We start from the raw sequence: 144,179 nt of genomic DNA on the forward strand, positions 1-144,179 counted from the left end.
TAGCACATTACCATCCTCACATGAAACACATAGCTAGTTGCATACCAGCTCTAGAGAAGAATGCCCAGATATTGCTTTTACTTGGTAGAGACATTCTAAGAATACACAAGGTACGCCAGCAATGTAATGGACCTCATAATTCTCCATACGCTCAGAGACTTGACCTTGGCTGGGTAATAGTTGGAGATGCCTGTATAGGAAAAATCTACAGAACAGATATTACTAACTCCTTGAAAACTAATGTGTTAATTAATGGACGTCCATCTTACTTTGAGCCATGCCCAAATCACTACCATGTAAAGGAGAAACCTGGAATTTATGAATATTCATACTATGCCAGTCAAGATGATATAGTTACTCCCTTACCAGATGATGACAACATTGGAAGTACAGTGTTCCACACAACACAGCATGACAATAAACTAGCTCCTTCTATCGAAGATAAAGAATTTCTCAAGTTGATGGACAAAGAGTTTTACAAGGATGACTCAAACAGTTGGGTAGCCCCTCTGCCATTTCGCAATCCAAGACAAAGGTTACCCAACAACAGAGTTCAAGCACTCTCTAGACTGTCTTCCTTACAACGTACTCTAAAGAAAGATCCGAAGATAAAAGAACACTTTGTATCATTCATGCAGAAGATATTTGAAAATAAGCATGCAGAGCCAGCTCCTCCACTAAAAGAAGGTGAAGAATGTTGGTATCTTCCTTCATTTGGTGTCTATCATCCACGCAAACCAGGTCAAATAAGGGTTGTGTTTGATTCAAGTGCACAGTATGAAGGCATGTCACTCAATAGTGTTCTTCTTACTGGACCTAACCTTACTAACAGTCTCTTAGGAGTATTGATCAGGTTCAGGAAAGAACCTGTAGCATTCATGGCTGACATACAACAGATGTTCTATTGTTTCATTGTTAGAGAAGACAATAGGAATTACCTCAGGTTTTTGTGGCATCACAACAATGATACTAGTGCTGAGATAATAGATTATCGCATGAGAGTGCATGTCTTCGGCAACAGTCCATCACCTGCAGTGGCAATATATGGACTAAGAAGAACAGCTCAAGAAGGTGAAATGGAATATGGAACAGATGCCAGACAATATGTAGAAAGAGACTTCTATGTGGATGATGGAATCAAGTCTGTACCGACAGATGAAGAAGCTATTGATCTGCTTAAAAGAACACAAAGGATGCTATCTGTAGCAAACCTAAGGCTTCATAAAATAGTTTCAAACAGCAGCAAGGTGTTGAAAGCCTTTCCTCCAGCAGACCATGCAACGGACCTCAAAGACTTAGATCTAGGTACAGATACACCACCTGTACAACGAAGTCTTGGTCTACATTGGAACATATCAACTGATGAATTTGTTTTCAAAGTTTCTACTGATGAAAAGCCATACACTAGACGTGGTGTTTTATCAATTATTAACAGTCTTTATGACCCACTGGGGTTTGTAGCTCCAGTGACTATACAAGGAAAGTCTCTGCTTAGACAGCTTTCATCTGAGTCAAAATCCTGGGATACTTTACTACCTATAGAGAAACGTCAGATGTGGGAAAAGTGGAATGATTCTTTGAAGGATCTTGAAAAGCTCTGTATTCCACGGTGTTATGCTTCTATATCTCTATCAACAGCAACAGTAACAGAGATCTACATCTTCTCAGATGCATCTACAGAAGCTAATGCAGCTGTGGCCTACCTAAAAGTGACCGACACTGAAGGAAAACCACATGAAGGATTTATCAACAACCAAGTAGAACGCATCAGGAGATCTACAAAACCAGAGCAATGGTATTACGTACCTACTGACCAAAATACTGCAGATCTTGCAACCAGGTCATTAACTTCAGCACAATTCATGAAATTGACATGGTTGACAGGACCCGCATTCTTGTTAAACGCTACAGATACAACATCAACCAGTACTACATTTGAGTTTGTGGTACCTGATAAAGAGAACCATCTTCAAGCTACTACACTTCTTACCAGTGTACCTGCTCTTGGATTACAGAAGTTGTACTTCTTCTATTTCACATGGACTGTGATTATAAACATAGACACTGGTTGACAATTTATAAGGATTACAATAGAGAGATGACTACAGGGGACAGTGCCAGCCCTGCTTCTCTTCAAGAATTATCATGTTAAAACAACATGGACTTATGTTTGCAATTGCATTTTGTATGTTTTCTCTCTTTGTCTTGCAGATCTCATGGATATTGTTTATTGGTTGATTTATATAGTGGTATCTACAGATACCAGACGGGGAGTGTTCTGTCCATATATTCATATGTACATCTTTAAATGCTATTTTAGTTCTTGTGCTCCCTCTAGTGTTATGTTTTATTATTGTATTCAATTTAATGTATATTCTCTGTTCTACCTCTGACCTTTTTGAGGTCACTTCCTGCCTCCATTTTGTTTCACTTGTGTGTGTAAATTAGTTTCACTTTCAATGTGTAAGTTTGCTAGAACTCTGCTAATAGCTTTGTAGAGGCAAATTCTTTTTACCTGGCAATTACCACTTCTGGAACCTCAGAATTCTTGTTTTGCAACAATAAAGCATGAAGGATTCATAAATCTCTGCTGTGGAATTTGTCTGAGTTAAGCTACTCTGCTGGATTCTACTAATCTGTAAGTTGGATTGCATGTTTAACTTTACATCATGGCAGTCATCTTGCAAAACAGTAAATGAAAACAGAATAGTTCCCATTATAGTGTGTATATAGCAGTCACACGCAGTAGGTGTTCCCATTATAGTGTGTAATATAGCAGTCACACGCACTATGTGTTCCCATTATAGTGTGTATATAGCAGTCACACGCAGTAGGTGCTCCCATTATAGTGTGTAATATAGCAGTCACACGCAATAGGTGTTCCCATTATAGTGTGTAATATAGCAGTCACACGCAGTAGGTGTTCCCATTATAGTGTGTATATAGCAGTCACACGCAGTAGGTGTTCCCATTATAGTGTGTAATATAGCAGTCACACGCAGTAGGTGTTCCCATTATAGTGTGTAATATAGCAGTCACACACAGTAGGTGTTCCCATTATAGTGTGTATATAGCAGTCACATGCAGTAGGTGTTCCTATTATAGTGTATATATAGCATTCACACGCACTAGGTGTTCCCATTATTAGTGTGTTATATACCAGTCACACACAGTAGGTACTCCCATTATAGTGTGTAATATAGCAGTCACACACAGTAGGTGTTCCCATTATAGTGTGTAATATAGCAGTCACACGCAGTAGTGTTCCTATTATAGTGTGTAATATAGCAGTCACACACAGTAGGTGTTCCCATTATAGTGTGTAAATAGCAGTCACATGCAGTAGGTGTTCCCATTATAGTGTGTATATAGCAGTCACACACAGTAGGTGCTCCCATTATAGTGTGTAATATAGCAGTCACACGCAATAGGTGTTCCCATTATAGTGTGTAATATAGCAGTCACACGCAGTAGGTGTTCCTATTAGAGTGTGTAATATAGCAGTCACACACATTAGGTGCTCCCATTATAGTGTGTATATAGCAGTCACATGCAGTAGGTGTTCCTATTATAGATTATATATAGCATTCACACGCACTAGGTGTTCCCATTATAGTGTGTAATATAGCAGTCACACACAGTAGGTACTCCCATTATAGTGTGTAATATAGCAGTCACACGCAGTAGGTGTTCCCATTATAGTGTGTAATATAGCAGTCACACACAGTAGGTGTTCCCATTATAATGTGTATATAGCAGTCACACGCAGTAGGTGTTCCTATTATAGTATGTAATATAGCAGTCACACACAGTAGGTGTTCCCATTATAGTGTGTAAATAGCAGTCACACGCACTAGGTGTTCCCATTATAGTGTGTATATAGCAGTCACACACAGTAGGTGCTCCCATTATAGTGTGTAATATAGCAGTCAAACGCAATAGGTGTTCCCATTATAGTGTGTAATATAGCAGTCACACGCAGTAGGTGTTCCCATTATAGTGTGTAATATAGCAGTCACACACAGTAGGTGTTCCCATTATAGTGTGTAATATAGCAGTCACACGCTGTAGGTGTTCCCATTATAGTGTGTAATATAGCAGTCACACGCAGTAGGTGTTCCTATTATAGTGTGTAATATAGCAGTCACACACAGTAGGTGCTCCCATTATAGTGTGTATATAGCAGTCACATGCAGTAGGTGTTCCTATTGTAGTGTATATATAGAATTCACACGCACTAGGTGTTCCCATTATAGTGTGTAATATAGCAGTCACACACAGTAGGTACTCCCATTATAGTGTGTAATATAGCAGTCACACACAGTAGGTGTTCCCATTATAGTGTGTAATATAGCAGTCACACGCAGTAGGTGTTCCTATTATAGTGTGTAATATAGCAGTCACACACAGTAGGTGTTCCCATTATAGTGTGTAAATAGCAGTCACATGCAGTAGGTGTTCCCATTATAGTGTGTATATAGCAGTCACACGCAGTAGGTGTTCCTATTATAGTGTGTATATAGCAGTCACACACAGTAGGTGCTCCCATTATAGTGTGTAATATAGCAGTCACACGCAGTAGGTGTTCCCATTATAGTGTGTATATAGCAGTCACACGCAGTAGGTGTTCCCATTATAGTGTGTAATATAGCAGTCACACGCTCTAGGTGTTCCCATTATACTGTGTATATAGCAGTCACACACAGTAGGTGCTCCCATTATAGTGTGTAATATAGCAGTCACACGCAATAGGTGTTCCCATTATAGTGTGTAATATAGCAGTCACACGCAGTAGGTGTTCCCATTATAGTGTGTAATATAGCAGTCACACGCAGTAGGTGTTCCCATTATAGTGTGTAATATAGCAGTCACACGCAGTAGGTGTTCCCATTATAGTGTGTAATATAGCAGTCACACAGAGTAGGTGCTCCCATTATAGTGTGTATATAGCAGTCACATGCAGTAGGTGTTCCTATTTTAGTGTATATATCGCATTCACACGCACTAGGTGTTCCCATTATAGTGTGTAATATAGCAGTCACACACAGTAGGTACTCCCATTATAGTGTGTAATATAGCAGTCAGACGCAGTAGGTGTTCCCATTATAGTGTGTAATATAGCAGTCACACGCAGTAGGTGTTCCTATTATAGTGTGTAATATAGCAGTCACACACAGTAGGTGTTCCCATTATAGTGTGTAAATAGCAGTCACATGCAGTAGGTGTTCCCATTATAGTGTGTATATAGCAGTCACAAACAGTAGGTGCTCCCATTATAGTGTGTAATATAGCAGTCAAACGCAATAGGTGTTCCCATTATAGTGTGTAATATAGCAGTCACACGCAGTAGGTGTTCCCATTATAGTGTGTAATATAGCAGTCACACGCAGTAGGTGTTCCTATTAGAGTGTGTAATATAGCAGTCACACACAGTAGGTGTTCCCATTATAGTGTGTATATAGCATTCACACGCACTAGGTGTTCCCATTATAGTGTGTAATATAGCAGTCACACACAGTAGGTACTCCCATTATAGTGTGTAATATAGCAGTCACACGCAGTAGGTGTTCCCATTATAGTGTGTATATAGCAGTCACACGCAGTAGGTGTTCCTATTATAGTGTGTAATATAGCAGTCACACACAGTAGGTGTTCCCATTATAGTGTGTAAATAGCAGTCACACGCACTAGATGTTCCCATTATAGTGTGTATATAGCAGTCACACACAGTAGGTGCTCCCATTATAGTGTGTAATATAGCAGTCACACGCAATAGGTGTTCCCATTATAGTGTGTAATATAGCAGTCACACGCAGTAGGTGTTCCCATTATAGTGTGTAATATAGCAGTCACACGTAGTAGGTGTTCCCATTATAGTGTGTAATATAGCAGTCACACGCAGTAGGTGTTCCTATTATAGTGTGTAATATAGCAGTCACACACAGTAGGTGCTCCCATTATAGTGTGTATATAGCAGTCACATGCAGTAGGTGTTCCTATTATAGTGTATATATAGAATTCACACGCACTAGGTGTTCCCATTATAGTGTGTAATATAGCAGTCACACACAGTAGGTACTCCCATTATAGTGTGTAATATAGCAGTCACACGCAGTAGGTGTTCCCATTATAGTGTGTAATATAGCAGTCACACGCAGTAGGTGTTCCTATTATAGTGTGTAATATAGCAGTCACACACAGTAGGTGTTCCCATTATAGTGTGTAAATATCAGTCACATGCAGTAGGTGTTCCCATTATAGTGTGTATATAGCAGTCACATGCAGTAGGTGTTCCCATTATAGTGTGTATATAGCAGTCACACGCAGTAGGTGTTCCTATTATAGTGTGTATATAGCAGTCACACACAGTAGGTGCTCCCATTATAGTGTGTATAAAGCAGTCACACACAGTAGCTGCTCCCATTATAGTGTGTAATATAGCAGTCACACACAGTAGGTGCTCCCATTATAGTGTGTATATAGCAGTCACACACAGTAGGTGCTCCCATTATAGTGTGTAATATAGCAGTCACACGCAGTAGGTGTTCCTATTATAGTGTGTAATATAGCAGTCACACGCAGTAGGTGCTCCCATTATAGTGTGTATATAGCAGTCACACTCAGTAGGTGTTCCCATTATAGTGTGTATATAGCAGTAACACGCAGTAGGTGCTCCCATTATAGTGTGCATATAGCAGTCACACTCAGTAGGTGTTCCTATTATAGTGTGTAATATAGCAGTCACACAAAGTAGGTGCTCCCATTATAGTGTGTATATAGCAGTCACACGCAGTAGGTACTCCCATTATAGTGTGTAATATAGCAGTCACACACAGTAGGTGCTCCCATTATAGTGTGTAATATAGCAGTAACACGCAGTAGGTGTTCCTATTATAGTGTGTAATATAGCAGTCACACGCAGTAGGTGTTCCTATTATAGTGTGTATTAAAGCAGTCACATGCAGTAAGTGCTCCCATTATAGTGTGTATATAGCAGTCACACGCAGTAGGTGTTCCCATTATAGTGTGTATTTAGCAGTCACACGCAGTAGGTATTCCCATTATAGTGTGTATTATAGCAGTCACATGCAGTAGGTGTTCCCATTATAGTGTGTATATAGCAGTCACATGTAGTAGGTGCTCCCATTATAGTGTGTATTATAGCAGTCACACGCAGTAGGTGCTCCCATTATAGTGTGTATATAGCAGTCACACGCAGTAGGTGCTCCCATTATAGTGTGTATTATAGCAGTCACACACAGTAGGTGTTCCCATTATAGTGTGTATTATAGCAGTCACACGCAGTAGGTGTTCCCATTATAGTGTGTATATAGCAATCACACACAGTAGGTGTTCTCATTATAGTGTGTATTATAGCATTCACACTCAATAGGTGTTCCCATTATAGTGTGTATTATAGCAGTCACACGCAGTAGGTGCTCCCATTATAGTGTGTATTATAGCAGTCACACGCAGTAGGTGATCCCATTATAGTGTGCATCATAGCAGTCACACGCAGTAGGTGTTCCCATTATAGTGTGTATATAGCAGTCACACTCAGTAGGTGTTCCCATTATAGTGTGTATATAGCAGTCACACGCAGTAGGTGTTCCCATTATAATGTGTATATAGCAGTCACACGCAGTAGGTGTTCGCATTATAGTGTGTAATATAGCAGTCACACGCAGTAGGTGTTCCCATTATAGTGTGTATATAGCAGTCACACACAGTAGGTGCTCCCATTATAGTGTGTATATAGCAGTCACATACAGTAGGTGTTCCCATTATAGTGTGTATTATAGCAGTCACACGCAGTAGGTGCTCCCATTATAGTGTGTATTATAGCAATCACACGCAGTAGGTGCTCCCATTATAGTGTGTATATAGCAGTCACATGCAGTAGGTGTTCCCATTATAGTGTGTATTATAGCAGTCACACGCGGTAGGTGCTCCCATTATAGTGTGTATTATAGCAGTCACACGCAGTAGGTGTTCCCATAAGGGATTAAATGCCCTACATCTCCTGAGTGTCTGCTTGTAACTTAACTTAACTTAACACTTAATATAACTTAATAACTAATAAATAACAACACAACACAGTTCTGTGGGTGAAAGACCCGTGGGTCGCATTTATTGGTACCAGCCGTGGAACTGGCAGGTAACTTATCCACAGGTGGCGGTGTTAGGAATTATCCCGGGACATTATTGGAAGATGAGTCTTGGATGAAAACAGTGACCTTCTCAGACGTCTGGGAAACAATTACCAAAATAACACACACAGGCAGGTTATCATTAGCAAAGGTTTCGTTTATTATGAACCCAAAAGCACAATATATAGACGTGGATACATTTGGGCACACGTGGGCATTTCTGGTGCGTAGCATCATCTTATTGGCCAAGCCTAACACAGTAATATATTTCCTAATGGCCTTATTGGCATGCAGCATAATCATATATGAAAAAAAAACAGACATGAAGGAGGAGAAAAAAATGTATTTTGTAGCAAAGAAAAAAATGTATTTTGCAGCTTACAGGAAATCATGTAGACAGTATATAGGTCATGGAACTTAGCTCTGAGCGTTGTGGTTAGGCTACAGGAAGCAGGTGTGGAACACAGGCAGAACAGACAGAAACTTATCTATAACTTAATAACTAATAAATAACAAAACAACACAGTTCTGTGGGTGAAAGACCCGTGGGTCGCATTTATTGGTACCAGCCGTGGAACTGGCAGGTAACTTATCCACAGGTGGCGGCAATCGGGGCCTACATCTAACTATGGATAACCCCTTCTAGAAAATGGCCAAGGGACACTGCTGCAGACCACAAGGCGGAGATACTCACGCAGCTTTCATAATTAGGGGTTTTTCCGGCCCAACAATAATCAGCCCGAGCACGCCCAAGCATACCAAGCCTGTGACGTCACCCTGACCGCAATGGCCATTACTCAAACCTCCTTCCAGTCTGCAGCCGTGATCCTGACCACCCGCCAGAGTAGGGTGCAAGCATTATTAACTCCAAACCTGTAGGTCCAGCCTTGACTTGACGAACAGCATGTCAATAACTGGGGAGTTCAAAATTACCGTCCTTGGTCTTAGGGAAGTAGTTCGAGTAACCCTCTTCCGGCCTCAGACACCTAGTCTCGAATAGAGACCTAATGACAAACCGATTGCCGCCTGTTATTTCTTTAACTGAATCAATAGAGCATTACCAGTGCCAATCAGTAATGCCTATCATCGAATCAATAATGCATTACAAGTGCCAATCCGTAATGCATAACGAATCCATCCAGGTGGATAACAAAACAAAACAACAGTGCATAACAAATTCAACAACAGTGCATAACAGGGCTGGGAGGGTGGGGAAAGATCTTCTGGGAGTCCACAGGAACAAAGAGGAAGTAGAATCCATGTACATCCTTCTTATAAGGTTAGTAAACCCCTCCCAACACAATGCAACATTGTAACTAATACACACACACAGCAGCACTCACTCCTCCAGGCCTTAACCCTTAGCTACGCTCCGGGCTATTTGCCCTGCACTTTCTTAAGGGATTAAATGCCCTACATCTCCTGAGTGTCTGCTTGTAACTTAACTTAACTTAACACTTAATATAACTTAATAACTAATAAATAACAACACAACACAGTTCTGTGGGTGAAAGACCCGTGGGTTGCATTTATTGGTACCAGCCATGGAACTGGTAACTTATCCATGGGTGGCGGCAATCGGGGCCTACATCTAACTATGGATAACCCCTTCTAGAAAATGGCCAAGGGACACTGCTGCAGACCACAAGGCGGAGATACTCACGCAGCTTTCATAATTAGGGGTTTTTCTGGCCCAACAATAATCAGCCCGAGCACGCCCAAGCATACCAAGCCTGTGACGTCACCCTGACCGCAATGGCCATTACTCAAACCTCCTTTCAGTCTGCAGCCGTGATCCTGACCACCCGCCACAAGAGACTGACCTGCATATACAATGGTCCTGACTCTTGCCGCCACCCTATACTCTTAGGAGTAACTCCTGCCTGATGTTCTGCAAGAACAAATCTACTCCTGCCGGTTCTAAATGAACCCCATCCTGCCTATACAAACCCTTATGGGCTGCCGAGATGTTCCCGTGCTCTACCACAAAACCCTCGAGTTCAACTACCTGCTTCCTCAGGTCCCTATTGATCTTTTTCCTGACCTGGAAAGCTGCCTTATGACACACCATGTGCCTCCATCTTAATCTAGGGATCACATTCGACCACCCGATTCTCACACCTGGAAACCAGAGTTTGAACTGCCTCAGGTCTGACTGCATTGCCCGGATTAGATCCAATGTGGGAATGGCCCCCACATCATTGCCGCCAGCATGAATTATCAGAATGTGGGGTTTCTCCCACCTTTTCTCTGCGGTCTGGAGCAATGCAGGCAGATCTGACCAAGCCAAGCCTCTGCGCCCTAGCCAACGTAACACAGCCCTGGACGAATGAAATCCTAGCTGCTGTCCTCCTGGCATGGCTGCAGCTCTAATTGCGGCCCAGTGCACATATGAATGGCCGACGATCCACACCCGTACAGGACCTGGGCGTATTTCTCAAAACAAAGAAAACAAGAGTTAGCCCGCTTGCAGTAGACCAGATCCACACAACCTTGGCCCATAACCTTTTGGTATCACCCCCGCAAGCCTCCCAACTCTTGCATATATGACCTTTGATCCCCGGTCTCAAACATACAGCGGCCTAACGTAAGACTTATACCGCTGCAACCTCTACCGCCCCAATGAGCGGATCCGATCCGAGGACCAACCCAGCTCTGCTGCAGTCGTCGCTGCCCCCACCCGAAAGGAGTGTGGAGCAATCCGAGACCCGTCTAGACCAGCCTTTTGCGCTGCCCTATCCAAGACCTTTCCAAACTGGTATCTGGTCAGCGGGTCTCCATTAGCATGTATTAAAAACCTGGAGGAGCCTCCTGGCCGTACCTCCAGGTAGGATGACACTAGCCGCACGGGGCAACAGGCAACACCCTGCTGCCCCGGCAGGGAATGCCAAGCTCCCCGACCCTCCTGGTCCGTTTTGGACCTGGGAATGAACAATAGCACGGAGTCATCCACCAGCCTAACATGGCTGTGCATGACCCCCCCTGTGGCCGCCGTTCTGGCTCGCGGTACCAACTCACCCACCCTTAATGCGCCATGAAACGCCAAGCCAAAGGCCGCCCCCCGAAGAGGCGAACCTCGAAAGGTGAGGAACATACTTCTGGCAGTACGTCCAGTAATTTTACCAGCCGTTCTGCCATAATGGGCTCCCTTGTGTCCCGTCGTGGAACTTCCAGACGGCCCCACCCCCTCAACAGCTGTTTAACAAGAAAGGAGCGCGACTCTTCTTTAAAGGCGTATAGCCTGCAGAAAAACGCCACAGCCGATAGCCTCGCTACCACCACCCCCTTTTTTGCTCGCTTACCTCTCAGCTCCGCCAGCCAGCGCAACAGAAACCCCTGTTCACCTTCACAGGAAGGGAACTCACGAAGGTCATAAAAACCTACCCATTCACTCCAGTACCTTACATATGCCGACCATGTGCTGGGTGCCAACGAAGCCCGCAACAACGGGATCAGTTGCTGTAGTCCCTCGCCATCTGCCACAAAAAGAGAGGGCAAGAAAGACCGTTAGGAGCCGCGGCAGGTGCCGCAGCCCTAAATGCCCCCCACTGGAAGCGAGACAGTGCATCTGCCACTATATTCTGCACCCCTGGCACATGCCGGGCCCTAAAATCAATGTTCAGTTGCAAACATCTCAACACCAGGTGTCGCAAATAATGCATGACCACAGGCGATGAAGCAGAAAGCCTGTTAACCGCAAACACCACGCTGAGATTATCCGTCCAGAAAATCACAGCCCTTGTTACTAAACAGGTGACCCCACAATTCCACCGCAACCAGTATAGGAAACAATTCCAGAAAGCAAAGATTGCGTGTAAGCCCTCTGGTCGCCCACTCAGTCGGCCAGGGCTCCGCACTCCAAGCTCCTTCAAAGTAAGCCCCATACCCGGATGCTCCTGCAGCGTCCGTGAACAGATGTAGCGCTTGGTTAGAGATCGGATCCCCTCGCCACACGCAGATGCCGTTAAAGTCCTGGAGAAACCTCTCCCAGACCTGCAAATCCGCCACGAGGTCCCTCGTGATGCGAATGCGTGATGCCGGAGCCCTACCTCCGCCCAAACACCGCTCTAGCCGCTTGCTAAACACCCTACCCCACGGGATAACTCTCCCCGCAAAGTTAAGGAGCCCAAGGAGCGATTGCAGCTCCCCCAGCGAACATATCTGTGTTGCAACCATGGCCCGTACAGCCGCCAACATCTTGGCGACCTTCTCTTTAGGCAACCTACATTCACCTGCCACCGAATCAATCTCGATGCCTAGGAACGTCAAGCACATGCACGGCCCCTCCCTTTTATCCTCTGCCAGAGGAACCCCAAACCTGGCCATCATGAACCTCATGACTTTCATTAAAGAGGCACATTCTTGCGAGTTGGCCGCCCCTACCAGGAGAAAGTCTTCCAAGTAGTGCGCAACTCTATCACTCCCAGCCACCGAGACCACCGCCCAGTGCAGGAAAGTACTGAATGCTTCGAAGTACGCGCAGGACATCGAACAGCCCATGGGCAGACAACGGTCGACATAATAACCCCCTTCAAACCAACACCCCATCAGCCCGAAGGATGATGGGTGAATCGGGAGAAGCCTAAACGCAGATTCTATGTCTAATTTCGCCATCAATGCTCCCGGGCCCCGTTCTCTAACCAGAGCCAGCGCGTCGTCAAACGACTGGTAACGGACCAAGCTCAATTCTTCAGGAATAGCGTCGTTCACCGACCGCCCTTTCGGATAAGAGAGGTGTTGTATGAGCCTGAACTTACCTGTCTCCTTCTTGGGGACCACCCCTAGCGGGGAGACAACTAAATCCGGTAGTGGCAATTCCCTGAAAGGTCCTGCAACCCTACCCAAGGCCACTTCTTTGCCCAGCTTCTCCCTAACTGCCTCAGGGTATTGGGAAGCCGATTTCAGGTTCTTCCTGTCTCGGGCTCCCAACACCCGGCCAACTACCGGGATCACAAAGCCCTCACGCAATCCGCTATCCAAAAGTTGAGCAGCCGCCCTATCTGGGTACCTACGCAGCCACTTACCAATGACCTGGACCCTAAGTGGTGAGTTCGCCCTTAGTCCCAGTGCCTCCTTTGCCCCCAAACCGATCAGTTTGGGTATCTCGCTTTTTGGAGCAATAAGCTCCGGGGTGTTGACCGCTGCAGAACTTGCAGACGTGCTTGAACGTGCACGATGTGCCCCGCTCGCACGCTTTGTCCTGATACCGCCAGCATACACCCCCTTGTCGCCGTCGAAAGCGCAAAGTTTGCCTACCCCCGGGCGATGCCACTATGGCGCCCCCTTGCGCCCTCCTTTCCGCATCAAGATGCGCCCAGAGGTGCAAATCCATCGTACCAAAATCAAGCAGTGGGTTGCCCACTTTCTTTTTCCGATACAACATATCATACTCCCTCCACGCACCATCGGCAAACTTTCTGTGTATTGCGTCGATGGTGTCAACGTACTTAAAGAGGGCAGTCCCCTGATCGGGAAACCTCTCCAAGTAGCAAGTGGCGTAGACCCGGAAACACTGATGCCACTCCTCAAGGGTATCAGGCCGCCTAAATTTCTTAGGGCCCGTACCATCCTCCGCCATTTCCTTAAGCTTAAAAGCCTCTGCAGACAGCTCAAACATATTTACATACTTACCGTCCTGGATACGTTTCACAGTCTTAGATTTAAGGTGTGCATGCAAACTGTGTACCTGGCACGAATAAGTATCCCCGTGTACTGCTGCCTTTCTGTTCACCGCCTGTGGTGACCCCCCGGCAACCCCTAAGAGTTGAGATGACTGCGCCCCACTACTGGAATTGCCATCCCCGTGATTGCCCCTACTCATCTTTCTCAACATTCTATACATCCTTCTATGCCCTTTCGTGTGCAAACCCAGGGACCCATCTATCTCAGATCCCGAACCTGACACACTAGAGCTGGAAGAATTACACCGCCCCCTAGGTAAACCAAGTTGCATCTCACCAGAGGAAGCGCCCGATGTGGCTTGGCCTTGTCCAGAAGCACTGCTGACTCCTCTAGGCATGAGAGCTCATGAACTCTGAGTCGCCATGTCCCTGCTGGATGAGGATGTCCTGGGTACCTGCAAAATAGAAGCCAAGAGGGGAGTACCTCGGGAAGGGCCAGCCATCTCTTCCCTATCCCCCCTTTCCTCAAATTCTAGATAACCTTCCCGGTCACTATCACTCACACCGCTCACATCATCATCCGTACTGGTGGCCAACCCGCTAGTCGAATCCTCTTGAAATCTCACGGTCCTACTCCGACCCTGAGACTTCGATCCCCTAGCCTGTCTCGCCTGCCCCCTCCCGGGGCTCTCTAAACCTTCCCCAGGGCCAACGCTAATACTAGCATGCCCCCTTTTTACAGCCCCCCTTGTGGCTATTTGCTCTGATCATGCTGGTGAGGTCCTGCTGGGTGTCATTATACCCTGCAGGCCTTGAGCCTGGGGCTCCGCTACTGCGGTATCGCCCCTTGAGCTATGTGCCATTATGGCCCCCTTATTTGCGGTCTTGGCCGGGGGGGCCTTTCCTTTACTTTGGGCCGCGGCGCGTGCGGGGGCCGCCTTAGCTTTGCCCCCTCCTAACGTAGGCCGCGAGCACGAGGAGGGTGCCCTTTCGGCATCCCCTCCCTTATTACTGGGTCCAGCTGCGGCTCTTGTGCGCACACCCTGCTGCGACACCCCCGGAGTGCCCTCCGAGGGGCCCTGCTGCCTCGCTGCCACATTAACAGTTGCCCCATGACTCCTCACTTCTGCCCCTCGCTCTGGCCCGCCATGCGCCCCCCAAGCCTCCTGGGCCCCATCGGGCTTGCCCCCAAGAGCGGGTCCCCCCCCCGAGGTGCTCCCTTCTTACCTTCGGAGCCCGGGGGAACGATCCACTCTGCTCGCTGTCCGAATTGCGATTACCGCAAGTGGAAATGACGTCACTGGAAGTGATGTAAGGACCCGCGCCGCCGCCGGAAGTCGACACAGCGGCCATTTTAGATGCCACGAGGGACGACGAACCGGAGGCCTGCACAGCACCGTAGGCCGAAGCCTGGACCTGAAGTACCGCCGGACCCGACGACGCACCCGCGAGGACCGACGCCAAGGATTGCAGGAGAGCCACCGCCGCCGCCACCGATTCCCCGGAGAGGACCACTGCCGCAGGTAAGGCCGCACTGCTCCCACTACCCGTGCCAACGACACTCTCCCCAGAGGTGCACGCACCCCCTAAAGCCTCGCTGGGCCCTGCTACTACAGGCCCCTGCCTAAGGCCGACACCGGAACCCCCGGGTATATTACCGGGACCCCCGGAGCCGAAACCGGAGCTCCCCTGGGACCCCCTAGGCCCTAAAACTGAACCGCCTAGCGCTCCTACTCGCCCCTCAGGACCTACCTCCCCTGGGGGCCTACACTCCGACCCGACCGGCTGATAAGCCGGACCCGGGCCACCATCCCCCTCTAAATTCTCCCGTGCAGGAGAAGAGAACAACACTAGGCTACCCCCCCCCAAGGGAGAAACGGGCAGACACAGCCCAGACCCATGGCCCAGACCCACCGTGACAGTTCCAGATGGGGATGGTGCGACCCAATCCACGTCCTCTAGCTCCATTTCTTCCCATTCTCCAGATTCGCCTTCCATTGGAAAATGCTGCAAACTACTAAGCTGAAAGATCTTCTGGGAGTCCACAGGAACAAAGAGGAAGTAGAATCCCTGTACATCCTTCTTATAAGGTTAGTAAACCCCTCCCAACACAATGCAACATTGTAACTAATACACGCACACAGCAGCACTCACTCCTCCAGGCCTTAACCCTTAGCTACGCTCCGGGCTATTTGCCCTGCACTTTTTTTATAGTGTGTATATAGCAGTCACACGCAGTAGGTGTTCCCATTATAGTGTGTATATAGCAGTCACACGCAGTAGGTGCTCCCATTATAGTGTGTAATATAGCAGTCACACGCAGTAGGTGTTCCCATTGTAGTGTGTAATATAGCAGTCACACGCAGTAGGTGTTCCCATTGTAGTGTGTAATATAGCAGTCACACGCAGTAGGTGTTCCCATTATAGTGTGTAATATAGCAGTCACACGCAGTAGGTGTTCCTATTATAGTGTGTAATATAGCAGTCACACACAGTAGGTGTTCCCATTATAGTGTGTATATAGCAGTCACATGCAGTAGGTGTTCCCATTATAGTGTGTATATAGCAGTCACACGCAGTAGGTGTTCCTATTATAGTGTGTATATAGCAGTCACACACAGTAGGTGCTCCCATTATAGTGTGTATATAGCAGTCACACACAGTAGCTGCTCCCATTATAGTGTGTAATATAGCAGTCACACAAAGTAGGTGCTCCCATTATAGTGTGTATATAGCAGTCACACACAGTAGGTGCTCCCATTATAGTGTGTAATATAGCAGTCACACGCAGTAGGTGTTCCTATTATAGTGTGCAATATAGCAGTCACACGCAGTAGGTGCTCCCATTATAGTGTGTATATAGCAGTCACACTCAGTAGGTGTTCCTATTATAGTGTGTAATATAGCAGTCACACAAAGTAGGTGCTCCCATTATAGTGTGTATATAGCAGTCACACGCAGTAGGTACTCCCATTATTGTGTGTAATATAGCAGTCACACACAGTAGGTGCTCCCATTATAGTGTGTATTATAGCAGTCACACGCAGTAGGTGTTCCTATTATAGTGTGTATTATAGCAGTCACACACAGTAGGTGTTCCCATTATAGTGTGTATATAGCAGTCACACGCAGTAGGTGCTCCCATTATAGTGTGTATATAGCAGTCACACACAGTAGGTGTTCCCATTATAGTGTGTAATATAGCAGTCACACGCAGTAGGTGTTCCCATTGTAGTGTGTAATATAGCAGTCACACGCAGTAGGTGTTCCCATTATAGTGTGTAATATAGCAGTCACACGCAGTAGGTGTTCCTATTATAGTGTGTAATATAGCAGTCACACACAGTAGGTGTTCCCATTATAGTGTGTATATAGCAGTCACATGCAGTAGGTGTTCCCATTATAGTGTGTATATAGCAGTCACACGCAGTAGGTGTTCCTATTATAGTGTGTATATAGCAGTCACACACAGTAGGTGCTCCCATTATAGTGTGTATATAGCAGTCACACACAGTAGCTGCTCCCATTATAGTGTGTAATATAGCAGTCACACAAAGTAGGTGCTCCCATTATAGTGTGTATATAGCAGTCACACACAGTAGGTGCTCCCATTATAGTGTGTAATATAGCAGTCACACGCAGTAGGTGTTCCTATTATAGTGTGCAATATAGCAGTCACACGCAGTAGGTGCTCCCATTATAGTGTGTATATAGCAGTCACACTCAGTAGGTGTTCCTATTATAGTGTGTAATATAGCAGTCACACAAAGTAGGTGCTCCCATTATAGTGTGTATATAGCAGTCACACGCAGTAGGTACTCCCATTATTGTGTGTAATATAGCAGTCACACACAGTAGGTGCTCCCATTATAGTGTGTATTATAGCATTCACACGCAGTAGGTGTTCCTATTATAGTGTGTATGATAGCAGTCACATGGAGTAAGTGCTCCCATTATAGTGTGTATATAGCAGTCACACGCAGTAGGTTTTCACATTATAGTGTGTATATAGCAGTCACACGCAGTAGGTGCTCCCATTATAGTGTGTAAAATAGCAGTCACATGCAGTAGGTGTTCCCATTATAGTGTGTATTATAGCAGTCACACGCAGTAGGAGTTCCCATTATAGTGTGTATATAGCAGTCACATGCAGTAGGTGCTCCCATTATAGTGTGTATTATAGCAGTCAAACGCAGTAGGTGCTCCCATTATAGTGTGTATATAGCAGTCACACGCAGTAGGTGTCCCTATTATAGCGTGTATATAGCAGTCACACGCAGTAGGTGTTCCTATTATAGTGTGTAATATAGCAGTCACACGCAGTAGGTGTTCCCATTATATTGTGTATTATAGCAGTCACACGCAGTAGGTGTTCCCATTATAGTGTGTATATAGCAGTCACACACAGTAGGTGTTCCCATTATAGTGTGTATATATTATATAACAGTCACACACAGTAGGTGTTCACATTATAGTGTGTAATATAGCAGTCACACGCAGTAGGTGTTCCCATTATAGTGTGTATTATAGCAGTCACACGTAATAGGTGTTCCCATTATAGTGTGTATTATAGCAGTCACACGCAGTAGGTGCTCCCATTATAGTGTGTATATAGCAGTCACATGCAGTAGGTGTTCCCATTATAATGTGTATATAGCAGTCACAGGCAGTAGGTGTTTCCATTATAGTGTGTATATAGCAGTCACACACACTAGGTGCTCCCATTATAGTGTGTAATATAGCAGTCACACGCAGTAGGTGTTCCCATTATAGTGTGTATTATAGCAGTCACATGAAGTAGGTGTTCCCATTATAGTGTGTATTATAGCAGTCACACGCAGTAGGACTTCCCATTATAGTGTGTATATAGCAGTCACATGCAGTAGGTGCTCCCATTATAGTGTGTATTATAGCAGTCACACGCAGTAGGTGCTCCCATTATAGTGTGTATATAGCAGTCACACGCAGTAGGTGTCCCTATTATAGCGTGTATATAGCAGTCACACGCAGTAGGTGTTCCTATTATAGTGTGTAATATAGCAGTCACACGCAGTAGGTGTTCCCATTATATTGTGTATTATAGCAGTCACACGCAGTAGGTGTTCCCATTATAGTGTGTATTATAGCAGTCACACGTACTAGGTGCTCCCATTATAGTGTGTATATAGCAGTCACACACAGTAGGTGCTCCCATTATAGTGTGTAATATAGCAGTCACACACAGTAGGTGTTCCCATTATACTGTGTATTATAGCAGTCACACGCACTAGGTGCTCCCATTATAGTGTGTATTATAGCAGTCACACGCAGTAGGTGTTCCCATTATAGTATGTATTATAGCAGTCACACGCAGTAGGTGTTCCCATTATAGTGTGTATTATAGCAGTCACACGCACTAGGTGTTCCCATTATAGTGTGTATTATAGCAGTCACACGCAGTAGGTGCTCCCATTATAGTGTGTATATAGCAGTCACACGCAGTAGGTGCTCCCATTACAGTGTGTAGATAGCAGTCACACACAGTAGGTGCTCCCATTATAGTGTGTATATAGCAGTCACACGCAGTAGGTGTTCCCATTATAGTGTGTAATATAGCAGTCACACGCAGTTGGTGTTCCCATTATAGTGTGTATTATAGCAGTCACACGCAGTAGGTGTTCCCATTATAGTGTGTATTATAGCAGTCACACGCAGTAGGTGTTCCCATTGTAGTGTGTATTATAGCAGTCACACTCAGTAGGTGCTCCCATTATAGTGTGTAATATAGCAGTCACACGCAGTAGGTGTTCCAATTATAGTGTGTATATAGCAGTCACACGCAGTAGGTGTTCCCATTATAGTGTTTATATAGCAGTCACACGCAGTAGGTGTTCCCATTATAGTGTATATATAGCAGTTACATGCAGTAGGTGTTCCCATTATAGTGTGTAATATAGCAGTCACACACAGTAGGTGTTCCCATTATAGTGTGTATATAGCAGTCACACGCAGTAGGTGTTCCCATTATAGTGTATATATAGCAGTAACATGCAGTAGGTGTTCCCATTATAGTGTGTATTATAGAAGTCACACGCAGTAGGTGTTCCCAGCATAGTGTGTATATAGCAGTCACACGCAGTAGGTGTTCCCATTATAGTGTGTATTATAGCAGTCACACGCAGTAGGTGTTCCCATTATAGTGTGTATATAGCAGTCACACGCAGTAGGTGCTCCCATTATAGTGTGTATTATAGCAGTCACACGCAGTAGGTGTTGCCATTATAGTGTGTATTATAGCAGTCACACGCAGTAGGTGCTCCCATTATAGTGTGTAATATAGCAGTCACACACAGTAGGTGTTCCCATTATAGTGTGTATTATAGCAGTCACACGCAGTAGGTGTTGCCATTATAGTGTGTATTATAGCAGTCACACGCAGTAGGTGCTCCCATTATAGTGTGTATATAGCAGTCACACGCAGTAGGTGTTCCCATTATAGTGTGTATTATAGCAGTTACACGCAGTAGGTGCTCCCATTATAGTGTGTATTATAGCAGTCACACGCAGTAGGTGCTCCCATTATAGTGTATATATAGCAGTCACACGCAGTAGGTGCTCCTATTATAGTGTGTATATAGCAGTCACACGCAGTAGGTGTTCCTATTATAGTGTGTATTATAGCAGTCACACGCACTAGGTGTTCCCATTATAGTGTGTATATAGCAGTCACACGCAGTAGGTGTTCCCATTATAGTGTGTATATAGCAGTCACACGCAGTAGGTGTTCCCATTATAGTGTGTAATATAGCAGTCACACGCAGTAGGTATTCCCATTATAGTGTGTATATAGCAGTCACACGCAGTAGGTGTTCCCATTATAGTGTGTATATAGCAGTCACACGCAGTAGGTATTCCCATTATAGTGTGTATATAGCAGTCACACGCAGTAGGTGTTCCCATTATAGTGTGTATATAGCAGTCACACTCAGTAGGTGTTCCCATTATAATGTGTAATATAGCAGTCACATGCAGTAGGTGTTCCCATTATAGTGTGTATATAGCAGTCACACACAGTAAGTGTTCCCATTATAGTGTGTAATATAGCAGTCACACTCAGTAGGTGTTCCCATTATAGTGTGTATATAGCAGTCATACGCAGTAGGTGTTCCCATTATAGTGTGTATATAGCAGTCACACACAGTAGGTTAGGGTGACCAGACGTCCCCGATTTCCGGGGACAGTCCCCAGATTGAGGATACTGTCCCCTGACAAATTATATCCCCGGAAATGTTCCCGGGAAGACAGCCCCTCGAGTGTTGCCACATGTCAGGGTACACAGGACCGGAAACGTAAACTCCCTTACTCCAGAAGCATGCAGAGAACATTCAGAGTGACTGGTGCTACCTTAAAAAGGGGCGGTTAACTGCTACAGAACTAGCTGAGACTATACCACTCGCTGTGCACTCTGCTTCCCTCCCTGGCTTTCCCCTCACCCAGCAAGATCCGGAGCATCTACACTTAGAAGCACAGAGCAGGTAGATTTGCAATGACAGCACCCTGGCTAAGACACTGAAGCACACATCAGTATTTTTATGCAAGCAAACAATTCTGAAATGGGCTCAGCTTAGTGAGAACACTGTCACAACTAAAAGTGTTTACTGTTTACATAAGAAAGTGGCACAGGCTTTGCAGCTAGTTATACTGAGCTGACATGGTAATTGCTTGATGTGGTTTTGTAATGAGGGCAATCCCCTCCCCTTTAGCTTGCCTGTTATTGTGGTCATGTGATCCACCCTGCAGTGTGTAGCTTCTGAAAACTGTTTGCTTCACTAAGGTGCGCGGGAACATTGTGCTGGGGGTGAGTAGAATCCCTTTGCAGGGGTTAAGTCTGTTATTCTCTTGCTGCGGTAAAAATGAATACTACAAACTCTGCCTACTACATTTGTGTGATCTGTCTATGCTGAGGTGAGCTCTTTACCTGTGCTCCCTGTTTGTCTTTTGGGTTATTAGCTCAGTTTGTTTAAATATATTGTAAAATGAGAAGGGCTATACTCTGGGAGAGGTCCCCTGATGATTCATTGGCTAGCAAGCAGAATTTAATACACATTAGCTGAGGCTACACCAGCTAAGTCTGAATATATTGTGGTGTTAATTAGTCTTTCCAATAGGTATACATTTGACAATAAATACCAAACATAATAAATGTACAAAAAAGGAAAAATCAGGCATTAGTATTCTTCTTCTGATGAGAGGAATGTGGGTTCCATAAATGTGAGGATCAGCAAATGAACACCCTTTCCACGTGCCACTCCAATGAAAACAGGGGCTTTTATTTTTTAAAACAGAAACATTTGCTGACACTAATAAAAGGGGGCTTTTGGCATATAAAATCCCCCCACTAAACTCATAGTGCTCATGAATACTCCCAAAGCCAAGGTTTTCTTCATTCTTTTAAATTGCAGTACTTAGTTTCAATTAATTGAAGATTTGGTATTAAAGGTTAGGTTCTTGCATTATTTAGCATAATCAATTGTTGTCTAGGAAATGTGTGTGAGTTTGTGTGTGTGTGGGAGAGAGACAGAGAGAGAGAGTGTGTGTGAGAGAGTGTGTGTGGGAGAGTGTGTGTGTGTGTGGGAGAGTGTGTGTGTGTGTGTGGGAGAGTGTGTGGGAGAGTGTGTGGGAGAGTGAGAGTGTGTGTGTGGGAGAGTGAGAGTGTGTGTGTGGGAGAGTGTGTGTGTGTGGGAGAGTGTGTGTGTGTGGGAGAGTGTGTGTGTGTGGGAGAGTGTGTGTGTGTGGGAGAGTGTGTGTGTGTGTGTGAGAAGAGTGTGTGTGTGTGTGTGTGTGGGAGAGTGTGTGTGTGTGTGTGAGAAGAGTGTGTGTGTGTGTGTGTGGGAGAGTGTGTGTGTGTGTGTGAGAAGAGTGTGTGTGTGTGTGTGTGGGAGAGTGTGTGTGTGGGAGAAGAGTGTGTGTGTGTGTGTGGGAGAAGAGTGTGTGTGTGGGAGAAGAGTGTGTGTGTGTGTGGGAGAAGAGTGTGTGTGTGTGTGGGAGAAGAGTGTGTGTGTGTGTGGGAGAAGAGTGTGTGTGTGTGTGGGAGGAGAGTGTGTGTGTGTGTGTGTGGGAGGAGAGTGTGTGTGTGTGTGTGTGAGAAGAGTGTGTGTGTGTGTGTGTGGGAGAAGAGTGTGTGTGTGTGTGTGGGAGAAGAGTGTGTGTGTGTGTGGGAGAAGAGTGTGTGTGTGTGTGTGTGTGTGTGGGAGAAGAGTGTGTGAGTGTGAGTGTGTGCGTGTGTGGGAGAGTGTGTGCGTGTGTGGGAGAAGAGTGTGCGTGTGTGGGAGAAGAGTGTGCGTGTGTGGGAGAAGAGTGTGCGTGTGTGGGAGAAGAGTGTGCGTGTGTGGGAGAAGAGTGTGCGTGTGTGGGAGAAGAGTGTGCGTGTGTGGGAGAGTGTGTGCGTGTGTGGGAGAAGAGTGTGCGTGTGTGGGAGAAGAGTGTGCGTGTGTGGGAGAAGAGTGTGCGTGTGTGGGAGAAGAGTGTGCGTGTGTGGGAGAAGAGTGTGCGTGTGTGGGAGAAGAGTGTGCGTGTGTGGGAGAAGAGTGTGCGTGTGTGCGTGTGTGGGAGAGTGTGTGTGGGAGAGTGTGTGTGTGTGTGTGTGGGAGAGTGTGTGTGTGTGTGGGAGAGTGTGTGTGTGTGTGTGGGAGAGAGAGTGTGTGTGGGTGTGGGAGAGAGAGTGTGTGTGGGGGGGGGGGGGAGAGAGTGTGTGTGGGGGGGGGGGGGAGAGAGTGTGTGGGGGGGGGGGGAGAGAGTGTGTGTGGGGGGGGGAGAGAGAGTGTGTGTGGGGGGGGAGAGAGAGTGTGTGTGGGGGGGGGGAGAGAGAGTGTGTGTGTGGGGGGGGAGAGTGTGTGTGTGGGGGGGGGGAGAGAGAGTGTGTGTGTGTGTGTGGGGGGGGGGAGAGAGAGAGTGTGTGTGTGTGTGTGGGGGGGGGGAGAGAGAGTGTGTGTGGGGGGGGGGAGAGAGAGAGTGTGTGTGTGGGGGGGGGGAGAGAGAGAGTGTGTGTGTGGGGGGGGAGAGAGAGAATGTGTGTGTGTGTGGGGGGGGGGGGGAGAGAGAGTGTGTGTGTGTGGGGGGGGGGGGAGAGAGAGTGTGTGTGTGGGGGGGGGGGGGGAGAGAGAGTGTGTGTGTGTGTGTGTGTGGGGGGGAGAGAGAGTGTGTGTGTGTGGGGGGGGGAGAGAGAGTGTGTGTGTGTGGGGGGGGGAGAGAGAGTGTGTGTGTGTGGGGGGGGGAGAGAGAGTGTGTGTGTGTGGGGGGGGGGAGAGAGAGTGTGTGTGTGGGGGGGGGAGAGAGAGAGTGTGTGTGTGGGGGGGGGGGAGAGAGAGTGTGTGTGTGGGGGGGGAGAGAGAGAGTGTGTGTGTGGGGGGGGAGAGAGAGAGTGTGTGTGTGGGGGGGGGGGGAGAGAGAGTGTGTGTGTGTGTGGGGGGGGAGAGAGAGAGTGTGTGTGTGTGTGTGGGGGGGGGGAGAGAGAGTGTGTGTGTGGGGGGGGGGAGAGAGAGTGTGTGTGTGTGGGGGGGGAGAGAGAGTGTGTGTGGGGGGGGGGGAGAGAGAGTGTGTGGGGGGGGGGAGAGAGTGTGTGTGTGTGTGGGGGGGAGAGAGTGTGTGTGTGAGTGTTGGAGAGTGAAAATGTGTGTGTGGAAGAGAGTGAGTGCGTGTGTGTGGGGGGGAGAGAGTGAGAATGTGTGTGTGTTTACATTTAAATAGACAGCAACATACTAGACCATCAACACTCATGACAGAGTTGTGTATAAAACAATATTAACTATGAGTGTGTGGAAACCCTGGTGAATTTCCACAATTTTTTTCTATGACTTGACCCCTGGTTACAACTCAGTTGTCAGTTTAATAAATAACTTATAAATATGCTAATAAAATAGTTTTTTATCATTTGCCAATTAAAAAAAATAAAAATGTCCCCGGATTTCATTTTAAAAATCTGGTCACCTTACTGTAGGTGCTCCCATTATAGTGTGTATATAGCAGTCACACGCAGTAGGTGCTCCCATTATAGTGTGTATATAGCAGTCACACGCAGTAGGTGCTCCCATTATAGTGTGTATATAGCAGTCACACGCAGTAGGTGCTCCCATTATAGTGTGTAAATAGCAGTCACATGCAGTAGGTGTTCCCATTATAGTGTGTATTATAGTAGTCACACGCAGTAGGTGTTCCCATTATAGTGTGTATTATAGCAGTCACACGCAGTAGGTGCTCACATTATAGTGTGTATTATAGCAGTCACACGCAGTAGGTGTTCCCAGCATAGTGTGTATATAGCAGTTACACGCAGTAGGTGCTCCCATTATAGTGTGTAATATAGCAGTCACACACAGTAGGTGCTCCCATTATAGTGTGTATTATAGCAGTCACATGCACTAGGTGTTCCCAGCATAGTGTGTATATAGCAGTTACACGCAGTAGGTGCTCCCATTATAGTGTGTATATAGCAGTCACACGCAGTAGGTGTTCCTATTATAGTGTGTATATAGCAGTCACACGCAGTAGGTGCTCCCATTATAGTGTGTATATAGCAGTCACACGCAGTAGGTGCTCCCATTATAGTGTGTATATAGCAGTCACACGCAGTAGGTGTTTTCATTATAGTGTGTATATAGCAATCACACGCAGTAGGTGTTCCCATTATAGTGTGTATATGGCAGTCACACGCAGTAGGTGTTCCCATTATAGTGTGTATATAGCAGTCACACGCAGTAGGTGTTCCCATTATAGTGTGTATATGGCAGTCACACGCAGTAGGTGTTCCCATTATAGTGTGTATATAGCAGTCACATGCAGTAGGTGCTCCCATTATAGTGTGTATATAGCAGTCTCACGCAGTAGGTGTTCCCAGCATAGTGTGTATTATAGCAGTCACACGCTGTAGGTGTTCCCATTATAGTGTGTATATAGCGTCACATGCACTAGGTGCTCCCATTATAGTGTGTAATATAGTAGTCACACGCAGTAGGTGCTCCCAATATAGTGTGTATTATAGCAGTCACACGCAGTAGGTGTTCCCATTATAGTGTGTATATAGCAGTCACACGCAGTAGGTGTTCCCATTATAGTGTGTAATATAGCAGTCACACTCAGTAGATGTTCCCATTATAGTGTGTAATATAGCAGTCACACGCAGTAGGTGCTCCCATTATAGTGTGTATATAGCAGTCACACACAGTAGGTGTTCCTATTATAGTGTGTATATAGCAGTCACACGCAGTAGGTGCTCCCATTATAGTGTGTATATAGCAGTCATTCGCAGTAGGTGCTCCTATTATAGTGTGTATATAGCAGTCACACGCAGTAGGTGTTCCTATTATAGTGTGTATTATAGCAGTCACACGCAGTAGGTGTTCCCAGCATAGTGTGTATATAGCAGTCACACGCAGTAGGTGTTCCCAGCATAGTGTGTATATAGCAGTCTCACGCAGTAGGTGTTCCCAGCATAGTGTGTATATAGCAGTCTCACGCAGTAGGTGTTCCCAGCATAGTGTGTATATAGCAGTCTCACGCAGTAGGTGTTCCCAGCATAGTGTGTATATAGCAGTCTCACGCAGTAGGTGTTCCCAGCATAGTGTGTATATAGCAGTCTCACGCAGTAGGTGTTCCCAGCATAGTGTGTATATAGCAGTCTCACGCAGTAGGTGTTCCCAGCATAGTGTGTATATAGCAGTCTCACGCAGTAGGTGTTCCCAGTATAGTGTGTATATAGCAGTCTCACGCAGTAGGTGTTCCCAGTATAGTGTGTATATAGCAGTCTCACGCAGTAGGTGTTCCCAGCATAGTGTGTATATAGCAGTCACACGCAGTAGGTGTTACCAGCATAGTGTGTATTATAGCAGTCACACGCTGTAGGTGTTCCCATTATAGTGTGTATTATAGCAGTCACACGCACTAGGTGTTCCCATTATAGTGTGTATATAGCAGTCACACGCAGTTGGTGCTCCCATTATAGTGTGTATATAGCAGTCACACGCAGTAGGTGTTCCCATTATACTGTGTATATAGCAGTCACACGCAGTAGGTGCTCCCATTATACTGTGTATATAGTAGTCACATGCAGTAGGTGCTCCCATTATAGTGTGTGTATATAGCAGTCACATGCAGTATGTGCTCCCATTATAGTGTGTATATAGCAGTCACATGCAGTATGTGCTCCCATTATAGTGTGTATATAGCAGTCACACACAGTAGGTGTTCCCATTATAGTGTGTATATAGCAGTCACACGCAGTAGGTGTTCCCATTATAGTGTGTATATAGCAGTCACACGCAGTAGGTGTTCCCATTATAGTGTGTATATAGCAGTCACACGCAGTAGGTGTTCCCATTATAGTGTGTATATAGCAGTCACACGCAGTAGGTGCTCCCATTATAGTGTGTAATATAGCAGTCACAAGCAGTAGGTGTTCCCATTATAGTGTGTATATAGCAGTCACACGCAGTAGGTGTTCCCATTATAGTGTGTATATAGCAGTCACAGGCAGTAGGTGTTCCCATTATAGTGTGTAATTTAGCAGTCACACACAGTGTAGGTGCTCCCATTATAGTGTGTATATAGCAGTCACACGCAGTAGGTGCTCCCATTATAGTGTGTATATAGCAGTCACACGCAGTAGGTGCTCCCATTATAGTGTGTATATAGCAGTCACACGCAGTAGGTGTTCCCATTATAGTGTGTATATAGCAGTCACATGCAGTAGGTGTTCCCATTATAGTGTGTAAATAGCAGTCACATGCAGTAGGTGTTCCCATTATAGTGTTTATATAGCAGTCACACGCAGTAGGTGTTCCCATTATAGTGTGTATTATAGCAGTCACACGCAGTAGGTGTTCCCATTGTAGTGTGTATTATAGCAGTCACACGCAGTAGGTGCTCACATTATAGTGTGTAATATAGCAGTCATACGCAGTAGGTGTTCCCATTGTAGTGTGTATTATAGCAGTCACACGCAGTAGGTGTTCCCAGCATAGTGTGTATATAGCAGTTACACGCAGTAGGTGCTCCCATTATAGTGTGTATTATAGCAGTCACACGCAGTAGGTGCTCCCATTATAGTGTGTATATAACAGTCACACGCAGTAGGTGTTCCCATTATAGTGTGTATATAGCAGTCACACGCACTAGGTGTTCCCATTATAGTGTGTATATAGCAGTCACACGCAGTAGGTGTTCCCATTATAGTGTGTATTATAGCAGTCACACACAGTAGGTGCTCCCATTATAGTGTGTATTATAGCAGTCACACACAGTAGGTGCTCCCATTATAGTGTGTAATATAGCAGTCACACGCACTAGGTGTTCCCATTATAGTGTGTATATAGCAGTCACACGCAGTAAGTGTTCCCATTATAGTGTCTATATAGCAGTCATACGCAGTAGGTGTTCCCATTATAGTGTGTATATAGCAGTCACACACAGTAGGTTAGGGTGACCAGACGTCCCCGATTTCCGGGGACTGTCCCCTGACAAATTATGTCCCCGGAAATGTCCCCGGGAAGACAGCCCCCCAAGTGTTGCCACATGTCAGGGAACACAGGACCGGAAACGTAAACTCCCTTACTCCAGAAGCATGCAGAGAACATTCAGAGTGACTGGTGCTACCTTAAAAAGGGGCGGTTAACTGCTACAGAACTAGCTGAGACTATACCACTCGCTGTGCACTCTGCTTCCCTCCCTGGCTTTCCCCTCACCCAGCAAGATCCGGAGCATCTACACTTAGAAGCACAGAGCAGGTAGATTTGCAATGACAGCACCCTGGCTAAGACACTGAAGCACACATCAGTATTTTTATGCAAGCAAACAATTCTGAAATGGGCTCAGCTTAGTGAGAACACTGTCACAACTAAAAGTGTTTACTGTTTACATAAGAAAGTGGCACAGGCTTTGCAGCTAGTTATACTGAGCTGACATGGTAATTGCTTGATGTGGTTTTGTAATGAGGGCAATCCCCTCCCCTTTAGCTTGCCTGTTATTGCGGTCATGTGATCCACCCTGCAGTGTGTAGCTTCTGAAAACTGTTTGCTTCACTAAGGTGCGCGGGAACATTGTGCTGGGGGTGAGTAGAATCCCTTTGCAGGGGTTAAGTCTGTTATTCTCTTGCTGCGGTGAAAATGAATACTACAAACTCTGCCTACTACATTTGTGTGATCTGTCTATGCTGAGGTGAGCTCTTTACCTGTGCTCCCTGTTTGTCTTTTGGGTTATTAGCTCAGTTTGTTTAAATATATTGTAAAATGAGAAGGGCTATACTCTGGGAGAGGTCCTCTGATGATTCATTGGCTAGCAAGCAGAATTTAATACACATTAGCTGAGGCTACACCAGCTAAGTCTGAATATATTGTGGTGTTAATTAGTCTTTCCAATAGGTATACATTTGACAATAAATACCAAACATAATAAATGTACAAAAAAGGAAAAATCAGGCATTAGTATTCTTCTTCTGATGAGAGGAATGTGGGTTCCATATATGTGAGGATCAGCAAATGAACACCCTTTCCACGTGCCACTCCAATGAAAACAGGGGCTTTTATTTTTTAAAACAGAAACATTTGCTGACACTAATAAAAGGGGGCTTTTGGCATATAAAATCCCCCCACTAAACTCATAGTGCTCATGAATACTCCCAAAGCCAAGGTTTTCTTCATTCTTTTAAATTGCAGTACTTAGCTTCAATTAATTAAAGATTTGGTATTAAAGGTTAGGTTCTTGCATTATTTAGCATAATCAATTGTTGTCTAGGAAATGTGTGGGAGAGAGACAGAGAGAGTGTGTGGAAGAGTGTGTGAGAGTGTGTGTGTGTGAGAGTGTGTGTGTGTGAGAGTGTGTGTGTGTGAGAGTGTGTGTGTGTGTGAGAGTGTGTGTGTGTGTGAGAGTGTGTGTGTGTGAGTGTGTGTGTGTGAGTGTGTGTGTGTGTGAGAGTGTGTGTGTGTGAGAGTGTGTGTGTGTGAGAGTGTGTGTGTGTGAGAGTGTGTGTGTGTGAGAGTGTGTGTGTGAGAGTGTGTGTGTGTTGAGAGTGTGTGTGTGTGAGATGTGTGTGGTGTGAGAGTGTGTGTGTGTGAGAGTGTGTGTGTGTGAGAGTGTGTGTGGGAATGGAGGGTGTGTGTGGGAGTGTGTGTGTGGAGTGTGTGTGTGGAGTGTGGTGTGTGTGTGTGGGGAGAGGTGGTGTGTGTGTGGGAGTGTGTGTGTGGGGGGAGTGTGTGTGTGGGAGTGTGTGTGTGGGAGTGTGGGAGAGTGTGTGGGTGGGAGAGGTGTGTGTGGGAGGAGTGTGTGTGGGGAGAGTGTGTGGGTGTGGGAGAGGTGTGTGTGTGGTGGGAGAAGAGTGTGTGGGTGGGAGAAGAGTGTGTGTGTGGGAGAAGAGGTGTGTGTGGGAGAAGAGTGTGTGAGTGTGGTGGAGAGGTGTGTGTGGGAGTGTGTTGAGGGAGTGTGTGTGTGGTGGTGGGAGAGTGTGTGGTGTGTGGGAGGTGTGTGTGTGGGAGGGTGTGGTGTGGAGTGGTGGTGTGGGAGTGCGCTGGTGTGTGTGTGTGTGGGAGAGTGGGTGGGTGTGTGTGTGGGAGAGTGTGTGGTGTGGGAGAGTGTGTGTGTGGGAGAGTGGGGTGGATTGTGTGTGGGAGAGTGTGTGTGTGTGGGAGAGTGTGTGTGTGTGGGAGAGTGTGTTGTGTGGTGGAGTGTGTGTGTGTGTGGGGAGAGTGTGTGGTGTGGGGGAGTGTGTGTGTGTGGGAGAAGAGTGTGTGTGTGGGAGAAGAGTGTGTGTGTGGGAGAAGAGTGTGTGTGTGGGAGAAGAGTGTGTGTGTGGGAGAAGAGTGTGTGAGTGTGTGTGGGAGAAGAGTGTGTGAGTGTGTGTGGGAGAAGAGTGTGTGAGTGTGTGTGGGAGAAGAGTGTGTGAGTGTGAAGAGTGTGTGTGTGTGTGTATGGGAGAAGAGTGTGTGCGTGTGTGTGTGGGAGAAGAGTGTGTGTGTGTGTGTGTGTGTGGGAGAAGAGTGTGTGTGTGTGTGTGGGAGAAGAGTGTGTGCGTGTGTGTGTGGGAGAAGAGTGTGTGCGTGTGTGTGAGAAGAGTGTGTGCGTGTGTGTGAGAAGAGTGTGTGCGTGTGTGTGAGAAGAGTGTGTGCGTGTGTGTGTGGGAGAAGAGTGTGTGCGTGCGTGTGTGGGAGAAGAGTGCGTGCGTGTGTGGGAGAAGAGTGCGTGCGTGTGTGGGAGAAGAGTGCGTGCGTGTGTGGGAGAAGAGTGCGTGCGTGTGTGGGAGAAGAGTGCGTGTGTGTGTGGGAGAAGAGTGCGTGCGTGTGTGGGAGAAGAGTGCGTGCGTGTGTGGGAGAAGAGTGCGTGCGTGTGTGGGAGAAGAGTGCGTGCGTGTGTGGGAGAAGAGTGCGTGCGTGTGTGGGAGAAGAGTGCGTGCGTGTGTGGGAGAAGAGTGTGTGCGTGTGTGGGGGGGGGAGAGTGTGCGTGTGTGGGGGAGAGAGTGTGTGTGTGTGTGGGGGAGAGAGTGTGTGTGTGTGTGGGGGAGAGAGTGTGTGTGTGTGTGGGGGAGAGAGTGTGTGTGTGTGTGGGGGAGAGAGTGTGTGTGTGTGTGGGGGAGAGTGTGTGTGTGTGGGGGGGGGGGAGAGTGTGTGTGGGGGGGGGAGAGTGTGTGTGGGGGGGAGAGAGTGAGAATGTGTGTGTGTTTACATTTAAATAGACAGCAACATACTAGACCATCAACACTCATGACAGAGTTGTGTATAAAACAATATTAACTATGAGTGTGTGGAAACCCTGGTGAATTTCCACAATTTTTTTCTATGACTTGACCCCTGGTTACAACTCAGTTGTCAGTTTAATAAATAACTTATAAATATGCTAATAAAATAGTTTTTTACCATTTGCCAATTAAAAAAAATAAAAATGTCCCCGGATTTCATTTTAAAAATCTGGTCACCTTACTGTAGGTGCTCCCATTATAGTGTGTATATAGCAGTCACACGCAGTAGGTGCTCCCATTATAGTGTGTATATAGCAGTCACACGCAGTAGGTGCTCCCATTATAGTGTGTAAATAGCAGTCACATGCAGTAGGTGTTCCCATTATAGTGTGTATATAGCAGTCACACGCAGTAGGTGTTCCCATTATAGTGTGTATTATAGCAGTCACACGCAGTAGGTGCTCACATTATAGTGTGTGTATATAGCAGTCACACGCACTAGGTGTTCCCATTATAGTGTGTATATGGCAGTCACACGCAGTAGGTGTTCCCATTATAGTGTGTATTATAGCAGTCACATGCAGTAGGTGTTCCCAGCATAGTGTGTATATAGCAGTTACACGCAGTAGGTGCTCCCATTATAGTGTGTAATATAGCAGTCACACACAGTAGGTGCTCCCATTATAGTGTGTATTATAGCAGTCACATGCACTAGGTGTTCCCAGCATATTGTGTATATAGCAGTTACACGCAGTAGGTGCTCCCATTATAGTGTGTATATGGCAGTCACACGCAGTAGGTGTTCCCATTATAGTGTGTATATAGCAGTCACACGCAGTAGGTGTTCCCATTATAGTGTGTATATAGCAGTCACACGCAGTAGGTGTTCCCATTATAGTGTGTATATAGCAGTCACATGCAGTAGGTGCTCCCATTATAGTGTGTATATAGCAGTCTCATGCAGTAGGTGTTCCCAGCATAGTGTGTATTATAGCAGTCACACGCTGTAGGTGTTCCCATTATAGTGTGTATATAGCGTCACATGCACTAGGTGCTCCCATTATAGTGTGTAATATAGTAGTCACACGCAGTAGGTGCTCCCAATATAGTGTGTATTATAGCAGTCACACGCAGTTGGTGCTCCCATTATAGTGTGTAATATAGCAGTCACACGCAGTAGGTGCTCCCATTATAGTGTGTATATAGCAGTCACACACAGTAGGTGTTCCTATTATAGTGTGTATATAGCAGTCACACGCAGTAGGTGCTCCCATTATAGTGTGTATATAGCAGTCACACGCAGTAGTTGCTCCTATTATTGTGTGTATATAGCAGTTACACGCAGTAGGTGCTCCTATTATAGTGTGTATATAGCAGTCACACGCAGTAGGTGTTCCTATTATAGTGTGTATTATAGCAGTCACACGCAGTAGGTGCTCCCATTATAGTGTGTATATAGCAGTCACACGCAGTAGTTGCTCCTATTATAGTGTGTATATAGCAGTCACACGCAGTAGGTGCTCCTATTATAGTGTGTATATAGCAGTCACACGCAGTAGGTGTTCCTATTATAGTGTGTATTATAGCAGTCACACGCAGTAGGTGTTCCCAGCATAGTGTGTATATAGCAGTCACTCGCAGTAGGTGTTCCCAGCATAGTGTGTATATAGCAGTCTCACGCAGTAGGTGTTCCCAGCATAGTGTGTAATATAGTAGTCACACGCAGTAGGTGTTACCAGCATAGTGTGTATTATAGCAGTCACACGCACTAGGTGTTCCCATTATAGTCTGTATATAGCAGTCACACGCAGTTGGTGCTCCCATTATAGTGTGTATATAGCAGTCACACGCAGTAGGTGTTCCCATTATACTGTGTATATAGCAGTCACATGCAGTAGGTGCTCCCATTATAGTGTGTATATAGCAGTCACACGCAGTAGGTGCTCCCATTATAGTGTGTATATAGCAGTCACACGCAGTAGGTGTTCCCATTATACTGTGTATATAGCAGTCACACGCAGTAGGTGCTCCCATGATACTGTGTATATAGCAGTCACATGCAGTAGGTGCTCCCATTATAGTGTGTATATAGCAGTCACACACAGTAGGTGTTCCCATTATAGTGTGTATATAGCAGTCACACGCAGTAGGTGTTCCCATTATAGTGTGTATATAGCAGTCACACGCAGTAGGTGTTCCCATTATAGTGTGTATATAGCAGTCACACGCAGTAGGTGTTCCCATTATAGTGTGTATATAGCAGTCACACGCAGTAGGTGTTCCTATTATGGTGTGTATATAGCAGTCACACGCAGTAGGTGTTCCCATTATAGTGTGTATATAGCAGTCACACGCAGTAGGTGTTTCCATTATAGTGTGTATATAGCAGTCACATGCACTAGGTGCTCCCGTTATAGTGTGTATATATCAGTCACACGCACTAGGTGCTCCCATTATAGTGTGTAATATAGCAGTCACACGCAGTAGGTGTTTCCATTATAGTGTTTATTATAGCAGTCACACGCAGTAGGTGTTCCCATTATAGTGTGTATTATAGCAGTCACACGCAGTAGGTGTTCCCATTATAGTGTGTATATAGCAGTCACATGCAGTAGGTGTTCCCATTATAGTGTGTAATATAGCAGTCACACGCAGTAGGTGTTCCTATTATAGTGTGTAATATAGCAGTCACACACAGTAGGTGCTCCCATTATAGTGTTTATATAGCAGTCACACACAGTAGGTGCTCCCATTATAGTGTGTATATAGCAGTCACACGCACTAGGTGCTCCCATTATAGTGTGTGTATATAGCAGTCACACGCAGTAGGTGTTCCCTGCATAGTGTGTATATGGCAGTCACACGCAGTAGGTGTTCCCATTATAGTGTGTATATAGCAGTCACATGCAGTAGGTGCTCCCATTATAGTGTGTATATAGCAGTCTCATGCAGTAGGTGTTCCCAGCATAGTGTGTATTATAGCAGTCACACGCTGTAGGTGTTCCCATTATAGTGTGTATATAGCGTCACATGCACTAGGTGCTCCCATTATAGTGTGTGTATATAGCAGTCACACGCACTAGGTGTTCCCATTATAGTGTGTATATGGCAGTCACACGCAGTAGGTGTTCCCATTATAGTGTGTATATAGCAGTCACATGCAGTAGGTGCTCCCATTATAGTGTGTGTATATAGCAGTCACACGCACTAGGTGTTCCCATTATAGTGTGTATATGGCAGTCACACGCAGTAGTTGTTCCCATTATAGTGTGTATATAGCAGTCACATGCAGTAGGTGCTCCCATTATAGTGTGTATATGGCAGTCACACGCACTAGGTGCTCCCATTATAGTGTGTGTATATAGCAGTCACACGCAGTAGGTGTTCCCTGCATAGTGTGTCTATCTATACAGGCCCGGACTGGCCATCTGGCAAAAGCCCGGTAGGTCGACCAGTTAACTGAGCCTGTCGGTTAGCATAGAAGTATAGCTCTAAAAAAAAATCTTTAAAAAAAGTTCCAGCAGTTTAATATTCTTTTTAAAATATTGCTGGAGAAACTTATTAAAATGTGCAACAAATATTTTTTTTTTAGTTTTTATTTATTTTTAAAATGTAAAGAAGTTTAGTTAAAAGCCCGCGCACAATACTTAGTTATAGCCTGCGCTGGCCTTCAGTAAAGGCAATAGGGCACTGGGGACAGAGCAGTGTGGCCGTACAGCATGTGGATATTTCCCTACAGACACCGTTCTCTACAGATCTCTGAGTGGAATTTCTGACAGCCTCTGCTGAGTGAAGTTAAAAGTTTTAAACATTCTCAGAAATAGTGGTCAGTGGAGCGATAGAAAAATAATGCAGTCTCCCTATCCCTAGGTTCAAATTCCTGAGTGGCACGGAACTCCCTCACTGATGCGATTCACATCCTCCTAACCTCTGCATCTGAACACAGCGCTGAGGTTCCATAAACCAACCCCCCAGCTGAGTACAGCATCTGCTTAGTGAGTGACCCCTGGCCAGGGCCGCCACTAGAAATTTTGGGGCCCCTGACTTAACCATTGACCAGCCCCCCCCCCCCTTTGACATGTGCAATTTTGACCAGGTGACTAAAACGTATATGCACTTTATTCTTAAGTGTCTATTTAAACTTGGAAATGTTGTAAAGGTAGTAACATACAAACACACACACACACACTCACACATAAGGATTCACATATAGACACTCTAGCAGACGCAAAGAAACACACAAACACACTCAGACACAGACACCCAAACAGACACTAAGCACTTGATTACATTGACCTGACAAGTAATGAGGTAGACTACAGTTTTGTAAAAAAAGGAGATTTAGAAAACAAAATATGGAGTTCTGATTATCTTTTTGTAAAGGAAGATGCCAACTAAATGATGACAACAGCATGCAGTGGCTGAAAGGAAGGGCCCTGAACTGCCTAAACAATAATTTAAAGTTTAAATGGTGGATTGGTGACTTCCGTAAAGGTGTCATTAGTCTCAAAGTCTGTAGAAAGATGTGAATAATCAGTAGTAAGGTCAAAATGTCCTAAAAAGGAACAGACAATAGACACACACACACAAACTCAAACTTGCACATACACCCAAGGAAACACCGACAGAGACAGCCTCAGAAAACACATAAAGACATACACACACACACACACACAGAGACACCCACAGAAAACACACAAAGACACACACACACAGAGAGACAACCACATAAAACACAGAAAGACATACATACACACACTCTCACTGAGACATCCACAGAAAACACACAAAGACATACACACACCCTCACAGAGACACCCACAGAAAACACACACCCTCACAGAGACATCCACAGAAAACACAGTCATACATAAATACACACACACCTTTACAGAGACATCCACAGAAAACAGATATACACACCCACCCTCACAGAGGCATCCAGATAAAATACACAAAGGCAAACATACACACACCCTCACAGAGACACCCATAGAAAAAGCTCAAAGGCATATGCACACACCCTTACAGACATCCACAGAAAATACACAAAGACATACACACCCACCCTCACAGAGAGACCCACAGAAAAAAAATACATACACACTCATAGACACAAACCAAAGTACAAAGACATAAACACAGACACCCAAAGAAACACTTACAGGAGGAAACATTTATGCACCTTGCATCCCCTAAATCAACAGTGTGTGACATGCATGATAAAAAAATTGCAGAAATTAAGAGAACACTTTTTAAAGAATCATATTTGTAAATGTGTAAACAAAAATAATTTTGTGAATTCAAAATTGTACATTAATGATCTGGGTAGATGGCTAGATGAAGAAAAGTACTTTTAAAAGGTTGACATATGTTTGTTTGTTTTTACCCAAGAGCACCACTTCAAATATAGTGTACAAATGTTCCCATCTGTCAGCTGTACTTATGTATTTTTAAAATGCTGTACTCTATATGGTCTTGGTGGAACCATAAGCTGTGGTACTCATACCATTAGATATGGTTTAATGCAGGATTTAGGCTTGTTGGTATGTATTTCAAAATTAAGTCAGCTGTAGTGTAAACAGAACAGTTTTAAGTTAACCTGTCTCATTTCAAACACTGAGCAATCTAAGTCTGAGAGTAACATTTTATGCAGATGTAAAACTCTTAGATAAAATGCCTCCTTGCATCTGGAAAGTCCTTGCATAAAGGGGCAGTAAACTGGAATGTAATGAAAATATATATAGTAATAAAAAAAACTAATATCTGCCAAAAGGGCACCTACCATTTGTGTATTGAGGAGGAAACCTTTCTACATGGCTTTAAATATAGAATATATTTCTACAGCATTGTCAAATAATCATAAATACACTGCTACATATTGCTAAAAAATGTGTTTTTAAGGACCCCTGGCCCCACCATACAACTACTACCACACTGAAGTTACAATCCGAAATTGCACAAAGAAATAAAAAACATTTGCTAAGTAAGTCCTACCTCCTCTGCAAATGAAAGTGATCTGCTGTCTGACTCAGGCACACACTGTACAAACAAAGTGCCTAATCTGTCTCACACTGTGCATAGTGGTTTAGTGCACACTCAAAAATCCTCTCAAATACTAATACTTTACTCCTTGTAATAACATTTCCCATGCTCGATTAGCAATCTGCTGTAGTACCCACTGGTGGCTGCCAAAATTTTTTTTTTTTTTTTTTTTTTTCTTAGTTCTTGCCTCATGGGCCCCCCCTGGCCCATTGGGCCCCTGACAGGAGTCACCCCTGTCACCCCCTGATGGCAGCCCTGCCCCTGGCTGGGGAGGAGATGCTGCTAGGGAGATAACAGCCTCTCTTACAGCGGGGTCATCTTTCACCAGCCGTTCCCTGTGTCCTGCTGTAAGACTTTTTTTTTAATTTTTACGCTTGAGTCTGACCTCTGGTGGGGGGAATCAAATTCAGGGAATGCTTTGTTTTAGATTCCTATGACAGCCAGAGAGTTTAATTGCAACTATTTCTATTTGTTTTCCTACCTGCTATAGAACTAATAAAATATAAATTCATAATATAGTGAATTATATTTTTATAGTATTATAGAAGAATGTAGAAGTGAAGTGAAGCCCTGTCTGGAATTACTCCTTGTGAAAGGATCTGTCTATGTGTGTGCATGTGTAGCCCTGCTTGTGTCTGTCTGTCTGTCCTTGCGTGTGTGTGTCTATCTCTATATGTGTGCATGTGTAGCCCTGCTTGTGTCTGTCTGTCCTTGCGTGTGTGTGTCTATCTCTATGTGTGTGCATGTGTAGCCCTGCTTGTGTCTGTCTATCCTTGCGTGTGTGTGTGTCTATCTCTGTCTATGTGTGTGCATGTGTAGCCCTGCTCGTGTCTGTCTGTCTTTGCGTGTGTGTCTATCTCTATGTGTGTGCATGTGTAGCCCAGCTCGTGTCTGTCTGTCCTTGCGTGTGTGTGTGTTGTTTATCTCTGTCTATGTGTGTGCATGTGTAGCCCTGCTCGTGTCTGTCTGTCCTTGCGTGTGTGTGTGTTGTCTATCTCTGTCTATGTGTGTGCATGTGTAGCCCTGCTTGTGTCTATCTGTCTTTGCGTGTGTGTCTATCTCTATGTGTGTGCATGTGTAGCCCTGCTTGTGTCTGTCTGTCCTTGTGTGTGTGCATGTGAAGCCCTGCTTGTGTCTGTCTGTCCTGGTTTGTGTGTGTCTATCTCTATGTGTGTGCATGTGTAGCCCTGCTTGTGTCTGTCTGTCCTTGCGTGTGTATCTTTCTCTATGTGTGTGCATGTGTAGCCCTGCTTGTGTCTGTCCTTGTGTGTGTCTATCTCTATGTGTGTGCATGTGTAGCCCTGCTTGTGTCTGTCTGTCCTTGCGTGTGTGTCTATCTCTATGTGTGTGCATGTGTAGCCCTGCTTGTGTCTGTCTGTCCTTGCGTGTGTGTGTGTCTATCTCTATGTGTGTGCATGTGTAACCCTGTTTGTGTCTGTCTGTCCTTGCGTGTGTGTGTGTTGTCTATCTCTGTCTATGTGTGTGCATGTATAGCCCTGCTTGTGTCTATCTGTCCTTGTGTGTGTGTGTGTCTATCTCTATGTGTGTGCATGTGTAACCCTGTTTGTGTCTGTCTGTCCTTGCGTGTGTGTTTATCTCTATGTGTGTGCATGTGTAGCCCTGCTTATGTGTGTCTGTCTGTCCTTGCGTGTGTGTGTGTCTATCTCTGTGTGTGTGCATGTGTAGCCCTGCTTGTGTCTGTCTGTCCTTGCGTGTGTGTGTCTATCTCTGTCTATGTGTGTGCATGTGTAGCCCTGCTTATGTGTGTCTGTCCTTTCGTGTGTGCATCTCTATGTATGTGTGCATGTGTAGCCTTGCCTGTGTATGAGTGCATCACTGTTTTTTGTACATGGTTTTGTGTATTCTATTTCTGTGTGTACTTGTGTGTGCATCTTGCCCATGTGTGTTTGTGTTTACATTGCTTGTGTATGTGTTTTTACCCATGTAAGTCTGAACCATGTATCTATCCTCTGCTCGCTGTCATTGGTGTCCTACCTCTGCCATTTGTCATTTGAGATGTGGTTAAGCCACTGCTTTATGTCATCTGAACTGTTAAACAAGGCCCTGCCCCAGACAGTGACCTTTGTGTTATAGGGCTGAACGCCCAGTGGGGGAAACTACAATTAGTTGATTGCAGATGATCATCTGTCAATCAATTGCTGATTATGCCGTGTGGAGGATCGGCTGTTATCCGTAGAGTGTTTCTATTGAAATATCTCTGAAAATAAGTATATAGTAAAGATTTCATGACTGAAACGCTCATTCATTTTGAAACTTCTATCGTTTAACTTTACCGTATTACATTAACTTTACATTCACTTTAAAGCATGCCCAGTTTAAACTAATTTTGCACTGTATTTATACTTTTAGGTTGTTTTGGGTTAATTTTTAAGCTTAAAATAAGCAACAGTAGATATTTTCTTTTATCTGTGTGCAAGGCACTGTTGCAATTTGAAAGCAAAATAAGATATATACAGATCTATTGAAATCTTAGAACATAAAAATTCCTTATGCAAAAGAATAAATCAAGTGTAAAGATAATGGTCAAAATCTAAACTACTTTCTGTTAATCAGCAACAACTATAATAGTGATCTACTAAGTAGCACTAAAAATATAGAAACAAACATGCCTGGTGCAAGATCTCTTACTGGCTATTATGCACAGTGTCATAGCGTGGGGGGCCACAGGGGCGGTTGCCCCGGGCGCATAATTCTTAGGGGCGCAAAATTAAAGAGCTATTTCCTTATCATGAGGTGCGCTCTCCAGTCTCCACCACTGCTCTCACTGAGTGTCTCACATGCAGCGTCGGGAGGCAGTGATCATCCTGGTGGTTTGTGCCTGCACTTTTCATTTCTACCTCTAGGTGTCACTGTTCCATTATAGCTCATTATAGTTACTGCGTTCCTCTCTAGACTTTTCTCCCCCTTCCTGAGCTCTAGTGCAGTGTGAGACATAGCAGAAGACCTGATATAGGTGAGTTGTGCAGACTCCCATACTTTATATTGTGCAGACTCCCAAACTTTATATTGTGCAGACTCCCATACTTTTTATTGTGAAGACTCCCAAACTTTATATTGCGCAGACTCCAATCCTTTTAATTGTGCAGACTCTCAAACTCTATATTGTACTGACTCCCAAACTTTATACTGTGCAGACTCCCATACTTTATATTGTGCAGACTTCCATACTTTATATTGTACAGACTTCCAAACTTTATACTGTGCAGACTCCCATACTTTATATTGTGCAGACTCCCATACTTTATATTGTGCAGACTCCCATACTTTATATTGTGCAGACTCCCATACTTTATATTGTGCAGACTCCCATACTTTATATTGTGCAGACTTCCATACTTTATATTGTGCAGACTTCCATACTTTATATTGTACAGACTTCCAAACTTTATACTGTGCAGACTCCCATACTTTATATTGTGCAGACTCCCATACTTTATATTGTGCAGACTCCCATACTTTATATTGTGCAGACTCCCATACTTTATAGTTAGTTGTAGTAGGTGGCGCAAAACAAGTTGCTATCCCAATGTGTCTTACTGTAAATATGTGTGATAATATGTGGGCTCAATATATGTTAATGTTTTGATGAGTCCTAATTTTATATTCTCTTTTGGAAAAAAATGGATGTCGAAACTTTTTAAGAAATAAATATGATCCTTTATTTGATTATGGTAAATTTACCCAATAGTAGTGATGCTAAAAGTACAGTTAAACAAAAATTATTACAATTACTTCAAAGTTTAAAAAATGACACCGGTGTCTCTATGTATAAAAATGTACATAATATATAAAAAATAAATTAAATTAAAATAATAACGTTAAAATCTTATAATTTATACAGTTTTGGGTTTATCACAAGTTGTAATTTCTAACAGAATGTTTGTAGATACAATTTTATAGTGGATAAAACAATAGTTGCTGTATAGTTCATATAGGATACTTTGTTTCAAGTTCAGCTATGCAATTGAGATCTTATCTTAGGCAACTATATATCAAATGTAGAGGTATGTTGGTGCGATTTTTATCACACTATAATATAAGTATACAAATTAGTACCTTGAAGTGTATCTGTTTGATATCACTTTTGTGAGATAATTGCGGTTAAATAAACGCCGCTATGCCAGTGTTTTGATTAAGTTTCAAGATCAAGCTGGTGGCAGTTCTATATGAGCTGCTGGCGGTTAAATAAATGCCGCTTTGGTTTCCTCTTATTAGGTGGGCTTATCTGTTTGCTGCGAGAAAATTCACTTTTATATAAGTGTTTGGGTATTTGTCGTGGCCGCTCAGTTACCTTATCCTTTGTCGGTCAGTGACCGATCGCGCTCTTAAGGGTTTCTTGGTGGGATCTTCGTTGCGGTTAAGTGCTAACCGTTTGCTGATGTTTTTTAAGTATCTCCGGTTTTTCTATTCTGTGGCTTGTCTGTCGGTCAGTGACCGATCACGATGGTATGGTTGTTGGATAACCTCCTGATGTGGAATTTTTGCGTGCCTTTCCGGTCTGTTGTTCCCAGGTTTCTTAGATGTCGGTCAGTGACCGATCTGGGTGCTGAAATGTGGTTGTTGGGATAAGTAGAAAGTTTGTAGGATAAGTAGAAAAAGGATTTCTAGTTATCAATGTGATCTTTGCGGTTAAATATATGCCGCTCAGTGGGAACTTGAATATTTCAACTGGGTATAGCTGGTATTCACTTTGTCTTCTCAAATCCTGTGCAGGTGTGCTCTGGTATCAACATGTTTCGGCTGGACAGCCTTTTTCAAGATACCAGATGTGGGGATTCAAAGGCTATTTAAAGCCTCTCTAATTTAGCAATAAATCACTAATTGATGATATACATAAAATCAAAAAAATCAGGAACAATTATAAAATGCTGTTTTATTATATAACATAGGTATCCTTGGGTCTTAATTATAATATAGTTGGGTGTTTTTATGTAGCGATAAACATTTTATATGATTACTTTTAAAATAGAGAAAGATATTATATATCTTAATGTCAATTACTTTTAGAGTGTATATTTTAGTCACTTTATGAAACCATGGATATTTTTAAAAGGTTTCTGTAATTAGAGCGTAATATTAGAGTGAAATAATTTGTCTATACTTATCGTTGTATGGATATTTTAACCATAAAATATAGTTAAAACGGGGCCAATGGTGAAATTAGAATTTAGTGAAATAAAAGTTAGATGGGCCAAAAGAGAATATAAATGTAAGTGAATCTTTTGACTCTAGTTTGAATGTTTCTATTTGTTATCTGTGGGCTACAATAACCAGATAGTGGGTATTGTAAAAATATGGTAAAGAGCTGTATGATCCAATGAGTGTGTTGTACCAATACTTTTCTAGTTTTTGTGGATATTAGTATTATCGGATGAGAGATTAGCCTTCTTGTATGAATTTTTATAATTATTGTAGGAATTTTAAAATTTCAAGTTGTTTGTCCTTAGACTGTAAAACTAAGTTGTAATTTTGTCAAATATATATATATTTTATTTTAGAATTCTATTGTATTTAATCAACTTGGTTTGTTAGTGTGATGGCTTGGTTTTTATGATCTTAATCTTTATAAAAATGGCCTATGTGTTAGTTTAAATTTCAAGTGGTGTGTCCTTAGACTGTAAAACTATATATTCAGCAGTAGAAAACCAATGAATGATATAGAAGCATCAAACAACACAACATACCAAACTTCACGAAACGACCAAAGAGAAAGAATCACAAATAGAAACACTATGCAAAATAGGAATCCCAATGAGAGACAATATACTAACAACGATTACAATAGAAATAATAGAAACAATTTCAATAGACAACATGACACCAACAACTACTATAACAATTACAGAGATCACAAATCACATAATTATGAATATAGAAATAATCACGAATATAGGAATCAAGGACACTGGAGATATAATTATAATCACAATAGAAATTATGATTTGAAAAATAGAGAACAAAGACATTTCTCTACACACCACAACTATAAACATTTTAATGACAATCAACGAGACTATCAAAATCAAAACAATGATCAATATAGAAATGATGATTTTAGAAATGAAAGAGATTTCCACAAAAATTCACATAATCACAGCAATAGGCACTTTGATAAACACAGAGATATGTATAATAGACACAATGATGATTATACGCACACGAATTGGAGATACCAACACACAGAACAAAAAGATTGGGAAACACCAACTAACCACAGAGATAGGAATAACAGACACAACGAAGACAATATGCACACTAACTGGAGATATCAGCACACAGAACAAAAAGATTGGGAAACACCGACAAATCACCAGAGGAAAACACATTCACCTAGACACAAAGAATCACACAACCACCAGACTGAAAGAAATATTGAAACTAATAACAGATACAGTTCATTAACCCACGAAAATGATGATCACAGAACACCAGCAGTTCCAGCAAAAACGCACAGTTCAAGGTTATCTTTTTTAGAAGAGGGCCCAATCCAAACCCACGACCCCCCAAAAGGCAAAAGAAGAATAGAGGACACAGAGGAAGAGGAGGTAGAACCAAAGAAAGCCACGAAAAAATCCAAATAGAACCAAAAGGCATTTTTAATCTCAGTAAAGTAGCTCTCAACAATGAACAGAAATCTGTATTAAGTAAAGGACTATCATTCGCACCAACCAATAGAATCAACAAATTTGAGACTCTAATCCATGTCAACCAGTTCACAAGGAAACTAGCACTTAAAAAATATTTTCTAAAAAATCCTTTAGAAAGTACTATTAACTATACTTCCACATACATTCATACTAATCTCAAACAGAAATCTGATTTCAACCCCACACAAGAAAAAGGTAGTGCAATAGAAATATTCGAAAAAAAGGTAAAAGAAGATATTGAAAAAATAGACGATAAAAAAGACTTAAAATGGAATCTAACCAAAAAAGAAAATTTAGTTTTAAAAGATCTAAAAGAGAACAAAGACATAACGATTAAACAAGCTGATAAAGGTGGGGGAGTGGTTATAATGGACACTGTACACTACCTTAATGAAGCATATAGATTATTGGGAGATGAGGCAACATATAAAAAATTGACTGGGAACCCCTTAGAATCCATGAAGAAAAACTTGGACAAAATGATACTTACAGCAAAAAACAAAGGTATTCTTAATAACCAAGAAAGTAGATTTCTAGAAATTGATCACCCAAGGACACCAGTCTTTTATTTCCTGCCCAAAATCCATAAAAGCATCACCAACCCCCCAGGCAGACCAATCATCTCAGGAATTGATTCCCTAACATCTAACCTATCGCAATACACAGATTATTACCTACAGAAATATGTGAAATCTATACCATCACATCTCAAAGACACCAAACATTTTTTAAATCTAATAGAAAATTTAAAATGGGAAGATAACTACATCTTAGTCACGTGTGACGTGAGTTCTTTATACACTTGCATAGAACATCAGAAAGGTCTAGAGGCTACTCATTCCTATCTACTAAGAGATACAGAAATGTCAAAAGTACAGCAAGAATTCATATTAGACTGTATGGAGTTTATTCTTAAGAATAACTATTTTTCATTTAATGGGCATTACTATTTGCAAAAAAAGGGCACAGCCATGGGCACGAGATTCGCACCCAGTTACGCCAATTTGTTCGTAGGGCATTTTGAAGAACTTTTTTTGTCCGGAACTCCGTGGGGTGCGAATCTCGTGCTCTACAAAAGGTTTATTGATGATATATTCATTATCTGGAAAGGTGATGAGGAACTACTAGAACAATTCATTTCAGATTTTAACACCAATGATTTCGGATTAATATTCACATATGAATATAACAAAGTAAAAATTAATTTTCTGGATATAGAAATATCTATAATAAATAATGAAATAACCACAACCACCTTTTTTAAAAAAGTCGATGCCAACAGCTATATTGATTTTAAAAGCTGCCATCATAATAAATGGAAAAGAAACATACCAAAAGGGCAATTCTCAAGAATCAGAAGAAACTGCACACACATCGCAGATTATGACTCACAAGCAGAGATCTTGCACAACAGATTTTTAGAGAAAGGATACCACCCCAAACAACTACTAGAAACCAACAAACTGGTTAGACAAATAGACAGGAGGTCACTACTAGAAGACAGCAATATGACTAACAAGGCAGGAAAAGATCCATATGACATTCCATTTATTACATCATTTTCTAGTCAACATAAACTAATTGAGAACATTGTAAAGAAACACTGGCACATAGCCAGAAGTGACCCCATAATAGGGAAAAGACTAAAATATCGCCCTGATGTTATATTCAGAAAGGCCACTAATTTAAAGAATATCTTAGCGCCAAGCGAATTTAAATCAAAAACAGGTCCCCAGCAATACAACTTAAACAATGAAAAACTATTAGGATTTTTTCCATGTCATGTATGCAAATCATGCAAATTTAGCACCAAAACCAAAAAGGTAAAATCTAATGTAACCCAGAAAGAATTGAAGATTAATGACACCATAAGATGCACTGACACCAACATAATCTATTTAATTCAGTGCTCATGTAAACTACAGTACCTAGGTCAAACGGGAAGGAAACTGAAAGAAAGAATAAGAGAACACATCAGATGCATAGAAAAAGAAAAAGATAATACCAGACTTTATGCCCACTTTAAAGAATTCCACAAAGGTAACCCAAATGACATGAAATTTTGGGGCATTAAGAAAATAAAGACAGATGGTAGAGGCGGAAATATGGAAAAAAAGCTACTATACCATGAAGCAGAATTGATTTTCAAAATGAAAACTCTACACCCAAAAGGCCTCAATAGCGAACTAGACCTCAATGCAATTCTATAAGATAAATATCACGAAAACACGCAAACACACCATTAAAACATATTTACTAAACATAATAAAACTACTCAAGAATATATATATATATATATATATATATATATATATATATATATATCATAAAAAAAAATAAAAAAAAAATAAAAAAAAAATATATATATATATATATATATAGTTTTACAGTCTAAGGACACACCACTTGAAATTTAAACTAACACATAGGCCATTTTTATAAAGATTAAGATCATAAAAATCAAGCCATCACACTAACAAACCAAGTTGATTAAATACAATAGAATTCTAAAATAAAATATATATATATTTGACAAAATTACCACTTAGTTTTACAGTCTAAGGACAAACAACTTGAAATTTTAAAATTTCTACAATAATTATAAAAATTCATACAAGAAGGCTAATCTCTCATCCGATAATACTAATATCCACAAAAACTAGAAAAGTATTGGTACAACACACTCATTGGATCATACAGCTCTTTACTATATTTTTACAATACCCACTATCTGGTTATTGTAGCCCATAGATAACAAATAGAAACATTCAAACTAGAGTCAAAAGATTCACTTAAATTTATATTCTCTTTTGGCCCATCTAACTTTTATTTCACTAATTTTTATTTCACTAATTTTTATTTCACAATTGGCCCCATTTTATGGTTAAAATATCCATACAACGATAAGTATAGACACGAAAACACACAAACACACCATTAAAACATATTTACTAAACATAATAAAACTACTCAAGAAAAAAAATATATATATATATCATAAATAAATATATAGTTTTACAGTCTAAGGACACACCACTTGAAATTTAAACTAACACATAGGCCATTTTTATAAAGATTAAGATCATAAAAACCAAGCCATCACACTAACAAACCAAGTTGATTAAATACAATAGAATTCTAAAATAAAATATATATATATTTGACAAAATTACAACTTAGTTTTACAGTCTAAGGACAAACAACTTGAAATTTTAAAATTCCTACAATAATTATAAAAATTCATACAAGAAGGCTAATCTCTCATCCGATAATACTAATATCCACAAAAACTAGAAAAGTATTGGTACAACACACTCATTGGATCATACAGCTCTTTACCATATTTTTACAATACCCACTATCTGGTTATTGTAGCCCACAGATAACAAATAGAAACATTCAAACTAGAGTCAAAAGATTCACTTAAATTTATATTCTCTTTTGGCCCATCTAACTTTTATTTCACTAAATTCTAATTTCACCATTGGCCCCGTTTTAACTATATTTTATGGTTAAAATATCCATACAACGATAAGTATAGACAAATTATTTCACTCTAATATTACGCTCTAATTACAGAAACCTTTTAAAAATATCCATGGTTTCATAAAGTGACTAAAATATACACTCTAAAAGTAATTGACATTAAGATATATAATATCTTTCTCTATTTTAAAAGTAATCATATAAAATGTTTATCGCTACATAAAAACACCCAACTATATTATAATTAAGACCCAAGGATACCTATGTTATATAATAAAACAGCATTTTATAATTGTTCCTGATTTTTTTGATTTTATGTATATCATCAATTAGTGATTTATTGCTAAATTAGAGAGGCTTTAAATAGCCTTTGAATCCCCACATCTGGTATCTTGAAAAAGGCTGTCCAGCCGAAACATGTTGATACCAGAGCACACCTGCACAGGATTTGAGAAGACAAAGTGAATACCAGCTATACCCAGTTGAAATATTCAAGTTCCCACTGAGCGGCATATATTTAACCGCAAAGATCACATTGATAACTAGAAATCCTTTTTCTACTTATCCTACAAACTTTCTACTTATCCCAACAACCACATTTCAGCACCCAGATCGGTCACTGACCGACATCTAAGAAACCTGGGAACAACAGACCGGAAAGGCACGCAAAAATTCCACATCAGGAGGTTATCCAACAACCATACCATCGTGATCGGTCACTGACCGACAGACAAGCCACAGAATAGAAAAACCGTAGATACTTAAAAAACATCAGCAAACGGTTAGCACTTAACCGCAACGAAGATCCCACCAAGAAACCCTTAAGAGCGCGATCGGTCACTGACCGACAAAGGATAAGGTAACTGAGCGGCCACGACAAATACCCAAACACTTATATAAAAGTGAATTTTCTCGCAGCAAACAGATAAGCCCACCTAATAAGAGGAAACCAAAGCGGCATTTATTTAACCGCCAGCAGCTCATATAGAACTGCCACCAGCTTGATCTTGAAACTTAATCAAAACACTGGCATAGCGGCGTTTATTTAACCGCAATTATCTCACAAAAGTGATATCAAACAGATACACTTCAAGGTACTAATTTGTATACTTATATTATAGTGTGATAAAAATCGCACCAACATACCTCTACATTTGATATATAGTTGCCTAAGATAAGATCTCAATTGCATAGCTGAACTTGAAACAAAGTATCCTATATGAACTATACAGCAACTATTGTTTTATCCACTATAAAATTGTATCTACAAACATTCTGTTAGAAATTACAACTTGTGATAAACCCAAAACTGTATAAATTATAAGATTTTAACGTTATTATTTTAATTTAATTTATTTTTTATATATTATGTACATTTTTATACATAGAGACACCGGTGTCATTTTTTAAACTTTGAAGTAATTGTAATAATTTTTGTTTAACTGTACTTTTAGCATCACTACTATTGGGTAAATTTACCATAATCAAATAAAGGATCATATTTATTTCTTAAAAAGTTTCGACATCCATTTTTTTCCAAAAGAGAATATAAAATTAGGACTCATCAAAACATTAACATATATTGAGCCCACATATTATCACACATATTTACAGTAAGACACATTGGGATAGCAACTTGTTTTGCGCCACCTACTACAACTAACTATAACTCTTTAAACTTTGGGATAAAGTTTACTTCAGGTGTGCTAGATTCCCCACCAGCTAGACAGTCTAAACCTACCAAACTCCCATACTTTATATTGTGCAGACTCCCAAACTTTATATTGTGCAGACTTCCATACTTTATATTGTGCAGACTTCTATACTTTATATTGTGCAGCTTCCCAAACTGTATATTGTGCAGACTCCCAAACTGTATATTGTGCAGACTCCCAAACTGTATATTGTGCAGACTCCCAAATTTTATATTGTGCAGACTCCCAAATTTTATATTGTGCAGACTCCCAAATTTTATATTGTGCAGACTCCCAAATTTTATATTGTGCAGACTCCCAAATTTTATATTGTGCAGACTCCCAAATTTTATATTGTGCAGACTCCCAAATTTTATATTGTGCAGACTCCCAAACTTTATATTGTGAAGACTTCCATACTCTATATTGTGCAGACTCCCAAACTCTATATTGTACTGACTCCTAAACTTTACATTGTGCAGACGCCCAAACTTTATATTGTGCAGACTCCCAAACTCTATATTGGGCAGACTTCCAAATTCTATATTGTGCAGACTCCCATACTCTATATTATGCAGATTCCTAAACTCTATATTGTGCAGACTCCCAAACTCTATATTGTGCAGACTCCCAAACTCTATATTGTGCAGACTCCCAAACTCTATATTGTGCAGACTCCCAAACTCTATATTGTGCAGACTCCCAAACTCTATATTGTGCAGACTCCCAAACTCTATATTGTGCAGACTCCCAAACTCTATATTGTGCAGACTCCCAAACTCTATATTGTGCAGACTCCCAAACTCTATATTGTGCAGACTCCCAAACTCTATATTGTGCAGACTCCCAAACTCTATATTGTGCAGACTCCCATACTCTATATTGTGCAGATTCACAAACTTTATACTGTGCAGACTCCCAAACTCTATATTGGGCAGACTCCCAAGCTCTATATTGGGCAGACTCCCAAGCTCTATATTGGGCAGACTCCCAAGCTCTATATTGGGCAGACTCCCAAGCTCTATATTGGGCAGACTCCCAAGCTCTATATTGGGCAGACTCCCAAGCTCTATATTGGGCAGACTCCCAAGCTCTATATTGGGCAGACTCCCAAGCTCTCACATACTTTATAGCTATAAGATGGTAATATATATTTATACATGCAAGGTTCATCTTATCTTTTTTATTTATATGTGTATTTTTGTTTTCTCACATACTTTTTGTGATAACATTTTCAACTATTTCATAATCAGAGCACTGAGTAATTCAGATTTGGGGGGGTGGGGGGTACAATAGTGAGGTGGTACAGTGAGGTACTATAGTCAATCCCTACTGTACTGGTGGAAGAGACTCAGTCAGTGCTAATGGGTTAGGGGGCGCAATACTTGCCTTGCCCTGGGTGCTGACAACCCACGCTATGCCACTGATTGTGCATATTTCCTCATTTGTTCTATACCTTTTAGTTTCAGATTTTAATTCATATATATATATGTCAAAGTGGGTGGAACTTTAGGGCAGGGGGTGTGGTAAAAAATTTCACACAGGTAATCGATAGCTGCAAAGTGTCCCTGCAATTTTTTTTCAAATGTTAGCAACTATGCCTTTGCAAAATCAAAGTAAACCACATCAACTATTCATTCATTCAAAATGAACTATTACTCATAAAACGATACTGACTTTAACTTATAATATTTTTCCCAAAATAGTGTTGAATATAATCCCTTATAATCCCTTCCCGTATCTTCCACACCAAGGTTCTTCAAACCACGGGCTGGGACCCATTACTGGGTCACAACACCATGTTTACTGGGTCGCAACTGGTGTGTGTGTTGTAGGAGAGTGTGGGTGTGTGTTACATGAGTGTGTGTGTTGTATTAAAGTGTGTGTGTTGTATGAGATTGTGTGGCGTGTGTGTCAAATGAGATTGTGTAGTGTGTGTTGTATGAAAGTGTGTGTGTGGTGTGTGTGTGTCATATGAGATTGGGTGTGTTGTGTGAGAGTGTTTGTGTCATATGAGATTGTGTATTGTGTGTGTGGAGTGTGTTATTTGAGAGTGTGTGTGTTGGAAGAGAGTGTGTGTCATATGAAATTGTGTGTGTTGTATGAGTGTGTGTGTGTGTGTGTTGTATGAGAGTGCGTGTCATGAGATTGTGTGTGGTGTGTGCATTGTATGAGAGTGTGTGTGGTGTACAAGAGTGTGTGTGTTGTGTGTGTGTGTGTGTTGTATGAGAGTATGTGGTGTGTATTTGTGTTATATGAGTGCGTGTCATATGAGATTGTGTGGTGTGTGTGTGTTGTACGAGAGTGTGTGTGTGTGTTGTACGATAGTGTGTGTGTGTTGTACGATAGTGTGTGTGGTGTGTGTGTGTTGTACGATAGTGTGTGTGGTGTGTGTGTGTTGTACGATAGTGTGTGTGGTGTGTGTGTGTGGTGTGTGTGTGTTGTACGATAGTGTGTGTGTTGTACGATAGTGTGTGTGGTGTGTGTGTGTGTGTGTTGTACGAGTGTGTGTGTGTTGTACGAGTGTGTGTGTGTTGTACGAGTGTGTGTGTGTTGTACGAGTGTGTGTGTGTTGTATGAGTGTGTGGTGTGTGTGTTGTATGAGAGTGTGTGGTGTGTGTGTTGTATGAGAGTGTGTGGTGTGTGTGTTGTATGAGAGTGTGTTGTGTGTTTGTGTTATATGAGTGTGTGGGGGTTTATGAGAGTGTGTGTTGTATGAGAGTGTGTGTGTGTCATATGAGATTGGGTGTGTTGTGTGAGAGTGTTTGTGTCATATGAGATTGTGTATTGTGTGTGTGGAGTGTGTTATTTGAGAGTGTGTGTGTTGGAAGAGAGTGTGTGTCATATGAAATTGTGTGTGTTGTGTGTGTGTGTGTTGTATGAGAGTGCGTGTCATGAGATTGTGTGTGGTGTGTGCATTGTATGAGAGTGTGTGTGGTGTACAAGAGTGTGTGTGTTGTGTGTGTGTTGTATGAGAGTATGTGGTGTGTATTTGTGTTATATGAGTGCGTGGTGTAAAAATGAGGGGTTTGACTTTTTAGAACACTGGGCTGATTTTTCACTAGGGTACAAATTGTACAGTAAGGATGGATTGCACCTGAATGACATGGGTGCAGGTGTGTTGGGGGAAAGGATGGTAGCATGTTTAGAGAACCTTTTAAACTAGGCAAAGGGGGGGAGGGTCAATTAGAACAAAATAGAACAGAGAGATCAGTCTCTGAATATGTCACTCCCTTAATATCTCAAGGAAGGGATGACTTAAGAAATGTCACATTAGAAAGTATAGAGGAAAGTACACCAAGTAGCAGCAGAAAGCACATGAAAATTAAATGTATGACAACAAATGCAAGAAGCATGACAGGTAAAATGGGGGAGCTGACGCTCTTAGTTGCAGAAGAGGACTATGATGTTATCAGTATAACTGAAACTTGGTGGGATGATTCACATGACTGGGCAGTTAACTTAGAGGGGTATACATTATTTAGGAGGGACAGGAATAATAAAAGGGGTGGAGGAATCTGCATGTATATTAAACCTGACCTTAAACCTACAATAAGGGAAGATATTTATGATACAAGTGACAATGTAGAGACCCTGTGGGTTGAAATAAAGAGTGGGGGGAAAAATCCTAAAAAAATATTACTAGGAACATGCTACAAGCCTCCCAACATTAGTGACCCGGAGGAAACTCAACTACTTATCCAAATAGGTAAGGCTGCTAATAACAGTGCTGTAATTATGGGAGATTTTAACTACCCTGATATAAACTGGGCCAATGAAACTAGTAATTCAGCTAAGGGGGATAGATTTTTAAATGTTCTCAGGGATAACTTCTTGTCACAATTAATAGAGGAGCCAACTAGGAGTAAAGCTATATTGGATTTAGTGCTATCAAACAATACAGATATAATATCAAACATAGAAGTTAAAGAACATTTGGGTAACAGTGATCATAACATGGTCACATTTGAAATCTCTTTTCATATGCAGTGTTTTAAAGGCTTAACTAAGACTTTTAATTTCAAGAAAGCAAAATTCAACGATTTAAGGAAATCATTAAATAATATAAATTGGGACAATGTATTTTCTAATAAAAATACAGAGGATAAATGGATAATATTTAAAAATTTGTTAAATAAATATACATATCAATACATACCATATGGTTATAAAAATAAAAATAAAAAAACTAAGCCGTTATGGCTAAATAAAAATGTGTTAAAAGAAATTAGGAAAAAACGTAGGGCATTTAAATTATTAAAAGAAAATAGTACAGACTCAGCATACAATATTTATAAGGAATGTAACAAAGCATGCAAAAAAGCAATCAAATTAGCCAAAATTGAAAATGAAAAATTAATTGCCAAGGATTCTAAGTCTAACCCTAAAAGGTTCTTTAAGTACATAAATAGCAAAAAATCTAAGAAGGATAATATAGGTACATTAAAATGTGTGGAGGGTAGCATGATAAATAATGACAGGGAGAAGGCTGAGGTACTAAACCAGTTTTTTTCTTCAGTATACACAAGAGAGGAACCATTGAATGATACTTTGGAACAGAATAGAACATGCCAGTCCATACCACTAACTGGGTTTTGTTTAGAGGATATCAGGAAAAAACTAAAAAATATTAAGGTAAATAAAACTCCAGGCCCAGATGGAATACACCCAAGGGTGTTAAGTGAATTTAGCACTGTTATAGACAAACCTTTACTCTTAATTTTTCAAGACTCATTATCCTCAGGCATGGTACCCCAGGATTGGCGTAAAGCTGATGTGGTGCCACTCTTCAAAAAGGGAAGCAGGGATGATCCAGGAAGCTATAGACCAGTTAGTCTGACATCAATAGTGGGGAAGATATTTGAAGGGATTATAAGGGATTATATTGATGATCATATTCGTGTAAACAAGATTATGAGTTCTAATCAGCATGGCTTTAGGAGAAATAGATCATGTCAAACTAATCTAATTAGATTCTACGAGGAAGTAAGTAAAAATATAGATAAAGGGGAATCAGTTGATGTGATATACTTAGATTTTGCAAAGGCATTTGATACAGTGCCACATGAGAGATTAATGCACAAAATTAAGGGACTGGGAATAGCTGAAAATGTTAGCTCATGGATAAATAACTGGATAAAAGATAGGGAGCAACGAGTAGCAGTAAATGGATCATACTCAGATTGGACAAAGGTAATCAGTGGCGTCCCCCAGGGATCAGTACTGGGCCCTGTTCTTTTTAATATTTTTATAAATGACTTGGAGCAAGGATTAAATAGCGACATCTCTATTTTTGCAGATGATACTAAGTTAAGTAAGGTCATTAGGTCAGAGCAGGATGAACTCTCTTTGCAAAGGGATTTGCTAAAATTAGAACTATGGGCAAGTGAATGGAAAATGAGATTTAATACGGAAAAATGTAAGGTTCTACATTTTGGAAGTAAAAATAAGCAGGCTATGTATTTTTTAAATGGGACAAGACTTAGCCAAACACAGGAGGAAAGGGATTTGGGAGTAGTAATAGATAACAAGCTAAAGATGAGTGCACAATGCAGGGCAGCGGCTTCAAAGGCTAATAAGATACTAGCATGTATTAAAAGAGGCATTGATTCAAGGGAGGAAAGCATAATTCTGTCATTATATAAAGCCCTGGTAAGACCTCACCTTGAGTTTGGAGTGCAGTTCTGGGGACCGATTGCTAAAAAAGATATTGCAGAACTAGAAAAAGTTCAGAGAAGGGCCACAAAGCTAATAAGGGGATTGGAGAAATTAACCTATGAGGAGAGGCTAGCCAAACTGGGTCTGTTCTCTTTAGAAAAAAGGCGCTTGAGAGGTGACATGATTACTTTATATAAATATATTCAAGGCCCATATACAGAGATGGCAGAAGCTCTTTTTATTCCAAGAAAATTGGTTCTGACAAGAGGTCATAATTTAAGGTTGGAGGAAAGGAGATTTAATCTCCTGCAACGGAAATGTTTTTTCACTGTAAGAGCAATAACATTGTGGAACTCATTACCAAAGGAGGTAGTGAATGCCAATACCATAGATACATTTAAAAATAGTCTGGATAAATTTCTGTATATAAACAAAATTCATGGATATGATTGCTAGTATTAAATGGGTCACATTTTAATGGGGTTATTTAAGCTTAACTGGAGCTTTTTGTAAGTATTTTAGATTTGTATAGGTTGAACTCGATGGACTTCAGTCTTTTTTCAACCTTATCTACTATGAGATTGTGTGGTGTGTGTGTGTTGTACGAGAGTGTGTGTGGTGTGTGTGTGTGTTGTACGATAGTGTGTGTGTGTTGTACGATAGTGTGTGTGTGTTGTACGATAGTGTGTGTGTGTTGTACGATAGTGTGTGTGGTGTGTGTGTGTGTTGTACGATAGTGTGTGTGGTGTGTGTGTTGTACGATAGTGTGTGTGGTGTGTGTGTGTGTTGTACGATAGTGTGTGTGGTGTGTGTGTGTGTTGTACGATAGTGTGTGTGGTGTGTGTGTGTTGTACGATAGTGTGTGTGTTGTACGATAGTGTGTGTGGTGTGTGTGTGTGTGTTGTACGAGTGTGTTGTATGAGTGTGTGTGTTTGTTGTATGAGAGTGTGTGGTGTGTGTGTTGTATGAGAGTGTGTGTTGTGTGTTTGTGTTATATGAGTGTGTGGGGGTTTATGAGAGTGTGTGTTGTATGAGAGTGTGCGTGTGTTGTATGAGTGTGTGTGTGTTACATGAGTGTGTGTGTTGTATTAAAGTGTGTGTGTGTTGTATGAGATTGTGTGGTGTGTGTGTCAAATGAGATTGTGTAGTGTGTGTTGTATGAGAGTGTGTGTGGTATGTGTGTCATATGAGATTGTGTGTGTTGTGTGAGAGTGTTTGTGTCATATGAGATTGTGTGTGTGGTGTGTGTTATTTGAGAGTGTGTGTGTTGTAAGAGAGTGTGTGTCATATGAAATTGTGTGTGTTGTATGAGTGTGTGTGTGTTGTATGAGAGTGCGTGTCATATGAAATTGTGTGTGTTGTATGAGAGTGCGTGTCATGAGATTGTGTGTGTGTGGTGTACGAGAGTGTGTGTGTTGTATGATAGTGTGTGTGTTGTACAAGTGTGTGTGTGTTGTATGAGAGTGTGTGTTGTATGAGAGTATGTGGTGTGTATTTGTGTTATATGAGTGCGTGTCATATGAGTGTGTGTGGTGTGTGCATTTTACGAGAGTGTGTGTGGTGTGTGTGTGTTGTACGATAGTGTGTGGTGTGTGGTGTGTGTGTTGTATAAGTGTGTGTGTGTTTGTTGTATGAGAGTGTGTGTGTTTGTTGTATGAGAGTGTGTGGTGTGTGTGTTGTATGAGAGTGTGTGGTGTGTGTGTTGTATGAGAGTGTGTGGTGTGTGTGTTGTATGAGAGTGTGTGTTGTATGAGAGTATGTGGTGTGTATTTGTGTTATATGAGTGCGTGTCATATGAGATTGTGTGTGGTGTGTGCATTTTACGATAGTGTGTGTGGTGTGTGTGTGTTCTATGAAAGTGTGTGTTTGTTGTATGAGAGTGTGTGGTGTGTGTGTTGTATGAGAGTGTGTGGTGTGTGTTTGTGTTATATGAGTGTGTGTGTGGGTTTATGAGAGTGTGTGTTGTATGAGAGTGTGTGTGTGTATTAGAGTGTGTGTGTGTGTTGTATGAGAGTGTGTGTGTGTTGTATGAGTGTTTGTGTGTTGTATGACAGTGTGTGTGTGCGTTGTATGAGTGTGTGTGCATTGTTTGAGTGTGTGTGTGTGTGTGTTGTATGAGGGTGTGTGTGGTGTATGAAAAAGTGTGTGTGGGGGGGGTTTATGAGAGTGTGTGTGTGTTGTATGAGAGTGTGTGTGGTGTTTGTGTTATTACTATTTACAACACTTACAAGTTTGACTACAATCAGGAATAAAGTACGCACACATTTTAGTCACTTTGCCAAAAATTGCAGCTATCTTGTTTATTACTTCATACATTTTCAGACCTAGCATAAAAATAGGGTCACAAAGGTATGTGGTGTCATTGCACTGGGTCTTGGGAAAACAAGTTTGAAGAACCCTGTTCCACACTTCTGATGTCAGTCTTACTTGTCTATCATTTCTAGAATCAGCCCTGCTTCTTTTAAGATTAAAACCTTTATTAGATAAAAACACTTTTTTCTTTAATACAAATGCCAGAACCAAACAACTGTATAACTTTTAGAATTTGAATATCGTATTAGCTTTGCTAAAGGGTTGTCACATAATACACTGGGCTGAGTAGCTGAGAACACACCCTCTGTTGAAAAAAAATAAACTTTCAGTTTCCTTTCTTCTCACTAGATACAAGCATGGCGTCTGCTGATCTGAGAGAGGAGCTAACCTGCTCTATTTGCCTGAGCATTTATACAGATCCTGTAACTCTGAGCTGTGGCCATAACTTCTGCCTACCTTGTATTGAGAGTGTGCTGGGTACCCAGGAGGATTCTGGGGATTATACCTGTCCTGAGTGCAGAAAGAAATTAATTTACAGACCTGAGATGCAGAGAAATGTGACACTGTGTAATTTACTAAAACATTTACTCCCTAGTTATCAAGAGACTGATACTGGGATCTTCTGCACTTACTGCATTCACCCTGCCTTTAAATCTTGTCTGCTGTGTGAGGCTTCTTTTTGTGATTTCCATTTGAGAAGACACAGTAAGTCTGATGAACATATCTTAACTGAACCCACTACTTCATGGGGCAACAGAAAATGCTCAATCCACAAGAAACTCCTGGAATATTACTGCACTAAGGATGCTGCCTGTATCTGTGTGTCTTGCTCCCTGGCTGGAGAGCACAGGGGACACCAGCTGGAACTGCTAAATGAGGCTTCTCAAAAGAAAAAGAATAAACTGAGAAATCTTCTGCAGAAACTAACCAGAAAGAGAGAGAAGACTGAGAAAAGAGTCCAGAGTCTGCAGGAGCACAGGAGAGGGGTGCAAGAGAAAGCAGCTGGTGTAACAGAGCGACTCACTGCCCTGATTAGGGACATCAGGAAACAACTGGAAGACCTAGAGAAGAGAGCCCTGAGTGACATCACCCGGCAGCAGGAGCAGGTTTTACTCACAATCTCTGATCTGATCCAGCAGCTGGAAAAAGAGAAGGACGAGCTGACCAGTAAGATGTTTCACATTGAGGAGCTGTGCAACATGACTGACCCATTAACTGTCCTACAAGAACAGGAATCACACAGAGATGACTTTTGTGGTGCCTGGAAGGGAGATAATGAGCTCACACAGAGAGGTGATAAACAGGTCCCTGCTTGGGGGGATCTGGCTGAGGGTCTAATTTCAGTGACCTTATACAGAGGTTTAGCTGATATTGTGACTGATGTAAAGAAAGGGTTCTATATGCAGGTGACATCAGACATTTTAATGGATATGAACACAGCTAATAATAATGTTATTGTATCAGGTGACTGTAAAAGTGCATCCTGGTCAATAATAAACCAGGAACGACCAGAAACACCAGAGAGATTTACAGATGCTTCTCAGGTATTAAGCACCAGGAGCTTTTCCTCAGGACGACATTACTGGGAAGTGCAGACCAGTGAATCAGGGGACTGGAGTATAGGGTTTTGTTATCCTAGTATGCAAAGGAGGGGCACTGTGTCTCATATAGGAAATATGTACTGGATACTGAGCAATTGTCATGCTGAGAATGATAAACATGATGATGATGACAGTGATGCTAATAATGACAAAGATAAGGATGATGAAGATGATAACAGTGATGATGATAATGATGATGATGATAATGATGATGATGACAGTGATGCTAATAATGACAAAGATAAGGATGATGAAGATGATAACAGTGATGATGATGATGATGAAGATTATAATTATGATGATGATGTTGATAATAACAGTGTTTATGATGAGGATGATGAGGATGATAACATTGATGATGATGACAATGATGTTGATAATGAGGATCTTTCTAATATACATTTGGATGTTGCAGTACCACATAAAACCATATACACTTCATTACATCAGTCTCTATCATGTGACAGAGTAGGAATACTGCTGGACTATGAGGCTGGGCGTCTGTCCTTTTATGAGCTGTGTGACCCAATCAGACACTTACACACATTCATTGACACCTTCACTGAGCCTCTTCATGCTGCATTCTGGGTATGTGGTGATGGTGCCTGGGTGAGAATCATGAGCTAGAAATATTAATCACTGCCCAGCAAAAGGAAAACCATAGCTGTAATACAATGTATGTTTTCCTATTACATTAGGTCCCCTCTTTGATCTTACATATAAAAATACATGTTCCTATGTTATGTAGCTAAATAAGTAATTATTTTAATAACTCATATAATAAGACATTCCGCAGTGAATTTCTATCTATTATCTATCTGTCTGCCTATTATCTATCAATTGGTCTATATATTCTCACTCTCACACTCACACACACTCTCTCTCACTCACTCTCTCTCTCTCTCTCTCTCTCACTCACACACTCTCTCTCTCTCTCTCTCTCTCTCACACACTCTCTCTCTCTCTCTCTCTCTCACTCACACTCTCTCACTCACACTCTCTCTCTCTCTCTCTCTCTCTCTCTCTCACTCACACACTCACTCACTCACTCTCACACTCACTCACTCTCACACTCACTCACTCACTCTCACACTCACTCACACTCACTCACTCACTCACACATTCACTCTCTCTCTCTCACTCACACACTCTCTCTCTCTCTCTCTCTCACTCACACACTCTCTCTCTCTCTCTCTCTCTCTCTCTCTCTCTCTCTCTCTCTCTCTCTCTCTCTCTCTCTCTCTCTCTCTCTCTCTCTCTCTCTCTCTCTCTCTCTCTCTCACTCACTCACTCACTCACTCACTCACTCACTCACTCACTCACTCACTCACTCACTCACTCACTCACTCACTCACTCACTCACTCACTCACTCACTCACTCACTCACTCACTCACTCACTCTCACTCACTCACTCTCACTCACTCTCTCTCTCACACACTCTCTCTCTCTCTCACTCACACACTCTCTCTCTCTCTCTCTCTCTCTCTCTCTCTCTCTCTCTCTCTCTCTCTCTCTCTCTCTCTCTCTCTCTCTCTCTCTCTCTCTCTCTCTCTCTCTCACTCACTCACTCACTCACTCACTCACTCACTCACTCACTCACTCACTCACTCACTCACTCACTCACACTCACTCACTCACTCACTCACTCACTCACTCACACTCTCTCTCTCTCTCTCTCACACTCTCTCTCTCTCTCACACACTCTCTCTCTCTCTCACTCACACACTCTCTCTCTCTCTCTCTCTCTCTCACTCACTCACTCACTCACACACTCTCTCTCTCTCTCTCTCTCTCTCTCACTCACACACTCTCTCTCTCTCTCATTATGCTATAGTAAGGAATATGCAGATATTAAAATGTATTGGTTTTATAATATGTAAATGATTACTCCAAAGTTTGTTCTTTAACTAATAATTCACGTTTAGATAAATCAAGTCAAGTTCCCTGATGTAGTGTAATGTTCTAATAATCATTTATTAATAAACATATTCACACGTATTGCTGCTGTGTTATTTAGCTATGGCCTCAGCAAGTCTCTTACTGTATAAACCTCAGCAGATTTAACCATGATTAACTCACACAGATACTGATGTATTTTGAAGCACATCCTTCAATAGAAAAAATGATGCTGATGTTAGCTCATTAACAGCAAAATAAGTGATAATTAATATTAGCCAATCATTAAAGCGACAGTAAAGTCATAATTAGTTATTCAAGATTCAGATAGAGAATACAATTTTAAACAACGTTCCAATCTACTTCTATTATTTCATTTGCTTCCTTCTCTTGTTATCCTTTGCTGAAAGGTTTATCTAGGTAAGCTCGTGAGCAGCAAATAACCTAGGTTCTAGCAGCTGATTGGTGGCTGCATATATATACTGATTGTTATTGGCTTACCCATGTGTTCATTTAGAAACCAGTAGTGCATTACTGCTCTGTCAACAAAGGATATCAAGAGAATGAAGCAATTTGATAATAGACGTAAACTGGACAGCTGTTTAAAATTGTTTGTTCTACCTAAATCATGTCCCTTTAATGCAAACTTACCTTATCAAGTGATGCTAAAACATAAACACACAATTACACCCAGAAGAAAGTGTGATGCTCTATATAGTAAATAACACTACAAAGAGCAGAGGGGGATTACCATATATTCATAATATCATACTTCGAGTTGAGACCATTAGGGATACGGGTGCTCATTGTGAAAATATTATGAATATATGGTAATCCCCCTGGTACCATAATGTTAACCACTATCAATTACATCAAGCCTCACTTATATATGCGTTTCATGCATACAGTAGTACCTAATACGTTTAAATATGAGTATAGACTTACTTTAGAAAATACATTTAGCATTTAGCATTGAGTTTAAGCAATTGCCCCCCCTTTAGTATTCAGTGAGTGATCTAACAAGTTCACTTAGTTACTATTATGCCTTTGAGATTATTTTGGATTATACTGAGGGTCAGGGTATATAGGATGTATCTACTCTTATTCTTTGCTCCTTTTTTGTTTCTCAATACTTTGCATATATTGTATTGTACAGTTGATTCTCTAGTATATGTAAGGCTTATGTTTCAGTAAATTAGAAATTTCTCTCATATTGTTCAAATCGTGTGTATTCTATCTGCTTTACCTTATTTTTCACTTTACTAGATTCAGTATATTAGTATGTTAGCTTAGTGCTCTAATTGCATAGGAGATCTGTGTATTATTTAGTATTGTATAGAGTAGTTAAGCAACAGGTGTGTCTTCTTTTTCTTAACCAATTAGATTTTAGGTATGGGTATATTATAGGTGTGACACATAGCACTACAGGCTATGACTACGGCTCCAAGCCGAAACGCGTAAGCCAGACAGTGCCACACCTGGTTTGCTTTTATCTGTGTGTTGCCTTTCGCTTTTAAACACTGTTTGTTTAAATAAATAAAGACTTTTATTCACAATCTCCAGGATTACTACTATTTTTTCCTTATGACATCTTTATTTCACACATGTAATATTGTACTTTTGTACTCTTATTTAGGGCCGGATTATAAGTAGAGTGCAAAATATTGCTTTAGCTAAAGCGATATTTGCGCTCCACTTTGTAATACCAGCACACGCTAATGTGCACTGGTATTACAAGTTGACAGCAATGCGAACATGAGCTCGCATTGGTATTGCGCTCACGAGAGCACGCTTCCATAGGCTCCTATGGGAGCCTCGTTCTCATGCCATGAGACAAGGCATGAGAACTTTGTGCAGCAGTGATGGCAGCAAAGTGTAAATATATACGTATGTATCTGATTATATATATATATATATTTATGTGTTTTATATGATTATATACATATATATTTATGTGTTTATATGACTATATACAGATATATTTATGTGTTTATATGATTATATACATATATATATTTATGTGTTTATATGACTATATACAGATATATTTATGTGTTTATATGATTATACATAGAAAGAGATTCCGACATCAATCGATTCTTTAAAAGTACAAAGTCTTTATTGGGATATCTTAAAACAGGAACACAGCAAACAGTTGGTCCAGTGGACCTAGGCGCAGCACGCAGGCATATGCGTTTCGGAAGTAAATTCCGTAGTCACAGCCTATGTGCTAAACCCCCACATCCAGTTTAAAAACCTAATAGGCAAATGTAATAGGTTAAAAACAAACCAACGCCCTAGTGTCACTGACCAATAGTATGTAATTATCAATTAAGAAATTCATGTCTATTCTCTAAGAGAGCAACTTGATAGCACTACCTTCACATTTAACCCATGGTGAAATGTATCAAAAGAGTAAGGAGAAATTAGTACATAAAGTAACAAAAAACCTATGGATAGATAAATAGAGAGGAGAATCAAACTAAATATATACATTCTGACATAGGTAGCATGTTCGTGCTGCATATACATATAAGCAGAATATATATATAAAATGCAGTATTAGTATAGTAAATACAGATATGCGTAAAATAAGAACACAATAGGGCTGTACACATTAGTAGCATCTACAAGACAATATTTATGTGTTAAATACCAGTCCCAAAATTTAATCATTAAAAAATATTTTTTTGCATATACCAATACAGTGCTAATAATGAACAGATTGTATGTTAACAATAGCATCTAAATAGGATATAAGCATGGAATATATGGAACAATAGTAGCTAGGTGTGTGTAAAAGCCATACACTAGATAACGGAGCTTATCATGTAATGTAGAGCTAGATAAGATATGTTTAACATGCATATGAAGTTCATTATAGACACCTGCATTTGTTAGTGCAAAGAAGTCAAGATTTAAATAATTATTAGGTGTATTTGTACACTGGATACACTGTCGAAATTGCTGAAGGTATAACTATAACTATAAACCTTGTGTAACATAACAGAGCACTAAGAAAATATGTAAGAATGTGTATACAGGATAATAGCCTAAGGTCATAGCAGATCAGGCCAAAACACATACTATAGATGACTTAATATATTATATTTGAATGTTAGTATTTAGGTGCTTGTACTTTAAATGGCAAAAAATGGACAGAGGATACTCACTCCCAGTGATTGATAATATCAAACCTGGAGTTAACTCCATTTGGTAACCTTGTATCTAAGGTGAATATCCAATAAGCTTCCCTTCTAGCCAGTATAGTGTCAATGTCCCCACCCCCGATTGGTCTGGTGATCTTCTCTATAGCACAGCATGAAAAGTATTTAAGATCATTATTGTGAAAAGCACCAAAGTTTTGGACTATAGGTGTAGTTGCTCTATTCTGTTTGAATGATGATAAATGTTCACGCATTCTAGCATTGAGATCTCTGGAGGTGAGCCCCACATACTGGACATTGCAAAGGGAACATTCAATGAGGTATACGGCATATTCAGTGGTGCAATTCATACAAGTGCCAATATCATAAGTTTTGTGTGTAACCTTGCTAGAAAAATTCTTAGTCACTTTGACATAATCACAAGGTTTACATTTTCGTCTGCCACATCTGTACATGCCAGTATGCCTTAACCAAGATCCCCTTGACTCTTCCTTTGATTTGAGTAATGTGGGTGCCAGAATATTACCCAAAGTTGGGCTCCTCCTGTATGAACATCTGATGCCATTTTTGACAGTGTTGATTAATTTATCATCAGCAGAGAGGAGTGGAAAGTGCTTACGGACAATTTTACAGATGTCATGATATTGTGCACTATGATTAGTAACAAAAGTTACACCTTTAAACACAGTCCTCTCAGCGGATTTCAGATGAAGAAGGTCTTTCCTCTCTATAGCGCTCACTGCCATTTTGGCTCTATTCACTATAGCTTTGGGATATTTCCTACTGATTAAACTCTGTTCAAGATCTACAGATTCTTTTTTAAACTGTACAGAGCTTGTGCAGTTTCTTCTAAGCCTTGTGAACTCACCTTTCGCAATAGCGAAAGGGACATGTTTCGGATGGCAGCTTGTGCCTTGGAGCAGAGAGTTTCCTGATATCGGTTTTCTATATACAGTAGACTCAATTTTACCCTGAGGGTTGCTCCTTAATGTCACATCAAGATAATTTATGCTGTGTGTACTGTACTCTCAAGTAAATTTGAGATTAATATTATTCTGATGTAGATATTCCAGAAAATCTGGAATAATCTCCTCACCACCTGTCCAGATAAAAATGAGATCATCTATATATCTCTGATAAAGAGATATATGATCTCTAAAAGGGTTGTTATCTCCAAAGATGTGGTAGAACTCCCACCATCCTAGAAATAAGTTTGCGTAGGAGGGGGCAAACTTCGCCCCCATAGCTGTACCACATCTTTGGAGATAATAGGTGTCTTCAAACTTGAAGAAATTGTGGGTCAGAAGAAACGTGAGTACTTTAAGAATGTAATTTTTAAGATTACGGTCATAATCCGTAAAATGGTCTAGAAAAAAAGTCGCGGCTTCTACTCCCCTAGAGTGTGGAATACTCGACTAAACAGATCCTCTACGCTGCTCCAAGGCTAGAGCCGACAGTCTCCTCCACTAACAGAGTAGCGTGCTGCAATTGTTTGGGGCGTGAGCTGAATGTTGTGACGTGGTGCACGCTTGACGGCTGAGCAAGCCGTAATACCAACTCCAGAAAAACCACGTTAAAGCAGCACTCTTTAAGGAAAGATAAAAAGTCACTTTATTAAGGTCCTTTAAAATAACACATTCCAACAATGGGGGTAAACACAAGACATCCTTACGCGTTTTGTGCCCAACTGGCACTTAGTCATAGGATAATCTGAGTGTCTACTGCTCCACACCTTTATACGCTAAACGCCCAAAGCAATCAGCTGAGCACCATTAGCCATAATGTATTCTTAAAGGGATGGAGGTTTTAAAAAGTGATGACATTCTATCACCTTTAATAGAAAACATTAGATTTGTCTCAAAAAAACCCACCAACCTTGGCAAGCAAATTGTCTCCAAGTTTGGTATATCGTAAAGGTAATCGTACTGGAACTAACTGGTTCAATAAAAAAGGCACTTTCAAGTGTGGAGTTAGTAATTGTGGTACGTGTGAACACATTGTGAAAGGTGAATCCTTCAAAAGTACCACAACAGGGAAAGAATATAAAGTTAACCATTATGGAAATTGTAGCACGGAGTACGTTGTGTATCTCTTGGAGTGCACAATTTGCCATGAACAATACGTTGGTCAAACGACTCGTAGTCTGAGAACTAGAATTGGAGAGCATAAAAGAGATATTAAGAACTATAATAAGGACTCTGGAGTGGCTAGACACTTTAATTGCTTTCATTTTTTGAACAAACCTGAAATAGGAGTTAAGATAATAGATTTAGCCAAATTGCCACCTAGGGGTGGAAACAGGAACAAGATTTTACAGAAAAAAGAGCTTTATTGGATATTCATGTTGAGAACAAAAATGCCATTCGGCATGAATAAAGAATGGGATATGAGTTATTATGTGGATTGAAGATGTGTTTTAAATGCATACCCTCATATACTCTTGCATTTATATCCTTGTTGTATGTTGGACTTCAGGGTTCTTGCTTATCATTCTCTCTTCTTTTCTCTTTTCTCTTTTTTGTATCTCTCTATATCTTTTCTTAGGTATCAAAGGATAATTGAGAATTATTTGATCTAGCATTTCCTGTTTTGGATATAATAGTATTCTGCTGCATTGGGTGAAATGTCATATATATGAATCTATTGATGTGATTCATTACATATTTTATATGAATGACAATATGGCAAAATCACAGATTCCAGCGGAAACTATATTGTTTTTGAAAAATAATTATCTTGTGGTATTGGGTGAACTGTCATGCATATGAATATTTTGATTGGATCAAAAATATATTTAATACAAATAACAATGTGATATATACATTGATTATGATATATTTACATGACATATTCACAGAATTCAGCAAGATAAAACTTCATCTCATATATGAGATGGAGATATACAAATTTCTATAACTTTGTAATTTCTTCTATAACGTTGTACTTGGGGTTAATAATATTTGTATAATGTATGTTTATTCCCTTGTCTAATTTTGGCAGGTTTTGTATAAAGTTATACATTCATTTATTTATGTGTGTTTTTTAACCCCAAGTTCACATCATAGTAATTTTGATTTCTTCAGTGCAATGTAATTGTAACAGTGTTTTTAATATGCAACATGAGTGACACTGCTCCATCCCTTTAAGAATACATTATGGCTAATGGTGCTCAGCTGATTGCTTTGGGCGTTTAGCGTATAAAGGTGTGGAGCAGTAGACACTCAGATTATCCTATGACTAAGTGCCAGTTGGGCACGAAACGCGTAAGGATGTCTTGTGTTTACCCCCATTGTTGGAATGTGTTATTTTAAAGGACCTTAATAAAGTGACTTTTTATCTTTCCTTAAAGAGTGCTGCTTTAACGTGGTTTTTCTGTGGAATACTCGAGTAGAGGGAGACAACATCAATTGTTAATCATGTACAAGAGTCAGACCATTCTACATGTTCCAGTGTATTTAAAATGTGCTTAGTATCTCTTACATATGAGAGCAATGACAAAACAATAGGCTGCAGAATATTATCAAGCCACTGGGATAAATTTCCCAGAAGGGATTCTACACCGCTCACAATGGGGCGGCCTTTAACTTCAGTGAGAGATTTGTGTGTTTTTGGGAAATGGTGGAACAAGGGAGTCTTGGGGCTGTCAACAAAAAGAAATTCAGCCGTGTTAGAATCTATACACCCTTGTTCTAGACCATCATCCAAAAGATGTTTCAACTAATGTTTATATTCAGGTGTGGGGTCTCTATTCAAGACCAGATAATCTTCCTCATTCTGTAGTTGTCTCAAACCTTCTGCCACATACTGAGTACGATCCAGTACCACTACCATTCCGCCCTTATCAGATTTTCTGACAACTAGGTCATTATTGTTTTTAAGAGAAGAAATAGCTTCTTTCTCAGACAAGGACAGATTGGACCTGCGAGTGGATCGTTGGGATTTAAGTTTCACTAAGTCATTTTCTACTCTACTGTGAAAAGTTTCTATAATATTCCCTCTACTTTGTATGGGATAGAATGTTGACTTATTCTTGATACTAGGACCCCTACTTCTCATGTCTTGCTCAGGTGTTGAACTAAGCTCGAGTTGTTGTAAAGAAACAATGTCACAGCCTTCCTGAAAGCTAGGTTTATTTGGATATATGTCAAAATTCTTTGTAATTTCAGACATTGATTCATCAATAACACCTGGGACATCAGAGAAATGTTTCTGGAGTGTAATATTCCTAATGAGTCTATTTACATCTATGATAGTTTGGAACAGATCAAAGTCATTTGTGGGAGCAAAGTTCAAACCAAGATTTAATACTCTATACTGTGCTTCATTTAAAGAAAAAGATGACAGATTAACAACATTGCCCACTATTTGTACTTCGTCTGTGGTCTTGGTTCCCTCAACTGGTAACCCTCTCGATTGTTGGCCACACCCTGACCCTGGATTAGGCGAAGTCCCCCTCCTCCTGCCACACCACCATGTGCCTGGGGAAAAACCTGTTCCATAACAGAATTATCCATTCTTGGTACATTAAGTGCAGTTTCAACATACATAGACTGTTTCGGTTTAGTAGAGTGTGTGTCTCGACTAGTATTGGGAATGGGTGTGGGGTAGGGAACAATAGCATTAGTAGCTGTACTTTCTATATTTGGGCCTGCAATCTGTTGTCTATCATGCTCTTCTTCAGTATATCTTTCTCCATCGCTAGAATATTCTGTATCGCTACCTGAAAAGGTGACATTTTTGGGGGGATTTTGTTTATTTTTGTTGTTTTTATTTGAATTATTCTTATTATCGTTTGTACGTATTTTATATGATTATATACATATATATTTATGTGTTTATATGACTATATACATATATATTTATGTGTTTATATGATTATATACATATATATTTATGTGTTTATATGATTATATACAGATATATTTATGTGTTTATATGACTATATACAGATATATTTATGTGTTTATAGGATTATATACAGATATATTTGTGTTTATATGACTATATACAGATATATTTATGTGTTTATAGGATTATATACAGATATATTTATGTGTTTATATGATTTTATACAGATATATTTGTGTTTATAGGATTATATACATATATATTTGTCTATAGGATTATATACATATATATTTATGTGTTTATATGACTATATACATATATATTTATGTGTTAATATGATTATATACATATATATTTGTGTTTATATGATTATATACATATATATTTATGTGTTTGTGTTTATAGGATTATAGGATTATATACATATATATGTATGTGTTTATATGATTATATAGATATATATTTATGTGTTTATAGGATTATATACATATATATGTATGTGTTTATAGGATTATATACAGATTACATTAATCTAGCCCATAGTAAATAATGTACTCTTGTACTCTTATTTAGAACTAGATTACCAGTGGAACGCTAACTGTAGTGTGCAAGTGATATGGGGCATTTCTCTGCTTTTTTCACACGACAGAAATAGCGCGGGTATTAAGAGTTGAAAGTAAACATGTTCTCAATCGAATGCAACACACGTCGGCTAAGCGCAACTTTAGAGCTTGCGTAAAAGGTAGCTTTTCAATTGACTTTTATCATTAAATTTGCTTTTGTTTTTTTGGTATTCTTTGTTGAAAACTAAGCAGTCAGGCTCATACACAGGTTTCTAAGCCGTTGAAGGCTGCCTCAGATTTTCATAGTAAGACAGCGCTAGTTCATGTGTGCCATATCGATAACATTGTGCTCACTCACGTGGAGTTGCCTAGGAGTCAGCACTAATTGGCTAAAATGCAAGTCAGTCAAAAGGCTTAGATACAAGATAATCACAGAGGTAAAATGTGTATTAATAGAACTGTGTTGCTTATGCAAAACTGTGGATTGGGTAATAAAGAAATTATCTATCTTTTTAAACAATAAAAAGTTTCACGTAGACTGTCCCTTTAAACACAGCATAAATTCATGTAAAAGTACAGTTAATTCATATAAACACCGCTTGATAAAAATGATTAAAAAAATAAAATAAAAATATAAGAGCTCAAAGACAGAAGGTATAAGGTGTTTAAAAAAGGGCTTTACCATATATACATACACGTGCCTAAATATGTGTTTATATGCATATGCTCTATACATAGCTCTGAAGCGCGCTCCCGATAACACATGTATTTGCGCATGCGCTACTCTCCGTTCTCTGTTCATTGATACACAGGGCTCCATTTAATAAGCAGCAAATGCTGGCTTTATCCGCGCAAAGTTTCCGGCTCACTGGAAACTTAGAGGGACTGTCAAGTCCAAAAATAACTTTCATGATTGAATTAGGGCATGTTATTTTAATCAACTTTCCAATTTAACTTTATCACCAATTTTGCTATGTTCTCTCGATATTTTTAGTTGAAAGCTAAACCTAGGAGGTTTGTATGCTAATTTCTTAGACCTTGAAGGCCGCCTCTAATCTAAATGCATTTTGCCAGTTTTTCACCACTAGAGGGCATTAGTTCATGTGTTTCATATAGATAACATTGAGCTCATGCACATGGATTTACAGAGGAGTGAGCACTGATTGGCTAAAATCCAAGTCTGTCAAAAGAACTGAAATAAGGGGGCAGTCTGCAGAGGCTTAGATACAAGGTAATCACATATATTATTTTAACTGTGTTGGGTATGCAAAACTAGGTAATAAAGGGATCATCTATCTTTTAAAACAACAAATATTCTGGTGTTGACTGTCCCTTTAAGTTAAGAAGCAGCAATCATAAGACTGCTCCTTAACTTGTCCGCCACCTTTTACGATCGGGATGATTGACACCCCCTGCTAGCGGCAGATTGGCCTCTAATGTACAGGGGATGGCATTGCACAAGCATTACCCAAAAAATGCTTGTGCAATGTTAAATGCCGACAGCGTATGTTGGGCGGACTTGATTCACTACAGCAAATCATGTCCGCTCAACATATTATAAATTTACCCCCATAGTATGCAATGGGTTAGTAAACTCATTTGCCTAGATTACAAGTTTTGCGTTCAGGTTTTAACTCTAAAAAAATGTCCATTTAAGCGTAAAAAACCGGACCACAGCCATTACGAATCTTGTCGGTATAGCTGTACCGCAAGGATTTTGCATGTAACGCAACATCAATCCTGCACTCAAAAAAGACGTTTTTTGTTTGGATTTCCATAGCGCTGCAATTACAAGTTTTGCGGTGAGGTTCCAGCCTATACCGACATGATCCGTTCCGCAATCTGAGACCAGTAGTTATGAGTTTTACGCTACAAATCTGTTACACAAAACTCATAACTAAAGTGTTACAAAGTACTCTAACACCCATAAACTACCTATTAACCCCTAAACCGCCACCCTCCAGCATCGCAAACACTATATTAAACCTATTAACCCCTAACCTGCTGCTCCCGACATTGCCGCCACTAATAAAACTTATTAAGCCTTATTCTGCTGCTCCCCCACATCGTCACCACTATAATAGTTATTAACCCCTATTCCTCCACACCCCAACATCGCCCACACTATAATAAAGATATTAATCCCTATTCCACCGCTCCCCAACATTGCCACCACTAAATAAAGTTATTAACCCCTAAACCTCTGGCCTCCCACATCACTGCCACTAAATAAACCTATTAACCCCTAAACCGACAGCCCCCACATCGCAAAAAACTAAATTAAACTATTAACCCCTAAACCCCCCTAACTTTATATTAAAATTACAATATCCCTGTCTTAAAATAAATAAAAACTTACCCGGGAAATTAAAAAACCTAAGTTTAAACTATAAATTAACCTAACATTACTATTATACTAAAATTAAAATAACTATTAATTAAATAAATTAAATTACACATTAAAAAAACTAACACTACTAAAAAAAATTAAATCTACAATTACTAAAAATAAAAAATACTAAATCACAAAAAAATAAAAAACACTAAATTACGAAAAATAGCGAAAGAAATTATCCACAATAAAAACAATTACACCTAATCTAATAGCCCTATAAAATAAAAAAGCCCCCCCAAAATAAAAAAAAACCCTAGCCTACAATAAACTCCCAATAGCCCTTAAAAGGGCCTTTTGTAGGGCATTGCCCTAAGTTTAACAACTCTTTTACCTGTAAAAAAAAATACAAAGCCCCCCCAACAGTCGGGAGCTGCAGGTTAGGGGTTAATAGGTTTAATATAGTGTTTGCGATGTGTGAGGGTAGTGGTTTAGGGGTTAATAGGTAGTTTATGGGTGTTAGTGTACTTTGTAACACTTTAGTTATGAGTTTTGTGTAACAGTTTTGTGGCGTAAAACTCATAACTAATGGTCTCAGACTGCGGAATGGATTGTGTTGGTATAGGCTGGAGCGCTAGCATTTTAGCCTCACCGCAAAACTTGTAATGGCAGCGCTATGGAAATCCCACGCAAAAACGTCATTTTGAGTGTGGGATTGATGTTGCGTTACATGCAAAATGCTTGCGGTTCAGCTATACCGACAAGAATCATAATGGCTGAAGTCCGTTTTTTTAGGCTGAAACTGCCATTTTTTCAGAGTTAAAATCCGAACGCAAAACTTTTAATCTAGGTGAATGAGTTTACTAACTCATTGCATACTATGTGGGTAAATTTATCATATGTCAGGCGGACATGATTTGCTGTAGTGAATCATGTCCGCCCAACATTGCTAAATGCCGACAGCATACACTGTCGGCATTTAACATTGCACAAGTATTTCTTGGGAAATGCTTGTGCAATGCCGTCCCCTGCTCATTCGCGGCCAAAAAAAATCTTATAGGATTTTAGCAGCTCTCATTCTATTGGCTGATTCAAATTTTTCAGCCAATAGGAATACAAGGGACGCCATTTTGAATCGCGTCCCTTGCATTGAAGATTTAGTATACGACGGTGACTGTATGAAGAGGATGCTCCATGCCGGATGTCTTTAGGATGGAGCCGCTCCGCGCCTCCGGGATCAAGATAGAAGATGCCGCCTGGATGAAGATTCAAGAGGCCGCTTGGATGAAGACTTCTCGCCGCTTGGATCAGGATGTCACCACCAGGATGAAGATTGAAGAGGCCGCTTGGATGAAGACTTCTCACCGCCTGGATTAGGACTTCAACTCCGAGATGAAGATCGTTCAAGCGGGACTTCAAAAACTGTAAGTGGATCGTCTAGGGGTTAGTGATAGGCATTTTTAAGGGTTTATTGGGTGGGTTTTATTTTTTAGTTTAGGGTCTGGGCAGTAAAAGAGCTAAATGCCCTTTTCAGGGCAATGGGGTAGCTTAGGTTTTTTAGATAGTTTTTTTTATTTTGTGGGTTGGGGGGGGTTTGTACCAAGGGTCATTGGTAGTTTATTCTAGATTCGTTTTTTTATTCTGGGGTGTTTTTTTTATGGGTATTAGAATAGGATTTTTTTTTTTTTTTAATAATTTGTTTGTTATTTTGTGTAATGTATATTTAAGGGGGTGTTTTTTTTGTAGCAAAAGAGCTGTTTCACTTAGGGCAATGCACTACAAAAGGCCCTTTTAAGGGCCCCCCAAAAGGCCCTTTTAAGGGCCCTTGGTAGTTTGGGGGGTGGGGGTTTGTATAGTGTTAGTGGGTGTTTGTATTTTTTTGGAGCAAAAGAGCTGTTTCACTCAGGTCAATGCCCTACGAAAGGCGCTTTTAAGGGCCCTTGGTAGTTTATTCTAGATTAGGCTTTTTTATTATGGGGTGTTTTTTTTTTTCTTTAAAAGGGTATTAGAATAGGAATAATCTTTATTTTTTTGGATAATTTTATTTGTTTTGTTTTTTAATGGTAGTTTTTTTTTTTTTTTGTAATGAGGGTTTTAGTGTGAGGCAGGTTAGATTTTATTTTACAGGTAAGTTTGTATTTATTTTAACTAGGTAGTTAGTAAATAGTTAATAACCTAGTTAAATCTACCTAGTTAAAATAAATACTAACTTACCTGTGAAATAAAATAAAACCTAAGCTAGCTACAATATAACTATTAGTTATATTGTAGCTAGCTTAGGTTTTATTTCACAGGTAAGTATTTAGTTAATATTTGTAACTTTAATTTAGCGCTATTTTAATTATGTTAAAGTTAGAGAGTGTTAGGGTTAGGTTTAGGGGTTAATATAGTTTAATTTAGGTTGTTGCGATGGGGGGCTGGCAGTTTAGGGGTTAATAGGTTTATTTAGTTAATAATTGTAAATTTAATTTAGATCTAATTTAATTATGTTAAAGTTAGAGGGTGTTAGGGTTAGGGTTACGTTTAGGGTTACGCTAGGGTTAGGGGTTAATAGTTTAATTTTGGTTGTTGCGATGTGGGGGGCTGGCAGTTTAGGAGTTAATAGGTTTATTTAGTGGTAGTGATGTGGGAGGCCAGAGGTTTAGGGGTTAATAGCTTTATTAGGTGGCAGCAATATCAGGAGCGGCGGAATAGGGGTTAATAACTTTAATATAGTTGTGGCGATGTTGGGGTGCGGTGGAATAGGGGTTAAGAACTTTAGTATAGTGGCGACATCGGGAGCGGCAGATTAGGGGTTAATAATTTTATTTAGGTGGCGTGATATCGGGAGCGGCAGATTAGGGGTTAATAACTGTAGGCAGGCGTTGGCAATGTCAGGGGCAGCAGATTAGGGGTGTTAAGACTAGTGATGTCGCGAACTTAAAGATTTCGGTTCGCAAACCGTGGACTCAAACTTCCGGTATTGTTCGCGAACCGCCATTGAATTCAATTCTTTCTGGCCACAATAGTGATGGAAAAGTTGTTTCAAGGGGACTAACACCGGGACTGTGGCATGCTGGAGGGGGATCCCTGGCAAAACTCCCATGGAAAATTACATAGTTGATGCAGAGTCTGCTTTTAACCCATAAAGGGCCTAAATCACCTAACATTCCCAAATTGTTTGCAATAACGTGCTTTAAAACATCAGTTATGATGTCGTATCTATCAGGTAGTGTAAGGGTTACGGCCGCTTCACAGTGACAGAGCAAACGTACCGCAATCAACCGCAAACAGTCCATTTGCATAACCACGAGATAGATAGATTTGATAGATAGATACATAGATTACATAGCTCAATCAATGCAATATACATATGATCGATACAATTTACATAGATCAATAGATGCAATATACATTTGATAGATACGAATGACATCAACCAAAATATGTAATAGACATTTTATAGATACGAATTACATCGATCAATAGATGCAATCTACATTTGATAGATACGTTTGATAGTTCGATCAATTTGATAGATAAATAAATCGATTTGAAATATATATAATTTCCCTGACAGAGTATAACAATAAGACATGCGGTCTGTGACCCGTGGTGTGTTAAGTAGTACTATTCTTAGCAGTTTACTACAACCTGTTACTCCCCCTATCGGGGGAGGTCTATATGGCCTTCATTTTTGGAACCGGGAGATGGAAGAAGATGATTGTTCTGTCCTCCTACTTCAAATTTGTCTAAAAACACAAGTGGCTGTCTCAAAACAGTCCGGACAGAAGATAGATCGATAGATAGGATAGATAGATATACATAGATTGATAGTTAGGATAGATAGAAGAGAAATAGATAGATTTGTTAGATATATAATTACCCTGACAAAGTATAATAATTAAACATGCGGTCTTGGACCCATGGTAACTAGGTTGTGTTAAGTAGTACTATTCTTAGCACTTTCAGCCCTGTAACTCCCCCTATCGTGGGAGGTCTATATGGCCTGCATGATTACCCGGACAAAGTATAAACAAGACACGCGGTGTTGGACCCATGGTAACTAGCTTGTGTTAATTATTACTTTTCTTAGCACTTTAATCCCTGTTACCCCCCCTATCGGGGGAGGTCTATATGGCCTGCCTGATTACCCTGAAAAAATATAATAAGACATGCGGTCTGGGACCCATGTTAACTAGGTTGTGTTTTAAGTAGTACCATTCTTAGCACTTTAATCTCTGTAACTCCCCCTATTTGGGGAGGTCTATACGGCCTGGATGATTACCCATACAAAATATAATAATAAGACATCTGCTCTGGGTCTTGGACCCATGGTAACTATGTTGTGTTAAGTAGTAATGTCCTTAGCATTTTAATAGCTGTTACTCACCCTATCGGTGGAGGTCTATATGGCCTGCATGATTACCCTTACAAAATATAATAACAAAACATGCGGTCTGGGACCCATAGTAACTAGGTTGTGTTAAGTATTACTCTTCTTAGCATTTTAATACCTGTTACTCACCCTATCGTGGGAGGTCTATACGTCCTGCATGATTACCCATACAAAATATAATAAGACATCTGCTCTGGGTCTGGGACCCATGGTAACTAGGTTTTGTTAAGTATTAAGTAGTACTGTTCTTAGCATTTTAATACCTGTTACACCCTGTCGGGGGCGGTCTATATGGCCTGCATGATTACCCTGACAAAGTATAACAACAAGACACGCGGTCTGGGACCCATGGTAACTAGCTTGTGTTAATTAGTACTGTTCTTAGCATTTTAATACCCGTTACTCACCCTATCGGGGGAGGTCTATATGGCCTGCATGATTAACCGAACAAAATATAATAATAAGACATATGCTCTGGGACCCATGGTAACTTTGTGTTAAGTAGTACTGTTCTTAGCATTTCAATACCTGTTACTCACCCTATTGGGGGAGGTCTATATGGCCTGCATGATTACCCTTACAAAATATAATAATAAAACATATGCTCTGGGACCCATGGTAACTAGGTTGTGTTAAGTAGTACTGTTCTTCGCAGTTTAATACCTGTTACAACACCGAATGGTGGCAGGTCTATCTGGCCTTCATGATTAGCCGCACCCAAACCCAAAAAAAAGCCAAGCGGTCTTGGACTAACACCCATGGCTAACTCGATTGTTTCAATTAGTACTATTCTTAGCACTTTCATCCCTGTTACTTCCAGGCCTCTAGGGGTGGTCTACATGGCCATCATGATTAGCCTAACAAAATACTACAATCCAACCTTGGCTCAGTCTTCATAAGGCCCTTCATTGGCCATATTTTGGTAGTACTGTTCTTATTAGTTTAATACCTGATACGACACCGAATGGTGGCAGCTCTATATGGCCTGCATGATTAGCCGCACCCAAAGCCAAAAAAAAGCCAAGCGGTCTTGGACTAACACCCATGGCTAACTCTGTTGTTTCAAGTTGTACTATTCTTAGCACTTTCATCTCATCCCTGTTACTTCCAGGCCTCTCGGTGGTGGTCTACATCGCCATCATGATTAGCCTAACACAATACTACAATCCAACCTTGGCTCAGTCTTCATAGGCACTTCATTGGCTGTATTTTGGTAGTACTGTTCTTATTAGTTTAATACCTGAAACAACACCGAATGGTGGCAGCTCTATATGGCCTGCATGATTAGCCGCACCCAAAGCCAAAAAAAAGCCAAGCGGTCTTGGACTAACACCCATGGCTAACTCTGTTGTTTCAAGTTGTACTATTCTTAGCACTTTCATCTCATCCCTGTTACTTCCAGGCCTCTCGGTGGTGGTCTACATGGCCATCATGATTACCCTCACCAAAATATAACAACAAGACGTGCGTGCAGGGAACCATGGTAAGGTTACTTCCTTTCGCAAAATCGAGTATAACAGTTGCAGGCAGAGGTTCTGACCCTGCATTATGGCTGCACCTCTCCCTAAAAGAGGCATGCGTTACAGAGTCTGTGGGCATGTATGCAAAGAGCTGGCCTCCCTAAAAAGGAGCAGCAAGGCAGTACAGGTCGTTCTCCTTCAGCCGTTTTATACGCTGGCCCATGGCCACGACCCTCAACAGCCACAACAGAATGAAACACCACATATGCCATCCTTTTGAACAATAGAGTACAGGTATGGCATTGATTTTAGTTACACGGAGATATTTATTAGGAACCGTGAAATTGAAAAAAAAAACATGATTGGACACCCAGTACAGTACAGGTCATTCTCCTTCGGCCTTTTTAGAAGAGGGTCCCGGACCCTCAACAAAAACAACAGCAGGAAAGAGGACATATGGCATCCTTTTGAACAATAGAGTACAGGTACAGCATTGATTTTAGAAACCCAGAGATAATTTTTAGGAAACGTGAAATAGAAAAAAACATTGATTGGACAGGACACCAAGTACACTTCTTTCTCCTTCGGCCTTTTTATAAGAGGGTCCAGGACCCTCAAACAAAACACCAGCAGGAAAGAGGACATATGGCATCCTTTTGAACAATAGATTACAGGTAAGGCATTGATTTTAGAAACCCTGAGATAATTTTTTGCAACTGGGAAATAGAAAAAAAACATTGATTGGACACCCAGTACACTTATTTATCCTTAGGCCTTTTTAGAAGAGGGTCCCGGACCCTCAAACAAAACAACAGCAGGAAAGAGGACATATGTCATCCTTTTGAACAATAGATTACAGGTAAGGCATTGATTATCGATTCCCTGAGATAATTTTTATGAACCGGGAAATAGAAAAAAAAACATTGATTGGACACCCAGTACACTTCTTTATCCATAGGCATTTTTAAAAGAGGGTACAGGACCCTCAACCGAAACAACAGCATGAAAGAGGACATATGGCATCCTTTTGAACAATAGATTACAGGTAAGGCATTGATTTTAGAATCCCTGAGATAATTTGTATGAACAGGGAAATAGAAAAAAACATTGATTGGACACCCAGTACACTTCTTTATCCTTAGGCCTTTTTTAAAAGAGGGTCCAGGACCCTCAAACAAAACAACAGCAGGAAAGAGGACACATGGCATTGGCATCCTTTTGAACAATAGATTACAGGTAAGGCATTGATTTTATAAACCCAGAGATAATTTGTTGCAACCGTGAAATATAAAAAAAAATTGATTGGACAGGACACCCAATACACTTCTTTATCCTTAGGCCTTTTTAGAAAGGACCCTCAACCGAAACAACAGCATGAAAGAGGACATATGGCATCCTTTTGAACAATAGATTACAGGGAAGGCATTGATTTTAGAATCCCTGAGATAATTTTTATGAACATGGAAATAGAAAAAAACATTGATTGGACACCCAGTACACTTCTTTCTCCTTAGCCCTTTTTAAAAGAGTGTCCATGACCCTCAAACAAAACAACAGCAGGAAAGCGGACATATGGCATCCTTTTGAACAATAGATTACAGGTAAGGCATTGATTTTAGAAACCCAGAGATAATTTCTTGCAACTGGGAAATTGAAAAAAACATTGATTGGACACCCAGTACACTTCTTTATCCTTTTGAATTTTTAAGTTTTTATAAGAGTGTCCAGGACCCTCAACCGAAACACCAACAGGAAAGAGGACATATGGCATCCTTTTGAACAATTGATTACAGGTAAGGCATTGATTTTAGAATCCCGGAGATAATTTTTATGAACAGGGAAATAGAAAAAAACATTGATTGGACACCCAGTACACTTCTTTATCCTTAGGCCTTTTGAAAAGAGGGACCAGGACCCTCAACCGAAACAACAGCATGAAAGAGGACATATGGTATCCTTTTGAACAATAGATTACAGGGAAGGCATTGATTTTAGAATCCATGAGATAATTTTTATGAACATGGAAATAGAAAAAAACATTGATTGGACACCCAGTACACTTCTTTATCCTTAGGCCTTTTTATAAGAGGGTCCCGGACCCTCAACAGAAACAACAGCAGGAAAGAGGACATATGGCATCCTTTTGAACAATAGATGACAGGTAAGGCATTGATTTTATAAACCCGGAGATAATGTGTTGCAACCGTGAAATTGAACCAAAAAAATGATTGGTCAGTGGTCACCCAGTACACTTCTTTCTACTTCAGCCTTTTTATAAGAGGGTCCCGGACCCTCAACAAAAACAGCAGGGAGCTGGGCATAGGAGTACAAGGGAGTGGGACAATAATAATGTGAAAGGGAAGATTGAGGAGTTGTGGCATTTTGATTTTGTTATCGTGGGAAGTCCTTGCAATGACCTTGCTCTGGTGAATCCATATCGCTTTTTGAAGGCACTGTTTGTCTATTTTTTGACTTTCAGCATTAGTTAAATGAAGCGCGACTTAAGGCTGGTGAGAACCGACCTTTCTTCTGGCTGTTTGAAAATGTTGTGGCTATGGACAAACATGTGAAGAAGAGGGCCATCTGCCATAATCTGCACGCAACCCCTTTGATGATTGATGCTAAACATGTGTCACCTGCAAGCAGAGCTCGTTACTTCTGGCTAAATCTTCCTGGTATGGACAGGCCACTGTTTCCCTCAGCAAGTCATAAGCTTGAACTACAAGATTGTCTTGAGTATGGTAGGAAATCAAAGTTTTGTAAAGTCTGTACTATCACCACAAAAACTTAACTTCTTGAAGCAAGGGAAATGCCAGTAGTTTCCTGTGCTTATGGATGACAAGCAGGACGTCCTGTGGTGCACAGAGATGGAGAGGATTTTTGGTTTCCCTGTACACTACACAGATGTCTCCAACATCACCCGAAACACAAGACAGCGACTCTTGGGACGTTCCTGGAGTGTTCCGGTAGCCATCTCTTTGCGCCCCTAAAGGAATACTTTATCAGTGTTTAACCCCTTCACTTCTAAGCCTAACCGCTGTGTGAAGCAGATTTTATATTTTTTTATGCTGCTACTTATAGATCTAACCCCTATTGTAAATCATGCTTCAGTTAGTAACTCAAGTTAAATTATATTATTTTTTTTTTTATTATTGTGCTCAGCAGATTCAAAACATACCATTATTGTATTCATATCACACGACATGTCAAAAGGCTGCATCGAAAATGGCAGTGTGCAAAGTCATAATCTTAGTGAACCTATAAGTGCATTAAATGTTATAAAATAAACAAAAATACCAACAACAAAAAAACAGGAAAGAGGACATATGGCATCCTTTTGAACAATAGAGTACAGGTGAGGTAAGGCATTGATTTTAGAAACACAGAGATAATTTGTTGCAACCGGGAAATAGAAAAAAAAATTGATTGGACACCAAGTACACTTCTTTATCCTTAGGCCTTTTTATAAGAGGCTCCAGGACCATCAACAAAAACAGCAGCAGGAAAGAGGACATATGGCATCCTTTTGAACAATAGATTACAGGTAAGGCATTGATTTTAGAAACCCTGAGATAATTTCTTGCAACCGGGAAATAGAAAAAAACATTGATTGGACACCCAGTACACTTCTTTATCCTTAGGCCTTTTACACTTCTTTCTCCTTCTGCCTTTTTAGAAGAGGGTCCAGGACCCGCAACAAAAACAGCAGCAGGAAAGAGGACATATGGCATCCTTTTGAACAATAGAGTACAGGTAAAGCATTGATTTTAGAAACCTGGAGATAATTTCTTGCAACCGGGAATTTGAATAAAAAAAATGATTGGATGGACACCCAGTACACTTCTTTCTCCTTCAGCCTTTTTATAACAGGGTCCAGGACCCTCAACAGAAACAAAAGCAGGAAAGAGGACATATGGCATCCTTTTGAACAATAGAGTACAGGTAAAGCATTGATTTTAGAAACCCGGAGATAATTTGTTGCGACCGGGAAATTGAACCAAAAAAATGATTGGACACCCAGGACAATTCTTTCAACTTCAGCCTTTTTAAAAGAGGGTCCAGGACCCTCAACAAAAACAACAGCAGGAAAGAGGACATATGGCATCCTTTTGAACAATAGAGTACAGGTACGGCATTGATTTTAGAAACCAAGAGATAATTTTTTGCAACTGGGAAATCAAAAAAACATTGATTGGACACCCAGTACACTTATTTCTCCTTAGGCCTTTTTATAAGAGGGTCCAGGACCCTCAAACAAAACACCAGCAGGAAAGAGGACATATGGCATCCTTTTGAACAATAGATTACAGGTAAAGCATTGATTTTAGAAACCTGGAGATAATGTCTTGCAACCGGGAATTTGAATCAAAAAAAATATTGGATGGACACCCAGTACACTTATTTCTCCTTCAGCCTTTTTATAACAGGGTCCAGGACCCTCAACAGAAACAACAGCAGGAAAGAGGACATATAGCATCCTTTTGAACAATAGAGTACAGGTAAAGCATTGATTTTAGAAATCCGGAGATAATTTGTTGCAAACGGGAAATTGAACCAAAAAATGATTGGACACCCAGGACACTTCTTTCAACTTCAGCCTTTTTAAAAGAGGGTCCAGGACCCTCAACAAAAACAACAGCAGGAAAGAGGACATATGGCATCCTTTTGAACAATAGAGTACAGGTAAAGCATTGATTTTAGAAACCCAGAGATAATTTGTTGCAACCGGGAAATTGAACCAAAAAAATGATTGGACACCCAGGACACTTCTTTCTACTTCAGCCTTTTTATAAGAGGGTCCAGGACACTCATATGAAACAACAGCAGGAAAGACGACATATGGCTTCCTTTTGAACAATAGAGTACAGGTACGGCATTGATTTTAGAAACACAGAGATAATTTTTTGGAAACGTGAAATTGCCCAAAAAAACATGCTTGGACACCCACTACAGGTCGTTCTCCTTCAGCATTTTTATAAGAGGGTCCAGCACCCTCAACAGAAACAACTGCAGGAAACACCACATATGCCATCCTTTTGCACAATCGAGTACAGGTATGGCATCCATTTTAGAAACCCGGAGATAATTGAGAGGAACCAGGAACATTTTTAAAAAAATGTGCTTGGGTACCCATTACAGGTCGTTCTCCTTCAGCCTTTTTATACCATGGTCCACGACCCGCAACAGGCACAACAGCATGAAACACCACATATGCCACCCTTTTGCACAATAGAGTACAGGTATGGCATAGATGGAACCCGGAGATAATTTAGAGCAACCAAGAGACGGATAAAGATGCTTGGTCGGTCCTCCTACTTCACATTTGGGGCACTGCGCGTGCAATTTAATGGTCCACCAGATATGACTGGTGTGTTAAGTTGTACTATTCTTAACAGTTTAATCACTGTTATGTGCCTTATTTTTTTATTTGAGTTTTGTACCCACAGAGCAACAGCAGAGGCCAGAAAAATTAGGAATGTACAAATGACTGAAAAATTTGGGTATTGTTGTAGCAACTGCTGTAGCAGCGGCCAGAAAAATTGATGTTTATAAAACATTTAGAAAGTGCCCTAAAAGCTTGCGGCTTGAACACTAGTTGTTGGCGGATAAGTCAAGCAAGTCATCCGGCTTTATAAGAAAAAAAAAGGCCAGCCTGTGTACCAGAATCCTCAGTTTGCTCGTGCCATTGAATTGCACTTTCCTCCTGCCTGCTAGCCTGTGTGCCAGGCCCAACTAGCCAATTAGTGCCAGCAATCATATTTCTTAAAACAGTATTGAAAACATTGTAAATCATCACTGTTTTGACTGTCAATCTGCAGTCTACTAGTGCCCTTGAATTGGATTTTCCTCCTGCCTGCCTGCCTGTGTGCCAGGCCCAACTAGCCAATTAGTGCCACCAATCATATTTCTTGTAACAGTATTGAATTTTTTTTTAATCATAACTGTTTTGACTGTGAATCTTCAGTCTCCTAGTGCCATTGAATTGCAGTTTCCTTTCTCCCAGCGTGTGTGCCAGACAGGCCCATTTGCCAACTATTGCAAACAATCATATTTGTTGTCACAGTACTTCTAATATTTAAAAAAATTAACAATTTGTGACTTTTAAAACATCTGTCTTTTTTGTTGTTGTCAGTCTCACAGCGTATACTGTGCCCACTTGCCCAGTGCCACCACTCATAATTTGTGTAATAGTATTGTCAGACTCAGTGTCCATTTAAAAAAAAATGACAGGCAGAGGCTGGCCACCCTGCAGGTTCCGTGGTCGTGGTGCTGTGATTCCTTTAGACCCTACAAATATGCACATTGTTCAGACGCCGGGTGCCAGGGGGGACGCGAAAAGTTCTGAGGAGGACGTAGTTGAATGGCTAACACAGGACACCCAATCTTCTACAGCTTCTTCTCCTCGTCCCACTAGTAGACTGCAGATTGACAGTCAAAACAGTGATGATTGACAATTTTTGCAATACTGTTAAAAGAAATATGATTGCTGGCACTAATTGGCTAGTTGGGCCTGGCACACAGGCTGGCAGGCAGGAGGAAAGTGCAATTCAATGGCACGAGCAAACTGAGGATTCCGAACAACAATCAAATTTTTTTTAATTTTGATTAATAACAATACTGTGACAACAAATATGATTGGTGTAAATAGTTGGCAAGTCGGCCTGGCACACAGGCTGGCAGGCAGGAGGAAAGTGCAATTCAATGGCACAAGCAAACTGAGGATTCAGAATAACAATCAAAAATTTTTTAATTTTGATTAATAACAATACTGTGACAACAAATATGATTGGTGTAAATAGTTGGCAAGTCGGCCTGGCACACATGCTGGCAGGCAGGAGGAAAGTGCAATTCAATGGCACGAACAAACTGAGGATTCAGAATAACAATAAAAAAAAAATTAATTTTAATTATTAACAATACTGTGACAACAAATATGATTGGTGTAACTAGTTGGCAAGTCGGCCTGGCACACAGGCTGGCAGGCAGGAGAAAAATGCAATTCAAGGACACTAGTAGACTGCAGATTGACAGTCAAAACAGTGATGATTGACAAATTTTGCAAGACTGTTAAAAGAAATATGATTGCTGGCACTAATTGGCTAGTTGGGCCTGGCACACAGGCTGGCAGGTAGGCAGGAGGGAAATGCAATTCAATGGCACGAGAAAACTGAGGATTCAGAATAACAATCACATTTTTTTTAATTTTAATAATTAACAATACTGTGACAATAATTATGATTGGTGTAAATAGTTGGCAAGTCGGCCTGGCACACTGGCTGGCAGGCAGGAGGAAAGTGCAATTCAATGGCACGAGCAAACTCATGATTCAGAATAACAATCAAAAAATTTAGAATTTAAATTATTAACAATACTGTGACAACAAATATGATTGGTGTAACTAGTTGGCAAATCGACCTGGCAGGCAGGAGGAAAATGCAATTCAAGGGCACTAGGAGACTGCAGATTCACAGTCAAAACAGTGATGATTTACAATTTTTTCAAGACTGTTCAAAGAAATATGATTGCTAGCACTACTTGGCTAGTTGGGCCTGGCACACAGGCTGGCAGGCAGGAGGAAAGTGCAATTCAATGGCACGATCAAACTAAGTATTCAGAATAACAATCAAATTTTTTTTATTTTAAATAATAACAATACTGTGACAACAAATATGATTGGTGTAACTAGTTGGCAAGTCGGCCTGGCACACAGGCTGGCAGGCAGGAGGGAACTGCAATTCAATGGCACTAGTAGACTACAGATTCACAGTCAAAAAAGGGATGATTTACAATTTTTTAAATACTGTTTAAACAACTATAATTGGTGGCACTAATTGGCTAGTTGGGACTGGCACACAGGCTGCCAGGCAGGAGGAAACTGCAATTCAATGGCACTAGGAGACTGAAGATTTGCAGACAAAAAAAATTATGATTTAAATTTTTTTATATACTGTTACAAGAAATATGATTGGTGGCACTAATTGGCTAGTTGGGCCTGGCACACAGGCTGGCAGGCAGGAGGAAAGTGCAATTCAATGGCACAAGCAAACTGATGAATCACAAGCGAACAATTTTTAATTTTAAATATTAACAATACTGTTAAAACAACTATGATTGGTGGCACTAATTGGCTAGTTTGGGCCTGGCACACAGGCTGGCAGGCAGGAGGAAACTGCAATTCAATGGCACTAGGAGACTGAATATTTGCAGTCAAAAAAATTATGATTTTAAATTTTTTATATACTGTTGCAAAAAATATGATTGGTGGCACTAATTGGCTAGTTGGGCCTGGCACACAGGCTGGCAGGCAGGAGGAAAGTGCAATTCAATGGCACGAGCAAACTGATGAATCACAAGCGAACAATTTTTAATTTTAAAGATTAACAATACTGTTACAACAACTATGATTGGTGGCACTAATTGGCTAGTTGGGCCTGGCACACAGGCTGGCAGGCAGGAGGGAACTGCTATTCAATGGCACTACTAGACTGCAGATTCACAGTAAAAAAAGTGATGATTCACAATGTTTTCAATACTGTTACAACAACTATGATTGGTGGCACTAATTGGCTAGTTGGGCCTGGCACACAGGCTGGCATATATGAGTCGTGGCTGGTAGGTAGGGCAGCAATTTAACACAGTATACTGTGTAAGTGAGAAAAACACAGGCCTGATAGAAAATTAAGTTAGATTACACTAGCAAAATATTTTAAAATTTTATATTTTAATATTAAAATAATGTTAAGAAGTGCACTGCACATATGAGTGGTCGCACTGGCTGGCTGCTATGTAGGGCAGCAATTAACAACAGTATGCTGTGTAAGTCAGATAGACAGTTAGACACAGGCCTGATAGAAAATAAAATTAGATTACACTAGCATAATGATTTAAAGATTTTTTTTGGAAATTTAAAGAAAAAGGTTAAGCACATATGAGTAGTGGCTGATAGCCTTGGAAGGGCAGCTATTAAAAACAGTAGGCTCTGTAAGTCAGATACACACACGCCTGATAGAAAATACAATTAGATTACACTAGAAAAATGATTTAAATTTTTTTTTTGGGGGGGGAAATTAAAAAAAGGTTAAACACATATGAGTCGTGTCTCATAGACTAGGGAGGGCAGCAAGTAAACACAGTATGCTCTGTAAGTCAGCAAAACACACAGGCCTGATAGAAAATGATATTAGATTACACTAACAAAAAAATTTAAACATTTTTTTTTTTAATTTAAAATAAGGTGAAGCAGATATGAGTGGTGGCTGCCTGGCACAGAGCAATTAACCAAAAGACTGAAAAAAACTGAAGTATATTAATGCTGTGTGAGCCTGACAGACACAGGCCTGATAGAAAATGTAATTAGATTACACTAGCAAAATGATTTTACATTTTTTTTTAAAATTTAAAATAATGTTATAAACGGATATTAACACTGGTGGCTGGCACAGAGCAATGAACCAGAGTATGTGCTGTGTGACACAGGCCTGATAGAAAATGAAAATAAATTACACTAGCAAAATAATTTCAAATTTTTGTTGGTGAAATTTAAACTAATGTTGTTAGGCAGATATCAGTGGTGGCAGTAATCCCAGCATATGCTGTGAGCCTCACACACAGGCTGAAAGCCAGGCAAATGCTAATAAAAATAAAAAATAAAAACAAAAAAAAAAACGGCTCGAATTATAGCCCTAAAAAGGGCTTTTTGGGGTGCTGTCCTTGCAGCAGAGATGAGATGAGTCCTTCAGGACTGTAGTGGACACTAAATACACTAGCCTAGCTATCTATTTCCCTATAATGTCAGCAGCAGCAACACAAAACGTCCTCTCACTAACAAAGGAAGGTCGTTATGAGTCTAAAATGGCTGCTGCCAACAAGAGGGGAGGGTCTGTGTGGGAGTGTCTGATGCTGATTGGCTCTAATGTGTCAGAAGGCTGTGACATACAGGGTCAAACTTTCCTCAATGATGACACATAGGGGGCGGATCGAACATCGCATGTGTTCGCCCACAGCCGCGAACGCGAACAAGCTATGTTCGCCGTGAACCGTTCGCGGGCGAACAGTTCGGGACATCACTAGTTAAGACTCGGGGTTTATGTTAGGGTGTTAGGTTTATACTTTAGGTTTATTTTCCCCATAGACATCAATGGGGCTGCGTTACAGAGCTTTTGTTTCTGCGTTCATAGGTGTTAGACTTTTTTTTGCCAGCTCTCCCCATTGATGTCTATGGGGAAAGCGTGCACGAGCACGTCAAACACAGCGCTTGTTTTGTGTGCGGTATGGAGCTCAATGCAACCATTTCGCCCGCACAAGCCTGCTTTTTTGAAACCTTTAATGGCAGCGCTATAGGGGATTAAATAACGCCACTTTTGTTGCATTCGTTAATTTCCCTATAGCGATCAAAACTCGTAATCTAGGTGATAGTTTGTTATTTACAACAGAATAACTTTATTTACAATAGACTTTGTTTACATTACATTAGGACACCCCTGGCATTCATGTGGCGCCCATATATATTCTGTAAAATAATTATATAAAGATTATAGCTAACCATAAATTATATCTAAGTAAAGATTTTATTTAAAAAAAAAAATCTTACATTTTTGCACACTGAGCAATATTGGACCCTGATGCTCAATTTCGTAGGGGCATACAAAATTGAGTGAATCTGCCTTTTGTGGCTCGACTCTCACACATGGCCGGTATTTATTTGAGGAAAAGGGGGCAACCCTAGACTTGACAGGTTAGTAAAGATGAGAGACTAATTATGATAAGGATATCCATGGTGACTGGTTAGAGGAAAATGGAGAGGCCAAACAATTTGGAAGTCCATGGGGTCTGGTAAACAGAATGGCCAGATAATGTAAGAGCAATAGCAGGTCAGATAGTTTAGGGGTATTAATGGTGGGTAATTAGAGGGAAACAGAAGTGTTAGTGGGGTTGCGAGAGGGCTAGTGGTGTTGGTTAGCTTAGTGGAGGACAGAATAATCAGAAATGTTAGGTGTGAGGGTTAGCGGTAACCACCAGGCCAGTGGGAAAATGAAGGCAAAATAGGATAGGGGTAAACTGAGTATAGGTTCGGTGTGTCAAGGGAGCCATTGGAGAACAGGCAGATTTTGCCTTAGTGTGCATGTGGGACCAGATATGCTAGGGCAGTGATGGCTAACCTTGGCAATCCACATGTTTCAGAACTACATTTAACATGATTCTTAGGCACTCTGAAGTTTAGGTAAGCATCATGAGACATGTAAGTGCCAAAGGTTAGCCATCACTAGACTAGGGCGATCAGTCAAATAGGTTAGCCATCACTAGACTAGGGCGATCAGTCAAATAGGTTAGGGGTGTCAAGAGGGTGGTGGGGGTTAAATAAGAATATGATAGGTTATTATAATGGTGATTGGCTATAAATGGGTTCATTTAGGTTAGAAGCATTAAGTGGGGGGTGGATGATCCATCTTTAAGGGCTTAAGCAAAGAGTTAAAAGGACATTTGTTATTTTTAATGATTCAAAAAGAGAATGGGATTTTAAACAACTGTCCCCAATTTACTTCTTTTATCAAATGTGCTTTATTTTCCTGTTATTATTTGTTGAAAGAGAAGCTATTCACTACTGGGAACCAAAGAAAATAGGCATTTTTGTGCAGCCACCAATCAGCTGCTAGCTCACAGTAATGCATTGCTGCTCCTGAGGCTATCTAGATATGCTTTTAAACTAAAGGCACAGAGAGATTGGAGTAAATTAGATAATATAAGTTAATTAAAAAGTTTAAAATGGCATGTTATGTCTAAATCATGAAATATATTTTTTTGTTTTATGTCCATTTAAGTTGTAGATGAAACATTAGGGGCTTACATTTAGGTTAGGGCAGATTACAGGGGGCATGATCATGCATTAGGGCATAGTCCCAAAATAACTTATTTATGGGATGATGAATCTTATCTTTATTATTTTGAAGCCCATGAGAATCATTAGAGGAACCATACCACTAACAATATATTTTATTGTCCCCTTTTTGGGAGGAGTTAAATGACATAAGAAATGTCTGGAATGCCCATCACATTCGTACCTCTAAAAACACAAATGTACCTTCTGGAATACCTGACATCATGTATTTAGCACCTTACTTGTGGGGGGCAGAAGACCTACCTGTTCCTACCAATGACCATGATTTATCAACATGCAAAACAGACTGCAAGTTTCTGAATTCGATTCAATGTGACACAGATGTCTTAGTGACGTGCAGTGAGGTCAGGGGCTGGTGAGGCACTAGATATGATATGCCAGAGAAACACATATACCGCGGGTACCCCTAACATGGCAGGTTTTAATTATAGCTGAACCTGTGCACAGGTAAAATAATCAACTGATGGGTGAGAGCAAGTTAGTAACCATGGTTACTGCTCAGCTGATTATTTCACCTGTGCACCGGTTCAGCTATAATAAAAACCTGGCCTGTTGGGGTACTTGAGGACCGTGGTTGAGAAACACTGCACTAAAGCACCAGCTCATCTGAAATATGTTAATTACCTACACAGGCATATACACTCACATATACAGGCAAAGACACACACCACACAAATTCTACACACACACACAAACACACACACCACACACACACCACATGCGCTCTACACCTCCACAAACACATACACAAACCACACATACACTGACACTACACACACCACACACATGCATACACACACAAAAAACACATACATACATGCACTACACATACACACAAACATACATGTGCACACACCACACAAAACACACACTAAACACTAGCATACACACAATGCCCACAAATACAAACACACATGCACACAGGAACGTGTTAGAAAATGTTTTTTCCATTCAACTTATGTTACTTGATGCTTTATAGCAACCTTTATTAATGATCCAAATTTTATATTGTAATATCACTACTACCCCCAAACCTCAAAGCCTCTAGTTTTCCTGAATTTACAATCCTAGTTACTATTTAAAAATATGTGGATGTAGCTTAATAAATTCAGAATAGATAAGAATTATTAAATAATTGTATTTTACATAAAGGACAAGTTTTGCCCCCCTGGAATACATATTATTATAATCCATAGTGTTTCACGTTATACTAAAAAAGGCATATTGTAATGAAAATTAAAAGCTGGCTTACAGCAATCAACATTTCTACAAATATAGCTGTAACAACCAAAACTCCCTTTAAATCCAGATATAAACCAAACTCTCAAATATAATGCCTTATAATACAAGCACAGCTATATTACACATCACACCTTTATTACACAACACGCTGCATTTTAACATCATTGATATACTTAAACATTTATTCAGCAATTAATCTAAAAGAAAACTAGACCCTTATGTATCACTACATTTGTTATAATTTATGTATTTTACACATCTTAGTTTATTTCATCTCTTATTTTTAAACTTGGTAAGGAAGAAACCTTCAATAATTAGGAATGTGGAGATATATTGGAGCTTACACTGACTAGTGCAGACATCCACATAACCTCCTCACCTCTACAGAACTCTTAGGAAAACATAACTTTTGGAGCACAATTTAACCCCATGTCTGCCAAACGGGGCTACAGTAGACTGCATTGAAATACACTGCAGCCATCTCTTGCAGCCAAGGGGTTAAACTGTGATCTGGATGTTATATTTTAACTCTCTGCAATAGCAGTTTTTCTTTTCCTCAATGACAAGGCTGCAGCCATTAATTAGAAGCTTGCAAATTGTGTGTTGTCTGTAAAGCAAACCCGGCCTGGCATCAAGGTTAATGTGATCGCAAATCACAAACCACCCCACACATTTATTACCACAGTTCACTCTCACACTGTTGACCTCTCCTCTTGGCAGTAGTATCAGATGTGTGAGTTATAACAGCAGCATGTCACCTACAGCACAGCACTAAAATTACAATAAATGCCACAACAAACAACAAACTATCTTAATTATTCTAAATTTAATTATTTTCCTTTGAAATCTTTATGACTAATAGATTGGCTCAGTGAGCGTGTACACACACAGTGTTCCTCTATGTGTATGCCTAGCCTGGCTATAATGTGGTTTTCTAATAGTCACGTCACAGCATATACATAACATGTCTCTGTGTGCACATATATTGCGGGTCAGTTTCTTTGTCTAGTACAATGTGCTGTTTTGTTTATTCCTGTATATGGTGCAGGTATCTATGTATAACCCAGGGTTTTCATTCCACTAACCTGATCAGTCGCAGCTTGCACTCATACTCCATGTGACGACCACTGACTCCTGACACTTGATCCACATCGTAGTCGCACATCATTCTGGGATACTGAACTAGTTTGGCTCCAGCATAGAGGCTGCTTAGTAGAGCAGCCTCTGTTGCAGCGTTAATGGCCGCAAAGAGCTACCAATGGGTGGCGCTAGTTAATACAGTACTGTTACCATTTCTGTTGCGCAATGGGAGGGCAGCTGAACGGCTCACTGCCTCTCCTTCATTTAGCAAAATTAATGGATGCTATATGGCGGCACCCTGCGGAGAGGGGGGTGGTGGGTACCCATGAGTGGGCGGGGTCAATTAAGGTACACAACACAAAACTTTTTTATTATTAATTATTAAAAAACTTTTTTGATGATTTGACAGGGTTGACACTGCCTCACCTGCCTCCTATCACTGCACGTCTGTTGGAAGAGAGAGATGACTTGAGTTTCCAACTAGTGTGTTAAAGGCTTTGGAAATATATAAAACTGTAAGAGATGTTGTTCGTCAACTGCTTATTGAATAGCAGTCTGTTATACTTTTACCCATAATTCATGATGTAACAAGCAACTTACTCTAATATTATTTGACTGTTTGACTAATGTTTGTAGAAATAAATATATTAAAAGAACCTAAACTGAATATATGTATTGTTGTCTCTTCCCTATGCCTTACACTCTTACAGTACTGCTCCTACCTATACTAATAGATATGGTTATGAGCATCCAATGATTTACACAGATTTATGATTTACATAGAGCATATAATTTTAGACATATTTACTTCAAATATTACATTTGTTTTGTTCTTTTGGTATCTTTGTTGAAGAAACAGCAGTGCACATGGGCGAGCCAATAGCACAAGGCCTATATGTGCAGCAACCAACCAGCAGCTCCTGAGCATATCTAGATATGCTTTTCAACAAAGAATACCAAGTAAATGAAACAAAATAGACTAAAATTGGAAAGTTATTAAAATAACATGTTCTATCTAAATGACAAATCATTAAAGGGACATGAAATTGGGCTTTTTGTCCCTTTAATGAGGGGTCATTTGACCCTCTGGTTATCATGTGGTCATAATAAAAATGACAGTTTTCTAAACTGTTAAGCCCCAGTATTACAGTAGTAAATGTACAAGGGTTTTGAAGTGGTATCTCTATTAAAAACAAAAATAAATAAACACAGCACTATTTACTAGAAGGCTTTAATAGGGATTTAAATAAACTAATTACACAGACACTCCCAGCTTTACTTAAGATACCTGAAACTCACTTAGACATAGTTGTAGAAAGGGTACACAGGTTAGGAACTGCATCTCCTTCACAAAATATGAGGCCAAGACCAATCATAGCGAAATTTTTGAACTATCAAGATAAAATAGCTTTTTTACAAGCTTTCCGTAAAAATCAGCCCATATTTCTTGAAGGAACAAAAATATTACTATTTCAAGATTTTGCAAACGACACCGCCTCAAAAAGAAGAGAGCTAGCTCCAGTTTGCACTAAATTCATACAGCAGGGATTGCGAGCAACAATTGTATACCCCGCTAGACTCCGCTTATTACTTGATAACGTTGTACATTTTTTTGATACTGCCTCTGCGGCAGAAGCTTTTCTTATCAAAAATAGCACACCTGAGTAGATGGGTCCCTTAGGACAATAGTATTATAGGTAAAAGTAGATACAACAATTTGCCCACAAGATGGGGTCCTTTCAGAATAGGGTAACAGATGGCTCGGTGATTTTGCCATCTGGCGCGGGTATTGTGTCTTGTTTGTTGTGTTTCCCCCCCCCCCTTTTTTTTTTTTTTTTTTTTTTTCCCTCTTCTCTCTTCCCCCTTTTTCTCTCTCCCTCTCGTTGCTCTCCCTCTTGAAATCTAGTTATTACATAATATGACAGGGATTAAGCTTACCTCCTGGAATATAGGAGGTCTCACATCACCTATTAAAAGAAAAATGATAATTGCACAGTTAAAGAAAATAGGTACCTCTATTGCTTTCTTACAAGAAACGCACTTAAAGACTCAAGAAGTTCTTAAACTTAAATCCTCATGGGTGGGTGAGGTTTTTTCTTCCCCCAGCCGTAGTCGAAAAGGTGGAGTTGCCATTCTACTAGGTAAAAAACTTAATTATGAGATAGTGCATAATGAGATGGATACAGAAGGGAGGTTTATTATTCTGAAAATAAAGATTGCTAAAATTTTGTACACTTTATGTAATATTTACGCCCCAAATGTTTTTGATTTACCATTCTGGGACGCATTACAGGCAAGGCTCATGGCATGTGCGGAGGGTCTGTTAATAATGGCTGGTGACTTCAACATGGCTCCACAATACCCAATTGATAGAATGAGACAACAGCCGTTAGCCAAAAAAACAAAAAGAGATAATCTTGAGGCAAAATTGTTCTCCAGGATATGTTCTAACCTAAAAGTAAGAGATATTTGGCGATCCCAGAATCCGGATCAGCGTGAGTTTACGTGTTTGTCAAAAGCGCATAAATCCTTATCTCGGATTGACTTATTTTTGATAGATGAGAAACTATGTAAGAATAAGGTATTGACTCAAATCCTGCCCATTGCGATCTCTGATCATGCGCCAATATGTCTCGAGTTAGTATCGTCCACTTCCCCTTATACTAATTCTCGCTTTGTTTTCCCTAAATATCTAGCTTCGGACTCTAAGTTTAAAAACTATGTGGAAAACAAGCTTGCGGACTTTGCAGTGTATAATGCTGAAGCCAAAAACCGTCCGTCTTTGTTTTGGGAGACTGCCAAGGCAGTATTAAGAGGGGATATCTTGGCTTATTCTATTAGGCAAACTTAGAAACTTAAAAAACGAGAGAATGAACTTCTCCGGGCAGTTACAAATGCATACAACTTATATCTGATGGAAAAAAATCCACAGAAATGGGCCAAATATATTAAAGCGCTCGAAGCGAGAGATTCATTTTGGCTATATAGAGCTACTCAAAAAGATATCCGGTTTGCCGCGAAGCTGCACAGATACGGAAACAAGACGGGAAAACTTTTAGCTAAGCTAGTCAAGCAGGATCTAGGCTCCCAACTAATAGATGCATTAGACAGTAAAGGTCAAATATTTAGTTCCCCTCAGGATATTGTTCAAATCTGCTACGACTATTATAAAGATATATATTCTGCTAGACCATCTAATATTGCGGAGCGTCAGAAGTTCTGGGCAGAGATCTCTTTTCCAAAGATATTACAGGCCTCTATTGAAGATCTTGGGTCTCCCATTACGGACTTAGAAGTGACTAAGGCAATTAAGGACTTGGCATGCAACAAAGCACCCGGTCCGGATGCCTTACCCAACGAGTTCTATAAAATAGCACCAGTTGCTATAACACCGTATTTAACATCATTGTTTAATCATATGTATATACAGGGCAATGAACCTACATCTAACTTTACAGCCTCATATACGTCACTGATCTTAAAGAAAGGAAAAGATGCAAAAATGATAGAATCTTATAGACCCATTGCACTCATGAATACAGACTACAAACTGTTGGCCTCGATTCTTGCTCAGCGACTTCAGTCCCTCCTACCCTCTATTATTAACCCAGATCAGGCTGGCTTCATGAAAAATAGGAATTCAGCGGCTAAAATAAGGGAACTCCTGCTCACGCTAGATTTCTTCTCAAATACCATGGCCCCAGATCAATCCTCGCAAGATGATAATATAGATCTAGCAATCTTAGCTATAGACGCCGAAAAAGCCTTTGACTCGGTTCACCACGACCATTTGTTATTTTCACTAGAACAGTTCGGGTTGAAAGGTAATTTTGTTAAGTTTATTGAAAAAATGTATCACACGGCCTCTACAAGATTGATAGTTAATGGGTTTTTATCTTCGGAGATTGTGTTGCATAGGGGAACCAGACAGGGGTGCCCCCTTTCCCCGCTTCTTTTTAATATCTCTATTGAACCCTTTGCTGTAATGATAAGACAAAAATTGGGGGGGATTGGGATTGCTGGGCAGGAGTTGAAAATAGCGCTGTACGCTGATGACATTCTTCTCTACCTTTCCAATATATCTAGGAATTTACCGAGTCTATTGTCAATTATACAACAATTTAATTCCTTCTCAGGATATAAGGTGAATATAAATAAATCTGAATTTCTCTGGGTTAGGCAGACAAAAGATTCTCCTATAAATATACCTTTTTCTATAGTAACTGATTCATTTAAATATCTGGGTATTATTGTCGCAAGTAGGCCTGATCGGTGGTATTCTCTTAACATTCTCCCTGTTTTAAATAAAGTTAAAGATGCGTTCAAAAATTGGCAGAATTTACCTCTATCATTATCTGGTCGTGTAGCAATATACAAGATGATTTTACTGCCTAAAATACTCTATGTTCTTCAGAACACTCCACTACTTTTAAAAAAGAATGACATCACTTCATTCAACTCACAACTTCGTTCCTTTCTGTGGCAGGATAGGAAGCCTAGAATTTCTCTAGTAAAACTTTCCCTACCGATAGAATTTGGAGGCCTGGCCCTACCTGACCTAAGAGCATATAACTATGTGTTCTTGGCACGTGTCGTGGCGGATTGGCTAGTTCAACGTAACTATGTTACAAATAATAATCTTGAGGTTAGCATTATGTATCCTTTCTCACCGTCTGCGCTTATCCATATGGAGACTAAGTACATCCCACCTCAAATTAAAAGGTGTCGATCTATATATAATATAATGTTGGCATGGAAAAAAACTTGTAACTTATTAGGTATGGAATATCGTGTATCGAGCTATTTACCATTCCTGGGGAACCCACAGTTCCAATCGGGAATACCATCTTCAATCTTTTTGAATTGGAATACCCTGGGGGTTGTTAGGGCTGTGCAGTTTCTGGATTTACAAAATAGATGCATTAAATCTTTTGATGCGCTTAGACTGGAATTCAAGCTTTCCCAGAGAAACTTTTATGCGTATCTTCAAGCCAGACACTACGTTATGAAGCTTTTGAACGATTATGGGTGGAATTGGTCATTGGGGCAATTGGAGAAATGGCTCATATTGGCAAAGAACGGAATCATGTCAATTTCTCCATGTTATTCGCTGCTGGCCTCTGTTAGAGGTATAATCAACTTAGATAATATGGCTATTGATTGGGCTAGATTGTTAACGAAAGAAGTAGTCCCTGACACACCTTATCTCTCAATCCAAGAGGTTGCTCGAACAACTCTCTCGGCTACGTGGAGAGAATCTCATGTGAAGTTATTATATAGGACATACTTCACACCAGAAAAAGGTTTAAGATGTGGAAACACGAGTTTCAATGCCTGTCCTAAGTGCTCCTATGCCTCGGCGGACCTCCTGCACATGCTTTGGACCTGCCCAAAAATAAAAAATACCTGGTGTAAAGTTCAATTTTGGTTAAGTAAAGTTCTAAATCTCCCTTCACTAAATCTCCTAGACTCAAATATAGTCTTTCTATTATTTCAGCAAGAAGATAAACAGCTTAATACTAAATTTATTAATATAACTATATTGGCGGTTAGATACCTTATTTTTAAAAAATGGAAAATGCAGACTGTTCCGAGTATCCCAGAAATTAAAAATCACATAAAAAAACAATGTATTCTTGAACAATACAATGTTAAAATGTTGATAACGATAATGACATTATTAAATTCTTTTGTAAGTGGTCAGCATTTATAAAATCATTTCCTCTAGCTGAAAGGGAATATCTGTTTTATTCTCTACGTAATACTGATTTAGTCTTGTTGGGAGCATGGTGAGGAGAGACGGGGGGGGGGGGGGGAGGAGAGAGAGAATTAATCTATTTTTTTTTTTTATTTTTTTTTTCTCCCCCTTTTTATTTTCGTGTTCATTTTTAGGCTCTAAAAGTCTAAATGTTGTTTTAAGTTGCTTAAAATATAAAAAATCCTACTCTGTGTGCTAATCTTTTATAGAAGGGTAATTTTGAAAGAATTTGTAAGCTGTTTTGAAATGTTCTCTTTTTTTTTTCGATTGTTGATACATAACGTTATACCTGGCCCTGCGTGGTACAAGAAGGTTGAAATTATTTGTTTGTACGCATTGTTGGATATAAATAAACAATTTAAAAAAAAAAAAAGGGACATGAAATTGGGCTTTTTGTCCCTTTAATGAGGGGTCATTTGACCCTCTGGTTATCATGTGGTCATAATAAAAATGACAGTTTTCTAAACTGTTAAGCCCCAGTATTACAGTAGTAAATGTACAAGGGTTTTGAAGTGGTATCTCTATTAAAAACAAAAATAAATAAACACAGCACTATTTACTAGAAGGCTCTTCTTTATTAACTGAGGGGTCCCTTAGCCCTGTGATCATCATATTGCCAGTCTAACCTGTTACACACTGTTATGAGCTGCTTATTCTATTTTCTTTATTTTATACGACACAGATTCTGTTATAGAGGGAGAGCCCCTCCCATCTCACTACAGTGCCCAAGCGGCTGAGCTACATGCACTCACCCATGCTTGTCAACTCTTAAAGGACAGGTCAGTAAACATTTACACTGATAGTAAATATGCCTTTGGGATTGTACACGTCACTGGTCAAGTATGGAAATTAAGGGGTTTTCTAACTTCTGCTGGTACCCAAATTGCCAATGCACCACAAGTTTCTGCACTCCTTGACTCTATCCATTTACCCACTTCCATCTCTGTCATGCATTGCATAGCACACACCCACTCACAGGACCCCATTTCACTTAATAATAGCTATGCTGATCGAATTGCTCAGCATGCAGCTTCTCTGCCACTTATTACAAATGAGTTAATTGTGTGCACTCTATCTTGGTTACAAACACATACAGATTAGGTGCTTGCAGTCATATTATGATAATTAGAATAATATATAAGAGAAGTCACAGCTCAAAATAAAAGCTGTGATAAAGAATGACAAGGCAGCACACAAGTAATCTTTTTTTTTTTTTTTGCATAAATAACAAGTGGTTTATTTGCTAAACCTACACATGTCAAAAACACAATTACCCCAAACCCATTGTATAGGTAAAAAAGGAGTGACATATATAAACCAGGCCTGGTTGTACCTATTATCTAACACAAAGCCGTATAACTACGGTTCTAATAAACAATTGTATGTAACAAATCATGTAAAATATTCCACTTGCTACAAACAAACATGTGAAAGATAAATATTGCAACAATTATTCCAATAAGACACAGATTACCAAATGTCCATTAGTATCAGAGCACTTAGTGTGAATCACACGCTCTGTATATACAATTGTTACAATGAAGCAGTTCCAGCGTTACTGATTGGGAAAACAACTTGAATTATTGAGCAAGCAGCCTCACCACATTCGCGGTACAAAGTTCCTGTGTGACATCCAAAACCAGCTTATATAGTTACCACTTGATCTACTTTTAAACTCTGCATATACCACATGCCGGATCTCTGGTAAATCTCCAAACAAAGCGGTTTGTGTAAAGGCTCCTATGCGGTTGATGCCTCCTTGTATTCACAGGACCGGAACTTCAATTCAAGACTGCTTAATGCTTGTCAGTTGTTAGAGCCACATCAGAGTAACTCGGTACGCTTCGAACCAGCTTAGAACCAGCTGCCATGAAATTAGCACTTCACTTCAAACAATTGCCGCTTCATGAACGTCAGGCATGACGCGTTTCGCCCCTCCCCTTTAGTGGGCTGACTTTAGGGCTTCATCGGATGCTTGTGTGTGGTAATAACACCACTTATATAGCTCAGTGGCTAATTTAAATATTTAATTGATGACAGTTTTAACACAGTGCTGCAACCATATACAAAGTAAGACAACAGCTTTTGTTTGCACATACATCATATTTGTTAAATAATTACATGTTATGCAACATATTTGGGTATCTTTTTCATTCCGGGATGGCAAAAAATAATAAAAACCACACAAGTTTTCAAAAATTGCAATTTTCACATCTCCCAACTTTTCTTATATTTTGGCCAAGACTAGTGACTACTGTGTATGCAACTGAGTTGATATATAGATAGATATACCAAGGGTTGTTATTTGTCCCCTACTAAGAAAATATTCTACAGAAAACATGAGAAGTCAATTTTTTCATTAAGGCCATTTGGAGCCAGTGTATTTAAACGATAAATCCATCGGGATTCATTCCTTAATAGCATATTATCAACATCACCACCACGGCGGTGCTGTTTTATATGTTGAATGCCAGTCAACTTGTGTGCTGCCTTGTCATTCTTTATCACAGCTTTTATTTTGAGCTGTGACTTCTCTTATATATTATTCTAATTCTCTGCCACCTATACTTCTCTCAGTCACCCACACTCACAAACCTCACCCTCTTGACACTACATTGTCTTCTCTTTACACTTCTCTTCCTGAACAAACTGTTTACCTCTGGAGTAGTCTTGGTCTTACCTGTGACTCTGTTGGTATCTGGTCCACTCCAGATGGACGCCCTGCTCTACCTCAACCACACCTCTCTCTCATGCTATACTTTCTGCATAACCAAACACACTGAGGTACCACACAACTTGCTGAAACCCTTAACAGACAGCGGTTTGCCCCCTGGTATCCATCAAGCTGCAAAATTAGTTGTATTGAATTGTGTGACTTGTGCTCAATTCAATAAAAGGGGGGAGCCTAAAGGTCCACCAGGCAGACGCCAATGGGCTTTTCAACCTTTTAAACGTCTACAAATTGAGTTTTCTGACATGCCTCCTTGTAGGGGTTTCAAACATTTACTTGTGATAGTGGACCAACTTACTGGATGGGTCGAGGCCTTTCCTACTAGAACTGTGTAAGCCCAAGAAGTTGCCAAGTGAATGCTAAAAGAACTCATACCCAGGTTTGGCCTCCACAGAGTAATTTAATCTGACAGAGGAACACATTTCAAAAGTAATATTATTCAGCAACTGACATTAGCTTTAGGCTTTAATTGGCATCTCCTTACCCCTTGGCATCCAGAAAAGCTCAGGCCAAGTGGAAAGAATGAATCAGACCTTAAAACATACTATTGCTAAAATTTGTTCTCAAGCAAGCCTTAAATGGGTAGATGCTTTGCCCCTAGCACTGTTTGGGACTCGCAGAAACCATAGGGGGGCCCTCAAGCTCTCACCATATGAACTGTTGTTTGGTAACACCTTACACCTGCCTGACCTTGCGGTGGGTGATGTACAAATAACTGCCTATCTTTTGCAACTGCATAAGCAATTACATTCTCTCCACAGACATGCCTCTCTCTCTCAGCCTTTGCCATTGGACGTGACTACACACCCCTTCCAGTCAGGTGACTTCATTTTAGTCAAGACCTATCAAAAGAAGCCACTGCAGCCTCTCTGGAAAGGTCCCTTACTGGTTTTGCTGACTACTCCAACAACTATTAAAGTTGCCAAGGTCCACTCTTGGATCCACTACTCCAGGTGTAAAAGATACAAAAAGATACAGCCCAGGCCAAGAAGCAGCCTGCAACTGACCAAAGAAAGAAGAAGCTGGGGCAACCAAGGCCTCTGAAGAAGGGGTAACCAAGACCCCCGACAACAAGTGGTTAATTCAGACCCTTCCTGGTTTGAAACTCCAACTAAACAAAAATAGTGAAATCTCACTAACTGAATGAGTGAAACTGAAAGATTAGTCTTCCTTACTCTTATTTTCATTGTCTCACTCCTCTGTTGATATCTTGAGTAACATTCCTCAATATGTCTCCTTTGTTTTGTGTCACTCTTTTGACCATGCTCTCTTACTCTATTTCCCAATATTTGTCTCCTGGTCAGTGTGTTTGTTCTAACCCCTTTACTAAATACTCTTGTTCTGGTAACCTTGTATCTGTGGCAGTTTTCCCTCCCACTACTAGATTCCCCAACAAGTGATTATACTCAAAGTCTGCAATAAAGGTCTTAAGGGTTTTGTGATCCAGTCTATTTGCATGGCCCCCACTAATGAATGTGGTTTGGAAATTATGGAGTGGGTAGCTGAGAAATGAAAGTCACCCCTCCTTGCTTGGCGTTCCCCTGTAACTACCTTTGCCACAACCCTTACTTATCCCCATGATTCTTTCCCCCATAATGATAATTTACCTAATGCCCAACGTTCCTCAGAGAACTGTCCTTTAGGTGAATAGGGACTAAACTGCATGTTATCCTACTGCAAACTATAGCCAATCACACTGAGGGCAACTGCTATATTTGTGCTCACATTCCTACTCATTATAAGGGGGGTATTCCTCTCATGGGTATTAATGTTGATTTGTTTACCAACTCTGCAAGAATGATGGGCATTGTTAATTGTTGTTATTGAATCTGGGAGGGGATGTTTCTGCACTATGTCATGTCACACCGCACATATATATATATATATATATATATATATATATATATATATATATATATATATATATATATATATATGTTTAGGTAGTTGTCTACTCCACCCGACGGCGCTTAGCATCCGGAAATAGCGGAATCGTCTACTACCTAACAACTTCACTCCTACCTTGTTTTTGCTTACCCTCTTGTAGTCCTGTGAACCATCTCAAAAGGGAGCACGCATGTACTAATAGCATTGTGATTGTCAAACCGCCATGAGTCGCATTGACTTTTTGTGATTGCGGCACTTTGACGTTTGCGATCAAAGGGGGGGATGTTATGAGCTGCTTATTCTATTTTCATTATTTTATATGTTTAACCAAACTTTTCCTTTTCTTTTACTGAACTCTTCTCTGAAACTGCAGATATATTACTTCTGTATTTTCCAGCAATTCACTTATAACCTAATAACGTATCTACATTTTTCTAACAACTTGCTTCTAACCTAATAAGTTACAAAAACATATAACTCTGTTTTGGCTTTTCTCATAGATTGTTTTCTAAATATCTTAAAATCAAGGCCTCTTTGTCTAGTATTATTTTTCCAACCCAATTAGCCTCTGGCCAAATTCCAAGAAAGCATATCTTACTAATTCTAACATATAGAACCTGTTGTTTGACTAAAAAAATCTCATGTCATTAGTGGTTGCAAAAAACTATTAGCTCTCTGCTTTGTAGGGAACTGTAATAGTATAAAAATGCATGTAGATGAAAATGTGTTAGTCTTGCATTGCTGTGTTTTGTGCTGGGACACTGTTGCAACAGTGTAATAAAGATTGCCTCATCTGAGGTGAGCCCTTGTTTGATAAATATCTGGTCTGGACCTCTTATTACTTCACCTGAGACAAGCTCACTCACGACAACACTATGTGGAAAAATAATAAATGTTGTATTGCCTGATACTGTGCTTCTTTAGCAGCCAAAAAGAAATTCCTAAACCCATAAGACCACATTTTTTAAAAGAGGAGAATCTATTTGGTGTGGAGAAACTTTAATGGCCTGCATAGGGCCCGGACTTCAACCCCAAGGAACACTTTTGGGATAAATTGAAAATTCTGTAAATTGCAAACTGCAAACCAGACTGACTGAACGGGCACATATTCACACAAACTCACTGCAAAATCTTTTTTAAGATCTTTCCCTAAAGAGTGTTGTCTATGAAGTGGGTGGGGACAACTGCAAATTAATGCCCATGGTTTTTGAATGGGATGTCCAACAAGTTCATATAAGTATGATGGTCAGTTTTCCACATACATTTGGCTATATAGTGTATACGCCTAAATCACAATCGGACACGATACAGTACATGGCACATGCATGCTTCTTATCAACACATCCAATTACAGACCAGATGCATTTCTCTCTTTACCTCCCTTTTGCCAGTTAGATGAGGTATGCATACTCTCTGTCAAATTAAAAGGAGCTGCAACAATGAACGAAGGAGAATAGTGATGTTCCTGACCGTGGTAACTTAAACTGGTCATATAAAGCTCCAAGGTGGAATGAAAGGTGGTGACCCAAAAAAAGTGTATCACAAGCTAATATTGGGTTAAAACCCTAAGTTTGAAGAACCCTGCTGTAGATGCTGGATTGTTAAAGTGAAGGTAAACTTTGATGAATGAAAGTCCCTTTTTTAAAAAAATACTATTAAAAACAGGGGCACTTTCATTCATCAAAGTTTACAAAGCAGCTGTTTTGATTAAAAAAAAAAAATACCTCTCTTCTTTGCACAGCCAGAGCAGCTTCCCCCACCCGGAGATCCTCTATTCACACGTCATCAATGACTAATCCTGCTTCCTCCAATCACGGCTTTCCCCCCAGGGTAGTCATTGCCTGAGGCCATGCTGTGATTGGAGGAAGCCGGATTAGTCATTGCTGACGTGTGAAGAGAGGATCTCTTCTGCCTTCTAAACTTTGATGAATGAAAGTGCCCCTGTTTTTAATAGTATTTTAAAAACGGGCTTTCATTTATCAAAGTTTACCTTCACCTTAAAGAAAAATGTTCTCTATTTAATTCACAGAAATAAAATGCACTGGTCATGTGATCTACACCTATCTGTATAGGTAAAATAAACTAGCACACAGTTAAATCTTACATTATAAGTTTATTTTCTTCAAATGATGGGCCACATGACCATTTTGTAAAATCCCATTTACATATATTGGTAGATACCTATGTTTGGCATATTATTTTATTGCATCAAAACTCTTCAGATGCCCATGTTTATATGTTCAAGACAATTATTTTTGTTGTTGTGGCCCCACAGAAAAATATCTGCAGTTGCTTAAGACTGTGACATGTTTGGTGGCTATCCAACTAGGGCCTCCATTACATATAGAGCGTCGCCCGCAAAAGCCGGCGAAGCCAGATTTTACGTGATTTTGGTATTACATATACGACATAGCATACAAGTTACGCATGTATTTTTCACCCTTCGGACGTATTTTTTTTAACCATAGATTAACATAGAACAGACGCGCAATTTGGTATCCAATATACAGCGTATGGACTTACACGCGCAGAATTCAGAAAATCTACTCCATTCTCATCTTTTCACAAACTGCAGGCGCAGCAACCCTTGCACTGACTAAAAAACCAACGTAACTCCCTGGAAGCCTTAACAAACACATACATTTAAGCAGCATCTCAAGGTTAAAGGGACAGTATACTATGATATAGTTTTTTTAAGGTTTATTTGTGTATTTGAAATAGTTTGAAGCCACAACATAATCAAATGGATTGAGCTTGTAGGTACTTTATCACATTGTGGACATATACTTGCTTATTTACTTTAAATTTCTTCTCAAAACAATCAACAATACTTGGAGGAGAGAACAATGGGAAATCATAATTGTATTACCTTCATCTCTTTATATATGGGTTTATATATGAATTTTGAATAGCATAATTACGTATCGCATTTATTTGAAATCGCGGTTCATTTTTACGAGTGTTAGCCTAATTTGCATAAAACTACTCTTTTTTTACACTTTCCGTGGACAAAATACTGGCGTAAGTTACTTGCGACGACTAAAATGTGTATTTGCGCACATTTCAGAAGATCTCCAGTTTGTCCTACTTACGCCAGTTTAGCATCTGACGGCGCAGTATATGTAATACCCCGATGTGCGAGGTGAAATTACGGGCAGCGCGGGTTCCCACGCTTGCGCCGAAACCTGTGCGGTATATTTGATCGCGCCCTAGGTACACAAATAATTTTAATTTAATAACTCCAATGCTTTTGTTCTGTCATTAAGAGCATCATTTTATTTGGTTTTAATATGACAATTGCCTAAAAAAAATTAAAACAAAAAAATAATATTTTTTAATGAAACTTTATTCAGAATATGTTAAAAGAATTAACTGATGGAACAAGATCAAAACTTTGTAACATTATTATGTCAGTATATTTATAAGAATCTTAGTAGTGCTATCCAAATAATAAATCAGTTTATGGCAGGGTTACAAACACAATATAAAAAAAAAAAATAGAAACCCTAATTAACCATGCATCTACTAGACCAGACAATTAATATAAATACCTGAATTCTTTTATTTAGTTAATATCCATGAACATATTGAACTATATTTGCAATAAAAGGAAACTAAATAAAAGTTTATATGCGTTAAAACCAACTCTTAAGATATGCTATCCTTCTTACAAAACCCAGAAAAATATACCTTCACAATTCAGCCTTTTATTTATTTAACACAATGGGACTAAAAACCTTTAACATCTAAGCAATACAATTCTAAACAGTGTTTATAAAACAATAGGATAATATATATATTCTGCTATTTAACTGCAATTTATCCTAATACAAAATTAACTGACAATATCAGAACTTGCATAGATGAGTTACTTGGTCAATCAGACGCAGATTTAAACAATATATGTATATAGGCTGTGAAATGCTAACTTGAGAAAAACACACTGCTTCTTTAAATCTATTAAATACAAATTAACTATGCATATAACTTATCTTACAAAACCTTGACTACGTTACCAAAGTAAAAAGCAGTCGATATCCGATATTCCTTGGTAGGAATTATTTTACCTCAGATCACCAATAAGTGTATATCGCAATCAATGAGAAGGGAAGATTAGCTTTGCTCAAGTAAAGTGGTATCTCACACCCAGCGGGAACCAGTTACAAGTTTTAGCTTCAGCAGAAAATCTGTCTCTTTCTCTCCATTGCATTCACTTTTTATTTGGTTTTCCCATCATTGGTAAATTGTGGGTGGCCCTGCGGGAGCTGACCTTCCCATTGGTTATCTGGGAAGTCTAAATCGGATTGGCCCTTGGAAATTTCATTTTTAACAGCCAGAGAGAACCTTCTGGCTGTAGTTCTCGCAACATAACACCAGGTGGCAGCACAAACAGACACAGCAACATTTGAAACAACTTAAGTCAGTATTTCTATGAAATGGTTATTAATTTTATCATAATTTACTGCGACAACTATTCATAATATTTGTTTTGGATAAGTTATATCTTAATGAATTTTCTGATCATTTTGATATGAAACATCACATATCTAACATTATATTAAAATAACTTATATTTCATAGTTATATCACATCAAATATATATCTCATAGTCATATCACATCAAAGTAACTTCCATATTTTCATCTCACTATATTTTAAAAGATGTATGTGAAACTTTATAAACATTTATTTGTACGTTTATATGATATGACTTAATTCATTTCATGCGGCATTCCGTCTCTTTCTAAGATTGATGCTCATGACCAATGGTTGTCTGCAATAAAAATAGAAATAATTATTAGAGATGATCCAAGCATTAATATGTGTATGGTCCATAAGTATTTATTTATATTCTTAAAAACACAGAGGCTAAGTAAGATCTTTTGTGTTTTCAAAACATATATATCATTTCTATGTATATCTGAATTTATCTGTCTGAAAAATATAAGCAAAACAGAGGTTATTACACATTTTTGACTGACTAAAACAGTTACCTCCCAAGCTTAGCAAATACCCATGTAATAATAATATAGAATTAGACAATTTCCCAAATTTCTATATTTAATACATTCTGGGGCATGTATTTAAACAGAGAGAGAAAAAAATAAATGTTTATTTGCTGTCTGCTTACGTGAACTTCCAGAGTCACACCTTAGCATTTGTCTGTGTTTCCCAAGGCCTTTATTGCTCCACATGGGGTCAATCCATGAGGAGTTGTAAAAGTCTTTAAAACAGCATATTTCCTGTTTAGCCAGCAGTGCAGATGTGTATTTGATAATTAACACCCATGTGCATAAAAGTTGTTTCTCTATGATTTTGATCAGTTCCAAAAGGGTAATTCAGACATTTCGTCTCCATATATTTGCCTGTATCCTGAAACTATGTTATATTTTAGTTCCTTGCTAAATTATACAATTGCATAATTTAACATATTGAGTGTGTGAGATCTCCCAGAGATAATCCTTTGTTCTCCTTTCAGCCAAGAATGTCTCCTGTGCAATTGGAGTGGGGGAGATCTAATCCTTTGTCCTACAGACCATGTTCACATCCACAGATTTATTAAATACAGTTAAATATATTTCTATATATTATTTAATAATATTTCAAATACCTTGACATAAATCCCCCTTTCCAATTCAAAAATATGTAGGACACATGTATTTGAATTGGATCAAAGTTAGTGGTATTTGGTGAGGATGTTGACCGTACACATCATGGACAGTCTTCTATGTAGATAGTCTGTCAATTTTGAACCTTCATGTTTATCAGTTAGGCATCTTTAAACTATAGTATGTCTTTAGTTCATTTGGGGATATGACACTTCATTCTCCCTCTATGACTTGTAGTTGGGATCTGGGATGACACGCTCGCAATTGATTGATATGGACCCATTTATCTATGAAACTTTCATTTTTGGGGATCCGTATTTTATAGGCCACTGGAGATATTTTGTCAGTAATGACGAAAGGACCTTTCCATGAGGGAAGAAATTTCTTCTCCCTAACCTGATCTCTTCCAAAGTTATAAAGATAAACTTTATCATTTATTTCATATTCCTTTTTGGATGTTTTGAGATCATAATAGGTTTTAGTGGCAGTTGCGGCTCTTTCTAAATTCCTTTGAGCAAATGCAAAGGCATATTGCAGGTGCTTTCTTAAGTTTTCCACATATTGATGTGTATTGGCAGCGTCTATCAAATTTTGGTCTGATGTACGGTACAGCAGATGCTGAGGTAGAACCATTCTTCTACCAGTCATCAGCTCAAAAGGTGACATCTTGGTAGCACTACTTGGAGTTGCTCTTAATGCCATTAAGACTAGAGGTAGTTTTATATCCCAGTCTTTACCTGTTTCACTCACAAACTTTTTGAGGATTTTAACAATGGACTGGTTGTAACGCTCTACACCACCACTTGAGGCAGCTCTATAAGCAATATGGAGCTTTCTTTTAACCCCTAGTATTTTCCACATTTTTGTCATCACTTCGCTAGTGAAGTGGGTCCCCCGATCTGATTCGATTCTTTGGGGCAAACCAAATCTGGAAAATACATGGTTGATGAGCAATGCTGCACATGTTTCAGCACTATTGTTAGGTGCACTAATGCACTCTACCCATTTAGTGAACAGGCATGTCACTGTTAACATGTACTTGTTACCTCTTGATGATCTTGTTACTGGACCGATAAAATCAATTTGTATATCTGACCATGGCATTACCATCCCCCTCTTCTGCAATGGCGCTCTATGCGTTGGTGCAGTGGGTTGGAACTGTGGACAGATTAAACACCCTTGACAGTAGGTTTGAACATCTTTCAACATGTGTGGCCAAAAAGCGCAATCACGCAATATTTCATATGTGAGTTTGGCACCACGATGACCAGATGTGGGAGCATCATGGGCATGTTGAAGCATTAGACCTCGGAACTTGGTGGGTACTACCCACTGCTGGATGCCAGTTTTGGAGGTTCTAATTAACAAACCATCCTGTAATTTGAATTGAGATTTAGATTTTATTAAGATTATAAGATCTTCCTTGCCAATACAATCATCTTTTGAGATGGGGTTGCTTTCAGGATCTTCTATGTGTTTATAGAAGATGCCTACAATGGGGTCTTCTTTTTGACTAGTGATCAGGTCCTCACTAGGAGAATCCTGACTCCATTGTACCAAGTTAGGCTCACTCTGTTGTTTTGCCTGGTTTCTGGTAATGGCTTCTACCTGAATTGCACCCATTAAATGGTCAATATTAAGGAGTTCTCCAGTTATGGCTCCTTGTTTGGCTAATGAATCCGCAAGGTCATTGCCTTCCTTATCAGGACCTAAAACTCTGGAATGACCCTTGGTCTTTTTCCAGTGTATGGTTAAATCATTGGATACTACCAGATTATCAATCTCGCAGAACAATTTGCCATGCTTGACTGGTTTGTTATTGCTTTTCTGCATGCCATTTCTTTTCCAAGTTGGCAGGTATTCAACAAAACTGTCACGCACATAATTTGAGTCAGTTATGATCACAAATTCATGAATACCATGTTCAATAGCCATTTCAATGGTTTTGAAAACAGCAGTTAGTTCAGCAACTTGACTGGATCTTGGTCCAATGTTAAAACCTATAGATAAATTTGGGAATCCATTTGCCCCAGTTATACCAATGCCAGCGACTAATCTGCGCTCATTATCAATAGTGGCATGGTAAGAACAACCATCAACATATACCCAAGGTAATGTTTGACAATGGTCCTCATTGTACATTTTATATGGGGAAAGCAATTGTTCCTCCAGAAAATCATCTTCTGATAATTCTTCCCCAGTATCTCTAGCAGTACAGTCATGGAGCTCAGCAAGTCCCTGTGCAACTGGATTCTTTTTATTCTGCTTGTAGCGAATTTCTAATGGCCAGCCTTGCAAGGAAAGCGTCCATGCTGTTATGCGGCTATTTGATAAATTCCCATCTCTTATTCTCTCACTTTGCAAATATAGCAAAGGCTGGTGGGCCGTTTCTACAATGATTTCCTCGCCCTGTATATAGCTGCGGAAATTTTGTAGAGCCCATACAGTAGATAAGAGGGCTTTTTCGCAATCGTTGAACTTTATTTCTACTGGGGATAGATTTTTGCTCGCATAAGCAATGGCTTTGTTCAAATTATCATGCTTTTGGTATAACACAGCACTCATGCTTATATCTGTGTAACCTGTCTCTAAGAAGAAAGGTTTACCACCTTCAGGGTACGCTAAGCAAGGTGCTTGAGTGAGTTTTCTCTTCAGCTCTCTGATGGCTGTCTCTTGAGACTCACTCCAGTGCCATTTCACATCTTTCTTTAGAAGAAGTAGTAGTGGTTTAGCTAATTCTGCATAATTATCAATGAATTTGCGAGAATAATTTGTCATACCCAGGAATGATCTCAATTCCTTTAAGTTAGTTGGGTTTTTAGAATTCACTATAGCTTCCACCTTTTTCTTCTGGGGATTTAATCCGTCAGAGGTAACTTCATGTCCCAAGAAGTTTACACGAGTGCGGCACCATTGAGCTTTTTGCAGGGATAATTTGACACCTGCCCTTTTAAGTTGGCTGAGGACGTGTTTAAGTTCTGTGATGTGTTTTTCAAAGTCTGTGCTTTTGATTAAAACATCATCAACATAAGATAAGGTCCCCCTTTCCAGTGCGTCAGGCATAGCCTTATGCATGAATACAGCAAATTCATGTCCAGAATTTATGTATCCAAATGGAAGTCTCTGGAATGCATACTGAACCTTTTGGAAGGAGAATGCTAGCTTATATTGGTCCTCTTCATGTACCTTTATGGTCCAGTATCCCTGTGCACAATCAATGGCAGTGAATATTTTGGATCCCTGCATTTGTGCTAGGCACTGGTCAATGTATGGTACAGGCCAGCCAGACATGTATACTCGTTTGTTTAGCTGTCTTAAGTCAGCACACAAACGCCATTGTCCATTGGGTTTAAGGACACCTAGAATAGGGTTATTATAAGAGCTGTGCACCTGTCTGATAATACCTCTTTCTTCCAAATTCCTTATGATCTCTGCAAGAGAATCATATGAGGCTAAGGGAAGTCTGTATTGTTTGACAAATACAGGTGGCGCATCGGGATCTGTTTGTATTCTTGCAATGTGCAAGTCTGTAGTACCACAGTCATAAGAATCCTTAGCGAAAATATCCTTGTATTCCATTAGGAGTTCTCGCAGCTGTTGGCGTTCGTCATCGCTGGAACAGCCATTAGCTAAGGATATTTGCTCTTCGACTATTTGCTGAAATCCTGGAAAGATTTCAGGCTGTCCTATTTCATATGCTTCTTCCAGTCTAGAGGTGAGATCCCCTTGATTATAGTTTACATTGCTCCCATGACTCTGGGTATTGGGATAATCTTGCTGTTTGATTGGCTGATCAAACACTAGAGAGGCTTCTTCAATTTTACAGATGCCTTCCTCTGAGCTGAAGGGATAAATAGACTGAACATTAAATAGACCCTCTGGTATAGATGCAAAGGATTGTTCTATTAATTGTTCTTCAGTTAGGTATCCTTCAGGTATTAGCCCAATTACATTATTCTGGAATCCAAAAGTGTAATAACTTGATTCCAGTGCATATCCTATGGTAGTTCCCTTGGATAAGGTTATATCCTGTGGGGTCATGTTATGTACAATAATATGTATTGGAATAGTTCCAATATTCACCATAGGAGTGTAAGTCACTGTGACACCCAGATTTTGTATTCTATGGGAGAGGCAAATCAGTGTTTCAGAAGTTTTTAATTTCTGACCTCTCTTTACCTGTAAGGGTAAAAGAAATTTATCAGCCCCAGCAGGAATTATAACATCGCTAGATACCTGCATATTCACAACATATGGCAATTGCTGGTTTGATTTCAGGGCTGCATTTTCATCCTGAGATACTTCAGGGTCCCCCTTTAACCTGCTCCAGAGGCAAGAATTAATCAAATCTATTTGTATGGCATATCTATGTAAGATATCATTGCCAATGTATATTTGATTATGGGGAGTATTTAAAACTAAAAACAGGTGCTTCACTGACTTATTACCAATAGAGATAGATAATAAGCACTTAGCTGTGATGTTATAGCTTTCAGACCTGTCATCCAGGCCGTTGACACTGTGGTCTTGGGGAGAAAGATATTTAATCACTTTAGGTTCAGCTATTTGCGTTAATAAACCTTCGCTTATATAGCTAGCTTCCTGTTTTAAATTTATTTTAGCATACTTGGTTTTACCAAGGTCATGCACTTGTATAGGGATAAATAGATCCTCTTTAACTCTCTCAATCCCTGTGAGGTATTGAGCATGGTCTCCCCCTTTAGAAATTTTAGGATCCCCCTTGTGGAGTGATATGGTAAATATATCGCCATCTAGGGAGATATTCGCTATTTTTCCGGGCGAAATTTTAAAAGTATTACCATCAGAGCCACTAAAAGGAGTTTGATCATCTATTTGTAGAATAGTGATTTCAGGTACAGAGTTATTCCTGAAATGAATCTCCACAGCATCTGGTTTCTCTTCCACCACGTGACAGCTATGTCGGGTGCGAGATATACCAGATTTTTCATAATTGATAGGCCGTTTAACTTGTGACCAAATTACATTATTTATGCAATCAATTATGGTGCTTAATCGTTTCAGGAGATCACTACCAATAATTAAACGATCAGTTGGCAGATCCACTATAATGACAGGGTGTCTTATGACCCTGTTCCCCAATTTAAATTTTAACCAGGCAGTACCGTAAACTTTTAGGGAGTCACCCCCAACACCTATTAGAGAACCGTCAAATTCTTTTATTTTAGGTTTGTGGGGTGTTAGCTCATTTAGCTGTGTGTAGTACCTGTGGGATAAGATAGTTGCCTGTGACCCAGTGTCAATTAATCCCCTGATAGGGTTGGAGACTGAATCTTGCAGCTCAACTAGTACATAATATCTTCCTGCAGTTTCTATCATTTCACACATAAAATTTGCATTCTTGTACATCTGTGGGCTTCGCCACGTTTTACCTGAATTCGCTGTGTCATTCGATGCAGAGGAACCTTCATACCTACCTGTTTCCCCTATGACAAGGTCAGCTGGGTTCTTGTGTACTGCATCTGTGGAAATAATGTTAAGAGAACACTGCAGAGGAAAAGTTTGGTTAATTTTTCCCGGCTGATGTCGCTCATTGTCACAGCTAATTTGTCCGTTTCCGGTCTGTGGGGAGATAACATGATTAGTATCATTGATATTTATTACTACATTTTGTATATCTCTCCCCTCCCCTTCAGGTGATACTGCAGTATTTATGACTGTGCCTGTGGTCCACTGCTGACCACTGGCTGTACCCCTAAAAAAGTATTGTTCGGTTGCTGAGCCGTAGATTTTTGACTCATATTAGCGATTTGTTTGCTCAACCGATTTAATTGGGTAAACAGCATATCTACCTGATTGTACAAGTTACCTCTACCCCTCGGCCTATCTCTTGGTGCCCCATTGTACTGATTCCTGGACCATTGGGTTCCCTCAGAATCAGGGCCACTATTTCTATTCTGGCGTGGTTGCCCCTGGGGTTCAGCTTGTTCAGTATTAATATTTTGGGGAGCATTATATACCTGGGGTGTCTGGTTACCCTGAGAATATCTTCGCCGTTTATTGTATCTACCCTTGCGCGGATACCAATTATTTGGTGAGTATTCTCTTTGTGAGTAATTATTCACCTGATTATGTCCCCCACTTTGGTTATAGTCTCCCTGCGCCTCAACCTGTGTAGGGGGAGGGGCAGAATTAAACCTCTGTGGAGATGGCCTGTTTTTACTGGCCACCTCTGCATAAGTTCTCTTGTTAGACTCCAAATTGAGGGGGCTAGGTGACACCCTAGTTTCTGCCACAATTTTGGGTTTTGACTCCTTTTTAACCCCCTGCTCACTGGACTGCTGAATAGAGTATAACTTCGTACTCTCTTTGATCAGCCATTCCAATGAGCAGTCCTCATCAAAATCTCTAGCTAAGTTGATTTTGATGGGTGTAGGCCAGGGGTTTCCAAACTTGGCTCTCCAGAGGTTTTGGAACTACATTTCCCATGATGCTCAGCTAGATAAAATGCTGGCTGAGCATCATGGGAAATGTAGTTCCAAAACCTCTGAAGGACCAAGTTTGGAAACCCCTGGTGTAGGCAATGCTTCAAAAAATAAATTTACAAATTCTGAGCCATCAAATCTGGGATTATCTTCAGCCATACTGTACGCATTTTTCAATACAGAAAGGAATTCGACTGGACTCTGATTTGCACGACACTTTAAACCATATACCGCTATTTTCGCGGCAGTTTTAGTGCGATATTGCCCGAATTCTTTTCTGCATTGTTGTTTTACCCCATTCCAGGAATGAATATTCATATCCTTTAGTGAAACAAAGAATTTGTGATGCTTACTGTCAAATACCCAAGGCAGAAATTCAATTTTCAATTTCTCACTTGTAACATTCATTATAGCTAACGCATTTTCAAAAGCCTGTAAATGATCAATTACAGATGTTGTTCCCTTATTGGAGAATATAGGTACTGCGCGTTGTACGAAGGTGATTATTTTATGGGAATCATAGACTTTATCAGACTTATTTTGGGATTCTCTGTTAGAGTTTCCCTCCCCCGCATCAGCTGCGCTACAGCTGTCCTCTGGATTTACATCCTGAGGGGATTGTCTATTTGGGAAATCTATTTCTGACCCGTTAGGGGTCATTTGTCTATGTTGTTCTATATATTTTCGTACCTCGTCCCTGACGCGTTCGCTAAAGGAGTTAGCATTATCTGTATTATTCTCATTGCTAATATAGGGGTTTTCATTATGGCGATATGACCTTTTTAAATCGCTTAATTCTCTCTGGCTTTGCGCAAGCTGTTTATTTAAATCTTGTATCTGCGCGATTAAGTCCATATTGTGCTTATCTAAGGTGGCTAGGTTTTGGGCAAATTCATCCATTTTATTTTTGGCTATTTTTAAACCCTCTTCGCGTCTGCGCGAGGAACGAATACTATTTTCTAGCTCCTGTATTTGCAATCGTTTGTCTGTGACACAAAACGACATTTCGTCAATTATGCATATTAAAAGGGGCCAAATTTTTGTATTAGTTCTTCTCGCTTTTTGGGATCTTTGCATTGATTAATCATTAATAATTCCTGGAAGAATTCATTCTCTTCATTCCACATATTATTATTAACGGTAATATTTTTAGCCCTAGTTTCAAGCATATCCATAAAATCATTTAATTCACCCGCAATATTAAACTTCCCTTTAAGGTAACTTAAGATATCTTTCTTAAGGACCTGACCTTTAGTAATAGGTATGGTGATGGGACCAATTTCATTGCTATGTATAGAATTAAATGAGTCACTTCTGGCTACAGACATTATTGTATTGGTTTAGTATTTATTTAACTAAAACGCTAATACAATTTTTGCCAATAAAAAGAGAGAAGAAAAAAAAATTATATTTAAAAAAAAATATTATTAATTTTGAAATATGAAAAATTAATATTTCGAAATATGAAAAATTTATATTTTTGATTAACTTTGAAAATATGAAAAATTAATATTTTTGATTAATTTTTAAATATGAAAAATTAATATTTTTATTAATCTTTCAAAAATTAATCTTTAATAATATTTCAAGATATTAATATCAATCTCGAAATATGAAAATTAATATTTCAACTTTTCAAAAAAAATTATATCTTCAAAATATAAATATCGAAATATGAATTTTTTTTTTCTCTTTTATAATAATTTCTATTTACTTACAAATATATTATATCAATTATGATGGATATTATTAAATCTCATGCAAAGTGCCTCCAATTATTATGTCAGTATATTTATAAGAATCTTAGTAGTGCTATCCAAATAATAAATCAGTTTATGGCAGGGTTACAAACACAATATAAAAAAAAAAAATAGAAACCCTAATTAACCATGCATCTACTAGACCAGACAATTAATATAAATACCTGAATTCTTTTATTTAGTTAATATCCATGAACATATTGAACTATATTTGCAATAAAAGGAAACTAAATAAAAGTTTATATGCGTTAAAACCAACTCTTAAGATATGCTATCCTTCTTACAAAACCCAGAAAAATATACCTTCACAATTCAGCCTTTTATTTATTTAACACAATGGGACTAAAAACCTTTAACATCTAAGCAATACAATTCTAAACAGTGTTTATAAAACAATAGGATAATATATATATTCTGCTATTTAACTGCAATTTATCCTAATACAAAATTAACTGACAATATCAGAACTTGCATAGATGAGTTACTTGGTCAATCAGACGCAGATTTAAACAATATATGTATATAGGCTGTGAAATGCTAACTTGAGAAAAACACACTGCTTCTTTAAATCTATTAAATACAAATTAACTATGCATATAACTTATCTTACAAAACCTTGAATACGTTACCAAAGTAAAAAGCAGTCGATATCCGATATTCCTTGGTAGGAATTATTTTACCTCAGATCACCAATAAATGTATATCGCAATCAATGAGAAGGGTAGATTAGCTTTGCTCAAGTAAAGTGGTATCTCACACCCAGCGGGAACCAGTTACAAGTTTTAGCTTCAGCAGAAAATCTGTCTCTTTCTCTCCATTGCATTCACTTTTTATTTGGTTTTCCCATCATTGGTAAATTGTGGGTGGCCCTGCGGGAGCTGACCTTCCCATTGGTTATCTGGGAAGTCTAAATCGGATTGGCCCTTGGAAATTTCATTTTTAACAGCCAGAGAGAACCTTCTGGCTGTAGTTCTCGCAACATAACACCAGGTGGCAGCACAAACAGACACAGCAACATTTGAAACAACTTAAGTCAGTATTTCTATGAAATGGTTATTAATTTTATCATAATTTACTGCGACAACTATTCATAATATTTGTTTTGGATAAGTTATATCTTAATGAATTTTCTGATCATTTTGATATGAAACATCACATATCTAACATTATATTAAAATAACTTATATTTCATAGTTATATCACATCAAATATATATCTCATAGTCATATCACATCAAAGTAACTTCCATATTTTCATCTCACTATATTTTAAAAGATGTATGTGAAACTTTATAAACATTTATTTGTACGTTTATATGATATGACTTAATTCATTTCATGCGGCATTCCGTCTCTTTCTAAGATTGATGCTCATGACCAATGGTTGTCTGCAATAAAAATAGAAATAATTATTAGAGATGATCCAAGCATTAATATGTGTATGGTCCATAAGTATTTATTTATATTCTTAAAAACACAGAGGCTAAGTAAGATCTTTTGTGTTTTCAAAACATATATATCATTTCTATGTATATCTGAATTTATCTGTCTGAAAAATATAAGCAAAACAGAGGTTATTACACATTTTTGACTGACTAAAACAGTTACCTCCCAAGCTTAGCAAATACCCATGTAATAATAATATAGAATTAGACAATTTCCCAAATTTCTATATTTAATACATTCTGGGGCATGTATTTAAACAGAGAGAGAAAAAAATAAATGTTTATTTGCTGTCTGCTTACGTGAACTTCCAGAGTCACACCTTAGCATTTGTCTGTGTTTCCCAAGGCCTTTATTGCTCCACATGGGGTCAATCCATGAGGAGTTGTAAAAGTCTTTAAAACAGCATATTTCCTGTTTAGCCAGCAGTGCAGATGTGTATTTGATAATTAACACCCATGTGCATAAAAGTTGTTTCTCTATGATTTTGATCAGTTCCAAAAGGGTAATTCAGACATTTCGTCTCCATATATTTGCCTGTATCCTGAAACTATGTTATATTTTAGTTCCTTGCTAAATTATACAATTGCATAATTTAACATATTGAGTGTGTGAGATCTCCCAGAGATAATCCTTTGTTCTCCTTTCAGCCAAGAATGTCTCCTGTGCAATTGGAGTGGGGGAGATCTAATCCTTTGTCCTACAGACCATGTTCACATCCACAGATTTATTAAATAAAGTTAAATATATTTCTATATATTATTTAATAATATTTCAAATACCTTGACATTACAATTCCAACAGGGTTCATAGTTGAAAAATACACATAGACTTTAAAGGGACATGAAACCAATTATTTTTATTTCATGATTCAGATAGGGCAGCAGTTTTAAACAACTTTCCAAATTACTTCTATTATCAAATTATCTTCCTATTCTTCTTATCCTTTATTGAAAAACAGGAAGGTAAATGAGGAGTATGCATGTGTCTGCAGCAGTACATAGAAGCAGTTAAAGGTACACGAAACCCAACATTTTTCTTTTATGATTCAGGTAGAACATACCATTTTAAATACATTTTCAATTTACTTCTATCATCTAATTCATCTAATTTGCTTCAATCTCTTGGTATCCTTTGTTGAAGGTGCAGCAATGCACTACTGGGAGCAATCTAAGCACGTCAGGTGAACCAATCAAAAAAGGCTTCTATGTGCAGTCACCAATCCGCAGATAGTTCCCAGTAATGCATTGCTAATTTGCTACTCCTGAGCCTACCTAGGTATACTTTCAACAAAGGAATTAGATAATACAAGTAAATTGGATAGTTGTTTATAATTGTATGCTTTATCTGAATCTTGAAATATTTGTTTGCGTTTTTTGCCCCTTTAACCCTTTGGGGGCCCAATTATCAAGCTCCGTATGGAGCTTGAAGGGCCGTGTTTCTGGCGAGCCTTCAGACTCGCCAGAAACACCAGTTATGAAGCAGCGGTCTAAAGACCGCTGCTCCATAACCTGTCCGCCTGCTCTGAGGAGGTGGAGAGAACTCGCGTGCAATCAACCCGACCGACAACCCCTGCTAGCGGTGACGAATCTGCAGGGGGCGGCGTTGCACCAGCAGTTCACAAGAGCTGCTAGTGCAATGCTGAATGCGGAGAGTGTATTGCATTCCGCATTCAGCGATGTCTGTCGGACATAATCCGTTGATCGTATCATGTCGGACAGGCATTTAATAAATAGGCCCCAGTGAGCGCTAAGCACTTTCCCACCTGGGTGCTAAGATGATTTAAGTTTTTTTTATAGTCTTTTTAAAAAAAAAAAAAAAATCAGATCCCCCACTATTGTAAATGTTAGGCGATTACCTTTCCAACAGTGGGTCTTGGGGGTCTGTAGCTGCTTAGATGCCTGAGATACAGGCTTCTAAGCAGCATGCCCCTTTCCCTATACTTTGTATTGTAAATTTGTAATAAAGTTGCTCAGTGACGTCACCGCGCAAAACGTGAAGCCCCTGCGATACCTGTCACTATGCAGGCCTGATCGCCGGGGTAGGAGCGGATGGGAGCCCCCAGATCCCTTTTCAAGGTGGGAGAGTGCTAGCGAAGGCTCTGAGCTGTTGTTAGCACCAGAGTTGGAAACTTTGCGACGGCTCAGAGCCATCGTTAGCACTCAAGGGGTAGCAACAATACTAGAGGGTATCCCTATATCCTGTCAAGTAGTGCTACCTGGATATGCAATTAATAAAGAATAACATGACATTGATACAAATTTGAAAATAGAAGTAAATTGGTCACTTTTTTAAAATTGTATTCACTATCTGAATCACAACGAAAAAAAAAAATGGGTTTCATGTCTCTTTAAGTATAATCTAAAGCTTGTTTAGTGTAATTTGTTTGTGGTAACAGTTTACACTAGTGTTTAACTTAGTTTCCCTACAGTTAACCCATAGGGGCCTTTCTATCAAGCTCCGAATGGAGCTTGAGGGCCCGGGTTTCTGGCGAGTCTTCAGACTCGCCAGAAACAGCATTATGAGTACGATCGGGTTGATTGACACCCCTTGCTGGTGGCTGATTGGCCGCGAGTCTGCAGGGGGCGGTGTTGCACTAGCAGCTCACAAGAGCTGCGGGTGCAATGCTGAATACGGAGAGCGTATTGCTCTCCGCATTCAGCGATGTCTGACGGACCTGATCCGCACTGTCAGATCAGGTCTGACAGACATTTAATAAATATGCCTCATAGTATAAACTGTTGCTTTAATAAAATAAGTTATGTAAGATTTTATTTCTGTGCAATGTCCCTTTAAGGTTGCATGTAGATGCAAATTGCAAACACATGGAGATCTTTTGCTGAATTTCCAGGTGTATGAGGTTGTGAAGAATTAGTAAAGTAAAGTACTTGCCAGGGACATCACAAACGTATACCAGCATTCAATAACATGCATCGCAAATGTACATTAAAAGGGCCAATGTTCCACTTAAGTTTATAAAAGTACAAAGTATTGATAGTTCAGTCATTTACCCCCTCCAGCAGAAAGAAAAAGATATATATTTAACTGTGCTAGGCGGTACCCAATGCTACCGTCCACACAGTAAAGCATTGTTTCCTTATAACTGGTAGTATATTAATGCTACCACAGCCATACCATAAAACTAAACGATAACAATTGCTGGTGGAGGGATGTGGGGTGTCACTGAACATCCACTATTTTTAGTAAGGGTTCAGTGTCCCTTTAAGAGTTGTACACAATTTAGACTAGATTAAAATCACTCCTGACGGTGGTATATTTATGATAACCCACAGGCAACTTCAGTATGCATCCACGGGCGTGATTGGGCTCTGAACTTAAAGTCTCATGTTTCAATTAGCAAAGGTTTAATAAGATTTCCTATAAAATGTAATCCAGTGAAAAAAAGATAAACAGTTTGCTGATCGATTTAACCTATATATCTGTTAGAGCGCCAGTTTACACTTACAGTTAGCTCTTTCTCTTTAAATAGTTAACTACTAGTGTAAACTATTGCCCTACCCCTCCACCCCTGGTAATTATCTTTCTCCTGCCGAAAAGTCCCCCACAGTCTTCATCAGCCAGGACCATGCTGGTAAAGAGCTGCTTAGGGAAGTATGGCACAGCCAATCAGAGATAAGCTCTGTGCAGCTCAATTGAAGATGTTGCTTTTGACAAAATCCAGCCAGGGCTGAACAACCATGGCTGGTGAAGACTGCATGGGAGTTTCCTCAGGAAAGAGGCAAGTACCAGTGGTGGTGGTAGATTACAGTCTAAGGGGCATATCTGTCAAGCTCCGTATGGTGCTTGGTGGTTTCTGGTGAGCCTTCAGACTCGCCAGAAACAAAAGTTATGGAGCAGCGGTCTAAAGACTGCTGCTCCATAACATGTCCACCTGCTCTGAGGAGGCGGACAGACATCACCACAATTCAACCCAATCGAATACGATCGGGTTGATTGACACCCCCTGCTAGCGGCTGATTGGCTGCGAATCTGCAGGGTGCGGCGTTGCACCAGCAGACCTTTGTTAATTATGCCCCTAAGGGTTAACTGTTGCTAGAGCACAAGGTAACCATTTGGGTAAACTAGTATTTTAAGTTAAAGGAACACTGAACCCACATTTTTTTCTTTCATGATTTAGATAGAGCATGCAATTTTAAGCAACTTTCTAATTTACTCCTATTATCAATTTTTCTTCATTCTCTTGCTATCTTTATTTGAAAAGCAAGAATGTAAGTTTAGAAGCCGGCCCATTTTTGGTTAACAACCTGGGTTGTGCTTGCTGATTGCTTGGTGGCTAAATGCACCCACCAATAAACAAGTGCTATCCAGAGGTCTGAACCAAAAATTGTCTGGCTCCTTAGCTTAGATGCCTTCTTTTTCAAATAATGATTGCAAGAGAATGAAGAAAAATTGATAATAGGAGTAAATTAGAAAGTTGCTTAAAATTGTTGCTCTATCTGAATCATGAAATAAAAATTTTGGGTTTAGTTTCCCTTTAACACTTCAGATCATGTCATCCTATCTCGGAACAAAAAGAGATCTTTTGCTCTCTTTCCACTTGGTGTGTTCTGCTATATGAGGTCATGAAGAATTTCTTCACGTAATGCACGTTCCTGAGCCATAACAAGAGGACTCCAAGATTCAATTACAAAAAACATCTCAGATACACATTAAACTAACAATAATTGCTGAAAACGTAACTGCCATTGCAGTCTAAATGATGTCCATTACCCATACAGAGCTTGAAAGTAAGGCATTGAAGTCACTCCTAAGGTCAGAGTAATTATGATAACATATAGGCAACTTTAGAATGCATCCACATGTGTGCGACTGAGGTGTGCGCTGAAATTCTGTTGTTTCAATGAACTCGATTGTGACAGGATTTTCAACCAAGTTTGATCAAGTGCAAAAACGAAGAAAATTATGGAGGGTTTGCTGATCAACTTCACCAACATACCTTTTAAGGTAGCGGGCAACTCCAAGCTGGTGTGGTGTCATATTGTCTGGGAACAAAAGGAGATCTCTCACTGAATTTCCAGTTGGTATCTTCTTCTGTATGAGATCATACAGAGCTTCTTGGGGTATTGCAATTTCCAGAGACATCACAATAGGACGCCAACATTCAATAACATACATGGGTGCTTGTATTATTGCCTTGTGTCCCATCTGTGACAGTAATAGAAGAAAAGTGTCTTTGTTTGGGACCTGGTGGCACTCATGAACATCAAGTATGTCTAACAAAGAATCTATATCCACTTGTCTCTCTTGTTCTGAAACATAATGCAAGAATGAATGCTTATAGCTGCTAGTACTTCTTCCATACAGTACCTCTTCAAGAAATGGTACTGCCAATCTGACAGGAAAGTAGCGGACTAGGTTCCATCCTACTACTCTTCGGACTGATAGTCATGTCTGATAAATGGCACTTTAACATTAGCTCCCAAAGTACACCTGTCATATAATTCTGTCAAGAACTTAGTTAGACAGTCCTCTCTCTTTTCAAGATCACCATTAGGTAGGCACATTCTAACATTCACTCCTGCCATTAAAATATCTGGATTTTTCAATTCTTTGATAAGATCAAACAGACAATGGCCTCTCCTAATGATTAAGGTGATAGTTTTGGGAAAATGTTCATAATTTACTTGTATTTCAGGAGAAGGTGCGGTTACGCTAAGAATCTGTGTGGACTCTTCGATGACAGACGTTTCAGGATTACTAATAGACTGTGCCATCAAGTGCAATGTTATGAGAGCAGGGTCAGGTTCAATACGGCTCTGCAAGGTCAAGGTGTGGGTTGCTGGATAAGATTCAAATCCAGTCACATCCTGAGGTGACTGACCATTCCAGGGCTGTGTGTCATCCAACTATACCTCGTAATTTGAATTAGCTCCTATAAGAACTTCTAAGTCAATCTCTTGTGCACTCATATCATGTATTGCACCTTCAGCTAAAATATCTTGCCCACCTTCAGTGGGATCTAAAACTGGAGTTGAATTTCTCATGGCTTGACCCTCTTCGTCTGTAAGTAGCTCCTTATTCTCTTGTTTAGTGCAAAGGTAAAGTGTTAGCATTCTAACCTTGCTTTGAATGTATAGATCTTCCACAGTGTTTGAACTGTTTACCTGAATTTGAGAAGAATGGATTTCAGTAGAATAAGCCAAGAGTTTTTTTCTTTCCAGACAATCCATTGGGAAAAAAAAAGATTTTCAGCCAAGGACTTGATGTCCAGCATAGTACTGGCTTTGTCTACAGTCAGTTGTCTTGTTACTCCACCTCTGATTGCCTTCACCTGTTTATATCTCTGCTGTTCCATGTCAAAATCCATCCAACCAATTTCTACACGTCTTTCAGTCTTCTCAGCACTTCTGTTCCCAATCCATGTAGATTACTTTTTTTAGGTGTCTTTTCATCCATTGATGCTAATTTGTGTCATAATCATGTCAGTATATGATCTCTTCTGTAGTTGCTGGATGCATTGGTGTTGCTGGATTCATTGCTTCTCCTGCAGAAGGACAATGTAGCTATTCTATCTCCAGATCTTGGAATGTATTTTGCCAACTCATTGTCAGACATTAATGATATCACAGAAGTGTTAACCTACAAAGAACACAAGATGGTTGGAGATAAAGATTATTAACTAGTGTACATTAGTGATCAAACTAGGTTGATGGTGTAAAATAGGTGTAATTGTCTGTATCAGCTACACTGTAGCAGAGAGATGAGAGGAAAGTCAGAAGTTATTGGGGTGCATTTATCAAGTTCCGAATAGAGCTTGTGGGCCCGTGTTTCTGGCGAGTCTTCAGACTCGCCAGAAACACAAGTTATGAAGCAGCGGTCTGCTCCATAACCCTGTCCGCCTGCTCTGAGCAGGCAGACAGGAATCGCCAGAATTCAATTGATTGACACCCCCTGTTGGCGGCCGATTGGCCGAGAGTCTGCAGGGGGCGGCAGTGCACCAGCAGCTGTTGTGAGCTGCTGGTGCAATGCTGAATGCTCTCCGCATTCAGCGAGGTCTTGCAGACCTGATCCGCACTGTCGGATCAGGTCCGCAAGACCTTTAATAAATAGGCCCCATTGAATCTGAATATTAGCAGAGCATTTTTAAAGAGCATACATGCAAAGGATTAAAGGTAGGGGAGTGTATAGAAAGTAATGAAAGTAATGAATAACATACAATTAAAAGTAAAAAAATTGATATTCAACAACGATAGGTGTTTTATTTCTTATGTTAATTTATTTCTCATGTTAGGCAGCAGCAAAATCTTAGGGAAAAAATTGCTTTTAACGATTAACAACTATGATCAATACAAATGTAAATGCTAATAGATACTTACATTTTCTTTTTCCATTTTCTGGATGAAATCCTTGTCGACACCCCGCTGCTTCAAGAAGTCTCTCAAAGTAGCTGCTTCCATACATCTGCAATAGCATATCATACAATTTTATTGGTGGTATTTATTTCACTTTTGTTAGGCATGTAATAATCCTAATCTGAACATTTAACTTAAATGGACAGTCAACTTTTTTTGCGCAACCTACACTGTTCAGTCCCCAGTTTTGCGCAACCAACACTGTTATATTAATATACTTTTTAATATACTTTTTATCTCTGTAATTACCTTGTATTTAAGCCTCTGCAGACTGCCCCCTTATCTCATACCAAGCAGTGATGGCTCTTTAGGTAAATCCACAGGAGCGCAATATTATATCCATATGGAACACATGACCTTTTCACTGTGCTGCTGTGAATATCTGATAGCATGCCCTGATATAAGGCTGTCTGTAGCGGCTAATAAACTTGACGAAATTCAAAGATTATTTAACGGGACAGTCTACACCAAAACTGTCACTGTTTAAAAAGATAGATAATCCCTTTATTACTCATTCCCCAGTTTTTCATAACCAATACTCATATTAATGTAATTTTTAGATCTGTGATTACCATACCTCCCAACATTTCAAAATTCAAAAGAGGGACACCCCCCCCCCAACGGCAAAAAAATTGAAATGTGGTGGGTGGGGCTTAAAAAAATCATAAGACCAAAGTAATATAAATAAAATTATTAATAAAGTCATAGATTTGAATACACTTAGGCAGCAAATCAAACACAAGCTCAAACCACTGGTATGGCTATGTGAGCTATGTATTTAATTATCCTTTGCAAAGACATTGCTAAATATTAATTGGACATTTAATAATAAATTCTTTAAAACTGCTCTCTGCATTCCCCATTAATATTCTAAATTCTGGCCTTTAAAGTCAGCAAAAATGCACAGTAGCACAATTCATAGCATACACTTACACATGCAGATACACACACACTACATAGCATACACTTATACATGCAGATACACACACACACTACATAGCATACACTTACACATGCAGATACACACACACTACATAGCATACACTTATACATGCAGATACACACACACTACATAGCATACACTTACACATGAAGATACACACACTACATAGCATACACTTACACATGAAGATACACATACACTACATAGCATACACTTATACAGGTAGATACACACACACATTACATAGCATAACTTATACATGCAGATACACAGATACTACATAGTATACACTTATACATGCAGATACACATACACACACTACATAGCATACACTTATACATGCAGATACACACACACTACATAGCATACACTTATACATGCAGATACACACACACTACATAGCATACACTTATACATGCAGATACACACTTATACATGCAGACACACACACACACTAAATAGCATAAACTTATACATACAGATACACACATACAGTTATGGATACAGATAGACACACACACACTACATCATATATGGGTATCTGTAATTCATTGTATGGGGTCCTGGAGTTGGCAAGCACATTAGCTGGCAGTCTGCGGCTGCCACTGTTCGTTACCCTGGTATTAGCACTGCTCATTGTATAAAACTGAAGGCAAATACCAGTGGTCAGAGTGTATACAGCCTTCTTACTCCTGCTTAACCCACACACCATTCCTTTTCCACAGGGAATCTAACAGGTATCTAACTGTGAGAGCAAAGCCAGCTGCCTCTGAGTATGGGCCCAACAGAATTAAAAAACAAAAAAAACAAAAACATTTTTTTATTTTTATAATGCTTGGGGCAAATCGGGACAGATGGCTAGCAACCCGGGACAGGGGGACAGACCCCTAAAATCGGGATTGTCCCACGAAAATCGGGACAGTTGGGGGGGTATGGATTACCTTGTATCTACACCCATCCCCCTTTTCTCACAGGTGTGTACAGATTTGCAATTTAGCCAAATTATTTAGCCAATCAGTGCTCAGTCAGCTGAATTTCCACAAGTGTCAGCCCAGTGTTATGTAGGAAATATCAGGGGGATCTGTGAGTTTTTCACAGTTAGACAGTGTGATAGGGGGCAGGCTGCATGATCTTAGAAATTAGCATATGAACCTATCTAGGTTTATCCTTCCACAATAAATACCAATAGAACAAAGCACATTTGGTGCTAAAATAAATTGGAAAGTTGTTTAACCCTTTGAGCCAAATGGATGTAGGTACTACATCACAGTGTACTTTGCTCAGAGTACCCTGTTGACGTAGTACCCACATCCAGCCTTCTCCCTCATGCTGCAGTCTGTGCTGTAAGTGGGAGAAGAAATGAGCCGTGTGGCCGGGTCTTCTGAGCTGACGAAGAGTTTTGTGAGGGAGGGTTGGAGAGGGGAAGATCACTTGGGGGGGGAGCAGTGAGGGTGAAGAGGGGTCGCTACACTACAGATAATGGGGTTGATTTATCATATTTCGGTTGGATAATGTCCGCCTGCCATCACTAAATGCCAACAGCATATGCTGTAGGCATTTAGCATTGCACAAGCAAGCAGTTCTGGTGAACTGCTTGTGCAATGCCGCCCACTGCAGGCCACTAGTAGGGGGTGTCAATAATCCCGATCATATTCGATTGGGCTGATTGCTGTCCTGCGCCTCAGAGACAGCAGACCAGTTAAGGAGCAGCAGTCTTAAGACCTCTGCTTCTTAACTGCTGTTTTTGGCAAGCCTGAAACAGCTGCATTGGGGCCAATTGACACCTTGGTAATTCAGCCCCAATATCTTTTTATTAAAATTGTTGTTTTTTTTTTTTAAATCCTTAAAATATATATAAATTGGGTAATGGCAGACAGCTGCCATTACCCAAGATGGTGGCCACTAGAAGGTGGAGGAGGGTTAAAGAGCTGTTAGTTAGGGAGGGATCGCACTACAATTAACTATTTGTAGACTGTCTGCCAGTACCTTCGATGGCGGCAATGCTTGTGGTGCGAGGGAGGGAAGACAGCTGTTTACGAGGGATCAGGTAGGGTCAGGGGATAATCTCTACAATACAACTAAATGTAACCTTGCAAGCTATCTGATTAACTCCATCACTGCCAGGAATATAAGAAGTGTGGTGCGCAGCTGCAATTAGTGGCGTTCTAATTATAAAAAAGCAGTGTTAAAACAATGTCTGCTATTTCTGAACAAAGGAGGTCCCAGAGAAGCTTTTATAACCATTTGTGTCATGACTGCTTACATACACCGAGATTACGAGTTTTGCGGTAACAGGGGTGCGTTGCTAACGAGCCTTTTTTTTTCACTGCTCCCTTAAGACAACGCTGGTATTACAGGTTTTTTTAAACCTGGCGTTAGCCGCAAAAAGGTGAGCGTAGAGCAAAATTTAGCTCCACATCTCACCTCAATACCAGCGTTGCTTACGGTAGCGGTAAGCTGGCTAAACGTGCTCGTGCACAATTTCCCCATAGGAAACAATGGGGCAGATTCAGCTGGAAAAAAAACCTAACACCTGCAAAAAAGCAGCGTTCAGCTTCTAACGCAGCCCCATTGATTCCTATGGGGAAATACATTTTATGTCTACACCTTATTATTATTATTATCAGGTATTTTTAGAGCGCCAACAGATTCCGCAGCGCTGTAAACATAGTCGGCTTACATTCTAAGGGGTTCAAGGGGAAAGCAATGGCGTTAGGAAAGGTTAGTGTTGGTTGTATGCATCCCTGAATAGTAGAGTTTTTAGGGAGTGCTTGAACCTGTTAAAACTAGGAGAGAGTCTTATGGAGCGAGGCAGGGAATTCCACAAGATGGGGGCCAGTCTGGAGAAGTCCTGTAAACGTGAATGTGAGGAAGTAACAAGAGAGGAGGAGAGGAGGAGATCCTGAGCTGATCGAAGGGGACGGGAGGGAGAGTATCTAGAAACAAGTTCTGAGATGTAGGGGGGAGCAGTGCAGTTGAGAGCTTTATATGTCAGGGTGAGGATTTTATGTTTAATCCTAGAGGCAAGAGGAAGCCAGTGAAGGGATTGGCAGAGAGGTGCAGCAGATGAAGAGCGACGAGTAAGGAAGATGAGACTGGCAGAGGCATTCATAATGGATTGTAAAGGAGCTATGCGGAAGCTAGATAGACCAGAGAGGAAGGAATTGCAGTAGTCGAGGCGGGAAAGGATGGGAGAGTGGATTAAAATCTTGGTTGTATCTTGTGTAAGGAAATGTCTAATTTTAGCAATGTTTTTAAGGTGGAAGCGGCAGGCTTTAGCCAAGGACTGAATGTGAGGAGTGAAGGAAAGATCTGAGTCAAGTGTGACCCCAAGACATCGGGTGTGCGGGGTAGGGGTAATGATGGAATTATCAACAGTTATAGAAATTTTGGGGGTGGAGACATTGGGAAAAATAAGTAGTTCAGTTTTGGAGAGATTTAGCTTAAGGTAGTGAGAGGACATCTAAGATGAGATGTGAGAAAGACAGTTAGTGACACGGGTTAGTAAGGAAGGAGGTAGGTCTGGTGCAGAGAGGTAGATTTGGGTGTCATCGGCATACAAATGGTATTGAAACCCATGGGACTTTATTAAGGAACCTAGTGACGACGTGTAGATTGAAAAGAGAAGGGGACCAAGGACAGCGCCTTGAGGTACCCAAATAGAAAGTGGTAACGGGGCAGAGGATGCTCCGGAGAAGGCTACACTAAATGTATGGTTAGTCAGATAGGAAGAGAACCACAAGAGAGCTGTGTCACTGATGCCGAAGGATTGGAGGGTTTGGAGCAGAAGAGGGTGGTCAACAGTGTCAAAGGCTGCAGACAGGTCAAGGGGGATAAGCAGAGAGAAATGGCCTTTGGATTTTGCTGTAAGAAGGTCATTGGTAGCCTTGACAATTGCTGTCTCTGTAGAGTGATGGGAACGAAATCCAGATTGCAGTGGGTCAAGAAGAGAGTTTAGTGTAAGGAAATGGGATAGACGTGCGTAAACTAGCTTTTCAAGGAGCTTTGAGGCAAGAGGGAGTATGGAAATAGGGCGGTAATTGGAAGGGGAGGTTGGATCAAGGGAAGGATTTTTGAGGATAGGTGTGACCAGTGCATGTTTTAGAGATGAGGGAAATATATCAGTGCTGAGGGAGAGGTTGAAAATGTGTGTGAGTATGGGGGTGAGGGCAGAAGAGAGGGAGGGGAGTAGCTGTGAGGGGATGGGGTCGAGGGGACAGGTAGTGAGGTGGGAGGACAGTATAAGGGCAGAAACATCATCCTCATTAACAGGGGCAAAAGAGCTGCATTTTTGGATATTTGGGTTTTGGGTGATCGTGAGCTTTTGAGGGGGTGGGAGATTGGTCTGAGAGCTGATTTCACTTCTGATGGAGTCAATTTTTTTGTTGAAGTGGCTTGCAAAATCTTGAGCTGAGAGAGAGGTTGTGTTAGGAGGTGGGGGTGGGCGGAGAAGAGTGTTGAACGTGGAGAACAGACGTTTAGGGTTAGAGGAAAGAGTAGAGATGAGATTAGAAAAATATTGTTGCTTATAAAGATTAAGGGCAGAATAGTAGGAGTTCAGGATGCACTTGTAGTGAAGAAAGTCAGCTGAACTCCGAGATTTCCTCCAATGTCGCTCAGCAGTACGGGAGCATCTGCGTAGGTATCGTGTCAGAGGAGTATGCCAGGGCTGAGGATGAGAGTGTGGTTTCTGAGCTAAGGTTGGAGGGGCAAGAGTGTCAATGACCAATGTAAGGGTGGAATTATACTGGCAGATAGATTGGTCAGGGCAGGAGGAGGTGATGGATGAGAGGAGAGGTTTGAGAGAGCTAGCAAGCTGATGCAGATCTAGTGACTTAGTGCTTCTGTGAAGTTTGGTGTGAGGGGTAGAGGGAGGGGGAGTTGTAGGTAGGGAAGTGATGTTGCAAGTTAGGAGATGATGGTCAGAGAGAGGAAAAGGGGAGTTTGTTAAATTTGAAAGAGTGCATCTATAGGTGAAAATCAGATCAAGGGAATGACCATATTTGTGAGTGGGAGAGTTAGTCCATTGTGACAGGCCGAAAGAGGAAGTCAGTTGAAGAAGTTGTATTGCAGAGGAGGCATTGGGATTGTCAAGAGGGATGTTAAAGTCACCAAGAATGAGGGCAGGGGTGTCTGAGGAAAGGAAATAAGGAAGCCAGGCAGCAAAGTGATCTAAAAATTGAGTTGGGGAGCCGGGGGGGCGGTATATGACTGCAACATGTAAAGAGAGGGGAGAGAATAACCAAATCATGTGTGCTTCAAATGAAGAAAATGTGAATGAAGAGAAGGGCTGTATTTGTTGGAAGGTGCAACGAGAGGAAAGTAAAATACCGACACCACCTATTTGTCTATTGCCAGACCTAGGAGTGTGGCTGAAATGGAGACCCCCATGTGACAGTGCAGCAGTGGATGCTGTGTCTGAAGCAGAGAGCCAGGTTTCTGTAAGAGCCAGAAGGTTAAGAGAGTGGGAGATAAAGAGATCATGGATAGAAGTGATCTTGTTGCAAACAGAGCGAGTGTTCCAGAGTGCACAAGTGAAGGGGGAGGTTTTTTTAGATGTAACACCCTAACATGAACCCCGAGTCTAAACACCCCTAATATTACACTTATTAACCCCTAATCTGCCATCCCGACATCGCCGACACCCGCATTATATTATTAACCCCTAATCTGCCGCTCCGGACACGGCCGCCACCAACGTTATTCCTATGAACCCCTAATCTGCTGCCCCCAACATCGCCGTCACCTACATTATATTTATTAACCCCTAATCTGCCCTCCCAACATCGCTGCAACCTAACTACACTTATTAACCCCTAATCTGCCGCCTTCATCGTCGCCGCTACTATATTAAATTTATTTACCCCTAAACCTAAGTCTAAACCTAAGTCTAACACCCCCCTAACTTAAATATAATTTAAATAAATCTAAATAAAATAACTACAATTAAATAAATTATTCCTATTTAAAACTAAATACTTACCTATAAAATAAACCATAAGATAGCTACAATATAACTAATAGTTACATTGTAGATAGTTTAGGATTTATATTTATTTTACAGGCAACTTTGTATTTATTTTAACTAGGTAGAATAGTTACTAAATAGTTATTAACTATTTAATAACTACCTAGTTAAAATAAGTACAAATTTATCTGTAAAATAAATCCTAACCTTAGTTACACTTACACCTAACACTACACTATCATTAAAGGGACACTGAACCCAATTTTTTTCCTTTGTGATTCAGATAGAGCATGCAATTTTAAGCAACTTTGTAATTTACTCCTATTATCATTTTTTCTTCGTTCTCTTGCTATTTCTATTTGAAAAAGAAGGTATCTAAGCTTTTTTTTGTTTCAGAACTCTGGATAGCACTTTTTTATTGGTGGATGAATTTATCCACCAATCAGCAAGAACAACCCAGGTTGTTCACCAAAAATGGGCCGGCATCTAAACTTACATTCTTGCATTTCAAATAAAGATACCAAGAGAATGAAGAAAATTTGATAATATGAATAAATTAGAAAGTTTCTTAAAATGGCATGCTCTATCTGAATCACAAAAGAAAAAAAATTGGGTTCAGTGTCCCTTTAAATTAATTACCTAAATTAACTACAATTAACTACAATTAAATTAAATTATCTAAAGTACAAAAAAAAACATACACTAAATTACAGAAAATAAAAAAATAATTACAAGAATTTTAACTAATTACACCTAATCTAATCCCCCTAATAAAATAAAAAAGCCCCCCCCCCCAAAATAATAAAATTCCCTACCCTATACTAAATTACAAATAGCCCTTAAAAGGGCTTTTTGCGGGGCATTGCCCCAAAGTAATCAGCTCTTTTACCTGTAAAAAAAATACAATACCCCCCCAACATTAAAACCCACCACCCACACTCCCAACCCTACTCTAAAACCCACCCAATCCCCCCTTAATAAAACCTAACAGTACCCCCTTGAAGATCCCCTTACCTTGAGCCGTCTTCACCCAGCTGGGCACAAGTGGTCCTCCAGAGGGGCAGAAGTCTTCATCCAATCTGGGCAGAAGAGGACCTCCAGACAGGCAGAAGGCTTCATCAAGGCGGAATCTTCTATCTTCATCCATCCGGAGCGGAGTGTGTCCATCTTGAAGCCATCCGACGCGGAGCATCCTCTTCTTCCGACAGCTAAGACTGAATGAAGGTTCCTTTAAATGACGTCATCCAAGATGGCATCCCTTGAATTCCGATTGGCTGATAGGATTCTATCAGCCAATCGGAATTAAGGTGGGAAAAATCCTAGTGGCTGATGCAATCAGCCAATAGGATTGAACTTCAATCCTATTGGCTGATCCAATCAGCCAATAGGATTGAGCTGGCATTCTATTGGCTGTTCCAATAATTGCGTCAGCCAATAGGATTTTTCCTACCTTAATTCCGATTGGCTAATAGAATCCTATCAGCCAATTGGAATTGAAGGGACGCCATCTTGGATGACATCCTTTAAAGGAACCTTCATTCAGTCTTAGACATCAGAAGAAGAGGATGCTCCGCGTCGGATGGCTTCAAGATGGACCCGCTCCGGATGGATGAAGATAGAAGATGCCGCCTGGATGAAGCCTTCTGTCTGTCTAGAGGTCCTCTTCTGCCCGGATAGGATGAAGACTTCGGACCCTCTGGAGGACCACTTGTGCCCAGCTGGGTGAAGACGGCTCAAGGTAGGGGGATCTTCAAGGGGGTAGTGTTAGATTTTATTAAGGGGGGATTGGGTGGGGTTTAGAGTAGGGTTGGGAGTATAAGTGGTGGATTTTAATGTTGGGGGGGTATCATATTTTTTTTTTACAGGTAAAAGAGCTGATTACTTTGGGGCAATGCCATGCAAAAAGCCCTTTTAAGGGCTATTTGTAATTTAGTATAGGGTAGGGAATTGTATTATTTTGCGGGGCTTTTTTATTTTACTAGGGGGCATAGATTAGGTGTAATTAGTTTAAAATTCTTGTAATTATTTTTTTATTTTCTGTAATTTAGTGGGGGGGGGGGTTTGTACTTTAGTTTATTTAATTTAATTGTAGTTAGTTTATGTAATTAATATAATGATAGTGTAGTGTTAGGTGTAATTGTAACTTAGGTTAGGATTTATTCTACAGGTGAATTTGTACTTATTTTAACTAGGTAGCTATTAAATAGTTAATAACTATTTAATAACTATTGTACCTAGTTAAAATAAATACAAAGTTGCCTGTAAAATAAAAATAAACCCTAAGATAGCTACAATGTAATTATTAGTTATATTGTAGCTAGCTTAGGGTTTATTTTATAGGTAAGTATTTAGTTTTAAATAGGAATAATTTAGTTAATGATAGTAATTTTATTTCGCTTTATTTAAATTATATTTAAGTTAGGGGGGTTAGACTTAGGTTTAGGGGTTAATAAATTTAATATAGTAGCGGCGACGTTGGGGACGGAAGATTAGGGGTTAATATATGTAGATAGGTGTCGGCGATGTTAGGGACGGCAGATTAGGGGTTAATAAAATTTAACTAGTGTTTGCGAGGTGGGAGTGCGGCGGTTTAGGAGTTAATATATGTATTACAGTGGCGGCAATGTCTGGTCGGCAGATTAGAGGTTAAAAAATTTATTTAAGTGTTTGCGATGTGGGGGGGGCCTCGGTTTAGGGGTTAATAGGTAATTTATTGGTGTTAGTGTACTTTGTAGCACTTTAGTTAAGAGTTTTATGTTACGGCTTTAGCCCATAAAACTCTTAACTACTGACTTTTAAAGGCGGTAGGAGTCTTGACAGGAGAGGGTCTACCGCTCACGTCTTCCAAGACTCGTAATACCGGCGTTAGGCAAGTCCCATTAAAAAGATAGGATACGCAATTGACGTAAGGGGATTTGCGGTAAACTCGAGTCGTGGAAGAAAAGTGAGCGGTAGACCCTCTCCTGCCAGACTCGTAATACCAGCGGGCGTTAAAAAGCAGCTTTGGGACCTCTCAACGCTGCTTTTTAAGGCTAACGCAAGACTCGTAATCTAGCCGATAGGATGTAAATAATTTCAGTGTGAACCCCAAAGTTTGTAAAACATTTAACAATTTTTTTAGTATGATCGCATTTGGTGGCAAAGCAGTGGCATGAAATATACCAAAATCGCCCTAATCAATACCTTGGGTTGTTTACTAAAAATATAGATATATAGCTTTGATAGGTAAATAATACAATCTTGAATCATGAAAGAAACAATTTGGTTTTCATATACCTTTTATAGATAAACAGTCCAAGACATCCCAAGGAGGGTTGGTGTAGTGTCATAGTTTGTTTGCCAACCTTCTCATTAAATTATTAAAGTGATGGTAAACTCTGACATTCAGAAACACCTATTTTATCTCAAAGACTACCCAAGGTATTGATCTAGGCACACTTCTTTTTTGCCAGTTTGCTGTATGATGTATTCCAAATAAAATATAAAAAAATCATATAGTATTTCACAACTGTGTTTGCTGCTGAAATTATTTATAAACAGTGTGTAAATTTTCCTAAAATATTTTTCGACAATTAGAAGGTCAAAACCAGAAGGAAAGAAGGGAAGAGAGAGAAAGAAAAGAGAAAAGAAAGAGAGAGAGGGGAAAGGAGAGAGGGGGGCAGAAAGAGAGAAAAGGGAGAAGAGAGAAAGAGAGAGAAGGGAAAAGAGAGAAAGAGATAGAAGGCACAAGGGAGAGAAGGAGGAGAAGGGAAAGAGAGATAGAGAGGAGAAGGGAATAGAGAGAAAGAGATAGAGAGGAGAAGGGAAGAGAGAGAAGAGAAGGGAAGAGAGAAGAGAAGCGAAGAGAGAGAGGAGAAGGGAAGAGAGAGATAGAGAGGAGAAGGGAATAGAGAGAGAGGGGAGAAGGGAAGAGAGAAAGAGATAGAGAGGAGAAGGGAAGAGAGAGAAGAGAAGGGAAGAGAGAGAGAAGAGAAAGGAAGAGAGAGATAGAGAGGAGAGGGGAATAGAAAGAGAGAGAGGAGAAGGGAAGAGAAAGAGGAGAAGGGAAGAGAGAGAGAGAGAGAGAGAGAGAGAAAGAGAGAGAGAAGGGACGAGAGAGAGAAGGGGAGAGAGACAGAAGGGAAGAGAGAGAGAGAGCAAGATAGAAAGAGAGAGGAGAAGGGAAGAGAGAGAGAGAAGAAGAGAAGAGAGAGAAAGAAGGGAAGAGAGAAAGAGAGAGAGAGAGAGAAAGAGAGAGAAGAAGAGGAAGAGAGAGAGAAGGGGAAGAGGGAGAAGGTGGGGACAAGGGAAGAGAGAGAGTGAACGGTAGGGGACAAGTGAAAAGAGAGAGTGAGAGGGAGGGGGCAAGGGGAGAGAGTGAAAGAGAGAGAGTGAAAGAGAGTAGAGACAGGAAGAGAAAGGAGAAAGGAAAAGAGAGAGGAGAAATAGAGTAAGGAGAAGGGAAGCGAGAAAGAAGAGTCTAGGATGATGACATGACAGGTGCAGCCAAAGGGCAAATATGCCAGAAAGGCAGGATGAGGAAGAGAGGGAGGGAGGGAGGGAGGGAGGGAGGGAAGGAGAGGAAGGGAGGGAGGGAAGGAGATTAAGAGAGGGATGGAAAGAGATATAGAGGGAGAAAAGGAAAGAGAGAGAGAGAGAGAGGGAGGGAGAGAGAGAGGAAGGGAAAGAGAGAGAGAGAGGGAGGCAAGGAAAGAGAGAGGGAGGGAGGGAAAGAGAGAGGGAGGGAGAGAGAGAGGGAAGGAAAGAGAGAGGGAGGGAGAGAGAGAGGGAGGGAGAGAGAGAGGGAGGCAAGGAAAGAGAGAGGGAGGGAGGGAAAGAGAGAGGGAGGGAGAGACGGAGGTAGAGGAAGAGAGGAAGGAAAAGATAGAGGGAGGAAAAGAGACAGAGGCAGTACGAGGTGGGTAGAAGGGGATGGGAGTGAGAGAGAAAGAGGGAGGGGAGTGAGAGCGAGGGAGAGTAGTACACATGATATGGAATCAAACATTTAAAGGGGCAGTCTACACCAAAATTGTTATTGTTTAAAACAATAGATAATTATTTTATTACCCATTCCCCAGTTTTTCATAATCAACACTATTATATTAATATACTTTTTATCTCTGATTACCTTGTATCTAAGCCTCTGCACCCATCCCCCTAATGTGAGAGTTGTGTACAGACTTGCATTTAACCAATTAGTGCTACATCAGTTAATTTTCCTCAAGTCTGAGCCCAGTGCTATTTATATGACTAGCAGTGTCTTACAGAGAAAAAATCATAAAACCTATATACGGACTGACAAGAGGGGCCGGCTGCATGGGATTAGAAACAGGCAGAAATTTAGTGGTTTAAAAGTTATAAAGCATATTAATATAACACTGTTGGTTGGGACTTCCTGTGGGAGGAGCGTGAGGAAAGACGTGCACGCTAGAGCTCTGTGAGAGAGAGCTGCTGTTATCACCATAACCCGCCAAAATTGCTCCTATTGCCGGAGGTGAGAGCTCCTGTTTATCTCCGACAAATAAACCTTAAAGACAGAGCTGTGCAGTGGGAGAATAATACTATAACTTTGAATATTTTCCCTGCCTGGAGAGGAAAAGGGGATAGGAAAGGAAAAGGGGCACAGAAAGGAGAACAGAGGGGATAACCCCATTAACTGCACTCGACTATGCTAATTTAACAAATGTGCCCTAGGCTATCAAACCTTTGAAAGCAGAAAAGCGGCTTTTATCAGTGGAATAAGCCTTAAAGGGTGTACTACGGCATAAGAAAACAAGCTGCAATCCTGAAAGTTTTTTGTTGCAAGGGGTTAAGCTATACAAAAAGGATAAGAAAGTCAAATATCACATAAACTTTACTGGACTGTGGTTTAAATCAATAAGTCTTTTAAAGAAAAAAAAAAGCTGTGCTGGAAAAAATGTGATACAAGTATTGACTTTAACACTTTGCGGATACCAGTTCCAACCTCTTTGACGTATTAGAGATAAAAATTCTGAATGATCCTGATTTGGTAGTTGCTTGTTTACCCTAATAGTAATTTACTCCCAGAGTGATACAAAAGTGGAGCAGCATCTCCTGACTTTGGAACGCTATACTAATTAAGCTAGAAGGATAGCAAGCAACTGTTAAAACTTGCTGTTTTATATGTTATGTTTTTGCTTTTTGTTTTTTGTTGTAATTGTCTACGATGGTGGACAACAGATCAAGCGATTAGTGGGAACAGTAAAGAATATTTTTTCTTTTTTTATATACAGTAAGACAGCAATAACTAGTAATACCGAGAAATAATATAGGGTATTAATTATCTGTAATATATTTCAAATACCACCTTACCCTTCTATGTGTGGGTAGAGGTAGATACTATAGTCATAGGTCAAACTTTAGTATGCTTTGAGACTAAAGGATCAAAAAGTAAAGACCTTTGTACTTTAGATATATACCAGCACTAAATAGTGCCGTACGCAGGGTTATGTCAAGGTCTCAGTATATTGTTTTGAGAAACATAATCGCAAAAACTTTCTCAGGTTAAAAGAGAGAGCCCAACAATGTTGTATTTAGACAGAACTAATCATGGAGCACTGCTATTTAGATAGATGGTATTAATTAATCAATGTATATATGTGGTCAGAAAACACACTTAGCATATTGGTCAATTGTGAAAAGTTGCTATTTAAGTTCCAAAGAAAAAATTTGATAAACTGATATTATATAAGCTATCTGAGAAGGTCTGGCTCATTGTTAAATATAACAAAGTTTAATTTGTAGGATATTTAAAGATTTGCTAGACTAGTGGTATTTTCAGCCTATCAGATGATAACCTTTATCAGAAGGCTCTGACTTGAGAAGCAATTAGCAGGAGCCGATTGGTATTTTGACTCAGGGGGATTATAAGTGGGGAAAGAGACATATTACATAGAACATATCAGTACAGATAGGAGACATTTTTGTATTTATTTATTTATTTATTTTTTTCTACCGCCACACGAATAATAGCACGTTTTGGACACAGATTTTCATAAGCTAAAAAGCACTATCCCGGATTAATCCGGCAATTTATAAGGACACACTACTCTTTAATCACATTTAGGCTAATTTCGCACTAACCCTTTACTTCATTCTAGTACTAGCAGTAAAGGAGGGTAAGAAGGGGGGAGAGAGAGGGAAACATGTCTCTCTGATCTTCTTTCCTTTTTTTTTTTTTTTTTTTCTCTTTCACTATATGAGCTACATCACTTTTTGGACATACTCCATCACAAGATATAAAGCACTGTTTTAAATCAGTACAGCACTTAATAGGACACACTAGTTTTTAAACACATTCAGACTAACACTTGGGGAGGAAGTGACTCGCTGCTTAGAACATACAGTTAGGAGTTGTCTTTTTCATCCACATTCTTTTTTTGTCTTCCTACACAAGTTATATCACATTCAAGACACAATCTATTATAAGCTATAAAGCACTGCTTCGGAGTAGGCCGGTATCTAAAAGGGCATACTATTCTCAAAACACAGGTGGGACAAATCAAAACTAAATAAGCAGAGGTACTTAGGGTTGTTTTTTTTTTTTCTCTTCCTTCTCCGTTTCGCTCTCCACCCACTCTTAGCATTAACATCTTTATATGAGACCCGGGCAAGTAAGCCAAACTGGAACTGTTCTTATTTGACCATTTATATACGTACACATAGTCACACTTATGGAAAAATGCATACCTAACCTAAAAACAAGGTCTCCAGCTATGCCAGCAAAGAGAGACAAAAAAAAACAAGGCAGTACAAGAGACAGCAATAGAGGGATCGATGGAAGCTTCAGCAGATATTACAGAAAAACAAATTTCGAATAATCAATTAGCTGAACTAATACTAACACAATTTGATTCTATCAAAAAAGAGATTATTACATTATCAGCAGACGTTAGAGCTTTCTCTAATAGAATATCTGAGGTGGAAGATAGAGTCTCCGACCTTGAGGATAGATTCAGCACATATGAAACAAGCTGGTTAAATTATGAGGAAAAGATTAAATTGATGCAACTAAAAATTGATGAGGATAGATCCCGCAGGAATAACATCCGCATAGTGGGACTGCCTGAAAGTTCGGATCTGGAGGACTTAATGTTATTTGGCTCAGTGACTTTACCCGCCCTGTTAGGGATGCAGGCAACTTCTGATAAAATTAGAGTAGAAAGAGCTCACAGAGTTGGAAATATTAACATGCAGATGGGTCTTTACGTCCAAGAATGGTGTTGATAAAATATTTGGACTTTCAGGATAAGATGACCATAATGAGACAGTATAGGAAAATTAAGGTTTTCAAAGTAGGCACCAAACAGGTGTTCTTATTCCAAGATTTTTCTGTAGAAACTTCTTCTAAAAGAAGGATGATGGCACCCTTCTGCACGAGTTTGATAAAAGCTGGAGTAAAAGCTGCATTAAGATATCCTGCAAAAATTATAATTACAAATGCGGAAGGTGACAATATCCTTCTAAAGTCAGCTGCAGAAGCTGGAAGATATTGCACAGAAAAGGGTATAGAGGTAGCTAAGGATACAAGGTAAATAGATTGACTTTATATGTACAGACATTTATGCCAGCAGGTATGCCTATGTATGTGTGCTGGTTCATCTCACCCCTCTCCTTTAAACTTTCCCTCTTTTTTTTTTCTTTTCTTTTTTTTTTTTTCTCTCTCTTTCTTCCCCTTGTTTCTCTGTGCCGGGCGTGATCCACCCCCCCAAGACGGTAGAACTTTAGAAAACAAAATTTTAGCAAATTCTTTTTTTAAACAGTAAATGCTGAAGTTCGCTTCATGGAATGTTGGAGGCATTACCTCCCCTATTAAAAGAAAAAATATTTTTAAATTACTTAAACGACATCATGCTGATATTATATTTCTACAAGAGTTACATTTAAGAGAATCAGAATTAACTAAATTAAAGGTTAACTGGATTTCTGAAATATTTGCAACCCCCTGTAATAGCAGAAAATGTGGTGTTGCCATTTTATTTAATAAGAATTTAGTTTATAAACTCATTAGGTCAGAGCTAGACCCCTCAGGGAGATTCATAATTATGCAAATAGAAATTGAACAGAGAGTATGGACACTCTGTACTATTTATGGTCCTAATGGACTGGATAGAGGCTTCTGGGCTAAAATGGTGAATAAACTCACACCTTATCTGGGCCAAAACATAATTTTGGCTGGGGATTTAAATGCTACAATGTATCCATTTCTAGACAGGTTCCATTTTAAGGGCAATAAACAGCATTTGAGGGAGGCAAAAGTGTTAAGAGAATTCGCCAAAAAACTTAAATTAAAAGATGTCTGGCGATTACAACATCCTGATGAATGTAGTTTCTCCTGTGAATCAAAGGGCTATAAAAATTTTTCACATATAGACATGTTTTTGGTTGACGAAAGTGTGCTCTCTTGCGACCTTGTCTCTCAGGTAACAGAAATACTAATATCTGACCACGCTATAATTACATTAAAAGCAGAAAGTAAGAGGAAGAGAAATACTGGATATATGAATGCCTTTTTTTTTCCTAAGTATATGATATTTGACGAGAAATTTCATATTTGGCTTACAGAGAGATGGAAAGAATACTATACATTTAATAAGGCATATTTACCCAGAATAGAAACTTTCTGGGAAGCAGGGAAGGCGGCTCTTAGAGGAGAGGTTAAAGCATATATGATTGAAAGAAAACGCAAGTGGAAGTATAGAGAGACACAGCTAGCTAACCAACTTAAAAACTCCTATCGTAACTATATCAGAGATCCCAAGGCAGATACATGGAAAAAGTATAGTCAAGCAAAAAATGAGAGGGAGTTATATCTGAAAGAATGTTGGGCTCGAGAGGATATGAAAACTAGAGCATTCTGTCAGGGGTACCAGGGCATTTCAAGTATTTAGCAAAGATTATTACATTTAGGAAAAAAAGGAACATAATTCCCACAATTAAGGAGGGTTCCACAGTCTATACACAATCATCTGAAATACGGGAGGCTTTTTTTAGGTTCTACCAAAAATTATATTCTAAGGAGGAAATTGATCAGAATGAGAAAGTTAAATTTTGGGAATCAGTTAAAATGCCAAAAATGGCTAGCGAAGCACTTCAACACATTAACCAAGAAATCACTGAAGCAGAAATTAAGAACGCAATAGAGAAAACCAAAGTAAATAAAGCCCCAGGCCCCAATGGCCTTCCAGCGGAATTCTATAAAATATTAAAGGAGGAGGTAACGGGAATATTAGCCAGGCTGTACAATAGTTATTTTTTGCATAATAAAATTGATTCACCTTATTTTACAGATTCAATAGTTTCCCTAATTCATAAAAAGGGTAAAAATCCGGAAGAGTTGGGGTCATATCGCCCCATATCATTACTCAATTTAGATTATAAAATTTTCACGTCAATTCTAGCTGACAGATTAAAAAGAACAATTGGGGAACTCATACATACTGATCAAACAGTAGTGATGTCCCGAACTGTTCGCCCGCGAACGGTTCACAGCGAACATAGGTTGTTCGCGTTCGCGTTTGTGGGCGAACACATGGCGATGTTCGATCCGCCCCTATGTGTCATCATTGTGGAAACTTTGACCCTTTATGTCACAGCAGCCTGACACATTAGAGCCAATCAACATCAGACACTCCCTCACAGACACTCCCAGCTACTCGGAATCCGCCATTTTAGACTCATAACGACCTTGCTTTTTTAATGAGAGGACGTGTTGTGTTTTTGCTCCTGACATTAATAGGAAAAACATAGCTAGGCTAGTGTATTTACAGTCCAGAAGGACTCCACTCATCTCTGCTGCAAGCACAGCACCCCAAAAAGCCCTTTTTAGGGCTATATTTCGTGCCGTTTTTTTTTTTCTTCTTTTTTTTATTAGCATTTGCCTACCTTTTTCTTAAAATTTCCAAAAAAAAGTCTTTAAATCATTATGCTAGTGTAATCTAATTGTATTTTCTATCAGGCCTGTGTCTAACTGTCTATCTGACTTACACAGCATACTGTTGTTATAATTGCTGCCCTACGTAGCAGCCAGCCAGTGCGACCACTCATAGAGTCATATGTGCATTGCACTTCTTAACATAATTTTAATATTAAAATCTAAAATTTTAAAATATTTTGCTAGTGTAATGTAACTTAATTTTCTATCAGTCCTGTGTTTTTGTCACTTACACAGCATACTATGTTAAATTACTGCCCTACCTACCATCCACGACTCATATCTGCCAGCCTGTCTGCCAGGCCCAAGTAGCCAATTAGTGGCACCAATCACAATTCTTGTAACAGTAATAAAAAAAAAAAACATAATTTTTTGGACTGCAAATATTCAGTCTCCTAGGGCCATTGAATTTCATTTACCTCCTGCCTGCCACTGAAAGCCTTTTGTGCCAGGCCGTCTAGCCAACTATTTACACCAATCATAATTGTTGTCACAGTCAGACAGTATAGTTATTAATTTAAATAAAAAAATTTTTTAGTGTTGATCTTAACCCTCAGTTTTCTCGTGCCTTTGAATTGCACTTTTCTACAGCCTTCCAAGCCTGTGTGCCAGGCCTACTTAAAAAATATTTACACCAATCATATTTGTTGTGACAGTATTCTAATAATTAAAAATTAAAATTTTTGGTAATAGTTGCTGTGATTTGAATCGTCAGTTTGCTGGTGCCATTGAATAGCACTTTCCTCCTGCCTTGCAGCCTGCTGTGAGCCAGGCCCACCTAGCCAATTGTTGTCAGCAATCATATTTCTGTTAACAGTATTGCAAAAATTGTCAATCATCACTGTTTAGACTGTCAGTAATCAGTCTCCTAGTGTCCTTGAATTGCATCTGCCTCCGGCCTGCCATCCTTTTGTGCCAGGCCGTCTTGCCAACTATTTACACCAATCCTAATTTTTTGTCACAGTATAGTTACTAATTAAAATTAAAAAAATCTTTATTGTTGATGATCTTAACCCTCAGTTTGCTCGTGCCTTTGAATTGCACTTTTCTACAGCCTTCCAAGCCTGTGTGCCAGGCCTACTTAAAAAATATTTACACCAATCATATTTGTTGTGACAGTATTCTAATAATTAAAAATTAAAATTTTTGGTAATAGTTGCTGTGATTTGAATCGTCAGTTTGCTGGTGCCATTGAATAGCACTTTCCTCCTGCCTTGCAGCCTGCTGTGAGCCAGGCCCACCTAGCCAATTGTTGTCAGCAATCATATTTCTGTTAACAGTATTTCAAAAATTGCCAATCATCACTGTTTAGACTGTCAGTAATCAGTCTCCTAGTTTCCTTGAATTGCATCTCCCTCCTGCCTGCCAGCCTTTTGTGCCAGGCCGTCTTGCCAACTATTTACACCAATCCTAATTTTTTGTCACAGTATAGTTACTAATTAAAATTAAAAAAATCTTTATTGTTGATGATCTTAACCCTCAGTTTGCTCGTGCCTTTGAATTGCACTTTTCTACAG

The 144,179-nt window shown here is 40.0% G+C and overlaps 1 protein-coding gene across 2 annotated transcripts; it reads left to right on the forward strand.

Annotated features, from left to right (window-relative positions):
• The first annotated feature begins 2,007 nt into the window (after nucleotides 1-2,007).
• LOC128666786 (E3 ubiquitin-protein ligase TRIM39-like) lies at nucleotides 2,008-102,145 on the forward strand. 2 transcript variants are annotated; one of them, XR_008403270.1, is made up of 2 exons: nucleotides 2,008-2,638; nucleotides 101,045-102,145. XR_008403270.1 is itself a non-coding variant. In XM_053721582.1 (2 exons), exon 2 carries the CDS (start codon nucleotides 57,687-57,689, stop codon nucleotides 59,556-59,558), a length of 1,872 nt encoding a protein of 623 aa, XP_053577557.1. In that variant the 5' UTR covers nucleotides 2,008-2,638; nucleotides 57,679-57,686; the 3' UTR covers nucleotides 59,559-60,106. The 2 variants fall into 2 exon arrangements, 1 of the variants encoding a protein (XP_053577557.1); XM_053721582.1 differs by lacking the exon at nucleotides 101,045-102,145 and adding an exon at nucleotides 57,679-60,106.
• The last annotated feature ends 42,034 nt before the right edge of the window (nucleotides 102,146-144,179 follow it).

Source organism: Bombina bombina, chromosome 7 (assembly GCF_027579735.1).
Source record: "Bombina bombina isolate aBomBom1 chromosome 7, aBomBom1.pri, whole genome shotgun sequence".
NCBI classification, from domain to species: Eukaryota; Metazoa; Chordata; class Amphibia; order Anura; family Bombinatoridae; genus Bombina; species Bombina bombina.

Excerpts from the sequence above, each read along its gene's own strand:
- LOC128666786 (XM_053721582.1), top strand. The coding sequence starts at position 57,687 with ATGGCGTCTGCTGATCTGAGAGAGGAGCTAACCTGCTCTATTTGCCTG.